General features: G+C 50.1%; 3 protein-coding genes across 17 annotated transcripts; all 3 read left to right on the plus strand.

Moving 5' to 3' along the window:
- The first annotated feature begins 7,186 nt into the window (after positions 1-7,186).
- Positions 7,187-87,698, plus strand: LRP8 (LDL receptor related protein 8). 14 transcript variants are annotated; one of them, XM_027537196.1, is made up of 21 exons: positions 7,711-7,845; positions 8,633-8,752; positions 42,928-43,050; positions 51,606-51,734; positions 55,366-55,749; positions 56,674-56,796; positions 57,593-57,715; positions 59,650-59,688; positions 60,842-60,961; positions 61,037-61,162; positions 64,328-64,502; positions 66,456-66,683; positions 69,098-69,216; positions 69,453-69,592; positions 71,089-71,230; positions 72,200-72,352; positions 73,225-73,449; positions 75,479-75,547; positions 79,327-79,499; positions 80,463-80,639; positions 82,865-87,698. In XM_027537196.1, the coding sequence occupies exons 1-21, from the start codon at positions 7,737-7,739 to the stop codon at positions 82,901-82,903; spliced, it is 3,036 nt and encodes a 1,011-aa protein (XP_027392997.1). In that variant the 5' UTR covers positions 7,711-7,736; the 3' UTR covers positions 82,904-87,698. The 14 variants fall into 14 exon arrangements, with proteins under 14 accessions (XP_027393009.1, XP_027393004.1, XP_027393000.1 ...); XM_027537200.1 differs by having other exon boundaries at positions 7,712-7,845; positions 80,579-80,639; XM_027537203.1 differs by lacking the exon at positions 73,225-73,449 and having other exon boundaries at positions 7,708-7,845.
- Positions 87,699-90,933: 3,235 nt separating this feature from the next.
- MAGOH (mago homolog, exon junction complex subunit) lies at positions 90,934-100,226 on the plus strand. The gene is made up of 5 exons (XM_027537213.1): positions 90,934-91,119; positions 94,029-94,087; positions 96,442-96,552; positions 98,787-98,869; positions 99,960-100,226. Exons 1-5 carry the CDS (start codon positions 91,032-91,034, stop codon positions 100,057-100,059), a joined length of 441 nt encoding a protein of 146 aa, XP_027393014.1. The 5' UTR covers positions 90,934-91,031; the 3' UTR covers positions 100,060-100,226.
- A 2,513-nt stretch (positions 100,227-102,739) lies between these two features.
- CZIB (CXXC motif containing zinc binding protein) lies at positions 102,740-109,720 on the plus strand. 2 transcript variants are annotated; one of them, XM_027537211.1, is made up of 8 exons: positions 102,740-102,833; positions 103,040-103,123; positions 104,616-104,672; positions 105,030-105,111; positions 105,319-105,350; positions 106,631-106,708; positions 107,405-107,470; positions 109,471-109,720. In XM_027537211.1, the coding sequence occupies exons 1-8, from the start codon at positions 102,828-102,830 to the stop codon at positions 109,546-109,548; spliced, it is 483 nt and encodes a 160-aa protein (XP_027393012.1). In that variant the 5' UTR covers positions 102,740-102,827; the 3' UTR covers positions 109,549-109,720. The 2 variants fall into 2 exon arrangements, with proteins under 2 accessions (XP_027393012.1, XP_027393013.1); XM_027537212.1 differs by lacking the exon at positions 104,616-104,672 and having other exon boundaries at positions 102,749-102,833.
- The last annotated feature ends 10,734 nt before the right edge of the window (positions 109,721-120,454 follow it).

Genomic DNA, 120,454 nt, shown 5'->3' on the forward strand with positions numbered 1-120,454 from the left:
ATTCATATCACACTACCCTTTAACAAATCATCACTGGGGACACAGCAAGGACCACGACGACCCAGTTTCTGACTTGAGCAACTCATTGGATGGGGAATCCAACAATGATATCCCAGTGTGATCAGAGAGACTGGGACACACAGTCTTGTGGGAGTCTAGAGAAGAAGGGGCGGTACCTCTCTAAAGGAGGCTGGAGGGCTTCCCAGGGGAGGAGGATTATGAGCTGAGGCCCAAAGTATGCACAGAAGTGAGCCAGGGCAAGTATTCTCAGCAGAGACTACAGCCTGGCAGAGGACTGAGGCTGTCTTGGGGGACAGAGTGCGGGAGTAGAATGTGCAATGGGTGGGCCATTGGGCCTCTGATAGCTCTGAAGGCAGGACACAGAGACCTGGGAGGGACATGTGGACAGCAGGTGGAATGTCACCTGTTTCTGTTTCACAGAAAACTCACTGTACTTGGGGTTGGGTTTGAGGGTTTTCTTTGGAAACCCAGGACTGGGTGAGGCCAGTATGCATGAGTCAGCCCAGGATGGAGACAGAGGACAGGTAAGGACAAGAAGTCACTTGAGCACAAATTGTACCAGAAGCTCAGCATCCATTTCCTGTCCGGTGTGTGCCAAGGGCTGGCTTTCTCTGTTTGTCCCTCATGAGAATTAACCAACTTAGGTGCCCTGAAAAACTCCCAGATCTGTCCTCTGAGTTCAACTGCTAGCCCTGCCATTTATTATCTGTATGATCTCCCCACCCTTTCTTTACCTTGCTCATCTGTAAAATGGGATCAACATAAAACCTGCTTCATAGAGATGCTGTAAGGATCAAATGAGTTAAAGCATTTAAAACACCCAGACAGTGCCTGACCGCCTCCCTCCCAGCAAATGTACAATAAGCATTAGCTATCATTATTATTTGACATGGTTTTCTTTCTAATCTTTTCAAGGATTTAAACATCATTTATCTAATGCTTGTTATTTACCAAGGCTTGTATTTATCCTCTGAAAATAGGGGTGAATACGACATAGTCCTCCTAAAGATACAGAAATCATAAATAAAGGCAACAACAAACAAACACTGATCAAATGTGCCCTGTGCCAGAAACCCAGACATGCATGAGAGCTAGCTCCTGTCCTTGGGAAGGTCACAGGCTGACTAGGGAGAGAGAGAAGTGGCCCAGATTTGGTGGGAGCTGAAAGGAGCCTGGAGAACCTCTGGTAGGGGCTTTTTCGAGAGATGAGTTGCCCACTTTGGCAGCTGGATGTGCGTCAGACAGTAGGAGTAAAGACCCTCTTGGAAAGGAGGTCAAGGAAGGCTCAGTCTTTATTCTTTGAGTGCTAGGATGTTATCAAAGGTTTTTGACGAGGAATTATGTTTCAATAATCATGTTGGAGACGACTCTTGAGAGTCCCTTGGAGTGCAAAGAGATCAAACAAGTCAATCCTAAAGGAAACCAGTCCTGAATATTCATTGGAAGGACTGATGCTGAAACTGAAACTCCAAAACTTTGGCCACCTGATACGAAGAACTGACTCATTGGAAAAGACCCTGATGCTGGGGAAGATTGAAGGTGGGAGGAGAAGGGGATGACAGAGGATGACATGGTTGGATGGCATCACTGACTCAATGGACATGAGTTTGAGTGGGCTCCAGGAGTTGGTGATGGACAGGGAAGTCTGGTGTGCTGCAGTCCATGGGGTCACAAAGAGTTGGACACAACTCAGTGACTGAACTGATTGACTGAACTAAACTAGTTGGGCTTCCCTGGTGGCTCAACTGGTAAAGAATCCACGTGCAATGCGGAGACCTGGGTTTGATCCCTGGGTTTTGGAAGATCCCCTGGAGAAGGGAATGGCTACCCACTCCAGCATTCTGGCCTGGAGAATTCCATGGACCACAGTCCATGGGGATGCATAGAATCAGACACGACTGAGCAACTTTCACTTCACAACTAAACGAGTAGCTATTATGTGCCTACTGTACACTGCATCGTAGTGATGCTTCCTAAGGCCCACTTGACTCCACATTCCAGGATGTCTGGCTCTAGGTCAGTGACCACACCATCGTGATTATCTGGGTCGTGAAGATCTTTTTTGTACAGTTCTTCTGTGTATTCTTGCCACCTCTTCTTAATATCTTCTGCTTCTGTTAGGTCCATACCATTTCTGTCCTTTATCGAGCCCATCTTTGCATGAAATGTCCCCTTGGTATCTCTAATTTTCTTGAAGAGATCTCTAGTCTTTCCCATTCTGTTGTTTTCCTCTATTTCTTTGCATTGATTGCTGAAGAAGGCTTTCTTATCTCTTCTTGCTATTCTTTGGAACTCTGCATTCAGATGTTTATATCTTTTCCTTTCTCCTTTGCTTTTTGCTTCTCTTCTTTTCACAGCTATTTGTAAGGCCTCCCCAGACAGCCATTTTGCTTTTTGGCATTTCTTTTCCACGGGGATGGTCTTGATCCCTGTCTCCTGTACAATGTCACGAACCTCATTCCATAGTTCATCAGGTACTCTATCTATCAGATCTAGGCCCTTAAATCTATTTCTCACTTCCACTGTATAATCATAAGGGATTTGATTTAGGTCATACCTGAATGGTCTAGTGGTTTTCCCTACTTTCTTCAATTTAAGTCTGAATTTGGCAACAAGGAGTTCATGATCTGAGCCACAGTCAGCTCCTGGTCTTGTTTTTGTTGATGTATAGAGCTTCTCCATCTTTGGCTGCAAAGAATATAATCAATCTGATTTCGGTGTTGACCATCTGGTGATGTCCATGTGTAGAGTCTTCTCTTGTGTTGTTGGAAGAGGGTGTTTGCTATGACCAGTGCATTTTCTTGGCAAAACTCTATTAGCCTTTGCCCTGCTTCATTCTGTATTCCAAGGCCAAATTTGCCTGTTACTCCAGGTGTTTCTTGACTTCCTACTTTTGCATTCCAGTCCCCTATAATGAAAAGGACATCTTTTTTGGGTGTTAGTTCTAAAAGGTCTTCTAGGTCTTCATAGAACCGTTCAACTTCAGCTTCTTCAGCGTAACTGGTTGGGGCATAGACTTGGATTACTGTGATATTGAATGGTTTGCCTTGGAAATGAACAGAGATCATTCTGTTGTTTTTGAGACTGCATCCAAGTACTGCATTTCGGACTCTTTTGTTGACCATGATGGCTACTCCATTTCTTCTGAGGGATTCCTGCCCGCAGTAGTAGATATAATGGTCATCTGAGTTAAATTCACCCATTCCAGTCCATTTTAGTTCGCTGATTCCTAGAATGTCTACATTCACTCTTGCCATCTCTTGTTTGACCACTTCCAATTTGCCTTGATTCATAGACCTGACATTCCAGGTTCCTATGCAATATTGCTCTTTACAGCATCGGACCTTGCTTCTATCACTAGTCACATCCACAGCATAATCACGATGGTGTGATCACTGACCTAGAGCCAGACATCCTGGAATGTGAAGTCAAGAGGGCCTTAGAAAACATCACTACGAACAAAGCTAGTGGAGGTGATAGAATTCCAGTTGAGCTCTTTCAAATCCTGAAAGATGATGCTGTGAAAGTACTGCACTCAAGATATCAGCAAATTTGGAAAACTCAGCAGTGGCCACAGGACTGGAAAAGGTCAGTTTTCATTCCAACCCCAAAGAAAGGCAATGCCAAAGAATGCTCAAACTACCGCACAATTGCACTCATCTCACATGCTAATAAAGTAATGCTCAAAATTCTCCAGCCAGGCTTCAGTAATACGTGAACCGTGAACTTTCTGTTGTTCAAGCTGGTTTTAGGAAAGGCAGAGGAACCAGAGATCAAATTGCCAACATCTGCTGGATCATGGAAAAAGCAAGAGAGTTCCAGAAAAACATCTATTTCTGCTTTATTGACTATGCCAAAGCCTTTGACTGTGTAGATCACAATAAACTGTGGAAAATTCTGAAAGAGATGAGAATACCAGACTATCTGACCTTCCTCTTGAGAAATCTGTATGCAGGTCAGGAAGCAACAGTTAGAACTGGACATGGAACAACAGACTGGTTCCACATAGGAAAAGGAGTAAGTCAAGGCTGTATATTATCACCCTGCTTATTTAACTTATATGCAAAGTACATCATGAGAAACGCTGGGCTGGAAGAAGCACAAGCTGGAATCAAGATTGGTAGGAGAAATATCAATAACCTCAGATATGCAGATGACCCCACCCTTAAGGCAGAAAGTGAAGAGAAACTAAAAAGCCTCTTGATGAAAGTGAAAGTGGAGAGTGAAAAAGTTGGCTTAAAGCTCAACATTCAGAAAACGAAGATCATGGCATCCGGTCCCATCACTTCATGGGAAATAGATGGGGAAACAGTGGAAACAGTGTCAGACTTTATTTTGGGCTCCGAAATCACTGCAGATGGTGACTGCAGCCATGAAATTAAAAGATGCTTACTCCTTGGAAGGAAAGTTATGACCAACCTAGCTAGCATATTCAAAAGCAGAGACATTACTTTGCCAACAAAGGTCCGTCTAGTCAAGGCTGTGTTTTTTCCAGTGGTCATGTATGGATGTGAGAGTTGGACTGTGAAGAATGCTGAGCGCTGAAGGATTGATGCTTTTGAACTGTGGTGTTGGAGAAGACTCTTGAGAGTCCCTTGGACTGCAAGGAGATCCAACCAGTCCATTCTGAAGGAGATCAGCCCTGGGATTTCTTTGGAGGGAATGATGCTGAAACTGAAACTCCAGTACTTTGGCCACCTCATGTGAAGAGTTGACTCATTGGAAAAGACTCTGATGCTGGGAGCGATTAGGGGCAGGAGGAGAAGGGGACGACAGAGGATGAGATGGCTAGATGGCATCACTGACTCGATGGATGTGAGTCTGAGTGAACTCCGGGAGTTGGTGATGGACAGGGAGGCCTGGCGTGCTGCGATTGATGGGGTCGCAAAGAGTCGGACACGACTGAGCGACTGAACTGAACTGAACTGTACACTGCATGCTCTGCATAAATAATCTCCTCTAATGCAATCCTCACAACCCTGTGAGATATTCATCATTCCCATTTTACAGGTAAAGAAACTGTGCCATAGAGGTCAAGTGAGTTGCCCAATATCACGTAGCTAGAAAGAGAAGGAACAGACTTAAACCCAGGCAGTCTAACCCAGAGCCTATGCTCTTAATTTCTTTACCTTGCTGCCTGTGAACTTCAATTCACACAATCTGAAAACTAAAACGAACCTATGAAATTCCCCATTTTTGCTTCACAGATGAGCAGCTGAAGCTCACAGATGGGGAATGACTTTTCTGAGACCACAAAGTGAAGGAGGTGCTAAGCTGAAGTGGTCAGTTTTGGCTATAAGAGGGGCTCCAGTCCTATGCATCCCGCTGTCACATTGGGAATCATTGTGCTTGGAACAAAATCCAGACCTCTTGCTGTGGCCTACAAAGCCCTCATGTGATCAGAACCTTGCTGCTCTCTCTGACATTACTTGCTCACCCAGCTTCTCCTTATTACCAGATTCCAGCCCAATTGGAGGAGTCTGTCTGCTGCTCTCCTGTCCAGGAATGCCTCTGCAGCTGATCTTCCTAGGGTTGGATTTTGTCTCAGTCCACTGGGGATGCCATAACTAAATATCATGGATTGAGTCGCCTGAAAACAACAGAAATTTGTTGGGAGCCTGAGACGTTCAAGGTCAAGGCAATGAAAGGTCAAGATGCCAGCAGATTTGATGTCTGGTGAGAGCCCACTTCCTGTGTCACAGATGACTATCTTCTTGCTATGTCCTCCTATGGTAGAGGGGGCCAGAGATGTCTCTGGAGCCTCTTTCCTAAGGGCACTAATTTCATGTATGTCCTAATTGACTCCCAGAGACACAATTTCAAATACCTTCACAATGAAGATTAGGTTTTAATGTAATTCTGGGAGGATACATTCAATCTATGGTAGTTTCATCCTTGGCCATTCAGTGAAATATCACCTCCTCAGAGAGGCCTTCTCTGATCACCTCTCTAAAGTTACCTCATATTACTCTCACATCATCCTACTTTATTTTTTCTATAGCAGTTATGATGATTGGAAATTATGATCATTTTTTTGTTTCTGTTTTCTTGCTTTTGTGTCTCTCTCTCCCAACTAAGATTTAAGGTGCAGGAGGGCAAGGAGGAACACCATCTATTTCTATACTGTATCCCTGGGCAATGTCAGGCACATAGCAGGTGCTCCATAATTTTGTGCTGAAAGTATGCCTGCATTTCATCGACTGTTGGTTGATGGTCTGTCTCCCCAGCAATGAAGCTGGTAGACTGTCTGATTCACCTTGGCACTCCTAGGCCCAGGGTTGACACAGAGCAGGGCTGGAATGTGTTCGTTGGATGACTGAATGAACAAAAGATAGAAGAGGTGATGGCAGCAGCACCTCCTGGGCTCTCTGGGGTCTGCAACCCTCCTCATGGGGTGGTCACAAACACTGCCAATGGGCTGCCCTTTGTGGGAAGACATACAGCTCAGTAATAGGACTGCTGATGAGACAGTGACTTCTAGGCCTGAGGCTAACAACTCCTGAGGCCCTTTCTTCTATATCCCTGCCATGGAGGTGAGACAGCCAGAAAGGAGGGGAAGGTGAACCCGCACTGGGCCTAACCACCTTCAAGTCTGGCTCTTTTAGTGGCCAGCGCACTCAAAACTCTTTGTCCAAAAAGGCTGTGCTGTTTGGGGCTTGCTTATCAGCAGGTAACTAAAATCTAGTCACCTGCACTCTGGAATGCGTGAAGTGGGGCTTAGACTTTCCAGAGGAGGGGTCTTATTCATGCCAGCAGGGGCGGACAGCAGCCCTGCGTGTGAGTCCTCCATTAGCAGGGATAAGGCATCCCTTCTCGGGGGCCTCCAGTCTCTGCCTTTCACCATCACAGCGAAGACAACCCCGTTGTCCCTGCTGGTCCCCCTGATTGTCTGCCCCTCTGCCTGGCCCAACAGGATGACCCAATGAGAATGAATGAATCAAGTCTGTCCACCAGGCCCAAGCCACCTGCCTCTCATCCTTGGCCTCACAAACTGCATTCATATGAGAATGCAGCATGGGCACGTTAACCAGCTACAAGGATGTGTGATATCTGGGTTGGAGCCTTGGAGGGGTGCAGAGGTCCATTCCTGCTCCCCCAGTTTCTCCCAGATCACATGAATCCTGGTACCCCAACCCCTATCCACTATCATCCCTACTCCATGTGCACATTCACAGGCCTGTGCAACCAGGAACATCGTCTCCATCCCGCCCAGGTTCACTCCTTGGCATTCCTCAGCCTCCTATCAGCCTGTCACCTCTTCCAGGCAGCCTGTGCTGCTTCCCTTAGGCCATCTGCTACCTCTAGGGGTAGAGGTCTTGCCTGGCTCATCCCAGCGTCTGCAACGCCCAGCACGAGGGGGACCCTGAGCAGGGTCACTGAGAACGTACCAACCGAGAAGCGGACCAAGAGCTTGAGGGAGGAGGGAGAGGAGGCGTCAGAGGGAGGAGCGTGGGGCGGAGGCTGCAGCGGGAGGGGGCGCGCGCGCCGGCGGCAGCAGCCCAGGCCCGGGGCCGCGCGCCCAGCCTGAGCCCGCCCCGCCGCCGAGCGTCACGAAACCTGCTTGAAATGCAGCCGAGGAGCCGGGGCGGGCGGCAGCGGCGGCGGCGGCGGCGGGGGCAGCGGCAGCCCCGGCGCCGCGGCAAGGACTCGGTGGGCTGAGGCGAGGCGGCTGCACAGGGTGCGCGGGGCGCGGCGGCCGGAGCCCGGGGCCCGCCATGGGCCGCCCCGAGCGGGGCGCGCTCCGGCCGCTGGCGCTGCTGCTGCTGCTGCTGCAGCTCCAGCATCTCGCGGCGGCGGCAGCGGATCCACTGCACGGCGGCCAAGGTGCGTGCGGCCGATGCCCGGCCCGGCTTTGAGCCGCTGGAGCGGCCAACAAAGCAATGCCCGGCGGCCGACGGGCGGGTTGCGCCGGGGTCCCTGAGCCCGGGCCAGGCAGCGGGGCGCCTGTGCAGGATATACTCCTGGGGACCCAGGTCTCCGTTAATTTGCCCTCGACCCCCACCCTCGCGGCTCTCTTGTGTAGTGGGCTCTGACCCCCGGCACCCGTTCTTGGGGGATGGGCGCCGTGGGGGCCAGGAACTTTGCTGGGTTGGTCACTGATGGTTTCGCGAGGGCTTGTGTGATTCTCGCCGTTGGGGTTAATTTGACACGCGCGCTCCGCGGCGGCGATGAGCAGAGCCAAGAGACTACCCCGGCTGACAATGCGTTTCCGGCGACCCCTGCGTGTTGCAGAGAAAGAGGGGCTGCGTGCGAGGGGGATGTGCCCGCAGCGCCTAGTGCGCGTGTCGCGGCGTGTTCGGGGGGCTCCCTGTGGGCTGTGTCTGTGTGGATCTCTCATTATGGGCCGTGTGGGCGGGTGAGTGTTCTGAATGGGGAGTGTATCAAAATGGTGTGACACCGACTGTGTGTGCCTGGCCTCGTCGTGCCACAGAGCAGCCCGTCATCCCTGGAACCCTTATCATCCTGCCCTCCTTCCTGGTCGAGGGTGCCAGAGGCCTCCAAGTCTTTGGCTTCAGCGTCGCCCCCTTTCCTTCACTCAGTAGACCCCTCCCCGCGGCCGGGACCGCTATGCTCTGGGGATCCGGCTCACGCCTCCTCTCCCCCCGCGCAGGGTCGGTCAAGGAGTGCGACGAGAACCAGTTCCGGTGCCGGAACGAGCGCTGCATCCCCTCCGTGTGGAGGTGCGACGAGGACGACGACTGCTCGGATAACAGTGACGAGGACGACTGCCGTGAGTGGTTGGCCGGGGAAGGAGGGAACGGTGGGGGGACGCTTTGCTTAGCGCCCACGTGGCTGCAGCCTCCGCCGGGCCACCTGTGTGGGCTTTTACTGCCGGAGGCTGCCGCCAGGAATCCTCCCGGGAGCCGCTTCCTTCTGGGCACTTAGGAACCCGGCCGGTTCCCGGCGGCCCGCGGGTCCCGCTGGGGCCGGAGCGGAACCCGGCACTGCGGGGCCGGGGAGGATGGTACGCCACGCCCAGACTGCTGGGAAGGATCTGTAGGCGGCGAAGCGACAGCCCCTACACGCGTCTAGCTTTCTGCGATCGGGCCCTCCGGAACTCCAGCCTCGACACCACAGAACGCGCGCGCGTTTCAAAGTTCCACGCAACTCTGGGCCTAGCCTCGCTTCTTTTCCTGCCGCGTTGTGTGAATGAATGGGCTCTCTGGGGCCCCTGATTGGCTGTGGGAGGACCACCCCATAGGTCTCTGTGGTCTGAGCAGGCCAATCGTGGAGCGGACGGGTGTGCAGTTTTCTGGCGCCCCGGGCGGTGGGGCCCTGCCCTGGCCCCGCCTTGGTCACACCCCCGCTCATCCCCTGGGTAGTAGGTGCAGGCCGGGCGCTGGCGCCCGCTGCTTTTCTGCCTAGTCACGGTGAAAACCTTTCTTGTGCCACCCTGGTTGGCCGACTGCGGTCTCCTGCCAGCCAGGCCCAGGAGTGAGTCATGGCAGAGCAGGAAGGAGGGCCCCAGAAGGAAGAGTTTGTTTCCTGGAAGGGGCGTGAGGATCCCAGGGCCGTGCGTGAACCGCGGGCTACATGAGGTGGCCGACCGCCTTTGCTGAGTGTGGTGTTCGCCGGCACCCGGGTGCAGCAGCTTTGGAAGTTCTTTCTTGAAGTGCACGCGGTTTCTGATGTCTGCGGAACCTGAAGCGAGTTAGCAAGCAGTTGTCACAGTGGAAGGAATGTAGTTCCAGGAACAGAAAAACAAGACTATAAACACTTACACAGGTAGTCATTCATCCATTGTTACTGAGCACCTGCTGTCTGCCAGGCACTGGGGCACTTTGGAGAACAGACCCACCCCACCCCCACCCCCCACCCCCTACAACCCCCCCGCCCCCACCCCGCCCAGGCCAGGGAGCACAGCTTCTGCGGGATGAGGGCAACTGGCCCACAGCTCCACACAGTGGCAAGGAGTAGAGGGACCACCTGGACTGGCATTGTCTGTTGAGTTCTAGTTTTTGTTTTTGTTTTGTTTTTCCTTGGTTTGCCAGCCAGTCAGCCTCCAGGTTCATTCTCAGACCATCACTGACTCAACTCGATGAACATGAGTTTGAGCAAGCTCCTGGAGTTGGTAATGAAGCCTGGCGTGCTGCAGCCCTTGGGATTGCAAAGAGTTGAACACAACTGAGCGACCAAACTGAACTGAACTGATCCCAGATTTGCTTGTGTGACATGGGTACATCTTTCCCTCCTGTCTTTCCTCTCCTGACTACTTGGGCTAATGATTCCTGACCTGTTTTTGAGGACCAGTTCTAGAAATGTCATTTAAAGGGATGTAACTAATATGGGCTGACTGTTAGCTGTGTGTCCACCACTGTGGGAAGTCTACCACTGTGTCAAGTCCACCACTGTGTCTTATATAAATTCCTTTAATCTTCAGAACAGTCCTATTTTACAGACCAAAAAAAAAAAAAAAAAACCCCACAAAAAAAGAGGCACTGGAGACAGAGATTAAGTTACTTACCCCACAGCTATTGAGCTGTTAAGTAGGAGCTTAAATTTAAGCATCTGACTCCAGAGTTCTTAGCCTAATTATGATCCTGACCATTTCCCAATTCTGTTGAAATTCTGCAAATGCCTAGGTCAGGGTAAAATATGACAGTGAGTCTCCTCGCTGGGAGTTGTTCTTCTGTGGTCCCTTTTAGTAGGAGTGCTAAGCATGAGGTAGGGAAATAGGAACTACTTTTCTGGGCTGGTTTTACTTTATCTCCCTGAGTCTGCATAGCAACAGTTTTGTGAGGATGGCTGTGAAGAGCAACAGTGTTTCTTGTCATTCTCATTTGTTGATAAGAATTCTGGCTCTGAGAAGTTGAGTGATTTGCCCAAGGTCATGCAGCTGAGAGTGACGGAACTTGGTCAGGGTGTCCGCCTGCCTCCTAGCTCAGGGGCATTATCTGTGGTGGTGGTGGTGGTGGTGGGAGTGTGGTGAAGAAGGACCCAGGAGGGTGATCCCAGTGCTTCTCATCTCCGTTCAAGGCTCTGGGCAAGAAGAAAGAGTGAAGTAGCTGGTGGCGGGGCGAGGGCCAATCTGATGACCACTTTGGGCTCCTGCTTTCATTCTGAGATGGCTGGGGTGGGGTCAGAGGTTAGTGAACAAAAGGGTCCACTAAGGGTTTTTGTTGTTGTTGTTTTTCACTAAGGGTTAGTGAACAAAAACAACTGACATTGAGGGCTTGGCTGTTAGTATTGAGTATTGATCCTACACACTGGACTTTCCTGGACTTGTTTCATCATCCGCCAAATGAGGGTAGCCATTCCTTTACCACAGATTATACACATAGAAAGTCTTCACATGGGGCTGGTGAAGAGAAGGGAATGGATGTGAGTTCACACCACCAAGGTCTTTAGAAAGGGACTCCTAGGGGTCACAGAGAGAAATGGTGAGGAAAGGGTTGCAAGATCCAGTGGCTGTATGGGGCCAGGTGTTGGAAAATGGTATTCTGTCACCTCTTCCTTCCCCATCTGGGAAGTTCCCTCCATTCTGGGCCACCTGCCCAAACTGCTTTGCTTGGAACTGTCCTCCCTGCCTTATATTTAATCATTCCACCCCTTCCACCCTGTGAGAGGGCCTCAGCCACTCCACCTCTGTACCTCTTAGCTTGTAAACTGGGGATTGCAATTTGTAAGTGAAGTCTGTGTGCCGCAAAATGAGTTCAAGCTCCCAAAGGGGCTAGAATGCCGACCATGAATTCCGTGAGAAGATGGAGGTTGGGGGGAGGGAGCTTGTCTTTGGAGGAAGCCAAGGAAGGCTTTCTGGAGGAAGAGAAGCTGAGCCAGGCCTTGAAAGATAGTAATTAATGCCATTCCCTCAGGACTTGATGCCTTCCTGGTGGCTCAGATGGTAAAGAATCTGCCTGCAATGCAGAAGACCTGGATTCAATCCCTGGGTTGGGAAGATCCCCTGGAAAAGAGAATGCTAACCCACTCCTGTATTCTTGCATGGAGAATCCCATGGACAGAGGAGCCTGGCAGGCTACAGTCCATATCGTTGCAGAGTCAGACACAACTGAGCGACTAACACTTTCACTTTCATTAGGACTTAGCATTTAGAAATAGATGATACAGGCCCCACATTATAGAGGAAGAACTGGAGTTCAGAAAGGTGACCTGATGCCCCCAAAGTCACACAGCTCCTCATGGTTGGAGCTGGAACTTGACCTTCTAAGTGCTGAAACTTAACCCACAACGGATGGGACTTGCCTTTTCGAATAGAGCTGGCAGGATGGGAAAGGGAAAGGCTCATGGGGCGTCAGTTCCCAGCTCAAAGGGCCTTCAAAGTGGAGGAAGGGGCTGGAAGCTCAGGGGCAGCCCAGCCAAGGAAAGGGGTGGGGTTCCTGGCCGCACCTGGGCCACACAGACCAGCCGGCGTCTTGGCCTCAGTTTCCTGTTGCTCCTTAGTGTCTGGGGCAGAGACCGGGGTTCTGGTCTCCAGCCAGCCCTTTGCTCCCAGAGCAGCAACAGCAAGAACAGTGAACATTTACCGAGCTCTTGCTGTGGTGGGATTCTACATGCGTCACCTTGTGCTCCTCGAGTCTACAAAACGGGGTGACTCTATGAAGTCACCTGCGCACATCCTCGTTTTACGAAGGCACAGAGGGGTTAAGGAACAGGCTCAAGGGTGTATGATTTTTCAGTAAACTGAAACTGCTGGGTTTGAATGCAGGCACCCAACTATGGAATGTGTGTCGCATCAAGCACTAGCTGGTAGCCTCAGGTAAGTCCTCCCAGGCCTCTGTTTCCTCATTTTGAGGGGACATCAGCCTCTCCCTCTCATCCCCCTCCAGCTTCTCTGTGTGGGTGTGCTGTGTAGACAGGTGGCCCGGTTGTATGTTCAGTTTTCCCTACCTATTCAGGCTTTTTTAGGCTGCCCTGTTCTCCTAGCTTTCGTCACTCCTCCACTTCAAGTTTAATAAGCAGTGGCTGCAGTGAGGTCTCCCCGGCAGAGAGTTCATTAGCTAGGCGAAGCCTGGCTGCAGGAGTGCTGAGGCCTGCTGGGCAGTGGCCTTGTAAATAATTAAAGCTTGGCCACCACTTCCGGCTGGGGCTGCACATTGCATTTGGTATTCGGCGTGCCACCTGACCTAAGCCATTCTAACACCCCTGACACCAGGCCCAGCTTCGTGTCCTTTTTTGAATGGAGACATCTGACAGACCGTGCTGCTCTCTCTGAACCTCTGTTTCCTCATCTGAACTGCTGGTTCCACCATTCAGAGTCCTCCTGAAGCTCCCATGTCCCCATAGCATAAGGTCAGCTGAGACTCCTCTGCATATGGGCCTCTGTGACCAGCTCCTGATGGCCACTGCCCTCCAACCCCTTCCTGCTCTTCCTGTGAATGAACCTGTGACACCAGACTTCTGTCACGTTCTAGCTTTCCTGCTGCTTCTCACGGCCTTTGCACATGGTATTCCATCTGTGTGGAACACTTTCTGCTCCCTCATCTGGCAGCCTTCTTCTTGTCACCTTCGAATTGTCAGTGCAGGTTTCACCTCCTTCAGAAAGCGTTCTCCAGGGCTGAGACACAGGAGTCAAGAGAGGGGAGTTAGAGACTTGGTGTTGGAATAACTCAATGTGGCCCTCAATTAGACACTCTTGGTTTTCTATCCCAACTGTGACCTCTGGCTGAATGGCCTTGGAGGTGGTATTAGTCTCTCCCTCCCAGAAGTGTTGTGAGGATTAAGTGAGATAATGTGCCTGATAAGCAGTAGGTGTTCAGTGAATGGCAATGGGTCTGTCTGCTCTGGAGGAGTTCACTGAAGACTAGATATCTGTCTGCCAAGATGTCCCTGCTTCTCCTGCTCCTATTTGCTTAGCCAGAGGTCTCAAGGCTCCAATTTCTGAGACTTGCCCCAGCCACAGAGTTGCTGAGCCCTAGTGGAGGTAGCCCCAAGGCCATTCAGCCCTGAGTTGAACCTGGGAATGGAGAAAGTCACCCAGGGAGGGCCTGAGGGAAGAAATGAACCAAACCAGTCTGGTTGGTCTCAATGAACGAGTGTCTGGGGCCCTGGGATGGGCAGAGGAAGCCTTCCCTGAGGCTAAATGATAGTCCCGAGGCGGTTTATGACCTGTCTGTGCCTGGAAAGGGGAGAAAGCCCTGTGGCCCCCAGCAGACCCCAAGCTTCTCCCTTCCCCGGGGCCAGGATGGTGCCTCCATGGCTTGGTCCCAGCAGGCCTTGGGAGTGTTTGCTGAAGACTCTCCCATGGGCCTTCCTGCGGGCTCTCCTGGGACCAAGTTCCCCTCCGGAAACCCCCTGGGCTCACTCAGGCCTGCCGAGGGTTCTGAGTGCAGCGGGCCTCTTAGTCCTCTGAGTTGTCTGCACGAAACTGACTTGACAGTTTTCTCTCCTTGGGGAAATAGCAGCAGCAGGTGAAGCCAGAGAGATGCCCCCAGGGAGAGGGTGAAGAGAGGGAGGAAGCAGAGGGCTGAGGGAGCAGGAGAGTACACATTTGTTTGCGCCCCTTCAGGGCTATAAGCAAATGGAAGTAAGTGTTCTGGTCCAGGTCAGACCCCTAGGCCAGTGCCACCCCCAGGAAGCCAGCCCTGGGCTGAGGGGAGGGTGTGGGGCCCTGCTGTGGGGGCCGTGCAGCCAAGCCTCAGGGCCCTGGATCTAAACAGCACTGATAACACCTGCCCACATGCCCTGTCGCCCAGTCTGAAGTTCTGGTGGAGGTGCCACCTCCCCCGGGTGGCCTTCCCTGACCTCTTGTCCTCTTCCTCCCTGGTCCCTGAGCTCCCGTAGCCTGTCCCTGTTCTTCCTTTGGTCCCAGATCCTTCTTCTCCAAGTTGTCCTGCCAACCTTGTGCTGAGCAAGGAATATGCCGAAATAGCTCCCTCGAGGGAATTACTAACACTCGATACAGGCTATTTACCCCGCACCTAGTATCATGTTGGACAATCTGCATTCAGTGGCTTTGCTACTCACAACCCTTTGAGGGCTGTTTTCTTATTATTTCCATTTTAAAGATGATGAAACCTAGGCTCAAAGAGAAGTCACTTGGCCAGTGTCATGATGTTTGAGTGCTAGAGCTGGGACTTGACCCAGGCCTGTCCACTCTGGAGCCTGGACTTTTCCTCGGGCTCTTCCTTTCCAAGTTCTGATTACCCTGTAGAGGTCAGAGGGCCTGGGGCTCAGAGGGTGTGGAAGAAGTGGTGAGGGATTGCAGTGTCCAGTGATGCCTCCTTGGACTATAGGTTTCTGTCTGGGAGGGACCCTCTTCTCTGGAGACAGCACGGAGCCCCAACATAAGGTCCTCTCCTCACATAGCCCCCCATGAATGTAACCCTCCATAGTTTCCAAGGGTCTTCCTTGGCCATTACCTGGGGATGGTGGTTACTGTTCCCATTATACAGATAGGGAAACTGAGGCCCCAGCGATATGTCACTGATGCAGGTAACCTCAAAGAGTGTCATTTCCTATTCACCATCTTGCCTCCAGAAAAGGCCAAGAACCCAAGTCATCCAAAATGTTGACTTTGGTTCTCTGTGCTGTGCTCTGCTTAGTCGCTCAGTCATGTCTGACTCTGCGACCCCATGGACTGTAGCCCGCCAGGCTCCTCTGTCCATGGGGATTCTCCAGACAAGAATACTAGAGTGGGTGGCCATTCCCTCCTCCAGGGGATCTTCCCAACCCAGGGATTGAACCTAAATCTCCTGCATTGCAGGCAGATTCTTTACCATCTGAGCCACCAGGGAAGCCCAAGAATACTGGGGTGAGTAGCCTATCCCTTCTCCAGGGGATCTTACTGACCCAGGAATTGAACCGGGGTTTCCTGTATTGTAGGCAGATTCTTTATCAGCTGAGCTACCAGGAAAGCTCTTGGTTCTCTGGCTCCCAGGCAATTGGCCGACGGGTCTTCATACATACTTTCCTTCTGCTTGGATTGTCCTACTCTGTTTCCTACTAATCCTTCAAAACCCAGCTCATTACCTCTGCCACGAAGCCTTCCCTGTCTTCCTTGTGTGATCTAACCTCTCCTATGTTTGGATGCCATGGCTTTGTGGACCCTTGTTATAGCCCATTGTAGGAGCTTGTGGTTTCTGGGGAGTATCTGAGGTGGAGGACCACAGGGCCTGGCCCAGAGCCAAGGCATTTGAGTGGTGTGTGAATGAATGAATGGACTGAGGAAATGTCCCCCACTTTTGAGAGTGGGAATCTAGTATTAGTCAGATATGGGGGACCCAGGGGCCTCTGAGAAGCCCCTGAGGGGTCCTTGAGGCTGGAAAAGGGATCTGGGTGTCCTTTAGGGACCATAGTAAGGTCCTCTCTTGTGAGCTGGGTCACCTGAGGCCAAGGCTCTGAGAAGCGAAGTCACTTGCCCTGGATGCGTTGGTCGGTCAGCGACAGGACTGGGCCATGCCTGTCCAGCTACAATGTGACACAGGTAAAGGAGGAGATACATGTTCACACATCCCAGTCACAGCTACAGCGGGAGTGACGTGGGGGTGTGCTGTGGCCCCTCTTCCTTTCTAGGTACCCCAGGCATCTGTCTTTGCCAACCCCTGCCAGTGGGTGTACGGACTCCCTCCTGAGCAGCACTGGCCCCTCGGTGCCCCTGAGCATGAGCTGAGTCTGAAGCAGCAGTTTCCATCACCAGTCGTGTGGCCCTGGCTCCTCTTATAGGCCACGTATGTCATAGGCCCCAGGAATAGCCCCTTGGCTGGAGTGGCTCAGGAGAGGCCCCAACTGTGAGCTCCCCCATCCCCCTGCACCAGGTCTGACCTCTCTGTCCCTGGCAGAGCCCAGGCCAGGTGCCCACAAGCCAAGTGCTTTGCAGGTGCAGAGCCCAGCTTATTATCAAGACCCTCTAGTGACTGGAAGAGTCACCCAGAGAAGCAGGGCCATGGGGCTCCTAGGTCCACACAATTCCCATGATTCCTCTCGGCCTCCACACACCCACCCCTTGGATATGGCAGCCCAAAGCCTCCCTGAGGTCCGCCAGTCTGGGAGTCCACGGGAATGGTCAAGTGGCCACCGCCCTCCTCTGGTCACTGGCTCTGAGTTCCACAAGGGACTTTACACCAGCCACTCTGCAGACTATTCAGTTTCTGGCCCTCTCAGCCTGTTAGAACCACAATATGGCTTTTTCCAGTTTGTGCCTCACAGCTGCTCTGTGGGGAAGGTGGTGCAGAAGTTCATTATCATCCCCATTTTCTTGAGGAAACTGAGGCTCAGGGAGGGTGCGGGACTTACCTGGGGCCACACAGCCTTTCACTGGTGGTGCTCAAGCCAAAACTCACTTCAGTTGATTTCATTTATTTTTCCAATGGAAGAAAGTTTTTCTGATTATATTAAGATAGTATCATACTTGTTTAAAAAAAGTGAAAACACCCAGACAATTCAGAAAAGTGAAAAGAGGAAGGCAGGAGTTTCTCATGTGGTTATACCACTGTGGGAGCTGCCTGTCCTCCCAGAGATGTTCTTGTATTCTCTGCATGCGAGTTCATGTGCTATTTTTTTTTTTTTTTTTTTACAAAATGAGCATGTGTTATGCCAGTTGTTTTCTCCTTACAACATGTACATCTTTCTGTGTCAGAACAGTAGATGCCGATCATCGTTTTAAAGGGCTAGATAGCATTCCACTGCATGAATCTTCCCTGATTTAATGACATAGTCTCCTATGGATAGACTTGTATTTAGTTGGTTCTATTTTTTTTCCTGTCTACACAGTGCTGGGGTAAATATCAGGATTACACTTTGTGCCTTGTTCTGGTTCTTCTCTTAAGAAGAAGAAAGCCCTGGGAAAGACAGGGTTGAGCATGTGTTTTCCTCCTCACCTTGTCGCTCCCCCTCAAGGAGACGGTTTCCTATCTCATGACACCCCGACTCCCTGCGGCCCCTCCCAGCCAGGTGGGCAGTCCACAGGACCTCCCTTTTCCGTGAGCACAGGGCCACTTCACCCCAGTCCCAGGGGGCAGACAAAGCAGCCAGATCCAGGCCGCACAAAGCAAAGTGAGGAGAAAGGACAACTGTATTCTGGCCCCAAGGAGAACACCCCCACCAGAGAACACAAGAGGGAACACAACCAGTCTTCATTTTTCTCATGATGTTTGTAGAATCTATCTCCTCCACAGCATTATAAAAGTGATTCTGCCCCTGCCCCTAACTTGCTGTGTGACCCTGGGTGAGGGACTCTCCCTCTCTGAACGTCATCTCCCCTTCACCCATTGGTCCATACTCCGCCTGCACTGTAACCAGCACTCTGAGCAGTTTTCTTCTCCCTGGAGCTGGGCTCAGGGTGAGTCCTGGCCTGGGGGAAGGGGTCTTGTGGCCCTCAAGCTCCTTGATGCCTGGTGAAGGTTGGTGTGAGTGTAGCTGGCTTTGTGGGTGGATTCCAGGCAGGCTGATGGAGGGTAGCTGGACTATTTAGGGTCCATTTCCAGAACTTAGCCCTAAGGCTCAGGTTTCTTGGGCTGCTTTCCCTTCTGTCTTCTTCCTGTGCCTGTGATTGGATTGGATGCTGTGGAGTGATGGAGAAAAATGGAGTCAGACCACTAGTTCTGTGACCCACTAGCCAGGGTTCCTGGTATGGGTCTTATGCTCTGAGCTTTAGATCGCTGGTCTCTGAAATGGGGATAATGAGCCTACCTCTCAGAGGTACCCAGGCTGATATAAAGTGTTCTGTCCAGACCTGGCCCTGAAATGAGCACCCCACTTCCCTTCCCAAGCCCATGATCTCCGCACGGGGAACAGCTAAGTAGAAGGGACCATCAGCAGCTTTCCTCCTCCTCCTCCACCAAGGACATGACAAGAGGGCAACTGCTGAAATAGCAGCAGGAGAGATGTAGGTCATCTGGCCAGTTGGGAGGACTCGGCTGCTTTGGAGAACAGCAGCTTCTTGGGCTGGGAGGGACTGTAGGAATCACCTCATCCACCGCCATCTGCACTGGAGGCCTCATAGTGGCTGCCTCCTGGGTGGCCTGGGGGAGTTGGTTAAGCAGAGAGAAACAAGAAGACCTGGTTAACCAGCTGCGCCTGGCATAGTTATCTAGGAGGGGGCCTTGGTTCCCCAGTGGGTCCGTTTAACATCAGAGAGTTGGAAGCTGATGAGAGGCAAGAAGGGCCCATCGGCCCAGGTTAAGCTACAGGACTGAATAGCTGGAGGCCCAGGGTGGGCTTTCCTGGTGGTGCGAATCCAGGGATATTCAGGCCAGTGCTCCTCCCACCCCCCTGCCCTCTCTGCTTCCTAGACTGAGCTGCCATCTGCTGCCCCCGTCACCCTCGGCCGCCTCTCCACCATGTGTCCCGGTACATGTGCGTGTGCACAGGGTGTGCACCTCAGAGAGGGGGTGTGCACCAGGAGGGAGGTGACCGTTCCAGACACACGGAGGCGGCAGGGACACAGTGACGCCCTTCCTCCCATGCCGGCCAAGGCCGCCCAGCCAAGCTGAATCCAAAGCCCCCCACTGGGCTGTTTGTGGCGGGGAATTATTTGTAGCTGGCGAGGTGCCAGCAGTCTCTGTTCCCAGCCTGCCCCCTGCCATGGCAGCTTCTCTCCACCTCCAAGTCTCAGCCTGCAGCCGACTGTCTGCACCCACCCACCCCCCACCCAGAGGGCTGAGCTTGATAGAAACGTCATGGCCCGGAGTCCAGGCCCACCTCAGCTCCACCCCCGCTCCTACCTCACCAACTGGCCGGATGCAGGTTCCTGACCCTCTTGGGTCTCTACTCATTAGGAGTGGGGCATCTCCCAGCCCCTCTCAGCTCTAATTCTCTGGGATTCTCTTTTCCCCCTGAGAACCAGGGAGTTCACTGGAGCTCTGCTATGGCCAGGCCCCAGGTGTGGGGGTCCAAGGAGCTGCCCCTGTTCTCTGTGGCCCAGGAGGCCCAGAGTAAGCGGTGTGAAATCCAACCCTTCACAACCCCAACCCAGGGATGTGGCCTAAACCAAACATGCAAAGCTGGAACCAACAGTTTATTAGTAGAACATGCCTCCACTTGGGAGTTTCTGCCTGTTTATTTTTTTGCTGAGTCTGACCAGGCCGATTCTTTAATACCTGCAGCCCCAGGCTTTATACTGCTGCACACGTGATGCTGTCATGTCTCCGCGCTCTCCTTCCTCTACCTGAACAACTGCCTGCTTCTCAGAGGTGATTGACGGGCTCGTATGGCCTCCCAGTGTCAGCTGGACTTCAGTTTCCACCGCAGTCTTTCACGTCCTAGCTGCAGGTCTGGGACAAGTCCCTCAAACCTGAACCTCAGACTCCTGCACTGTGTGAAAAAGTGCAAGTGTTAGTCGCTCAGTCACGTCTGACTCTTTGCAGGCTCCTCTGTCCATGGAATTCTCCAGGCAAGAATACTGGAGAGGGTGGACATTCCCTTCGCAGGGGATCTTCCCAAGCCAGGGATCGAACCCAGGTCTCTTGCATTGAAGGCAGATTCTTTACCATGTAAGCCACCGGGGAGGCCCATGCGCATGGACAATGAGCAATTCCTGATTTTGGTATAGTAGCTGAAGCCTCACTGGGTCCTGCAGAACCAGTCAATTCTTCCTGCGCTGGGCACAGGTCCACACCAGGGCCCAGAGGTTGATGGCTGTGTGGTTCTGCACTGAGTTCTTCCCCTGGGAGCAGAGGCCCTAGCCCTTGTCACTGTTGTCCTATTGAGAGCCAGTCCCCCTAGGCTCTCAGTGCCACCACATCGGGAGCCAGGGAGCCTCCCCTTGTCACTGACTTACTGAGGGACCTGAGTGAGTCTCTGACCTGTCCTGAGCCTGAGTTTTCCCACCTGTGAGGATTGCATCAGGAGCTTGAGTCACTTTGGGCAGCTTTTGAAATTCGGATTCCCTGACCCTTGTCCAGATCTGACTCCAAAACTTTGCTTGCTCTGTGGCCAGGTGGGAGCCACAGACACAAAGACCCCCCAGGTCCCCTTCCTCCTGACTGCTCCTGCATCACCTCATCCTTAAGTAACCCCACTGTGACACAGAATAGCAGGGCCTCTAACCAGGCTGCCTGGGGACAAGTCCATACTTCCCCACTTCCTAGCGGTGGGGCCCTAGGCAAGTTACTTCACTTGTCTCTAAAATGGAGCCAACACCTAACCCTCTAAGTGGCTGGATGAATATGAGTTTATTTAAGAGAAACCCTGAGAGCAGTGCCTGCACATGATTTGCTCAGCTTCTTTTGACCTCTTCGTCTGAACTTCTGTCTCCCAACTGACCTTTAGGTGTCCCCTCCCATGCAGAGATGCTCACTGCTGGGTGGAATAGGAAGAGCTTCCTTTGTCCCTGCTTCTTCCTGTGGCCCCAGGCCATAACTTACTGTCCTAATTTAATTAGGAAGAGTCCTTCCAGGGACCTCATTAGGAAATGAGCCCAGAGCCTTGGGGACCTCCAGGAGGGGTGGGGTGTAGGAGGAGTTTGTATTGTGTCTGACCCTGTCCAGCCCTTGGCCCTGTGCCCCACATGTGCCCAGTCCCTTAGACCTGTGACATGGAGCCTGGGCAGCCAGGGCCTCCACCCTGTGCCCCCTGCCCAGCTTTGGCCTCATCTCCCTGGATGAGGATGAGGAAGACTGACTGAGAAGGTTTCTCTTGTTCTGTTCCACCTGCCCTGGATGTCCCCAGCCTGGCGCAAGGCAAGCCTTGGTGACTCTGTGTTGAGTGAGCTGTGGCTCTTGGGAGAAGCATCTTTATTTGGCTAAAGCCGGCTTCCATACTCATCCCAATGTGGGAATTCCCTCCAGCAACTCCAGGGGCTGGGTGTGGGCGTGGGGGAGGTATCTGCTTGAATACCTTTAGGGACAGGGAGCTAACTCAGCAACTGAGAGCTTTTTCTGCCCCTAGACAGTCCTTCCTGTTAGAGAATCTGTCTTCCTTTCAACCTCAAATCTGCCTCCTGTGACACTCCTGCCCTGTCCTGGTCCCGCCTCTGTTTTTGGGGCCTCTGCTCACAGACTCTGCCCCCTACCTTCACCTCAAGCCTGCTTAGTATCCCTTCTTGGCCTGTGACAGCTGACATGCTATATAACCTCGAGTAAGGCCTATTCCCTCTCGGGCCACTGTTTCTTGGGGCCTGGTGGGCTGCACACTCTCAGGTTCTATAAATACTGGCTGCCTTCTGTAACTGTGACCTACCTCCCTATGAAGTGGGGGCTGAAGACAGATGTGCTGTGTCCAGAGGTAATGGTGACACCTCTACAGACAGCTTGTCTCCTGGTCAGCAAGGCGACAGATCCTGCAAGAACCTGCTGCTGGGTGCTGGAGGGTGGTGCTTGGACCTCCTCTGCCCCCGAGACCAGTGCACAGCACAGACACCTCCGCCATGTCTTGGTTAGGAATCTGGGAGTCGTTGTAGCCCCTTTCTCCCTTACCACTAATAGCCTCCGTGGCCTGGTCCTTCCCCCGCTCACGGCCCAGGCCCCTACTCCATCCCACTGCGGCCTCCCTGGACCAGGGCAGCAGCCCCAGCCTTGCCTCTGCTCCCTCCCTCCTGTCTGTTCTCTGCTCTGCAGCCAAGAGCGCTCAAACACTCAGAGCACTGTCCTGCCCTTGCTCGGCACCCTGCAGGGAGGTCCACCACTCACAGGACAGTCTGCTGGCTGGCCTTCAGGGTCCTTCAAGACCCAGCACGCACCTGGCATCTCCAGCCCCGGACCTCACCATCTTCTTGCCCCCCAAAACCCTCGGCTCTGTGCTCCAGCCCCCCGCCCCCCCCCCCCATGTGAGTGATGTCGAAGAGGCATCTTCACACTCTCACGTGCCTGGAAGACCCTTCCTCTGCTTGTTCAGTCCCACTTTGCCTCAGTAGTCACCACTTCCAGGGAGCCTTCCCATCCTGGCTAGGTCAGGGCCTGCTCTGGGCTCCCCTGTCCCTGTGTTTCCCTCCATCCTTGCCGCATACCGAGATGGTCCGATTAAGAGCCTGTGGTTCACAGACTCAGGCTTCAGGAGGATGGGGCAGGGGACCTGGCCAGGGCCTGCCAAGGAGGGGGAGGGGAGGAGAGTGGGTGGGGATCTCTGGCATAGGCCCAGGTCCCCTCCTGCCAGGCCGTGTTTCTGCTCCTTGTGCTGCATGCTCCTGAGCCACGTGTGAGCCCCAGAGAAGCACCTGGCATGGACTGGAGTCTTCAAGTCTGAGCTCCAGCATTCACTGCAGGCCTGCTCTGTGCCAGGACCTAGGAAGGATCTGCAGATGGAAAAGCAGGCCTTGGTCACCTAACTCAGTATGTGACCTTGGGCAGTTGGTTTCTCTGAACCTTGAGCTTCCTTGGAGGTAAAAGGGGTAGAGGACCCAAGTCTCCTTCCCCTGTTCCCCGGGCACATCTGAGCTGCGGTCGGGGTCACACATGGCCCCCCAGGGTCCCAAGATGGCAGCTAGACCAGAACTTCCTTCCCTGCCCCCCATCCTGGGGCCTCTGGGGCCTCGGGCCAAGCTTTGCTGGGATCAAGGGGGACAGGGGTTTTGCTCTCTGTTGGTTGAAAAGGCCCGCCCCCGCATTGGCCAGCGCTTTGGCATTACCAAGAGCCTGCTCCCACGCAGGGTGACCAGCTTGTCCTCATTTGCTTGGAACTGCCCCAGTTTTAAAACAAAAGCTCATGTCCAATGGGACACTTGGCCCGCCAGCCTGCACTCTGTCAACTCCCGCAACCACTCCCCCCGGCTCTGCAACAGGGCTTCCCCGTTACCTGTGGATTCTGCTGCTAGTTGGGCAGGGCTCACTCTAAATAAAGAAAAAAAGCTGATTTCTTCCCCTCCTTTTGGCAGAATTCAAGGAGACATAGAGCTCCTTGGAAGGTCTAAAGGAGCCAGGGCTGAGCATCCTGGTTGGGGTGCTGGTGTGGACACAGCCAGGACGCCTGGCCTTTGATCTGACCCTGCCTCTGACGCAGCTGAGTGACAGCTCTCTCTGAGACTTGGTTTCCCCCAGCCCTGCCCTGCTCACCTCACGTCAATAACATCAATAACATCACATCAGTAAGGTGAGGATTGTTACCTCGACGGCCCTGCCTTTGCGTTCCTGCTGCCCTTTATGTTCTTCACGGCATTTTCCTTCTATCCCTTGAGAGGCGGGCTCAGCAGGATTGCTATACCAGGTGTTCAGATGGGGACACTGAGCCCACAGGCTCACAGGATTTCAACTCCTTAATGACTGAGGAGAAGGTCAAGTGTGGTGGCCGAGGTGTTTGGTGGTTACCAGTAAGTGGGGGTCCCTGGCTGGCTGTTCTTCTCCTCCCCACCCCCACTTTGTCAGTGTCTTCATCAGTCGGAAAAGATGGAGACAGATGCAAGGGAAAGGTAGACACAGGCGTGGGGAGAGAAAGGACCTGGGGTGGGGGGTAGTGCTGGGGCGGCAGGGGTGGGGAGGGCCCAAGCAGTGCTGCTACTTCCTCTGATGGTTCTCACAGTCTGTCTGCACCGACTCCTGACAGATGGAGGGAAGGGGAAAGCTGGTGCCAAGAGGCTGTCACCGCGGGCGGGCAGAGCTGGGGGGAGGTGCTTTGTGGCCAGGGTTTGTATGGGGAGGGGGCAGCAGCTGGTGGTCTGGCTGCTGGGCCTCCTTGGAGCCCGCTCCCCAGGGAACCATGGCTGGGGCGGGAGGGTGGGGGTGTGGGGGAGTCATGGATGCTGTGGGGCGGGAAAGTGGGCAAGGGGTGAGCCCACCCTCTGCCTGGGGCCAGCCATGCCCTTGTCCCTGTGTCAGCAGAGACAGCCACCCCTCTCTCCTCCATTCCCTGTTGCCAGCAGAACCTTCCCTCCAAAGATACTTCCTGTCCACTCCTTACTGGGTATCGGGCTGGGTGGGGCTCTGGGGACCAGCACTGAGCTGTGGTCAAGGTGGACAAGGGCAGGGAGAGAGTGAGCACCAGGAGGCCCTTGTGATGATGGCCTTGAGGGGCTCAGAGCAGGTGGGGCCTGGCCTTACATCTGCAGGGCCAAAGCACGTGCACTGAGCCACCCCAAGTGGTCCCCAAGCCCCCTTCATGCCAAAGGGCCTCTTGCTTTTTCTCTAGCCTCTGACACCTCTACAGGACTGGGCAGACCTGGCCTGGGATCGGTTTGGCACCTTCAGTATCTCTTGTTTTCTTAGATGGTAGATTTCCCTGGTGGCGTTGGGTCTCTGTCTGTCTCTCCCAATTCCCGGTGCCCAACACAGGGCCCAGAACTGAGAAGGAAGGGCCCAGTGAATGCTAGTTGAATAAATGAATGGATCTCTTACTTGCACAAACCTGCTGGGATGGAGGTCTCACTTCCTTATAAGGCAGTTCTTTCTATCTGCAAAAGCAGAGCTTTTTCTGGTTTTGTCCTGAGAGGCACCCTGGGTCCCTGGCCTGTCATGGGGGCTGTACAGAGACCCCTGGAGGCACTCTAGGTCCCTGGCCTGTCACAGGGGCTGTACAGAGCCCCCCAGCTGATCCTGCTGCCTGAGAGTGGCCCTGTGGAGACTGGAAAACCCCTGAACCCACGCCACTGCTTGGTGGTACCTGACTGGGCTGGCATCCACTACCCTCCGAGGGTCAGTAATCATAGCCATTGCTTACTGAGCCGCTGCCACTCGGCCCTCCCATCAGCCCCATAAGGTGGCACTGTTTTTATCCCTCATCATGCAGGGGACAGAGATGAGGCAGAGGTAAGGAGAGGCTTCCCCAAGGTCATGTGGCTAGTGTCTGAGTCAGGAGGTAGGGGGAGGGCTGCGGGGAGGGGAAGGCTTCCTGCGGCAGGACTTGCGGGTGTATGGGGCTTGGCAGGGCTGAGGAGCCGTACTCCCTGGAGGTAGATCTGACCCCGCACCACATGCTGTCCCCTCCCTCCTTCCTACACGGTTCCCAGACACACCCATAGCACTAAGACACCAACTTGGTCGTCTCTCAGGTGAGCCCTAGGGACCTGGGGCCCAGAGTCCCTCCTGTCCCCCTTGAGGAGCCCCAGGCCCTTGACATGGCCTGTCCTGTTCGGTGATCTAAGAAGTGTGCAGGATGATGGCTGAGAGCCCGAGGTGTCGGATGGGTAAGTGGGAGCTGGGCCTCCTTCCTGCTGCTCCTTAGAGTTGGTCCTGGTTGGAGCTGTCCTCCACATTAATATTAATAATGGCAATCATTAATGATAAATGATGGTGTGCCTACCCCCTACCAGAGCTGGTGGGTGCCCTGGGGGAAAGCCGAGAGAAGTAGAAGAGGGGACCAATCCCGAGAGCAGGGTGTGCACCTTCTATTGCATTTGAGTCCTCCCCAAAGCCTGTCATGCCTGGACCCTTGCGGGGGCAGTTTAATGAAGTCCCCACTCCAGTACTCTTGCCTGGAAAATCCCATGGACGGAGGAGCCTGGTAGGTTGCAGTCCATGGGGTCGCTAGGAGTCGGACATGACTGAGTGACTTCACTTTCACGTTTCACTTTCATGCACTGGAGAAGGAAATGGCAACCCACTCCAGTGTTCTTGTCTGGAGAATCCCAGGGATGGGGGAGCCTGGTGGGCTGCCGTCTATGGGGTCGCACAGAGTCGGACACGACTGAAGTGACTTAGCATAGTGGTTGAAAACCAGGTACCTGTGTGGTGGGACACCTGCTGGCACGGGACACACTTCTCCCTTTCTGCCATCCACAGAGTGATTCCACCACTGGCCCAGGCCCTGTGCCCACCCCTCATGGCCCCCACTGCCTGACTTCACCCCTTGCCTTGGCTCTTTAGATCCTTCCAGAGGCGCTCAATGGGCATAGTGAGTGACTGTGGTCCCCTCACTGCCCCCGGCCATGACTATTCATGTGACCTTGGGCAAATCAGCTCCCCTCAGTGCCTTGGTTTCCTCATCCGTACAATGGGACTATAGTAGTTTCTTCCTCAAAGAACTATTAGGAGAATTAAATGAGATGATGCGCCTAGTGCCTGTTAGTCACTCAATCATGTTTCTTCTTCCGCTCATGATGTAGGAGGAGGAGATGCAGATGTCAGAGCCCCTCTGTTCTCCACGCATGACCTCGGGAATCCTCTGACAGCCCTGAGAGCGGGGATTTGTCTTGTTGCTTTGCTGACGGCGATGGTGAGGCACAGAGAGGTGGGGTGACTCACCCAAGGCCCCTCAGCTTGGGAGTGGCAGATCCAAACCCTGGGCTCTCAGGCTTGAAGGCCCATGCAGGTGTCACTGAGCCAGGCAAAGGGGAAGAAGGGCTTAGCCTGAAAGGCTCCTTTGGAACTGGTGATGCAGAGGCTCCTGGCTTCCTGTGCTGATCTGCAAACCTCCAGCCCCCAGATCCCCAATCCCTCTAATCCTGGGAAAGAGGCGGCCCTTGGTCACGTCCATCAGCAGCTCTAAGCACCCTCCCCGGGCCTCTCACCTCCCACACGAGCCCAGAAGCGGCAGGCGAGGGCCTGGGCTGTGAGGATGGGGGATTTCCCCACTTGGTTGAAATCTGTCACAACATTAATGTTAATTAAGCCTCGTTAATTCAGCCCTCTGCTTACGCAGAGCTCCTGACAGCAAATTACTCATAAGTGAGGCGGTAAATTTATTGCTGCGTTTTCCCAAACACTCAGCAGCAAAGAACGTGCCCCGGGAAAGGCGGAGGAAAGGCCTGGAGGGTGAGTGCTGTGTGGTTCCTGCCAGCCTGAACCACCGGGGACCATGGCCCAGAGAACAGCCAGGGTTCACCAGAGAACCTGGTAAGGATATGCTCTGGTCTAGTCAGAGCTGCCTGGAGATGGAGTGAGCTCCCCCTCACTGGAGGCGTGCAAGCGGGAAGGCAGGGAGCATCGCAAGTCCCTCTGGGCTGGCCCATATCTTCCTGCCTCATCCCTCTTGCCCGGCAGACTGCACTGGCTCTGTGCCTTGTTTCCACTGACAGTGCCCCAGAGTCACACAGTAGGGCTTGTAAAGGGCGAGTTTGGATCTAGATGTGAGCCCCAGAGCCCACCCTGTAAACACCTTCCCCTGCAGTGCAGTCTGAACAGGAGCCCAGTGGCCTGTGCAGGGACCAAAGTACAGGTAGGGCCAGACAACCTGCCAGGGATGCTGCGAGGGCTGTCTCCTGGTCCTGGGTTATAGGGTGCTCTTGGAACCAGGGAAGAGGACTTTGAGCCCAGACCCCCTTACTAGGCTAGGTGTCTAGGCTAGGTATCATAGCCTTCCAGTGAGGATGCAGGCTTTCCTGGGGGCAGTGGAAGCCCCATAATCCTTCTCCCTAAGATCTCCTTCCTTGGTTTCAGACTGGGACCATGCCTGAGACATTTGGAACAAACCCAGGCTCTGGGTACACAGAATTTTAAAAAATTAATTAGAGCATTAAATGGTAGCCCTCTGGGAGAATCCCACCATCTGGCTGTCACAGGAGAGGCAGGAAAATCTATGCATATTTGTCTGGAGTGTGTGAGCGTAATATGAAGCCACCTGTGCATGTGTGAGTGTGTGGCCTATGTGCTGCTGTGTGTGCACAGGGAGGCATGTGTGTCTGTGTTCAGTGTGTGGTGCACGTCCGAGTGTGCAAGCAGGCAGTGTGCGTTTGTGTGCATATGTGCCCATCTGCATGTGCGTGTGCTGTGTGCCTGCACCCATGGGTCTGCATGTCTGCCTGAGCACGCGCCTGTGACCAGGCCTGGCTGTGGGGGTGGAGAATCAAGCTGGGCTGTGTGCAGAGACTGCTCAGCCTCCCCACCCCTCTTGACAGAGTGATGTTCACAGAAAGGTGGGGGTGGGGGCGTGCACAGGTGGGACAGTAGTGGGTTTGGCAAGTGTACAGCTGGCCTGCAGGACTCTGGCTCTCTGGGGCTCAGGAGAGACCAGTGTGGGGCCATGGCTGGAGAATGGCAGGGTGTGCTGGTGGCTGGACTGACCCAACCCTTTAACAATTCTAACAAAAACTTCCTGAGGGCCTACTAGGTACAGAGCCAGGGGGTGGGAGTGTGGAAAAAAAAATCGAGAGGACCTTGCCTCACTATGTCAGGCACTGATACATTATCTTACAACCAACCACCCTGCAAGTCAGGATTCAGCCTCATACTTTTAGATGAGGAAAACCGAAGCTCCGAGAGGGCAAGTAACCTGCCTGAGGTCACACGGCCAGTAAGGGCCCCGCCAGGAAGTGAACACTGGTTCCTTAACTTGCTCCTTGTGGGAGGAGGGCCACAGAGGGCTGCAGACTAGCATCTTCCAAATCTCTGTACTGGGAGACAACGTCCACGTGAAGAAAAGGCTGAGGAGGGTGGAATTGTCGTGGGCGGTAGGCGTGCCCACAGAGCAGGCTCTTTAAGAGGCAGCTTCCCTTTTATCCAAGCTGTGGTGGGACCTATCTGGTGGGGGACCATGCTGGCTCAGAACCCCTGAGTGACGGCCCCCTGTCTGAGGGCTCTGTGCAGTGGCAGGGGTCTCAGCCAGGATAGCAGCAGAACTGAGGTTCTGCTGGGCACCTGCCCACCCCCACCCTCAGCTCACCTCCCACAGCCACGACTGTCTCCCTCTGCCCAGGTCTGGTTGAGGGCCATCACAGAAGTTCTCCTGGGCCCCTGGCTGGAGACACTGAGCTGTGGCCTGTGGCTGTTAACTCTGCCCATGCTGTCTGCCCCTTGGCCAGCTGCAGAGAGGTAGCCTTGGCCAGAGCCCAGGGTCCCAGTCCACCAGGACCGGTACCTGAGATGTGGCACCTTTGAAGGTCTGGCCTCACAGCAGGGCTTGCCAGCACCTAGCTAGGTACTCAGCACCCGAGGGCCCCTGCTTGATTCCTTCAGCTTCCCACAGCAGAGACTTGCGATTTTCCAGTTGGAACAAGGGTCATCAGATGCTTGACCCTCCCAGAGTCCCTCCCAGAACACAGGATTAAGGGTGTACGCTGGGGCCTGACTGCACCCAACTCTCCCTCAAGTGGGCCGAGGACCCCCTCTGCCCAGAAAACTTGCCAAGTGGTCCCGTGGCAACACGTGGGCCTGCCTTTTCTCCCTGACTCTGGTGTAGTCATCTCCCAGGAAACGGGGAATTTCCCCTCATTCCCATCATTAGGGTGCCAGGGCAAACAAACAGCCTAATCCAGATGAGCCCTGGGCCACAATCACATTCTCTTTGGGGGTTTTCTTTCTTATTTCCAGCAATTTTGAGGAGACTGAGTAATTGGTATTCCACACAGGTTAATAGAACTGCTGCCTTTCCGTATTATGCCTTAATTTCCTTTATCGCATAGCAAGTTGGAATTAATCGCCCCTCTCCTTCCTTTTTCCCACCGAAACCCATTACCAGCCTGTCTGCTGGTTAAAGTCATTTTGTGGCAGCTCTTGGCTCCTTGCCACTTCCCTGGGAATCTTTCCGACCAGAGCCAAAGAACAAGGAGGGGTGAAAAATCCATTTGTACAAAGTGGAGATCTCCTGTTGAGAACTTATTTCCCTCCCTGTTCAAGAGGAAGGAACGTGTCCAGCCTCCAGCCGGCACAGCTGACTGAGTCCCCTGTCGCCGAGAGCATTCAAGAGGGCGGAATGGCCATATGTCAGTGGTGGGAACAGAGGATTCCTGCACTGCTCAGGGGAGGGGTTGGGGGAAGGGATAGGCCTTTGCCACTCCTGGTGCCTAAATTAGATGCTGTGATTGGAAGCTTCTAGAGTTCTGTTGTTTCTAAGTTTAAGATTTTCTCTGATTTCAAAGTTGGAAAGAATCTGGGAATCCGTGGTCCTGACTGAGCTGCCTGGGCCTAAGTACTTTTAAATTGTGTGTTTTAAGATTCTAATAAGATACTCTCCTGGAACTGGAGATTGTGTTCTGTGATTCTAAGGCTATTTTACGATTCCATGAGCCTCTTAAGCTGCAGTTCTGCTCTGTGACTGGGTCTCAGGAGGGAGTGTAAGCTTTGCTGAGGCTGCTTTGGAAGTGTGAAAGGCCCAGGCCTTCTCTGGGCTGAGTTTCCGCATTTATGAAATATTAGGGTTGGATCAGATGGCTTCCAGGTCCCGCCCTGCAGGTGTGTTCTGCCCCTTGCCCCCTTCCATGCCTTCTCCACATAGGTCATCAGCACTGGCCGCCCCACAGCACCTCGGGGACCCAGGAGCCTTTCCATCTGAGCCGCATCCTTTGTCCACTTGCCTGTAGCCCTCTCCCATTCCAGCAGGAAGGCAACTCAGCTCTCCTCCAAAGTTCCAGCAGGAAAGCCGCTGGGAGTAATAATAAGAAATAAACCATATCGTTGACAAGAGCTCCATCGCCCTTGTGGGCTATTGTTGATATTGCTGTTCAGTCACTAAGCCTTGTCTGACTCCTTGCGACCCCATGGACTGCAGCACGCCAGTCTTCCCTGTCCTTTACCATCTCCTGGAGCTTGCTCAAACTCATGTCCATTGTGTCAGTGATGCCACCCAACCATCTCATCCTCTGTCATCCCCTTCTCCTCTTCCCTTCAGCGTCTTTTCCAGTGAGTTGGCCCTTCACATCAGGTGGCCAAAGTATATACAATTCACTATATAATTTCAACATCTATCATCTCCTGTACATCTTGCCCCAAAGGGTGTGACTATTGATTGATATCCCCATTTTGTAGGTGAGCAAACTGAGGCTCTGAGAAGTTAACTCACCTGTAGTTCCAGGACCCTGAGTTGCTTGCTGCCTGCACAGCTGCCAGCCACATGCAGGCTGGATTGAACAAGTCATGAGCAGCCCCAGGTGATCAGTGTGATGAGGGAGCCCGGGGGCATCTCTCACCGGAATCTGCTGCTGGGTGGGGTTGCCACCCATGCGCTCACACTTCCCCGCTGAGATGTTGAAAGGCTTCAGAGAATGGACCTCGTTTCCTTCCCAATGCACCAAGAAGCCAGAAAAGAAACTGCCTCCTTCATCTGCTTTTAGAATCTACCTTTTCCTTCTGGATCAAATAAGATTTCTCAGGATGGGCTTCCTCAGCCCCTACTGCTTCCCCATTGGTGCAAAATCAGCCCTTCTTTGAGGTCCTACTCAAAAGGCTCCTATCTCATTGCCCTCGCCCCCCAAGCATGTCTCACCTACAGAGAGGAGAGGCGCTGGTGAGAGCTTCCTCAGGGGTGAGTTCAGCATCCTTGTTTTCAGCTGAGGCCCAGAGAGGGAGATGACTGCCTGAGGCCACACAGCATCATTACCACCCTTGATTCTGATCAGGACCGTCTAATCTTGTTCTGGGTCCGAACGGTTACATCTGAATTCTTGTCTCCTCACCCTGGCTGTAATTTCTGTGAGGGAAGGTCCACCTCTCACCTTTTTCTTTCCTGTTGAGCGTTAGGGATAAAAGGACCTGGATTCTGGTCCCGCCTTGAGCTCTGTGACCTTAGGACAGTCCGTTGCCTTTCAAGGGCTTTTGCTTCCTCATCTCTCAAAGGAAGTGATGCCTCCCTCCCCCGCCTCACAAAGCTGCTATGAAGACCCCTGCTGAAGAGTGGGGGGTGGGGGGCTCACCGAATCTATTACTTGGCACCGCATTCATTCAGAATCCCACTTCTGCCAGATTTCCTTCAGCCTTTGCTGAATTTTCAGCCAGAGACTCCTTGTCCTCAGAACAGCCCCATAGTTCCCCACGGCTGAGCTGCTGCTCCTTGGTGGCCCCTGCTGTAGGGCCCTTGCCCTCTCTTCATGGAGCATCCACCCTGAGCAACGGAAGTGCTCTGCCATCCTCACCACCCAGCTGCACACCTGCCTCCCCTCTAGTGGCGGGTGCTGACTGCACAGGCTGGCAGCACGCAGCCCTGCCTGCATGCCTGGCGTGCCCTCCTTCTGTCCCTTCCGCTCTCCACCTGGAGGGTGGAGGTCCGTGAATCGTGCACATGAAAGCCTGACTCTCGTCCCCTCTGATGAGATTGAGGCATGGGGAAGGCAAGGGGCTTGGGGCAACCTGGAGTAGTGCTAAGGCTCTAAGGCTCAGAGTCAGAGGCTCTCCCACCCCCAACCCCCTCCCCCAACCAGGGCCTGGGTTTGCAGAATTCCCTCCCAATAATCCTGTGAAGGGCTTTCCTGCAGCCAAGGGCCCAAGGGCCCAGCTGCAATGGGAGAGGAAGGTTGCCCCTCCCTGAGGCCGGCTCCACAGTCTGGCTGGGCCTTGGGATGACTCACTGAGCCCGCTCTGGTTCGGGTGGAGCCTCCTGGGGCCTCCAGGCTGTCAACAGGATGAGTGCTGTCTGGCCGGGCTGCAGAGCTTCACCTTGGCACTGACGGCCAGGGTGGGCACAGTGTGGAAGGCTGGCTGAGAGCACTGTCCCGGTAGGTCTGGCCTGCCAAAAATATGGCAGCAAAGTAAGCAGCCTGTGGAGACTTGAGCTGGCGAATGTTCTACCCTCGGTGCTCTGGGCCCCGGGCTGGAGTTCCACTCCTTTGGGCCTTGTTGGAGGTAGAGGGTGTCATCAGACACCGTCTAGGACTGATGCTTGAACTGGACTTGAGGAGTGGGGGGTTTTGCCAGGTGGAGATGAGAAGTGTCTCCTGCAGGTGGAGCTACACAAGTACAGACACCAGGTAGGCAAGCCCACGGTTCGTCCGTGACCGTTGGGTGGGTGTGGGGCAGTGGTAGCCAGGGGTGGGCGAGAGCAGTTAGCAGAGCAGCTTGAAGTGTCCCTGAGCACCTGCTAAACCCTTGGTCAGGTTCTAGGGGAGATGGGAACCCAAAAGGACCAGGAAAGGTGGCTTTCTGATGATGGAGGGGCCTGCAACAGGTCAGTGACTACTGGCTGTGGATCTCCAGCCCCCACCTGGAGCCATGGAGGCAGATTGGGAGGGCCTGGGGACCGAGCCACGGATCCCCTCCTTTGCCAGCCTCACTCTGGACCTGGTGATAGTAGTACCATACCTTAAAAAAAAAAAAAAAAAAAAGGGAAGTTAGAGATCATCTCGTCTAATCCAGTCCTGTCATGGAGGAAAAGAGCCAGGCCCAGAGAAGAGCTTACCAAGGTCACACAGTGGAGCCAGGCCCCCAGGCCAGGGGTTGGAGAGAGCCTACTGCTAACACCAGGCACAGTAAAATGGTCTTAACTTCTTTCTAGATAAAAGCCAGCAGCCATCCAGGCACAGGCCTCAACTACTTCGCAGAGCAGTGTCCTAATCCTCAGGCCTCCTACTGGCACCTCCTAGTGGGCAGAGGCTTCCTGGATTGCCAGCAAGGGGCTGAGGGTGACAGAGAGCTCGTATCAGCCTCCTGGGTGAGAAACTCTGGGCCAACACAGAAGGGACGCCCCCAGAGAGGCTCCAGCCCACCCAATCCCAGGAGATGGATTTCCCAATGACAGGGCGTCCTTGCCCATTTATCACCAGGATAGCCCAGTGGCGCTGTGTGCTCAGTCTTGTCTAACTCTAGGCAATCCTATGGACCACAGGCTGCCAGGCTCCTCTGTCCACGAGATTTTCCAGGCAAGAATACCGGTGTGTGTCGCCGTGTCCTCCTCCAGGGGATCTTCTGGACCCAGGGATTGAACCTGCGTCTCCTGTACTATAGGCAGATTCTTTACCGCTGAGCCATCTGGGAAGCCCATAACCCAGTGAGGCTCCTCTCAAAATGCTTCTCCTACCACCTAATTGGTGAAAGCGGTTCATTTTCCACTCAGGTAGGGCTGTTTCCCAGCCGCTGCCTCGTGGGCAGAGGGTGCCTGAGTGAATGGGGTGGGGCAGCACTGAGGAGACAGGTGGTGGTCATCACTCCATCATTCACGTCCTTGTGCCACCTGGTGGCCTCTGAATAGGAACAGCTGGGCACCTTGTTCCTGCGTGCATGCTAAATAACTTCAGTCATGTCCAACTCTTTGCGACTTTATGGACTAGGGCCCGCCAGGCTCCTCTATCCATAGGATTCTCCTGGTAAGAATACTGGAGTGGATTGCCATGCCCTCCTCCAGGGGATCTTCCTGTCCCATGGATTGAACCCACATTTCTTACATCTCCTGCACTAGCAGGGGTTTCTTTACCACTAATGCCACCTGGGAAGTCTCACCTGATTCCCACTCCCTTAGCAAACCCGACGCAGGCTGCTGACTGAGGTGGCATCTGCCCTTGGGGACTTCTCAGGCCCCTCTGGCCTGGCCTTCTTGCCCTCCGCTGCAGAGCTCTGTCCACGGAGCCCTGGGCTTCCCAGTCCAAGTCAGTGGGGTGGAAGCCACAGAGCCCAGAGAGGTCCTCCGGCATTACCCAGCTTGTTGGTGGCAGAGCCCCCTGCAATGAGACCCGGAGCCTTTCCCTCAGCTGCGGAAGAGGAGGCAGAAGAGCTCCCTCTCCTGTCGGGGCTGGTGATGGAGAGCAGGGCCTGGAAGGTGGGATCCTTGGCAGGCTCTGAGGTCTGCCGGTGGGAGGCAGAGCCGTGACTGATGGGGTTAGACGGGACGGTCCCCAGGTCAGAGGAGGCTGAGTCCCCGCTGGGGCTAGCCACGTGCTCTCACCTGAGTGGAGGGACAGTGTGTGGGTGGAAACCAGGCAGGGCCCTGGCTGGAGGTCATGGAGGGTTTCCTGACCACGCCTCTGCTTTCTGATGGCTTCCACTCTGAGGATAGAGCAAGTTTCCCTCTAGCTGTTTCCTTGGGACCTCAAATCCAAGTGCCAAGGGGGTGTCCCAGACCCAGGGCGGGCAGTCCTGAGCCTGGAAATTGGGCAGGGAGTGGCTGTCCCCTCCATGCTACCAGCTGCTCTGAGCGGCACCCCTTGAGTGGTGCTCGGTCCTGTGCAGACACCTGCCAGGGACCCCTGCTGATCCCATCCACTCTCCCCACACCCACTCCCCCCGCCCCCTCACAGCTGTCACTGGCTCAATACCCTGCGTCCACAAATCACTACGACAGGAAGACCCCTTTGTCGTCTGTCCCTCGGAGACACGCATCTTCCCTGTGGCGACAGGGAGTCCCACATACCCCAGTGATGGCTTGGACCTCCCTTGGTGACAGCAGGGCCGGGGTGGGGCAGCGTCGGAGAGCAGCTGGGATGTGCCAGGGGCCTGGAAGAGGGACTTGGCTGCCGGAAGCCCCAGGGGATCCCCTGGAGCAGCACCGAGGAGCACAGCCCACCTGTGTCAGACCCAGACTGTCAGCGGGAGGGGTCCTCACAGATCTGCTCACCTGAGGAAGCTGAGGCCTAGTGGGAAGGGATCGCACAGTCTGTCAGGGGTGTGGGGCCACGGGTACTCTTTGGGCACCTGCTTGGCGTCAGATCCTGTGTGAAGGGGACACTGAGATGAAGGAAGTGCTGGCAGGTGCTGGCGTGTGGGGCCAGGGGGACACCCCGCTGAGGGACATTGTCCGATTTAAGAACAAAGAGCCCTCCCCAAAGAGTGGTCCTCCCACAGTCTCCGCTTCTTTCTTTCATCTTCTCTCTCAGGCCCTTCACATGCCCACCCCTCCCTGCCCCCCGCCCCCCAGCATCTGCTGCTGCGTTTCCTCTGTCTCCCCAGGTGGGATGAGAGGGTGGACGAGAAAGCGGACTCAGATGTCACCTGCTGATGGATAGTGGTGGCCTGAGCCCCGGAGCCCGCTGGGCAGCACAAAGCCTCGAGCCGAGCCCCTCCCCCTGCGCTCCGTGGGTGTCGGGACACTGTGGGAACGGCCTGCCTCTCTGGCAGCACCGGAGCCTTGGGTCTGACTGTCAGCGCGGACTCAGAGTCAGTCCCTCACAGGACGGGGTCGGGGGCATTCACAGCTTGTCGACATTACGTGATTCGTGCAGGGACCATCTTGGAGTCCCGTCATCCGGCTGAGGTGTGTGGATCAGGGTGGCAGTCTTAGAACCTTGGGTTCTTGGAGAGTGAGCACCTTGAACCCTCAGAAGCTGTTCTAAATGTTATATTAGACTCATGGGATCTCCCCCCAACCCCCAACTCACGGGATCTTTAAACTGAGGGTTCTTAGGAACATCATGTGTCCGGGATGGGATCAGTGTCGGGTTTGAACCCAGTGCTGGGGGGTGCTGTGAGCCCAGGGTGTTATGGCCCCACCAGGGCTGCTGAGGGAGGGATGGGGCAAAGGCTGATGTGGACCCCTCTCACCCTGCTTTCAGTAGCACAGCTCCATTTTACTCTATTTTATACCCTGGGGTTTCACTTAGACAAAGCATTCCTCTGCTTGAAAACAAAGTTTTCCAGGCCTGTGCTGTGTGGCAGCTCTGTGCCACAACCCGCCACAGCCTTAGAGGGTGGCTCTGGCTGGCGGGTGAGCGGGCAGGCAGACTGGGCCTCCAGGGAGGGGGTGCAGGTTGCTCTGGGCCACCGTCTCCTCCCCCTCTCACTCCCGCTGTGTTGTTGCTGCAGCCAGAGAACACTCCGGGTCCGTCGTCCTGTTGACTGGGGTGACAGTTTAATAGTAGCTTCCTGGGCTGTCATTTAAATCTGCCTGCCAGGTTAGTAGGCCAGGGGCGGGCTGGCACGCCCCCTGCCCCCACCCCGGATCTTCCTTCAGCTGGCAGCGGTCGTCTTGGCAACGCCGGGGCCTGGCGAGCTCTGCAGAAGGGTAACCATGGGGGGAGTGGCTCTTTCATCTGCCCGACCTGGGTACCAGTGGCCCAGCTGCCTTCGGGCTGGGCTGCAGGGCCAGAGCCAGGACACTTGGGGCTGGTCCAGGCCTGGGAGAGGAAATGGGAACAGATGAGTCCCCTCTGTGCACAAGTCTCCAAGGTGGGGGTTTACATCTTTGCTCCTCCAGACTCTCAACTGCCCTGGGAGGGAAGGGATCTGCCCCAGGTGGCTCAGAAACAGTGCTCAGTTGGAATCATCTCATTTGTGGGTCTCTGCTCTGCCATCAAAAAATGTTCCCTGAGGCCCGCGACCTGTCTGCAGGAACCTGAGGGCTAACACAGCCCTCATCTCTCTCATCTCCCCGTCCTGTGTGGCCTGGTATCAGTGCCCCCCACCGCCCAGCCATCCTGGGCTCACCTCTAGACATGTCCCTGCTCTTAGGACTGAAACTCTCAGCTTCGCTCAGGGCCAAATGCTCTGGGAACAGTGTTTTGTGTTTTTCATGGCTTGGTGGAGGTGGCCCAGAGACAGAAGATTGGGTACCCGCCTCTGCTGTGTGACGATAGGCCAGTCCTTCCCCTCTCTGGACTTCATCTTCTGATCTGTAGGATGCAGGGCTCGTACTACAGCAGTGTTTCATCAAGTGCAATTCATTGCACTGGTTTTTCTTGGGAAATTAGTAGACATGGCATCCAACAAAGATGGTCTTTGGCTTAACAAATTTGGAAAGTATTGCAGGAAACAAAATCAATCTGATATCTTTCCTGTAGGCCTCTCAGGGTCCTTGGTGAGCCAATGGGCATCAAGAATCTCCCAAAGGGAAAAGAATAAAGCTTATGCCAAACATCTGAATGGATGGTCCCCAGCTGTCTGTTGGGGTCCCTCGTCTCTCCTCCCCTGCTAGGGCCTGGTGGTCCACGTACCCACCCCCACCCCCAAATACTGAAGGAGACCTGGGTAGCTTGGAGCTGTGGGTTTTGTTGGCTGTCCTGTGATTAGCAGGGATAGGGGCTTAGTCCCTGGATATGCTCAGGGAAAGCCAGGCCGCTGCACTGGGCCTCTGAGGGGCAGCCTGGTGCCAGGCAGGGTGAGTTGGCCCATGGCCTAGTAGAGCTGCCAGGCCCCTTGCCACTTAAGTGTCGAATGAGCCCCGAATGGCCACTCCACTGGCTCCTCCACACCCCATGCCGTTATCCCTCTCCTTGAATGCCCTTCTCCGCTCTCCTTACTCCTGCAGCTTGGCTGACCTTTCTTTCTTCCTTGAACACAGTCCCTTCCTCCAGGAAGCCTTCCCTGACCCCTGGGATGGTTGGGTAGCCCTCCCTGGCTTCCTGGCTACACAGTGTTACCAGGAGACAGAATACCTGGGCTCAGGTGCACGTGTGTGCTGTGCCTTTGATCTGCCGCCTCTCCCTGGGCTTGGCTTTTGCTTCTAGAATGGGAGAGCTGCAGAGGGGACTTCAAGGCCCTGGGCTCTGACAGGAGGGAGCACTGTGATTGCCAAGACGAAGCCACACTGAGCAGTTCTGCCCTGCAGCCCTGACTAATCTTTGTTTTGAAGCCCCCTGTCTGCACTGGGGCTGCGGGATGAGTGTGGGTGGGGAATAACAGCATGAAGGATGCACATTGTCTCGGGGAAGGGGCGGAGGAGCTGGGAGGTGCTGAGTGATCATAACAATTTCACAAGATCATAGGCTCTGGGCACAGAGAGGGGCTGAAGATGCAGTCAGCACCACACCTCCATACCAGATGAGGAGGTGGATGAGCCAGTGTCACACACACAGCAGCTGAGGCTGCTGACTTCACACATCGCAAACTCACACCTTTCTGCTTTTCGTGAAGTCCAGACACCATCTAATATAGCCCGACTGCTTCTCACAGCAACCCTGTGTGGTAAAGCAAGGATATGATCCCTGAATGTGGATGAAAAAAGTGAGACTCAGAGAAGTTGTGTAACTTGCAAAAGGGCACACAGCCCACAAGTGGCAGAACAGAGTTCCATCAACCGTGAGCAGCCTGACACTTTCCTTGGTCTGCGTTCTTGTTATGAAGAGCAGCTCTCGCTTCCTTTGTCTTGGATTTCCCATTCTCTCCCACTCGGCCATGGGGTTGGCCCCTCCCCACTGCCCTTTGGAATCCCGAGTCCTTTGTGGCAGCCCATCTGTTGCCATGGCACCAGATTATGATGTCGCAGACCCTGGATGACTGTATACCATTCCTGGGCCGTGGAGGACAGGGATTCACAGAGGTGGGCATTGTCCAAGGGGCGACTGGCACAGAGGGACATAAATCCCTGGAAATAGAGAACCACGGCCCTGAGCCCAGCTTGGGAATCACCCTGGGAGCTGGAGCCAAGGCTGCCAAGGCCAGGAGAGTGGGGGCTGGCCTGGTTTGCTCTGACAGCCTCACAAGACTGCTGATCCCTCATCTCTTGGCAGGGCTGATGTAGCCTCTCTATACCGATCCACCCCTCACTAGGATGCTCGCTCAGATCCCTTTTTGCCTTCTGCCCTTGTGCCAGTGCTTCCTGGGGGAGCCACCCTCGCCACTTGCCCAGAGAGGGAAGGAGCTTGCCCAGCATCACCCAGAGAGGAGGTGGCCATGCCAGGATTTAGACAGCTCTGCTTCCAAATCCTTCCACGTGGTCACACTTCAGACAGGGCCCGCCCAGGTAGTTTAGCCCAGTTCCCAGCATGAAACTGACCATGCTGCCTCAGTTTCCCCAGGGTGGTGCATTAGCCAAGCACAGGTCGTCGAGGCCCAGGTTTACTGCACATTTCTGGGTACATTCCAGGGGAGCACTTCAATGTAGGTGCCTCTGGTCTATGATTGACCTTCCACATTGCCTTGCCCTGCAGCCCCTGGGATCTAGTCCCACTGCATTTGCCTCTCTGCGGTCCTCATTCTTAGCCTGATAATACTGTGGTGGCTAAGGGACTTAGCACAGAGAGCCCAAGCTTTGGCAGCTGCACATGGGATTGAAATCCCACTTCTGCCACCTACCACATCTACCTCTTTGAGCCTCAATTTCCTCTTCTGTAAAATGGAATTAACAACAGCTGTCAGGATAGCTGTAAGTCGTCACTGGGATATTGAATGAAAGGTGCTAGGGTGGAAAATGTTCAAACTGGTCATGACAGTGAATGAATCTGTTCCCTAAAACACTGCCAGAGGACATGCACCCTGAGGCTGCCATTTCCTCCCCTCAGGACTGTGATGGTGCCTGTGGCTGCTCTGGCTTCCTCGCTTGGGGCCCACCAGGACCTGGCACACTGTGGGAGGCCAAGCTCACTCCCAGAATGCCAGGGAGGAGAGGGTGCTTGGTGAGCATCTGGCTGGCCCAGGCCCAGCGATGGAGCCCCTCCATCACCTTCTCGGTCAGCCTGGCCCTTCTCTCCTGGGGTTTGCTGGTTGTGCACTTGCACTAACAGGCCGGGCTGATTCCCAATCCGTGTGCTCAGGGCACAGATACATGCTCACCAAGCACCGAGTTGGAGCTTCCGTGGACTTTCCCATCTACTCCAGGGCTTTTGTTCCATATCTGATGCCACTGGGCATTTTGTTTGGAGAGCCCTGGTGGGGAAGAAGGTTGGCTGACAGTGAGGTCAAATTGTGACCTCTGCTGCCCCTGAGCTGTGACCTTGAGTGTGTAACTTAACACCCTGGGACTGAATTTCCCCACGTAAAGTGAGGGCCACAGCAGGCCTTTCGTCGTGGGGTTTCCTGGTAAAGTGTTAAGCACAGAGCCTGGCTCATGGGATGCACTTGGAGAATGTTAGAACAGGAAAAATAAAGCACAGGAATAGATGTTTCTTTTTCGGATGCAGAGCTTCCTGTGAAGGGAGCACTCTGGAAATGTCCAGGTGCCAGAGCTCATAACTGTACTTACTCTCTGATGTGTCATAGGCTGTGATTTGCCAAAAGGCGGTGACTCAATGGTTATGTCTGAGCAAATTCTGGGAGAAAGGGAAGGACAGGGAAACTCACCATGCTGCAGTTCAGGGGTCACAAAGAGCCAGACACGACTTAGCGACTGAACAACAGCAACATTGGTATCTATTACCCACGTCAACCCCTGAGTGCAGGGCTCAGGGAGGGCTTTCAGGGTCCTGGACTGGGAGGCAATGAGCTGGTTCTGATCACTGTGGTGTTATGTTTCCCTGGGCCAGCCCTTTTCTGTCTCTAGGCCTCAGGCCCCCATCTGTAGGTAGACTCTGATTCCTCTGGTTTCTTCCCACCCTGCAAAGGCAGAGATGTTCTTCTAAGGAAGGTGTGAAAGCTCAGCCTAGAATGCAGATGCACTGCAAAGATTTCATTGAAAAGGAAGGCAGAAATGGAATGGATTCAGGAGCCCTAGTGTCTGTCCTCAAATCCTTGTTGGGCTGCTCAGGGGGAGGGAGCAGTCCTGTGGCTCCAGAGGAGGCCAGAGGGCCTGTGGGAGGATTTACATAACCCAAGGCTGGTCGCTGGGAAGGCGCTTCCTGGAAAGAGCTGGAGCCTGGCCTGCAGGTGTAGGAGCAGCGGCTATGTTTCCCTTGGGTTCAGTGGGCTCCACTGAAATTACCCTGAGTTGGGTCCGGTGTCGAATCTGATGTAATAGCCACACTGGAGGAGCATCGGGCCAGTGGAGGGACAGGGAGAAAAGCAAACCATGTTGGTCCCTGAGTTGGTCCCAGTTCTGCTCCCAGCTGTGAGAGCCCAGCCTGTTACGTATATCCCCCCTGAGGGTGTAGAACACCCCACTTCCTTTGCTTCTAATTCAGACTTGAACCATAAAAACAGCAATAGCTGCTGCTTACTGAGCATCTGCTGTGTACCAGGGTCTCTGTTGCCTGATCTTCATACATTACAACTTCTTGCTACTTCTCCTTAGAGCCCTTTGTTTCTTTCTCCCCATTACATAGATAAGAAAACAGAGGCTCAGAGGTCCAGTAACATCCCCAAGGTCACACAGATAGAAAGAGGCAGAGCTGGGATTCCAGCCTGCAGCGTGGCGGCCTCCCCTCCGGGCTGTAAAGGCCTTCAGGACAGAGACTGATTTGGATGTCTAGAGTCTCTTTCCCTCGCTGTGAACAAAACGTACCTCATTAATCTTGCCACGAGGTGATCACTTACTTTTGTGATTTATTATCATAAATAATAAGCTCCCTGGTGCTTGCAGAAGAGGCCTTGACTTCAGTCTGGCCGGAGGGAGGAGGAAAGGCAGGTAAAGGAACGGAGAACTGGCTGAAGGGGCCAAGGCAACCACTGTATGTGATCTGGGGAGGCTTCCTAGAGGCTGTGACAGTGAGACTGGACATGCGGGGAAGAGAGAGGTGTGATGGGGAGAGGCAGTCCCTTGGTGGTTGGTTGCTGTCACCCTTGTTGAACCTGGAGAACAGGGCCAGGGACTGCCTGTCTCCTCCTGGTGTGGAATGAATAAGTCTTTCTCTCCTGGAGCTGTGGGAGGTCATGTGGTCCAGTTTGCAGACGGAGGACGTTCTGGTCACCCTGTAGCCACCTGACTGTATGTCCTGGAAAAGCCTCCTGTGCCCACCAGGCCCCTCATACTCTTCTCCTTGCCCCACAGCCAAGAAGACCTGTGCAGACAGCGACTTCACCTGTAACAACGGCCACTGCATCCGAGAGCGGTGGAAGTGTGATGGCGAGGAGGACTGTCCAGACGGCTCTGACGAGTCGGAGGCCACGTGCAGTGAGTCCTGCCCCTGGGCTGTGGTGGGGCCTGGCTCTGGGGCTCAGCTTCCTTGCCAGGTCTTCCTGGTGGGGAAGCTGCAGGCTCAGGTGAGGTGATCTGTCTCCTACAGCCCCATAGGCACTTTGTGCTGAGCACTCACGAGCTCCAGTGCTTCTAGTCGCTGGTGTCCGGTGACCTGTGTCTGGGCTTTCTTCCCAGCCCTCTGGCAGCTTGGGCCCTGCTCTTAGAGTTCCAGGAGCTAAAAGCAGCCCCTCTGAACCCTGATGGTGAGAAGCAGCCAGCACACATGCTCCAGGCCTCCCCTCAGTTTCCCCCACTAGTATTTTTTTTGAGGACTCCAATCATAATTCTAATACTACTAATGGCAGTCGGTACTTGTCTAGCATCACTATCTGCAAAGCGCTGTCTGCTTTCATTCATCTTATTCCCAGGGTGGCCTCATGAGACAGGTACTGTCACGTTCCGATTTCTGCAGAGGTGGAAGCTGAGGCTCAGAGAGGTCGAGTGACTTGCCCAAGGCCACCTAGCTGGGGTCTTCAAGGCCCTAACTCTGTCCTCTGCTCTGGGCGGACTGAGCCTAGGAGCTTGGCCCAGATGGCAACAGGCAACAGGGGCAAGATGAAGGCCAAAGCCAAGCCCCAGGCCCGCCTCCTGCACTTAGCCTTTGTCTCTCTGTGATTTCTTTTGCAGGCCCTAATCCTCAAAGCAAACGAACACTGGGCAGGTCATTCCGTGACATTTGTTAAATTAAAAAGGAGATGAGAAGGGGGCGGGGAAGGACCCGGTGGTCCCAGAGGCAGAGCTCCAGCAGAATGAGCCTGAGACAAAAGGCCAGGAGAGGGACAGCACGTGGAGGGCCGTGGGGCTGAGGGGGACCTGCTAGTCGCAGTCCCCGGATCTTCCTTAGGGGTCACAGTCACCCCAGAGGCAGAGGTGGGAACAGCGGAGCCCAGCGTCCTATCTAAGCCTGTGGCTGGTGATAACTGGGTTTCCTTGTCTCCTAGCAACAGAGCTACCAGTCTCCGCATGCGAAACAGGGAACGGGAGAGAAAAAGGGAGAGCAGGAGCCACCCCTGCCCACGACAAGGGACTCCCTCGTTTCCTTGCACAGCTGCCTCGCCTCCCCAGCCACACCGCAGGCCCTACCCTTTGCTCACTCCACCCAGCAGCCCCTGCACCCCGATGCAGTCCTGGAGGTGCTGGACGGTGGGGGAGGGCAGCCCAGTGCTTTGTCCTGCGCTTCCGGAGGAACAAAGCCCAGCCACGCCCACTTGTGGCTCCTCCTCAGGGCCAGCTTGGGCGAGGGGTGGGTCTGTTCAGAGAGAAAGAAACTGAGGCTGGGACAGGTTCGGCTGCTTGCCCAAGGCGGCCCAGCTAACATAGGGCAGAGCCATGTGCAGCCCGGAGTGCATGTTTGGGGAGGGGAGCTGTGACCGCCTTGGCAGTCAGCCAGCTCAGCCATCCAGACCCCGTGCCTGCAGTTACCCTGGACACTGGGGATGGAGGGGAAGGGAGCGTCATCACAGTCATTACTGGGGTCTGTCCTGTTGCCGAAGAACTATGCTCCTGCTCCTCCCCACATCTCTGTCTGTTTGCAGTGGTGCTCCTTTCCATCTCCCTCCTGCCCAGCCCTGCACTTGGGCTGCCTCCCTTCTCTGCGTGCCCCCTCCTCCCCTTCTCCCTTGCCCTCTTTCTTCATCCTGCCTGTGTTTCTCTCTGTCTTCCCTCTTCTTGCCCCTCCCAGCACTTGCTGCCTTCCCATCTTCTGGGCTGTGCTGGGCTAGAGTGGTGGGGGGTGGCGGGTCTCTGGCCTCACACCTCCTGCCTCCCCAGGCCTGTTTCGGGCTCAGCTGTAAAGCAGTTATCAGGTAGTTGAGTAACTAGAAGCCTAGAGATGCTGAGGGCCCTGCTTCTAAGACACACAGGTTGTTCGTGGCTGGTCTGCCTTCCATGACAAAAGGCAGGCTCTCAAGTCTCACTGGGGCTTGACAGAGTACTGTGTGGGAGCTGCCACCAGGGGAGTTGGGACACCCAGCTCTCTTCTCTGCATCCTGGGAGTCAGGGGGCTCTCCCAGTGATGCAGGGTGAGTCCTGCATGCTCTCCTGCCCCATCTGAGCTGTAGTCTCTAACATTCCAGAGTTCCAGAGACCATGATTCTAAGACTCCTGGACTCATAAGAGTCTGAGGTCCTTTTCTCCCTCGCCTGTACCCAGCTGGGCACAAGGCCAGGATCCCACTTTCTGTGCAGTTACACTGGTCACAGGTGGGAAGGCCTGTGTGTGGGGAGGGCTACCTGGAGGAGGTCAGCCAGTGTGGGACCTTGAGGGCCAGGCAGAATTGGGGGCAGCAGGACCTGGTAACAGGCTTGCTCATAGCCTCCTGACCAAGTGAGAACCCAGCAGCCAATTCACTGCCCATTTAGTTGGTGTTGTCATAGCAACCTCCACAGCCTACCAGGTTCCTGGGGACTGTGCCAGCTTTTAGGATAGATCCCCTTCCCCACCTGCAAAGAAAGATTATAGTCAGTAGTCAAATATAGTGGGTTTGATGTCTGATATACTCGGGTTCAGGTCCTTTAACCTGTGCGACCGCAGGCAAGTTGCCCAATCTCCCTGAGCCTTAGTTCATTCATCTGCAAAATGGGGCAATGGTACCTATCTTACATGGGTGGTGAGGACCAAATGAAAAAAAATGCACTCACAGTGTCGATGATGGAGGAAATGGCAGTGTGATTTTTATCATCGAGTTTTGACGTTAGGCCCTCTCCCCGATTTAAAATCTTCGCAGTTTAAGTGAAGATGCTTTGCGTGAAGTAGGGAGGGATTTGGGAGCAGGTTCCCATGCCTGTGTTCCCCTCTATATAATCTACATCTCACTGGCTGGGGTTCCTCCCAGATCTCTTTCCTTCTGGTTCTGGATTCTGTGGCTGTCACATTGAGCCAGGAGTCACAGCAGGAAAGCCCGGACATTTGCCTAATGAAAGTAGCATTTCAGCTCTAATTATAGCTCCCTTGATTGGGGATGTTTGTGACCCACCTTCAGGCATCTGTTGGGAGGTGTGCGGCATGTGGGTAGGGAAGCTGGTTCAAGGTGAATGAGTTACAATTCTGGGTGCTGCTTATTGAAAATGAGGTTTTAATCATGCATGTTAGAGCCTTTCCATCTGGAAGAGGGACCTCACTGATTAACCAAGCACACCTTCCTATCAGAGATTTTCTGAGCTTATCCAGCAAGTCAGGGGCCCACCCAGCTGACCCTGTGAGAAGGAGCTTGGTGTGACTGCCCCCTTCTGCACAGTGGGACGTCCATGCCATGCTTCCTGGGGCAGCAGCTGGACCCCATAGTCACCACTGCCTGAGCCCCTGGCCTCTGGGAGCTAGCAGTCCCTAAGTGGAGGCTGTTGGCCCTGCGTGTCCTGTGACCTGCACTGCTGATGTGCTTGCTCAATAAGAAGCCGTCAGGCACTTTCCTTCCTTCAGTCAACAGACATTTCCCTCTTTATTAATTTGTGAGCTTCTGAATTAGATAAAGGATGGTTGGATTTGGATTTCTAAGACAAGATTCTCTGGGAATTTTTAAATGCCTGCGATCACTCTGGAGTACAGTGGCAGGCCCTTGGTGACTTGGAGGATTCCTGATGTCTGAGGAAGTGGGGCTCCTCATTCCTGCCCCTGAGAACCTGGAGATACTTGGACAGCAAGCCAGAGGCATTCCCTGGGGCATTTGTTTCTGAGAGAGAGAGAGCGAGAGAGGGAAAGAGATGGAGAGAGAAGGAGAAGTGTTCAGGTCAATGGTGGGGGCTGCATCATGGAGGGCCTCTGGACTCTAATAAGCTGTGATGTCTATCCCCAGGGGTGACACCTGGGCCCTCCCAGCCCTTTGCATTTCATGAAATAAAACAAGGGCAACTGTTTGCTTAGTTCCAAGTTTGCTCCGGGTTCTGTATAGGGATTTCCATGTTTCTTCATATAAACACCCACCAGCTCTGGGAGATGATGTAACCCCATGTGCCGGTGAGGGGAGCCAGGGTGCAGAGAGGTTAAGTGACTTGTTGAAGGACCTTCATATTAGTAAATTTGATGTGGAGTCCAAACCCATACTCTGTCTGATGCCAAACCCACGCTCTATCTCCCGCGCTACGCTGCCTGGGGCCTCTAGCTTCAGTTATCCTGAAAGTGGGCATTAGACAGCCACCTCCCATCTTGCAGACTTGCCTAAGCCAAGGCCCAGTGAGCCTCCTCCCTGCAGTGACCCTCTCCAGGGTAACCAGGAGACCATCGGGGCCTACTTCCCCCCGTGCAGTGTGAAGTGCCATAAGTTAACAGTGTTTGGGGGTTGAGGGACCTGGGGAAGATGTGCAGCTCTGCTCTTCACAAGACTTTGAGCAAACGACTTATGCTCTCTGGGCTTCACTCTCCCCATCTGTAAAATGAAGGTGATAATAGCCTTCACTTCATGAAGAGATCATGCAGCGGTAATTAACCTCCCTGGCAATTCAGGAGACACAAGTGACCCAGATCCCTGGGTCAGGAAGATTCCCCTGGAGAGGGAAATGGCTATCCAGTCTGGTATTCTTGCCTGGAGAATCCCATGGACAGAGGAGCCTGGTGGGTTACAGTCCATGGGGTCTCAAAGAGTTAGACACGACTGAGCACACACACTTGAGGAGATGCTTCGCGTCAACACTCCCCAGAGCAGCTTCCGGGGCTGAGTAGTGAGCGGTCTGACCCAGGAGCTCAGAGGGCGAGGTCCGTGTCCTGCTTTGGGAAATAGCTGCATCACAACAGAGACAGCGAGGTTCCGGGAGAGACAGCGGTTGTCATGCCCAGCGTCCAGTACCCCGGGCAGGTCGCTTCCCCTCTCTGAACCTCTGTCTCCTGTCACTCCAGCCAGTGCTCCTCAGTGTGACCTCCAAGGCCTCTTGTGTCCCCCACATTCCAAGAAGGTGCCTCGGCTCTTTGAGGGTAGGAGGGCTGGTGTCAGGCACTACTGAATCCTCAAGAGCCTGTAATTAGAGCTGTCTATTTAGGGACACAGCAAATGTCTTATTAATTATAAAGAAAGGAAGCAGACGGATTGTTTAATCATTGTCCTTGCTGAAAGGTTATGCAATTAACTGTATAAATATTCATTCAAAGTTCAAGCAGCTGCCTGCTGCACTGGGGTATGCAGAACCAGGCCCCCGGAGATGGTACAGATGGGTCAAGGGCCGTTTCAATCACCTGGACTTTTGAGCAGAGAGTTTGGGGTTGGTTCTGGGCCATGATGTATGGATGTCATACATGTCATGTATGGATGTGAGAGTTGAATCATAAAAAAGGCTGAATGCTGAAGAATTGATGCTTTGACCTGTGGTGCTGGAGAAGACTCTTGAGAATCCCCTGGATTGCGATGAGATCAAACCGGTCAATCCTAAGGGAAATCAACCGTGAATATTCATTGGAAGGACTGATGCTGAAGCTGAAGCTTCAATATTTTGGCCACCTGATGTGAAGAGCTGACTCATTGGAAAAGACCCTAATGCTGGGAAAGATTGAAGGCAGGAGGAGAAGGGGATGACAGAGGATGAGATGGTTGGATGGCATCATTGACTTAATGGACGTAAGTTTGAACAAACTCCAGGAGATGGTGAAGGACAGGGAAGTCTGGCATGCTGCAGTCCATGGTGTCATAAAGAGTTGGACACGACTGAGCAACTGAACAACGATGATTGGGCCACTACCCTACCCATAGGAGAGTGAGGGGTTTGATGGAAAGGGCAGGGTTTAGTCAAAGGACTATAGACTCTGACTCTCACTGCTGTGCATTTGGGGCCAGTTACTCTGAGCTTTGGTCTGGGTCTCTCTGAGCTTTGGTTTCCTCATCTGTAAAATGGAGTGCTTACCTGCAGGACCAGTGTCCTGCTCTGTTCTAGGGGTGCCCCTAACTCCATCTTTGGTGCCCCTGGAGTTTCCACTCACAGCCTGCAGGGCCTGCTTATGTAGCAGGGAGAGGGTCAGGATGACATGGGAAAATATCAACTCAGCATAAAGTAGCCTGCCCCACAGTAGGTACTCAGTAACCACGGCTCCCTAACAACTCCCCATGAGCATCTGTTTCCTGAGGCCTGGCGCACAGGTGCTGCCTCATCCCTCTGTCCCCTCTGTGTCAGGGGCTTGCAGACACACAGCACCTCCTCTAACACTTTTCTGGAAGCGGGTTTAAAAGACATGAAATCTCCTGTATCTTTTGGATTTGCAGAATGGTAACCCAGGGGTTCTCAAATGGGGTGCCTGAGAATCACCAGGGCAAGCAGGGGTGGGTGGAGTTGCTAAGATGCCTGGGCTCTGCCCTGGAAGGCTGGATTCAGTCTAGTGTGAGCTAGGATCCAAGAACCTGCACCCACCACCCACCAGCCCACCCCTTATCTGGGACATGCTGGTCGCTGCAGCCCCCTCGTGTTCTGCTGGGCCCAGAGCAGGAAGTACTTTCTCAGTTCCTGCAGTGTGTGGGTGATGGAGGTGCTCTGGGCCCCTCCCCTGACTCCCAGGCCCCTCACCACCTGTACCACCTCCCCAAGGAAGCCTGTGTAAAGGGTCTTTGAGTATCAGTGCTTCCAGGGCTCTGCCCGACAGTATTTGTAAAGGGAAATTTCTGTAAAATGAATCCCATGAATCCTGTATTCCCAACAGGTTGCCTTATATTTATGAAATATATTCCTAGGGATAACTTTGGGGTCCACAGTTGAGAGGTCCAAGGTACTCTTTTCCCATGGTATAGTAGCATCTTGGGGTCTTGACTCAGACACCTGCCCCCAACTCATCTTGCCTGTGTCCTTCTCTCCATCTCTTGTGGGCTTTCATCCCAGCTATGGAACTAAGAGGTTGGGGAAACTGGTCTGAGATTAGAGAGAAGAACTGAGGGTAAGGTACCAGGAACCCACTGCCTCCAGGGTGCCACAGACTGTTCTCAGCCTCTGGCATGAGACACAGCTGACTGCACCCTCCCCTAGATCTTCACGACTTTGTGAGTAGGACCCGGCGCTGGGTGCTATGTCTGGTACACAGCAGGATACTCACTGAGGGAATAGATAAGCTGCTACGAGCGGCAAATGATAGTAGGTATCATGAGTGAGCACTGGCTGGGCATTCTAATTGCTTTACAGACTTTAATGTAGTTGTTGTAACAGTCCAGTGGGACTGGGAATAGTATTATGCCCACTTTATGGGCACAGAGATAAGGATTGATGGCCAAGATAGACGGCCAACAAGTGACTGAGCTGAACCCAGGCTGCCAAGCTCCAGAGCCCATGCCCTTGACCTTCATGCTAGAGGCCCCAGTGTAACCTATGCCTTGCTGGAGTACTATGGAAGCGTCTAGCACTGCGCCTGGCACATCCTAGAGACCACTGGGTTCGGTCCGTGTACACCCTGGAAGGCAAGGTGAGGAAGCCAGCACGGAGGTCTGAGATGTCTCTGCCTTGGCTGGGTCTGTCACGTGGGTCGTCCTGGGATGCTCAGGATGGGAGCCATCCCCAGGCTGGATCAGGGTTCTCATTCTTTCTTCCAAATTGAGAATCAGCCCTGGAGCTTTGGGCCCCTGATTGAGTCAGTCTCTGATTGCGGCTGCAGTAATTATAGCTGTGTGGTCCCGCTGGGCCCTGGCACACAGCGACTGCTCTCAGCAGCGTGCTCGGCACATTAACAGGGGGAGGCAGGCTTGGAGGGAGCTCTTGGGGCCGTGGCGAGCCCTTCCCATCTGCAGGTTCGGATCACAGAGTCACTGATCTGGAAGGCAAACTGAGACCCAAACAGGGTGTATCTTGCCCAAGGGCACACAGCTGGAAATGGCAGAGGAGCATGCAGGGCATGGTGGCTCCATATTGCTGGAGCCTAAAGGAAAGGCTTGGAAGGGTGGGAGGTTAGGCCGGTGAGGCAGATGGAGGGGTTGGCTCAACTGAAGAGGGTCTTGAGGGCCAGGGACCAGGGGGCCATGAGAGGGTGTTAAGCAGGGCAGTGACAGGGTCAACTGTAGGATTCAGAAAGTCTTAGGGGTAGGACTTTCCTGGTGGTTCAGTGGTTAAGAATCCACCTTGCCATGCAGGGGGCGGACACAGGCTCAAGTCCTGGTCCAGAAAGATTCTACCTGCTGCAGAGCAACTAAACCCATGTGCTGCAACTATGGAGCCCACGCTCCAGAGCCTGAGAACCACAACTACTGAGCCCTCATGCCACAAATACTGAAGCCCACGCACCCCTAGAGCCCATGCTCCACAGCAAAAAAGCCACTGCCATGAGAAACTCGCACACCACAACTAGAGAGGAGCTCCTGCTCACCACAACTAGAGAAAGCCCGCACACAGCAACAAAGACCCAGCCCACCCAAAAATAAATACATGAATAGAAAAGTCTTAGGGGCAGAGGAACTTCTCAGATGAAGAAACTGAGACAGGAAGGCCCTGCTGGATTCCCAGGGCTTCAGGCCATGTGGCTGGAGTCGGGCAGTAGGGCTCACTGGCACCGTGCCCTATGTCCCCCTTGGCTAAGCTATGCTCTTGTGTCTCTCTCCACAGCCAAGCAGGTGTGTCCTGCAGAGAAGCTGAGCTGCGGACCCACCAGCCACAAGTGTGTGCCGGCCTCGTGGCGCTGTGATGGGGAGAAGGACTGCGAGAGCGGAGCGGACGAGGCTGGATGTGCCACGTGTGAGTCCAGGGTCTGGTCCCCAGGGTCACGGTCAGGCAGCCTTGGGCAGCAGTGGCCACTTGTGGGGAAGGAGGGCCAGATTCTGCAAGGGGCTTGGGAGGTGGAGAGGGAAGGGGAACGGTCAGGACACTAGTAACGGCCGGGCACTTTGAAGAGACATTCTTTTTCATCCTCACAACCACCTCACGAGCAGCCATTATCATCCCCATTTGTGGGTGAGGAAACTGAGGCTCAGACAAGCGAGGAAAAATGCCCACGGCTAAGTGATGGGACTGAGTGGGATTCGACTTCAGGTCCGGACAGCAAAGTCCATGCGTGTTTTAACCATGCCTGACATCTGCTCATCCATTCCATAAGTCTACACTGATCTCTGAGCAGGGGCAGGAGACCAGAGTGGGGGCCATAGTGAGAGATGGTGGTGGCCTGGGTGAGGACACAGCAGTGTTGGGGGGAAGGGAACAGATTCCTGAGGACTGTTGCTGAAATCTCAGATCTGAGCACCAATGTCACAGGGCAGGAAGACATTCTCAACAGGCTTCTATAGGGACAGATGGAAGTGGTCACTGGGGCAGTTCCACATCAGTGGGCTTCAAACACAGGATTATCTCCTTCCCAGGGGGCAGGCCAGCAGGGCCTGGACCAGTGGGGAAGGCGGCCTGGCCGGGCATGTCTCATATGCAACGGGCACCTACTGTGTGCCAGGCTCTGGAAGGGACAAGAAGGTGAATCCTATAGGCCTCTCTCTGGGAGCTCATGATGAATGGGGGAGACAGACTGGCTGTTGGAACTGGGCTGTGAGGCTGGGCAGAGATCCGGGCGATCGCTCGGGGGCTTTTGCCAAGGACTTGTCCACCACTGTCTCCCACCCTGCTCACTCTGCCAGCTTCTGTCTTTGTATCTTACCCATCCTTCCTGGCCCTGGGGAAGTGCTGCCTCCTCTGAGGGCTTCTAGGTCACAGCACTCTAAGAATGTAAGTCTCTGGAATTTGGATATCTCTGAAGCTGGAAGTGTCTGGGTATGGGGCAGATCCTGGCTGGAACCAGCAGTTGCAAAGCCCCAGTGGTACACTGCCTCATTTCTGCAGTTGTGATAATTCTGTGGGGCCTCACTGGCCAGTGAGAATCCTCTCCCCTCCATACCTCCTGAAAATCAGATGTTTCTGCAGTCATCAAGGCTATCAGCCACTATTTCCAGGTGTGGGAATAGCTCTAACTATGGCATGTTGTGGCAGAAGGCAATGGCACCCCACTCCAGTACTGTTGCCCGGAAAATCCCATGTATGGAGGAGCCTGGTAGGCTGCAGTCCATGGGGTCGCTAAGAGTCAGACACGACTGAGCGACTTCACTTTCACTTTCCACTTTCATGCATTGGAGAAGGAAATGGCAACCCAATCCAGTGTTCTTGCCTGGAGAATCCCATGGACGGAGAAGCCTGGTGGGCTGCAGTCCATGGGGTCGCACAGAGTCAGACACGACTGAAGCGACTTAGCAGCAGCAGCATGGCATGTTGTGGCAGGGCTGTTCCCTGTTAATTATAGAAAATAGTCATGTTCAAAGGTCCTATTGGGCTTCTCTGCTTCAGCTCCCAATTACCAAGGCAAAGGAAAAAGAATTCTCCCTTCTCTCATTCCTCAAAGCTTCTTTCATTCATGAATGCTGGGAGGGGTCCCTGAACACAGGCCTGATGATGTAGATCTTAAAGGTGCTGTCAGCTTCGAAACCTTGGAGCAAGCTCACGATGAAGCAGCTCTTCCTCCTAGAACTCTGATCGTAGTGAGTCCTCTTCCCTGTCCAGACAGGGAGGAGGAGGGCTAATCTAGGCATCAGCTTAATCTTGAGGGGCAGACATCACAGAGTAGGGTGTGCATTTCCTACCAAGGCCCCAACATCCCAAAAGCCCAGAAGGGGAAAAAATTCATCTGTCAGAAACTTGATAGAGCCATCAGCAACACATGACATGAGCTGCCTACATTGTGAAACTGAAGGCATCCTTCTATTTTATGTTCACTAACAATGAAAAAGGACAGTTTTCCAACAGAAAGTAAAAACAGACTCTTGGCGCCCCCACGTGGAAAGATGGGGTGCTGCCACCACCAAGTTACCGGGCTTCCCAGGTGGCGCTAGTCATGTTGCTTCTGCCAATGCAGAAGACATAAAAGACGAGAGTTTGATCCCTGAATGGGGAAGATCCCCAGAAGGAGGGCATGGCAACCCACTCCAGGATTCTTGCCTGGAGAATCCCATGGACACAGGAGCCTGGGGGGCTACAGTCTATTGGGTCACAAAGAGTCGAACACGACTGAAGTGACTTAGCATGCATACATATGCAGCCTCTGTATCCATGCCTGGCCTGGGGCTCCAGCCTCTTCTTGGCCTCTGTATAAGGAATGAAGGAGGGAGGAAGCCAGGTCGCTACTCTAGAAACAGCCTGAACTCCAGGGTGGGAAGAAAACCGGAAAGCCCAGAGGAGTCAGAGTAGGAAGTAAGAGCCCCAAACTTGAGTTCTGGACCCCTCGTCACCGCGGACTGACTGTGCGACCCTGGGCATGTTGCTCCTCTCCCTGGGCCTCAGTTTCCCCATCTGTAAACTGGTAGAGGGGCTACTGGTCTCTAAGGCTCTCCCAGCCTCTGAGCTCAGAGCAGCCCACCAGGGAGGGGAAGCCCAGGGCCCTAGGCAGGGCCAGTGACCTGTGCCCATAATGATTGTGAATCCGTAAATTATTCCTCACACCTAGGCTGGTCCAGCCTCCATCTACACCACACGCACTCACTGCAGGGAGCTCTGTGCTGGACCTTCAGGAAAAAGTGGGTCGATCTCAGAGCCCACCCCTTTGCAGTTTGTGGTCATGGGGCAGACAGAGAAGGACACGAGACCCGGACACCTGAGCAGGCTGTGCAGGGCACCTGGAAGAAGAGTGGAGGTGTGTGGAGACTTCCCGAGCAGGGGAACACGAGTGTGTTATGAAAGAGGTAGAATTTGGACCCTTGAAGGATTTGAACTCATCACTGTGATAAAGAGAGACAGTGGTAGGCAAGAGATGGGCGCCCAGCAGATGAAACAGCCTGGGCAAAGGCTGGGGAAGTGGGAAAGTGTACAAATGGTCTAGTGTGTGATGTGAAGCAGGGTGTGAGTGGAGTGAGGTGATGGGGTACAGCAGTAGCTCCATGCCAGTGGCCTTGGATGCCAGGCCAAGGGACTTAGAGGGGATAGTGCAAGCAAACCAGGGAGCGGGGAGGGCCCTGAGCTGTGTTGTAAGGAAGTAGGTCGAGGCCTTGTTCCTGGAAGGGTCGGTGTCATGCTACATATCATTTCCTGGGAACATCGGGAGAGGCCTTCAAGCCAGGTTACACTCTGCAGCTTTAGAGACTCAGTCCCACCATCCTGCAGGCAGCAGGACAGGAATTCCCGCTCCCAGTGAGGCTAGGCAGGACAGCCTGCTGCACCGGGTCGTTCAGCATGACCCTAGTTGGACCCCGACTGGAGGCCCCCTTTGCCGTCCACATTTGGGGCCCCCAGCAGGGCTCATTCAGGCCGGTGGGTGAGGATCAGGGCCCCCGGAGCGGGACCGGCGGGCCCGGGGCGCCGGGGATAGGGTCCGGCGGGCCGACCGGCTCTCTGTCCCGCGCAGTGTGCGCCCCGCACGAGTTCCAGTGCAGCAACCGCTCGTGCCTGGCCGCCGTGTTCGTGTGCGACGGCGACGACGACTGCGGCGACGGCAGCGACGAGCGCGGCTGCGCCGACCCGGCCTGCGGGCCCCGCGAGTTCCGCTGCAGCGGCGACAGCGGCGCCTGCATCCCAGAGCGCTGGGTCTGCGACCGCCAGTTCGACTGCGAGGACCGCTCGGACGAGGCGGCCGAGCTGTGCGGCCGCGCGGGCCCCCGGGCCACGCCCGCGCCCGCCGCCTGCGCCGCCGCCGCCCAGTTCGCCTGCCGCAGCGGCGAGTGCGTGCACCTGGGCTGGCGCTGCGACGGTGACCGCGACTGCAAGGACAAGTCGGACGAGGCCGACTGCCGTAAGCCCCCGCCCACCCCCATATCGCCCAGGGCCGCGGGTGCGCCGCCGTCCGCGGAGGGGGCCGCCTCTTCTCGCCCTACCCCGACCCTAGTCTTGGTTTAACGGGCGCGACAGAACTGGGGAAACGTGAAGTGTGTGTGGTCACATGGCTGCTAAGCTGTGGAGCTCAGGGTCTTCACAGGCACCTGTGACCCTCCAGGATGCACCCCTGCCCCTGTCATACCTCCCACCCCTGCCTTCCCTGGCCCAAGCAGTCACCCACCGGTTCCAATGCCAGAGACCTTGGTACACTAAAGAAGAGCCCCAACCCGACCCTTCCCTACCTCCTGGGCCTGCTCATCCTTCAAGGCTTCTCCCAGATTCCTCTGATGGGCCCTGCTGGGCTGGGTTCCCCTGAGCTCCTGCAGGTTCCTGGCCACCTTGTCTTACAACACATCCACACAATGATCTCCTTTGCCCTTCAGCCCTGCTCTGCACCCTTGAGCTCTTAGAGGAAGGGGAGGCTCTTAGTAATCTGTGCCCCCCCCCCCCACCCCTACATCCTGCGCACTGAGGAAGGGTTGGCTGAAAGGGTGGGGTCATTAAGTAACGAGCACTGAGATTCCAAAGACGTTTAGGTGCCTGTTCCAGAGGGGTGGCCCTGGGGAGAGACGGTAGAGAGGGAAACAGGAGACCTGAGTTTTAGTCCTGGCTTTGCGTGCCAGAGTGCTGTGTGACCCTGGGTGAGGCCTTCCCCCTCTCTGAGCTTCAGTCTCCCCATCTTGTGCCTTGGCCAGGTGTCCTCCGAAGACTCCCAAGCTCAGCCACTGGTTCTCTTCTTGCTGGGGGTGGACGTGGAGTGGAGGTGGGGCTGGAGGTGGGGGAGGAGAGCTGTCCCAGCACCTGAGGGCACTGACCCTCTCCGCTTACCCTCCCCTGGCAGCGCTGGGCACCTGCCGTGGAGACGAGTTCCAATGTGGGGATGGGACTTGTGTGCCTGCCATCAAGCGCTGTAACCAGGAGCAGGACTGTCCAGATGGGAGTGACGAAACTGGCTGCCTGCAGGGTGAGTGTGGTCAGTGGCAAAGGGACAGCACCCCCTGAGCTTTCCCCTGGCTCCCTGGAGAGAGTGGAGTTAGGAGACACCACCCCTTGGTCCTTATGATGCCTCTTCCCCCAGAGTATTACTTGCCCCTAAACCACCCAGACCCCCTCTGTGCGGGTCCGCATGGCACTAGACGTGGAGCCTTAAGGACTTTGCAAAAGCTGAAAGAGGCCTGGGGGAAGGGATGTGAAGGCACTGCAGGAGATCCAGCCCCCACCCTTTGTCTACATCTGCACCCACAAGCAGGGTCACTAACTGGTTCCCGGACCGGGCAGAGGCAGAGTCCTGCTCCCCAGGGAGCCCCCTTAATTCTCAGGTGGCTCTCTGTCATCACCCTGCAGGAGTAGGGACCCTGAACCCCTGGTCATCTGGAGAAATGGATCAAGGATTGGGCGGTGAGGTCGCCTCCCCAGTTTAGGACCCCTGGAGCACAGGCCCCCTCAGGAGATGGTCCCTGCAGCCCCCAGGGTGTCTGTAGAGGGGCTGCATTTCCCTCCAAGGTCCCTAATGCTGGTAGTTCAGATGTAGACCCCCACACCCTGCCCACCTCCATGATCCTGGTTATCCCTGAGGTCCTGTCCTTCTATGAACAGAGCTCCCACCAACCCTGTATTCAGCTGTCAATCCTGGGCCACCATCTGGAGGCTGGTGGGGGCTGAGTCTGGAGCTCTCCTCAACTCCCATGGGCCCAGCCCACCCCAATCCTCCCTACCTAAGGTCTCACAGGTGCTGTCCACTCTCTTGTCCGGCCCGACAGAGTCAACATGTGAGGGTCCCCGCAGATTTCAGTGTAAGAGTGGCGAGTGCGTGGACGGCAGGAAAGTGTGTGATGCTCAGAGGGACTGCCGGGACTGGTCGGATGAGCCTCTGAAAGAGTGTGGTACAGTACCTGTCTCTGTCCGGCTGCTGGACTAACCCCCGCCCCGTCACACCCCCTCCCGGCCCTCAGGCCACAGCCCTCACCCACCCCTCTGCACATGTGCTGTTCTGACCCTCTCTCTGGACCTGTGTGCTGTCCCGTGGTCTCAGAAGGGGCTCTTTGCCTTTGGGGCCTCTTGTTCTGTGTTTCTGCTAATCTAAGGGCCTTTCCTTTCCGAATGCTCAGAAATTGTGCTTCCTCTCGTAAACACAGCCTCTCTTCAGTTGTTTCAGATTCAGACCTCTGAGTGTGTGCTCACTCGGGAACTTTCTGTCTTTCTCATTGTTTCTGCCCTGCTGTCCTAGCCAGGGCCCTGGCCTCTGAGGCCTTCCAGCCCCCCAGCAGGGGACCCTGCCTTGTAAGAGGCGGGGAACAGCCAGCGGGTGGCCAGACGAGGTCCAGATGAAGGTCACTGGGCTCAGGCCAGGCCTGGGTAAGGATAGGGCAGACCCAGCAGCAGAGGGTGGCACCGTCCTGTGCCCTGAGGAACTTTCTGGGAGACCAGACTCACAGGCTGGACACAAGCAACGAATGCAAGGAGGCAGTTGCCCTGACGGCCAGAGCTGTCAGGCCGGGTTCCAAGCTAAAAGGAGTGGGAGAGTCTGGACTGCAGGTGGGCGGACATCACCAAGAGCTTGTGGGAAACCCAGGGCGGGCTCTAGGAAGGTTCATTTCTGAGGTCAGTGGCTTGGACAGAGAACCCCTGAGCGGACAGAGCCTAGGCCAGACCCTCCCTCCCCTACCTTCCTGGCAGGCCTGTTTCCACCCAGCACCTCCTGGGCCTTCAGAGCAGATCATTCCCTTGAGCTTCCTGAAACAAAACACTTTTTCCCCTTTTGAAGATTAAGAAATTGATTTCAGGAAGGAAGAGAAGCTGGGAGAAGGTCACTCGGCCTTCGTCTGAGCTTGCAGGTGACAGACTCCCCCCAGGCTCTGCCCTGAAAAGTCCCAGAAGAAGGAAGTTATGGAAAAGAGGATAGGGCGGCAGGAACATCTGAGCCTAGGCGCCCTACCGGAGACTACTAACCTGCTGAACTCTCTTCTCTCTTGTCTTTTGCATGACACTCCAAAGAGACGTATGTACGCATGTGTTTGTGTCTCTGTGCTGGTGAGAGACCAGTGTCTGTATCCATGACTCCTTCTCGGAGGAAGGCAAGGGAGTTGCATCGTGTGTCTCTGTGTGGCTGCCATGTCTGTGTGAATGTGCCTGTGCATGTGAGCTGGTGTGTGAGCATGTAGATGTGTGCATGCAGGTGGGCACTAGTGCTGGGGGCACTGCCCCTTCCTTCCGTGGGGACCCCAAATGCTCCTCAGGCCTCTCTGGACCACTTTCCCTCCCTCCCTCTGCTACAGGCCCCAGCAGACTCACCTCCAGGGTAGATCAAACTGGGAAGGCCCAGACTCCCCTCTTCTGCCTCCATGCTGACTCTCCAGGGCTGAGGGACCCTCTACCTGTTCTCTGACCCTGACTCACCTCAACCCTGGAGGACTCTGCGCCTTCGTCTTTCATGGAAGCCTAAGTCACGTGGCACTCTCCCCTTCCCCATCAGAGCCATCTGGCACCTCCTGCTCCACCCAGTGCTCAGTAAATACGGTGGTTGAACTGCCACTCCTGCAGAAGGAGGGGGAGGAAGTGAGTGATGGTGACTGAGGCCATGAGTGAGCAGGTGAACAAGTGAACGGATGGTGCTGAGGGAGCAGTATGCAGTGTGCTGTGGGAGAGGTCAGGGAGGGCTGGGAGTGATGGGAAGACCCGAAGGTGATGCCCTCCAGAGACCACCCCAGAGCTACTGTGGCTCAGCCCACCCCGAGGTGCTGGGGCTTCCCAGTGTTGGGCCTGGCCGAGTCATCCCCAGCCCGCCAGTCATGGGGTTGCCATGGTCTTGTTCTTTCAGTTCTGCCAACGTCCCAGAGAAACAGGAGGCGGCCCAGGGGTAAAGGGGAATATTCCCCCAGCATGGCTCAGGCTTGGCGGGGGGGCACCCACAGCTATGCATGGCCTGGGGTGGGAAGCTCAGACCGGCTGTGTGCATGGCCCTGGCTGGCTCGGCACAGCTCTGCTTGGCTTGGCTGGAGTGGCGGGGCAGGGGTCTAATGGGCAGAGGGTGGCACGGCACCTTCCCCTGGCTTGAAGAGTTAACCTTCTGTGATTCTAAAGCCCAGAAGATGCTGTGAGAACTTGGTGAGCCTTGGTCCTGGCCTCTCTGACCTCCACTAGGACCCTGCCAGACGTGGTGAGGGAGTGGAGGATGGGGGAACCAGATCCCTTCATCCCTTGCAGCAGTCGGTAATCTTGGGACCAGACTTGTGACCAAGTGTAGGAATAGGGACAGGGGCTGAGAGGAGAGGAGTGGGGAAAAAGTCCACCATAGTTCACAGTGGGAGAGAACTGACTTAGCAACAGTGCCATGGAGATAGAGGCCTGGCAGTCTTAAATAACCACAGGCTCAGTAGAGGGCAGCCCTTGTAGTAGTTCAGACCCCTCTGGGTGGTAGACTAGCTCTGGGCCCCGTCCAGAGAGGGACATGGACAGAAAGAGTGCATCCAGAGAAAGACACCTGAAAGCCAGGGGACCAGGAATCAGTGCTTTAAGGAAATTCTGAGGGAGCCATTGGACTCTGGCCAACCCTGCATGGCACCAGCTGTCTCAGGGGGAAGTGGGCTTCCCGAGACTGGAGGTGGTTAAGCAAGGGCATTTCACAGGGGATTCTTAAGGTACTTGATGGTTGGACATGGCACATGCTTACTGAGGTCATGAGGAAGGAGATGTAAGAAACGTGTTTGTGAAAGGAAAGACCTTAGGCAGCCTGGCTGCCTCCAGGCTGGTGATGGACAGAGTCCTGGCCTGGGAGGCAAAGGACCCGAGTTCTGGTTCCACCCTGTCCTGTCTGTGTGTCTGGCCTTAAGCAAGGACCCTCTCTGAGCCTCCTCTTGCCCAGTCACCTGGCTGACGAGGCTGTGGCTCGATGAGGCTCTGAGGGAGGCTGAGGCTGCCCTGAATCTCTGCTTCAACTCCAGGCCCATCCATGTCCCGCCCCCACCCCAGTCTCAATTCCTGGACCCTCAGGAGCCCATGTCCCTCTCTAGGCCTGAACGAGTGTCTGCACAACAATGGCGGCTGTTCCCACATCTGCACTGACCTTAAGATTGGCTTTGAGTGCACGTGCCCTGCGGGCTACCAGCTCCTGGACCAGAAGACCTGTGGTGGTGAGCACCCCCACCCCAGCCCCTCAAGCAGAGGCAGTTCCTCCTGCTGGTTCTGACCTCTGCTCCTCCCCACAGACATCGATGAGTGCGAGGACCCAGATGCCTGCAGCCAGATCTGTGTCAATTACAAGGGCTACTTTAAATGCGAGTGCCACCCTGGCTACGAGATGGACACACTGACCAAGAACTGCAAGGCCGTTGGTCAGTATGGACACTACAAGGTGGGGGCAGGGGAGCAGCTCTGAGCAAGTCCAGGAAGCAGCGTGCTTAATGCGAGGAGTAGGTGTGCACACATACCCCCTCACACACTCAGATAGGAAGTTGCAATATATAGCACACACACAGTGCAACCGTGCACACAACACTGACCATGCATAGAGCCACCCAGAGACTGCACTCACATGGCAGATATAAGCTGGACCATGCTGGCCACAAGTGGCATAGGCAGCCCACACAAAGAGCTGCGTGCAGACCTGACGGTGATCATCAGGTCAGCCGATGGAATTCGCTTTATTCATTTGTTTACACTGAACACCTAACATTGTGGTAGGCACTAGAGACTCAACAGTAAGCAAAACAGATTCAAATCTCTGTCCTTATAGGATTTACACTCTAGTAGGTGAAACAGGAAATCAAAAAACTAAGATTCAGTGCATGGCAGACAGTAATTAGGGTTCAGGAGAAATATAAAGTAGAGAAGTCCAAGGGGGCAATGGCTTACGATTTTAAATGAGAGCGGTCAGCCCTCACTGAGAAGATGACATTTGCATAAAGACCTGAAGGAGGAGGAGTGAGCCATGCATGACCTGCAGGAACCAAAAATAGCAGCATGCCTGCTGTGTTGAGATAACAAAGAGGAAGCCGGTGCAGCTGGAGCAAAGAGAATAGGAGGAGATGAAGCCCACAAGGTGACTTGGGGCAGATCATAAAGGCCATCTTGACTATTATAAGGGCTGACTCTCACCATCAGTCCGGGGGAAAGAAGCTTTGGTGGGTTCAGAGTAAAGAGACAGGGTGCCTTCCATTTTAACCAGCTCCCTCTAGCCGCTGTGTTGAGAATAGACCGTCAGGGACAGGGGAGGAAGCTGGGTAACTGCTGCAGAGGTCATTGCAGTCAGCCCGGAGAGAGGTGATGGTGGATTAAACCAGGGTGTTGCATGGAGAAAATGAAAAGTAGACAATGTGAATATATTTTCAAGGTCAGGATTTATTTTGAAGCAACAGGATTTTCTTATGAATTGAATGTAGGATGTGAAACTGAAAAAAGGAGTCAAAGATGACCATGAGGTTTTTAACCAAACGAAAAAATGGGATTGCTATTTAAGGCATTGGGAAAAATGGTAAAAGAAGGTTTGGGAGAATATTGGATTAATTTGGACATGTTAAATTTAACAAAACTGTTTAGACATCTCAGTGGAAGTATTGTGTAGGCTGTTGGATATATGAACCTGGAATTCAGATGCACAAATACCCACTCTGTAGGCTATAACAATACAGCAGCTACAATAATTGACATAGAGCCGGTAAACCCGAAACACTTAGCACCCAAACTGTCCAATGTACAGAATATACATTAGCACATCACATGTAGCTTGCTACCAGTTCCTTCCCCCACCTAGGACAGGTGTGACGTGTAACATAGACTGTATACTTGCAGTGGAGACAACACACAATGGCCCATATATATACAACCCCCACATATCAATATCTAGAGTGCAGTTCCACCAAAACTCCAGTCGTAAACAAACAGGGCACCTGTCACAGTCACAACTCTCAGTAAAAATCAGTTCAAGATACCCTTTAACCCAGCTCCTGCCCTCAGGAAGATAAGGTGTCTTTGCTCTCATTTCCAGGCGAGGAAATCCCTTGTGGCTCAGCTGGTAAAGAATCCTCCCGCAATGCGGGAGACCTGGGTTCGATCCCTGGGTTGGGAAGATCCCCTGGAGAAGGGAAAGGCTACCCACTCCAGTATTCTGGCCTGGAGAATTCCATAGGTTGTATAGTCCATGGGGTCGCAAAGAGTCAGACACGACTGAGCGACTTTCACTTTCCAGGCAAGGAGATCACAGATTGTCAGTGGGAGAGTTGGCCTTGAACCCAGCTTTTCTCCTTTCTCCTTGCACATGGAGCTGTATTTTTCCATGCTCTGTGTCCCATACCCTCCCTGCCACCCCCACCCTGCTTTGAAATGATCTCTATCACTACACACAGGTCACACCCTCAGCCCCAGGCCCCACATGGCTCTGTGCTGGTCCCTCCCAACCCCCAAGGAGCACATTACCCTGGCAGAGATGTGCAGTGACAGGGACCAGGGGCCCTGCAGAAGTGTCAGCTGGAAAACAAGACTGGGAGAAGGCCCAGGCAGCTCCAGAGATAGGTGTTTCTGCTCAGAGACTGCAGATACCTGAGAGTGGCCCGTTATATCTGAAAACAGGCTGGAGGAGCGGCGGCCTGTGCCAAGTTCTAGACCCTCCTAGGCCTGGGGGACAGTGATCTTCCCCATGGAGTTGCCAGGAGTGTTAAACCTTTGATGTTCTTCCTGAAATCTAATCCTAAGTCTGAAAATGAGTTTATATATACACCAGTTGTGTGTTGTCCCTTTGCATGTGAATGATCTGTATCATATTATACACATCCTGCCCCAGCTACTGGCTCAGAATAAAGTGCATATCCAGATCACAGGATCCTTTGTGATTGGGTCCCTGCTGGCATCTGCAGATTCATCTCTTGCTGTGTCCCCAAACACACTCTGTGTAAATTGAAGACTCACAATGACCTCCTTGAATCTCCTCCCTTGAGCCTCACCACCAGCCCTGAGGTCTGTGCTCCATCCTGCAGCCTCAGTCATCTTTGTAACTCATTTGTAACATTCATGTTGCCCCTTCTTGAATGTTGCAGTGGGGCCCAAGCAGAAGAGGAGGCAGCTGTTGGGGAAAAATGCACTGTAGGTAGAAGGACAGCTTGAGCAAAGGCCCTGAGGCAGCAAAGCTCTGCCGTGGGGAGATGATGACAGATAGCCTGGTGGCTGGGACCAAGGTGTTAGGGGGGTGAGTGATGAGGCTGGACAGGGAGCTGGAGTTACTGCAGAAAACCTCCCATACAGGCCAGAGGAAATGGAGTCATCTCAGATTTGGGGGAGTTTATGTCTAATAAAAAAAAAATCCCTCTTGTTATGTGTGGTGCTTTGCATCTTATGGCTTTTGTACCCGTTATCTCACTTATTTCTCTAACTTGTGAGGTAGGAGTTGCCACCACTTTTTACAGGAGATGAGGTGTCCCCCAGCAAACCAGTGGCAGAGCCTTGGTCTCTAGACGCCCCCCACCTGTTGCGCTGACTCTTTCCCTCTCAACCCCCCTGCATGGCAGCTGGCAGAAGCCCATCCCTGATCTTCACCAACCGGCACGAAGTGCGGAGGATAGACCTGGTAAAGCGGGACTACTCACGGCTCATCCCCATGCTCAAGAACGTCGTGGCGCTGGATGTTGAAGTTGCCACCAATCGCATCTACTGGTGTGACCTCTCCTACCGCAAGATCTACAGGTGAGCAGAGGCCTGGCTCCTGCAGCCAAGGCGTGGAGAGGGCCTGACAGAGGAGGAGAGGACCGGTGGCCTCTGCACCCGCTCTGCCCCTAGGTTCCCCCAGGACAGAGTTGGGGCTTAGGAGGGGATGCAGGAGCACAGGGCACGTGGAACTGCCGGGACTTCCCCACCTGCTGGGCCAACGGAGTCTGAGGGCTTTGTTGGGAGAGCAGCTTTGGGCCCACACATGGGGGCTTTGACTGACCTCTGGCGGCCTGGTCGGGCAGTGCAAGGCACAGGACGGTGCCTCTGGCTTTGGCGGGGATTTTCAGAGCCGCTCACATACATGTGTGTTGGATGCTCAGGACTCAAAGATGACTCAGACCTGGGCCTGCCTGGAGGATCCCACTCAGAACACAGTAATATCTCTTGTGATGATCATGAAGGAAAAGTATACAGGACACCTCCGACCCGGTCTGGGGGCTGCACTACACCCAGACCAGCCCTTCACATCACAGTCTGTTCCCAGGAAGGCTCCTCACACACACAAGAAAGTTCTCTCCTGGGAGCTTCTGCGTGCCCAAGTCCCCTTTGGTAGTCATGTCCTTTCTTTGTCCTGAGATCCACTTGGACTCAGGACTGCCGATGACCAGGCCCTGGGTGGACTGTTGAACAGGTGGTGGGATGGATGGATGGAAGCAATGCCAGTGGCTTCTCAATGACAACCCAGTGCCTATCACACCCCAGCGCACATAGACACACTCACACTCGCACACCCAGAACCAGCTCGAGCAGTGTGTGTCCAACAGTTGTGACTGAAAGAGGCAGGATTTGATGACAGACTGTGTGTGGGGCTGTAGCAGGAAGAGTTGAAATGAATTCCCACTTTCGTTTTGAGAGTTTCGGTTTCTTGCTTGGCACTTGGGTACCGTTCTCTGAGATGGGACCAGGAGGGGAGAGATGGTGGTGGGGTAGGCAGGCTGAGTGTGGCTGAGAAGAAGGGAATGGGGTGAATAGTTTGGGATGTGTTGCGTTCAAGGCGTCCATGAGACATTCAAAGGGGGCCAGTTGGCTTTATAGTCTGAAACTTAGACACTTGTCAAGATCAGAGAATTTGAGTCATGGATGGCCATGGGCACTGTGGAACTAATAGAGCAAAGAGAGGGTCTGGGGAGAAGAAAGCCTTGGGGAAAACAGCGTTTGGGAGACATAAAGCCCTGCTAGTGTTGCCCCCTGAGTGTCTGCTGTATTTTGGCCCCTTCTCTCTATTCTCACTGCCTCAGCCCTTCTGCAGACCCTCTTCGTCTCTCACTTGGACGTGCTCACAGCCTCCTAACTGGTCTCCCTGCCTTTATCCCCTCCCGCTCCAAACCCTTTCGTACTCTGCACGTGCCACAGTGATCTAACTCCCCTGTCTGGCCATGTCCTCTGACCTGTTCAGTTTTACCCTTAGCGCATATGCGAGGGCCATCAGGAGGTGGCCCCTTCTACCTACTCCCCGTCTCACACCCTCACTTACCCCCTCCACCCCGCCCGCTGGCTCTCTCAGTGTTTCAGAACACGTGCTTTGGCATCTGCACATGCTGACTCTAACCCGACCTGTCTGTTCCTTGTGTTCCTGGTGAATTGGTCCTTCAGGGCTCAACCACAAGGCCTCCTCCAGCCCCCCAGGATGATGTGGTTTCCATTTTTCTGCTGGTACAGCCTCTGATACTTTCCGTAATCACAGAGTATTGGTGTAATTATCGGGCTATAAATTTCTGTCCCTTCTAAACTGAGCTCCTTCAGGCCAGAGACTGTGGCTGACTCGAGCTTGTGTCCTTACCCTGGTGGCCCAGAGAGCCCATTGAATGGAACTGAGCCAAGCTCCTCTCTGGTGCACTGCCATGGCCCAGAGGGAAGAGAGGGGAAGGGCAGCTGCAGACGGGCCCCAGCAGTGGCACGCCTGCCCACGCCAGCCCTGGTTGCTCCTAGCGCCTACATGGACAAAGCCAGCAACCCCGTGGAGCAGGATGTCCTCATTGACGAGCAGCTGCACTCTCCCGAGGGCCTGGCGGTGGACTGGGTCCACAAGCACATCTACTGGACCGACTCTGGCAACAAGACCATCTCCGTGGCCACAGTTGACGGCAAACGCCGATGTACTCTCTTCAGCCGTAACCTCAGCGAACCCCGGGCCATTGCCGTCGACCCCCTGCAAGGGTGAGTGTTCCCACCCCCAGACTGTGCTGGGCGCTCAGTCTGCACACGTCTGTCACCAGAGCTATCTCGAGGGCTTCGGAAGGCCCTGGGCCACCCAGACACAGGCAATGGGGGAGAGAGTCCCTGCGGGCCCCTCAGCCTATGAGCGCCTGACCAGGGGTCCTTGTGCACTGGCTGTCAGGGCACTCCCAGGACTGGGATACTCATCATATCACAGAACTGAGCATCTCAGGGCGCTGGAGACTGTAGATATTCCTGGGGCGGGACGTCTTCCCTCAGGTTGCCATGCGCTGCAGGTGGGCATCTGGTAGGTGCTCATACTCCCAGAGACAGGAGCCCATTACATCCCACACGGCCTGTTTGAGTGGGGGCAGCTCTGCCCATTGGAAAGTGATCTTTGTTTGTTTCTCACATTCCCAAATCTCTCTGATTGGCCTCTGGGGTTACCTCTGGCTGTCTCCCCCCTGCCCTTCCAGACAGCCAGAGAGATTTGAGGAACAAAATTACAGGGTCTACTCTGCTCCAGGCTGCCCACCTCCATCCCCACCCATGTTGCCCACAGTCTCCGGGCCCCTCATTACCCAGGCTGACCTGCTCTGGCCATGCCTCTGTACTGGGAGTAGGGATTCTGAACAGAGCAGGACTCCCTCCCTTCCTCAGTAGTGATGTCCTGAGATGGCATGGTTTTTAAGCAGCTGCATCCTATTGCTTGCCAGAATCACCAGCTTCCTCCTTCTGCTGTTTCCTTAATTGTTAAGCAGCGATAAGAGAACCCTCTTCTTCCAGTCGGGCAGCTGGGGTTGGGGCTGGCCACCCGAGAGGGTGTGTGTGGCCTTGGGAAGTGACTGACAGCTGCCATTTACTCGGCACACACAGGTGCACCCAGCACAGTCCCAGGCATTCTGCAGACACTGAGTCATCTCATTTAATCCCACCTCAACCCTGTTCCCTGTCTGCTGTCATACAGACCTGGGGCTGTACCTGCCATGTCCCCCAGACCATGTGGTTACACCCAGCCCATCCCTAGTCCGTTGTGGATCTGCCAGGGTCCCAGCAGGAAACCCACTGCACACTCAGATGAAGATAATTTGAGGCCGGTTAAACCTTTAGAGCATGAGCCAGTTGGAGTCAGCTTTGTGTGGGAGAGTCAGGGGAATAGACATCCTGACCTCAGTCTGTCCTCTTCCCCCTCCAATATTTTGCTGAATCCAACTGGAAGCCAGAGAGCTAGGGAGTCAAGCCCATTGATGTGGTTTCCACGTGCACCAGCCTTTTGCTGTACAGAGCAGAATGGCGATGGGATTCAGAGCAGCAAATGGAAGGGATCCAGAACAATCACTCGGCCCTTTAGCCTGGAGCCAGCTTGGCTGGACACCAGGCTTCAGCAGAGGCATTATGGGGAGGGTTAAGCATGCAGGCTTGAATTTCAACTTAAATTTGAAGCCTGGTTTCTCTGCTTGTTCACATCGTGATCTTAGGAAAGTCAGCCCCTCTGAGCCACAATTTATTCATCTGTAAATGGGACTAGTAATGATACCCTTCTGGGGTAATTGTGAGGCTAGAATGAAAACACTAGTTTGTTCAACAAATGGTAAATGAAGACCTATATCACACACCAGCCACCTGCCAGGCATAAAGTGAGGACTAACGCAGATGAGGGACCCTCCCTTAGTGGAGCTTGTAGACTAGTGGGGAAACAGACAGCAAACAAACACACCACACGCCAGAAAGCCTACAAAAATCAACAATGGTGTGAGCGCTGCAGAAGGGAAGAACGGGGTGCTTTAAGAGAAGATAGCAGGGAGAACCTACTTACTTGGAGGGGAAGGAAGAACCTACTTCCTAACAGAGGAAGATTCTCTACTGAAAAGACATTGTAAATGGGAAAAGAGTGGGCGCGAAGGCTCCGTGAAGGCCTTGGTGCCCTGAAGGACCTAAGAGAAGCCCTGTGGGGCAGCTGTGAGGTTTGTAAGGAAGGTGGGCGATGGTGCTAGGAGAAATAGCCAGAGAGGTAGGCAGGGCCCTGGTCGTGCAGAGCCTTGTCAGCTGTGGTAAGGATTTGGGATCTGATTTTAAGGTCAATAGGAGAAGCCATCATGAAGTTTAAAAACTGGAGAGTGGTAGATCTTAAAAGTCCTCATCACAAGAAAAACCACTGTAGCTATGTGTGGTGCTGGATGTGAACTGGCTTATTACAGCAGTCGTTTTGCAATATATACAAATACTGAATCATTGTGTAATGCACCTGAAACCAGCTCACCTGTCAGTTCTAAGACTGGATGTTCCCATGAACTCTAGAGGTCTGCTTCCAGTCCCCACTAAGCATGATCCAGCGGGCCGTTGAGTCCTTGTGAGCCAGACCACCCCAGTCACGTTCCCTGTCAAGAAGCTCAGCTGGGTTTTCTCTCCTCTAGGTTCATGTATTGGTCTGACTGGGGGTTCCAGGCCAAGATTGAGAAGTCCGGGCTCAACGGCGTGGGCCGGCAGACACTGGTATCGGATGGTATTGAGTGGCCCAACGGAATCACCCTGGGTGAGCCCTGCCTTCTGTTGTAGTGCCTGACACTGACCACTGCCTGGAGCTCCGTGGGTCTCATCTCCACATCCCCTCTTAGAGCCAGTGCCTGTGTTTCCTGATGGTTTCCCTGGGCTGGCCTCCTCCTGAGGCCTGGCCTGGAGATGTGGGCAGGGAAGGGGCACAAAGGAGCCAAGGTCCAGGCTGCAGTCGCAGGCTCAGCAACTGATCCCCTCGTCCTTTTCCTCCCCAAGATTTGCTGAACCAGCGCTTGTACTGGGTGGACTCCAAGCTGCACCAGCTGTCCAGCATTGACTTCAGTGGAGGCAACAGGAAGATGCTGATTTCCTCCCCTGACTTCTTGAGCCACCCTTTTGGGATAGCTGTGTTTGAGGTGAGCCCCGAGAGGGGAGGCAAGGCTCCTTCAGGAAGCTGGAGCCTAGGAAAGGCTGTTCACACAGGACGACTCCCTGAGACTCGTCCAGGTGGAAACAAAGGGACAGGGAAGCCAATTGGCTCGTTTGTATGCAATATGTGAGCTGCCTGCAAACAGAGGCTTTGCAGTCCCTTGTCCACCTGGCAGCCTCTCCTGTGCTTCCTCCCCAAGGCCCTTCCCCGAGAGCACTTCTCATAGGTAAGTTGCTAGACCTTGTGCCCTCAGCACCCAGCACTGTACCCACATATACAGAAGGTGCCCAATAAAGGGAGGAGGAGGAATGTACATTTCCTTAGTATCGTTTACTATTGGAAATGGCCTGATAGATGCTATTCAATTCAACCACTCGCACTCACTTTTGCTGGATCCTGGGGTCATAGGGGTGAACCAGGCATCATCCTAACCCTCAAGAAAAAAAGACCCCTCCCGCTCCACCCCCCACCAAAAAAAAAAAAAAAACACCCCACAGCAACAAAAAAGAAGCTCATGGAAGAGTGAAGAGGCAAGACCTTCCTGTGTTCTGACCCTGACAACCTTTCTCCTTGGGGAATAAGGAAGCCAGAACCAATCAAGTTCTTGTACACACATACCTCTTCCCCATAACTTGCTCTGCCATCAAGGGGAGGGGAAGCAAGGGGACATTGGCCCATGGTGGGTGTGGGTAATGTTTGCTTGGAGCAACATCACCCAGCACAGCTCTGAAACTGTGGGCAAAGCTCCACCTCCCACGTCCAGCCTCTGCTTCAAAAGACAGGTGTGTTCAGACACATGTGTTTGTACTTGTGCATATATGTGGCATGTATGTGGATGTGCATGTGTATACATAAATGCATCTGTTAAAACATGTGCATTCCTGTATGTGCTAGTGCTTGTGAATGTAAACGTGTATACCAATATTTAGACAAGTGCTCATTTAGGTACAAGTGTGCCTTTGGGTATGTAGATGAGCATGTGGGCTTGTGTCTAGGTCTGCACAGAGTGCATGGTTGTACCTGTAAATGTGAATTTGTCTACATATGCACATCTAGGCTTGTGTGGACTAACCATTGAATGCACACGCGTGTACACCCAGAGGCTGCAGGAGGAGGCCCTGTAGGGATAATACTCACTAAACCACACATCCTCTGTGATCTTGGTCCCGGGCCCTAGCGATGGTAATAGCTAAAGAGACCCAACCCAACCCTGGTTCTGCTGAACTCCAAGAAGCAGGACTAGCTCAGCGTTAATGAGCAGCCTTTAGGCCAAAGCACAGAATCACTGAGTAACCCTCTGAGACAGAAGTAAACCACAGCGTATGCCACAGGTTAGAGCTGAGAGTCCCACCGTGAATCCATGGACAGGAGACCTCAGGGGAAATGCCGGAGCAGTTCTGGTGACTGTGGTTTGGGCCTGAGCCCTCAGACAGAGGTCATGGGTTTAGGCTCTAGGCCATTCTCTGTATCTGTACCCCACAGGACAAGGTGTTCTGGACGGACCTGGAGAATGAGGCCATTTTCAGTGCAAATCGGCTCAATGGCCTGGAAATCTCCGTCCTAGCTGAGAACCTCAACAACCCGCATGATATAGTCATCTTCCATGAGCTGAAGCAGCCAAGAGGTGAGCCTTCCCCAGTCCTAGGTCCCCTGCCTACATCCTCTCCATCCAATAGGCAGGCTGCGTTCACATTCGTGTCACATCCCAGCACCCCCTGAGGCAGTGCTGACAGTCCCTCTCATTGGTGAACTGCTTAGCTGTCACATATTTTATTTCATTTGCCTCACACTCTTGGTGAACTAAGGCTGGGTATAAATAAGTGAACATACAAATGTCCCATTTTTGTCAGTCTTACAAAGTATGGCAATTACTGTTCTCATTTAACCGCTGAAGAAACTGTAGTGGAGAGGTAAAATAACGTCGGCAGATCGTAGAGCTAACCCTAAACCTAGATCTGTCTGATTCCAGAGCAACTTTGGCCGTGAAGAAGCCCATTGCTTCTCATCTGTCATTTGTTCATACTTGGCAGTGGTATAAAGTAATGTATCCTAGGGCCGTCATTAAGTCAGCTGGCTGGTTGGGAACAAAAGCCAAGAATCCTACCATTAGGTTGTTCCCGCCTCTGTCACTAGGGTATCCTCAGTCTAACTGTAACAGAGAGGGTGAAGGTGGGGGAAAGCGGGTAAGGAAATCAGGTTGGTGCCTGATTCTAGATCTAGAAATCTAAAGAAGAAAGAGATGTGGCATAGGGAGGAAAAAAACATGGTCTCTGGAGTCCAACAGACCTGAGTTTAAATTGCCTCCAAAATTACAAGAGGTACAGCGTTGACAAGTTTGTTCTTTTTAAGCAGTCTTTTTTTTTTTTTCGGTCAGTCTGGGCATAACACCCAGCCCTCAGAGTTGTCGTCAGCATTAAACGAACGTGGGGATAAAACAGCAAGTCCAGTGGTGGAAGGTGCTCGACAGAAGTAGCAGAAAAAGTGTTTCGATTGAGCTGAGTGGGTAGGGCCTCATCCCTGGGAGGACGGGGAACCTGGCATTTCCCATCTGTGCCCTGACACTCTCTCTCGCCATCTCTCTCTGTGCCCATAGCTGCAGATGCCTGTGAGCTGAGTGCCCAGCCCAATGGAGGCTGTGAGTACCTGTGCCTTCCTGCTCCTCAGATCTCCAGCCACTCCCCCAAGTACACGTGTGCCTGTCCTGACACAATGTGGCTGGGCCCTGACATGAAGAGGTGCTACCGAGGTGAGCAGAGCTACCGGGAGGGCTGGTCCCTGGGAATGGCAGACCCATCTGCTGAAGTCTTCCTTGATTTCTGGGAAACTGTGCGTCCCTGGATTCCTCCATGTTCTCTGGCTGCTTTTTGCCTTTGTAGCCTCTTCATTACCTACCCTGAGTTCCGGTGTCCTGTAGGGTCCCTCCAAGGCTGACTCTTCTTGCTTCCAGGAAAGATGCACATATACACACAGCATTTTAAATTCAGCTTCAGGGGGATCCAGAACCCCTTGAAGACCTCAAATTAAGAACCCTTTATCCCCATGGCTTCAGTTACTATTTGTATGCAAGTGACTATAATCTTGCCTGTTTCTCACCCAGAACTTCACACACTACCAAAAGTCCTTTTGTGATATGATTGGGACTAACAGTGAATACTTCAATCATATAAATCCTATTCATTCCCCAGTCTCAATGAAGATACACGGCCTTTTGTTTGAGCATAGGTCTGCTGCATCATTTATGATTTCCAGGTTCAATTGTTTATAGTTGAGTGAGAATTTGAACCTAGTAATATAACAGTATACATGTATCAAAAAAAAAAAATCCTTCTTGATTTCCACTCCTCCCATTCTTTTATAGTGACCTTTCCCACACCTAATCTGACAGCACTGTTTTAATAACTCATCTTTATCAAATCAAGGTGCAGTATAAACAGATAAGGTGCTTGTCATTCAGCTAAAGAAAAGATCGTAGCCCATTTAGGAGGACTAGAGAGGGCATTTGAGTTGAGCCATGAGGATGAGTTTATACTTCATCGAGTATATTTATAGAGCAATAATTTAGGCACTAAAACAGCAAAGTTCTCTGTCCAAGTGATCTTCATGGTATTTCCCCTTCAGCACCTCAGTCTACCTCAACTACGACGTTAGCCTCTACCACAGCGAGGACACTAGCCGACACCACCAGAGCCCCTGGGACCACCAACCACAGCCCCACCTACCAGAACCACAGCACAGAGACACCGAGCCTGGCCACCGAGGTCCCAAGCTCAGTTAGTGTCCCCAGGGCTCCCAGCATCAGCCCGTCTACCCCAAGCCCTGCAACCAGCAACCACTCCCAACACTGTAAGGAAATGAGTTCTGCCTTCTTGCATGACATGGGGAGGGCGGGGTCCTAGGGAAGCCAGGGTGGGAGGATCTGTGGGAAGAAGAGATCATACCAGACTTTAGTGTTGGCTTATCAGCAGGGAGGAAGCAGGGGGATGTAGCGCACCAGCCTGCAATTTGGAGTCACAGGTGCTCCTGCCTCATAGAGGGTCTTGAGGGAAGCTACTTCTTGTCTCTGAGCCTGTTTTCTCACCTACCAAGTGGGATAATAATAACCCTTCCCTACCTGCTTTGCAAGTTACGATGAGAGACAGAGGAGGCCATGTGAACAGAAGAGCTTGTGCACACAGCCTCTGCTGACTCAGGTGGTGTGTCTATGTCACACGCTACTGACGAGTATGAGGGTATGACCCTCAGATTCAGAAACTTAAACTTCAAAAGCCCTGGTCTCAGTTCTTTGAGAACCGAGGTTCTGAAAGGTTTCCCAGGTAGGTAGGTTCCCCAGGTAGTCATATCCATAACTATGGTTTGCTCATGCCTCTCTGCAAACCCTGGGATAAGTTCACCACTTATTAAATCATTAGGAGCCGTAATTGTCACTGCTAGAAATGTTCTGTCTCATTAACCAGTGAATACCTTTTAAATTGAGTTACCTGCTGGGGGGAGTTCATTTAAGAGGATAAACTATCTTTTAAATTTTTTCCCACATGTGCATGGCCCAGAAACTACGCAGCTTGGCAGCATCTTTCTAATCGGGCCCATCATGGTCCAGAGTGGGATTTTCAGAGTTGAGCGCTTACCCTGGAGTTCAGAGAGGCAGATGGAAGCTGTGTAAAGTCCAGTTCCTCTTATCTGGGCAGAGCTCTGACCAAGGGGTCTCCCCACTGGCTTCATCACACTCTAGGCTTTAATATCACTGTCCTGTGTTTTCTCAGGACCCAGGTGGAGAAGAGAGCGGCATTTCCTCAGAAAACTTTGTAAACAGTGCACTCTTTCTCCCCTTAATAGTTAGGTTCCCTTAGAGTAACTTGGAGAAGTAGACCTGCTGAGAGGATGGCATCTGGCCGTTGCCAGGGGACAGTCATCTCCGGTCTAGGAGTAAATGTGGGTGATGGTTCGTCTCACACCTCAGAGGGCTATCATGAGTATACAAGGGAAAACTGCTTTTTAAGCTAAAAAATTCTATACAGATATTATAATGAAGATGAGTGTAAGAGTGGAAAAGATGGCACAACTTACTTTTAAAACTACATAGTACCATTTCCAAGCACTTTTCAGTTTAGAATCTGCTTTTATCTGCCCTATTTAGGCCTCACAAGAACTCCTACCCCGCTCTCTGACCTCTTTGAACTTGGTAAGGCTGTGTCAGGCACTGTGCTAAGTAAGCACTTTACATGAATTGTCTCATTTAATCTTCACAATATCCCTAGGAAGTAGGTATATAATTATCCTCCTTTTAAAGGTAAAGAAATATGATATTTATGACATACAACAACTTGCCCAAGGTCACAGAAGGAGTGAATAGAGCCAGGATTTGAACCCTAGAAGTCTGACCAAGAAGCCTGTATTCTGGATTCTACTAAGCTATATTGTGTCTCATTTTGATAATGCAGACAGTACTGCAGACAGGATTTCTATTTCAGGTGGAAATAGGGAGAGATAAGGCAACAGATATTGGCTGAAAGAGGCAGTTGCCCCAAGCATCAACAACATAAAGACCTAAGGGTTCAGCCCCGAGCTTCCTGCCACCCAAACACTATGGAAAGGGGTAAGGGATTTAGGTCACAAGTCCTGGCTTTGAGCCCCAGCTTTGCCACGTTGAGACTCCCCCAAACTCCAATAAGACTCAGTTTCCTCATCTGTGAAATGGAGATGACCTGTGTCCTGATGAGATCTGGAAAGACTAAATTATTAAGCATTGAGTAGGACCATCATTTTGGAACGGGGACAAGAAGCAGTTGGGTAGTTTTTACTGCATGAGGCCAGCGAGGAAAGACTTGGGCTCACAGTGATAGAGCCTCATCCTGCAAATGTCTGTGTTTTGCAGATGGGAATGAAGATGGAAAGATGGGCTCCACAGTCACAGCTGCTGTCATTGGGATCATCGTGCCCATGGGTGAGTGTGGCCCCAAATCCCTGGGGAGAAAAGAGAAACCCTGCCCAGGGTTTGGGAAAAGTCGTTAGAAGGACAGAGCACTCAGCACACTGACCTCTCGTTGACTTTTCTGCCCTGGAAGCCTTTCTGCTCACCTCCTAGTCCTGGTGTAGTCTGGTTTCTTAGCTTGGCACCCACGGCCCTTTAGGACCTAGCCCCAAACAACTATCCAAATATTTCCCCCATTATCCCTCACTGACACTCTACATGCCAGCCATGTAAGCCAGCCAGACGGTAAGCTCCATGAGGACAGGCCTGGTGTCTCTCTTGCTCCCACTCTCCCCAGCTCCTAGCAGTATCTGGCATATGGGAGGAAATAACAAACTCGTTGAATTAATGAGTAGGACAAAAGTAATACACTGAAAAATATTAGTAGAGCTACTTGCCATTCCTTTGGTAGATCATGCTATCTTGCATTCTTTCTGTTTGGCTTTCAACAAACATTATCAAACAACTGTGTTCATGGGATTTTCCAGGCATGAATACTGGTGTAGTTTGCCATCTTCTCAACCCAGCGATTGAACCCGTGTCTCCTGCATTGGCAGGTGGATTCTTTACCACTGAGCCACATGGAAAGGCCTATCAAGCAGCTAGGGCTTCCCTGGTAGCTCAGCTGGTAAAGAATCCGCCTGCAGTGCAGAAGACCCCAGTTTGATTCCTGGGTTGGGTAGATCCCCTGGAGAAGGAAATGGCTGTCTACTCCAGTGTTCTGGCCTGGAGAATTCCAAGGACTGTATAGTCCATGGGGTCACAAAGAGTTGACCATGACTGAGTGACTTTCCCTTTCACATCAAGCAGCTGTGATGTACCAGATTCTGTGATAAGGGGAGGGAAGGTGGTTAAAAATAAGTATGACATGGTTCTTGAGCATAATCAAAGCCATGGGACATGGCATGGGAGGGCGGGAGTGGGGTGGATGTGGAACATGGCCAGGATGAACATTTGTTTAAACCTCACAGAGAGCCCTGTGGGATGATTCATTCTTACCCGGATGTTCACTTGGTATGCTGCACATCCTGTCTCTCATGCCAGTCTTTTCTCTTGGTCGGATCTTTGCATTGTGATTGTCCATTTGTAGGTTTATCTCCCTTACTTGCCTATGAGTATCTCAAGGATAAGGACTTTGCCCTTTAATCTGGGAATCCCCAGTATTGTGGCGAGTTAGTGAGTGAATGTTTTAAAAACTTCAACACCACGCAAGGGACTGTGCGAGGTACCAAGGATTCAAGGAAGGAAAAGATTAACGACTTTTAAGAGCCTTTAGTCTTTAATCAGACTTAATCATTAAAAAGGTAATACAGGAGAGGAGTTACTGCATATTATAAGTGCCATGATAGAGGCATGACCCTCTGTGGAGGAAAGGGGGAGTAGGCACTTCTGGAGAAGGTGGCATGTGAATTGGTCTTGAAAGGTTCATCAGTAAAGGTGATGGTGAGAGCCAGGCTCATTTTGAGTGCAGTGAGTGGAAAATACTCAGCATTATGTAGTGAAAAAGAAATCAACCCCTTTCCTGCCATCCTCCGGTCTATAGAAGAACATGCATGTGCTGTTTCCCAGAGGTAACCTTCCCTAATATAACCATTATTTTCAATTTCTGCTAATCTGAGGGGTGAAAGACGAATATTCTTTCCCTGATACTTCCCTGTGAGGTAGAACATATTTTCATAAATGTATTGGCCATTTACATTTCATCCTTTATGAATTGGCTATTCATGGTCTTTTCTTATGTTTCTATTGATTCTGTCTTGTTCTTACTTATGTATAGAAATTTTGATACATAATAAATGTTAAACCTTTGTAATATATGTTATAAATCATTTCTCCCATACATGATTTTTAAAATTTGTTGATGGTCTCTTTTGCCATGCATAAATTAAAAATTTGAAGTATCATATCATATCACAAGTCTCATGGGTTTTGTGTCCTGCTTAGGAAGGTCTTCCTCATTCTAAATTATTAAAATATCCCCTATATATTTTTCTACTATCAATATTTTAAGGATTTTTAGTGTTTGATTATTAATTTGTTCAGAATTTACAGTGCAGCATGAGGTACAGATTTAGCTATTTTTCTCTCATGCCTGTCTGGTTTTCACAAGACCATTATTGAATAGTTCATCCTTCCCTTGTGACTTGAATTGTCATCTTTATTATAACTGTATGCGTGTACATACCTTGATCTGCTTCTAGGCTATTTATTCTCCTCCACCAATTTCTATATACCATTCCTAGTTACTAGAAGCACATTTGTGATATGTTTTAATATCTAATAGGGCATCATTATTCTCACAACATTTTCTTAGCTGTTTTTATTCAATTTCTCTTCTAGGTAAACTTTAGAATCATCTTGTTAATTCTATAAAAAATATGATGAAATCTTACACTTTGGGTGTATAAATTGACATGGGGAGAATTTACATTTTTGTAGCATTGAACCTTCCCATTGAGGAACATGACACATCTCCCTATTTATTTGAACCTTCTTTTATGGGCTTCAGTAGAATTGTATAAATCACATAGGGCTTACACATTCCTACTGGGTTATCCCAAGTATTTTATAGTTTTTTGTTGGGTTGTTATGAATGTGTTCTTATTATATCCATTTTCTAATTGATTATTGCTGATTAATAAGAAAGCTATTGATTTGTTTGGGGTTTTTTTTTTTGGCCACAGTGTATGGCATGGTAGAACTTCCCCAACCTGGGATTGAACCCATGGCCCCTGCAGTGGAAGCGCAGAATCTTAACCACTGAACCACCAGGGAAGCCCCAATTTTTTATGTTGATTCTTGAGGAACTAAAATTATTTCCAATAGTTTTTCATCTGCTTTTCTAAGATTTTCCAAACTTACAATATCTGTTTATGATAGTTTGGTTTCTCTCTTTCCCATGCATGCTTTTCAATTCTTTGTCTGGTCTTACTGGGATAACAAATACTAGCAGCGATAGCAGGCATCCTTGCCCTGTTCCTGTCTTTATGGGTATCATTATTATTGATTATAATAATCTTACCAAAGTGGAAATCCCTCTATAGCACCCTGGATGGCTGTCATCCAGCCTCACTTGAGTACTCATTCAGGGTGACCGCTTACTATCTTATGAATCTGCTTGCCTCATTTTTGCCCAGCTCTATTTGAGAATTTCCTCCTTCACTCATTAGTATACCATTTGTTTTAACTCAGAGCCTGTGTTTCCCTGCTGTGCCCCCTTCTAGAGATGCTCCCCTTCTTGCAGAGACCCAGCTTTGGGAAGAAGCACCCCACCCCACCCTAGCCTCCCCTCTCCAATTTTGGGAGAGAATGGTTTCCTTAGAGAAATCTAGGGAAGCAGCAAGAATGTGGTGAAGAAATTCACTCAGTTACTCAGCATGTGACTGAGCACCTACTCAGTGCTGGGCACTGGGCATAGAGAGAGAAAGAAGACACAGCTGCTGCCCTCAAAGAGCTCAGTCTAGCTGAGGATGCACAGAAAGTACAACATTGTGGTCTAGAAACACACGTGAGGGAAAACCTGACTGCACCATGGGATGTTGAGAGCATTTGAGCTGGGTCTTGAAGGGTGAGCAGTTAATGAAGGAAGAGCTAAGAGAAGGGCCTCCCAACAGCAGAAAAAGAATATGCAGAAACAGAGCCTGAGGAACAAGGGGCAGTCAAGTAGGAGTGGTGACAAGAAACGCACTGACGTCTGGGCAGCGGGCTGGAGCCTGCTGGATATACCCAGTGTGATGTGTCTCCTCCTCCAGTGGTCATAGCCCTGCTGTGCATGAGTGGCTACCTGATCTGGAGAAACTGGAAGCGGAAGAATACCAAAAGCATGAATTTCGACAATCCAGTGTACAGGAAAACAACCGAAGAGGAGGAGGAGGATGAGCTGCACATAGGGAGGACTGCTCAGATTGGCCATGTCTACCCAGCAGTAAGTATTCCTTGCAGGAAGGATTCCTTCCTTCCTTCCTTTCCTTCCTTCCCCTCTCCCTCCCTCCCTCCCCCCTTTAGACATTTATCAAGAACGAACCATGTGCCAGGCATTGTTCTAGGCCCTGGGGACACAGAAATGCTGGGGCAGGTGGTTGGGGTAGAAGGGTATCAGAACCACCTTGTACCTAGAAGCTCTTCCTGGAGTAAAGAGGCCTGTCTTTGTGCTGAGCAAGTTTTCAGAACCTGTGGCCTAGAAGGGTAACTGTGGTCGTTCAGTTCAAACACATTCATTTCAGTAAGCACTGTACACCAGTTATGTGCCAAGTGCCACATTAGATACCAAGTGTCCAAAAGTTAAGAAGGGATGTACTTGCTTCCGGGGAGCTGGTGGGGGAGTTAAGAGTCACTTGCTATTGAACAGCTGTGTGCTAAGTGCCATGGTGGAAGCCCAGGGGCTTCCTCTTCTAAGAAGCCTTCCCTGGTTTCTTTTTCTCCCACTGCCTCTCTCCATCACAACACATGTCACACTGCAGTCTGCTTGCCTTTATACTCATTGGTCTCCCCACTAGACTGTGAGCTCCTTGAGGGCAGGATTGTCTGATTCATGTTTCCCTGGTACCTAGCACAGCATAGCTGGCTCCCAGTAAATATTTGTTGAACCAATGCTATGGAAATATCCAAAAAGGAGCTGTTAATGCTGTTTGAGAAATCAGGCAGGAATGCCTCACAGAGGAGGTGGTGGATGAACTGTGTCCTTGAAAGATTAATAGTAGTTTTCCATGTAGAGAAGGGGGAAAATGACATTTCAGAAAGAAGCACATGCAGAGGCCGAGAGGCACAGCAGGGCGTGGCTTGTTGGGGGAGCGAGGACCACACAGTGGCTGAAGCAGATGTCATGGTTGTATAGCCGAGTCGGGGCTGAGTGTGACCTCATAGGTCATCCAGTCCATCCCCCTGTCAGGCAATCAGCAGCTTTGATCACCCACTGTGGGCAGAGCCCTGTCTTGGGGAGACCAGAGAACTGGAAGACCCAGCCCCTGCCCTCAAGGAGCTTTTTGTCTTGCCGGGGGAACCAAGGTCACAGCCGCACCAACTCCCGAAGAACCCTCTTTCCGAGCTGCCTGTCGTCAAGTGCAAGGTAGGGCAGTGCCACTCTGAGTCTGAGGGGCTGATGAGTGAGGGCATGAACCAGACAGGTGCAGCCAATCCTCGAAGGCGTTCTGGTTCTGGAAGGCTGCAAATTGTGAGCTGGGTGTTGGGGCAAACAGGAAAGATGGGCAAGTTGCAGACTAAGGAAATGGCATGTGGAAGAAATGACTGAGTATGGGGCAGGACAGACAGAATGGCTGCTAAAGCTATGAAGGGGAGACATGGGAGATAAGTTTGACAAGTGAGGGTTAGCAGATGGCCTTGAGGGTCCTTAACCTCGGCCAGTCCAAGCCAACAGTTGCTTAACAAGTTTTTAAAGATCAGAGAGGGCACAGTGGAAGGAATGTTGAGCTTGGAGTAAGGAGATGACTCCCGGTTTCACTGTTCCACAGCCCTGTGATCTCTGTCCTTTCTGTGTGCTCACTTTTATTTGTAAAATGGGAATGATAACCCCCATTCCCTTTACGACCTAAGTGCAAGTGAGATAGCACATGTGAGAATGCTTTGTGAGTTACAAAGCTCCTTGTACGTGTGACGTGTCACTGTTTCCAGAGAAGGAAACAGTCACTCAGGAGGAGCTATTCCTGATGAAACTAAGGTCTGAGAAATAAGCTCCTGCCAGCTGCAGAGAAATAGAGTAGGAGAGCGAGGAAATTGACATTTAGTAAGAATCTACTGTTTCAGACACTACTCAGTATTTTACATAAATTTTCTTGTTTAGTCTTTACAGTAACTTATATACTTGACATTATTAGCCCCATTTTGCAGATGAGGAAACTGAGACTCAGAGAAATTGAATAACTTACCTAGGATCACAACTAGGAAGTGGCAGAACCAGGATTCACACTCTTGTCTGTATGTACACGAAAGTCTATGCTCTTTCCGCTATATCTCAGAGTATCTAGCCTTGAAGCTGTGGAAATCAGTGTTCTCAACAACCTTTTCTCTCCCCTGGCCCCTTCTTGGGTAGCTCCACTATCACTGCGGGGACCTGCCTTTGGCCTGGAGATCTGTCTTGAGGAGGAGGGTAACACAGTAGAAGAAGTTTAGTGGAGCAAGGCCATGACATTCATGCAAAATCACAAACAGGCCAAAAATGATTTGAAAGGCAGTGGATTTGTATAATGTCCAGAAATGGAAAATGCTAGTCTGGTTCTATCTTATGCTGGTTAGGTTGATGTAGAATGCTCTGGATCCCATATGTGTTAGATACTATATTAAACACTCTACATACCTGATCTCATTTGATAGGTCCTATTACTATTCCCATTTAAAAGGTGATGAAACCGAAACTCAGAGAGATAAAGTGGCTAGCCCAAATTCATAAAGCTATGAGAAAGATCTTAAAACAATGGGGTCTATCCAAAGGAGGGTATTGAGGAAATGGAAGAGTGGGGCATAGGATAACATCAGGACCACGTTGGGGGAGCTAGATGTGCCTGGAGAAGAAGACGCTCAGAAGAAAGGGAAGGGAATTCAAACTGAAAATTTCAAGGGTTGTCTGTGTAGAACTCTCTGAGTCTAAGAGAGAGAATCAGGGAACATCAGAAGAAATAAAGAAACAGATCTCATGTCAATATATGAAAGAATGTAAATCTACTGTCTACAGTGGAATAGACTGGCTCAGGGGTTAGTGGTCTCACCATCTAGGGTCACCCATTTGTGGCAGAGGGAAGTCGAGTATCTAGTGACTAGAAGGTAGGGGTGAGGGAAAGAGGGGTTAACATAATTGACCTCCATTGCCTTCCAATTCTACACAATTAGTTGGATGGGTGCAGCTGATTACCTTCCTGATTATGATCAGTATGATAGAAAAAGGTAACTAAAGAGGCCTGGGATTAAACATTTGCAAAGCTAACCCACTGAAATTCAGCAAAATCCTGAAAGGGAGGATGGAGAGAGTTTAGATCTCTGTAGCCCCCTTCTTTACAGAGACAGCACAGAATGATGAAAAAAACTACAGCTCTGGAGTCATACAGATCTGGGTTCAAACTGAGTTCACCCACTTGCTGTGTGACCCAGGACAAATGCTGTTTAGGCTCATTGCATCTCAGTTTTCTCATCTGTAAAATAAATATGACAGACCTGTCTTCTGAGGTAGTTTGAAGAGTATGTGAGCTACTGCCTGTAAAGTAATAGAATTTCTGGTACGTTGTGATCCAATAGCTAGCTCCAGTGGATCTAATGATGACTTCTTTGCTCTGTCTCCCCCAGCGAGTGGCATTAAGCCTTGAAGATGATGGACTGCCCTGAGGATGGGACCACTCCCTTCGTGCCTCATGGAATTCAGTCCCATGCACTACCCTCTGGATGGTGTATGCCTGGATGGAAGGGTTTCTGTCCTTGAGTCTGTGTGTATGTATGTGTGTGTGTGTGAGTGTGTGTGTAATTTTTAAAATTTATGTTGCAGAAAGGTAACCACAAAGTTATGATGAACTGCAGACATCCAAAGGATGTGAGAGTTTTTATATGTATAATGTTTTATACACTTTTTAACTGGTTGCACTACCCATGAAGAATTCATGGAATAGCTACTGCTGAGTGACTAACATGATGTACATAACCAAATGGGGCCGATGGTACAGTAGCTTACTCATCATTTAAAAATTATATTTACAGAGGGCTTTTGGTTTGGAGGGTCTTTTTTAGGTTTCAGAGTTATGTTTTGTTTTTTGTTTTTTTGTAAATAGAATGATAATGCTTTGTGGCTATCCATCAACATAAGTAAAAAGAAAAAAACAGAAGACACGTCAACTCCCTCTCCCACTTAGGTTATTTATTAACATATTTCAAAACCAAGATTAGTTCTGTAAGTAATTTAGAGACGCGAGAGTATTTATTTTTGGTATGATTGGCCCATGATGTGGTCTCTGTGTGCATTTATGTTTCTGTGTGTACGCGAGTGAGAGGAAAGTCTGTAGAGAAGAGGCGCGCCTATGGCTGTTGTTCAGTTACATAAAGATAAGTATATTTTAAAACAACCCACAAGAGAGGGGTATCTGTAGTTTTCAGAGAAGCCTTTGTAAATTTGGCTCAGAAAAGAGTTATCGTGATTTGTGCAAACATGCAGTGGAAGAGGTAGATCTTTCCTGCCTCTGTCTATTTCTGGGACTCCAGTCAGTCAGAAAAGAGCCCCTCCGCTCATGAGGGGCTGCCGTAGCTCTCACCTGGGCTTTCTCTTCTGTGGCTAAAGCCAGTGCACAGACTTCTTACAGTACGCAAAGTTCTCGCAAGCTCAGGTGAGAACATTCCTGAACCTCGGCTACTCCTTGTTTTAAAGTTCAGCATTTCAAGTAACTTCATTTTCCTTCAGGACATTTGGATTGAATTCATTGTTTTCTCTGAAGCATACTGAGGGTGCCATCCTTACTTAGAAAGAGCTAAGTGGAGATGTTTTTAGAACCGCCCAAGTTTACTTTAGGGACTGGCTCAGGCACTTACCTCTGAGTATCCTATGGGTGAGGATAAGGACGGAGGAATAGGTTTTGTTAATCTCTATTTCGCCCTTCCCCTTACTCTCTGCCACATCCTTAAGGTGGGGAAAACAGTTTAAGGTGATACATAGGTTTGTTACCATCATGTGTCTACATAGATGAACTGCTATTTGGCTTAAATCAGAAAAAGTGGCCAAATCTAAAGTCCTGTTTGAGGAGGAAATGGCATACACAATATTACAGTACACTGGATATATATGTTCACACAGGAATTTGGTTTACTGCTTTGTAAATAAAAGGAAAACTCTGGGTATATGTATAGATTTTTTTTTTTTTCATTGTGGACACTTACTTTGCTTCTCCTGGGTCTTGGGGGATGCGGGGAGAAGTGCACTTTTCTTTTTGTGGGTCTACCATTGAAAAGATAATCTTACAGTCCCAGAAGGAATTCGGTCCCAGTTGACTCTTATCCAAGGTGTGGTCTTCTATTAACTCAGATGTTCTGCCAGTTCACACCCACTGGACAACCAGGGACAAGATGTGACATGGAAATGTGTGCTGTAAGTAGGAGCAGAGGACGTGTATCTAACCTGAACATACCTGGAACTTGACACTTTTAAGCAAATTCCTCCCCTCCACTCTCGAGCTGCCTCCAACTCAATGAAGCTTGGATGTCTCACCAGCTTGATACCCTCTGAATTTGCAGGCAGTGATTCTGGAGTTCTGTCACCCTCTTCCTAGGACCTTTCTCCACATCAGTCATGGTCTTGGCCTCCTAACTGTGTCCTGGAACCTGGGCACTAAGCTTTGCATAAACAAGCAGTTTCTTCATGATATACACGTGTGGATAGTCCTGAAACACTCATCAAGAGGGTATATGCAATTGACATAGAATGACCAACACCAAACAGAATTTTAAGAACAGAGGGACAACTCCTGTGGAGCTCAGTGACTTACTACTATTCTTTCAGAAATGAAAAGTAAAATTATTTTTGACTGAAGAAAAATGACGCAAGTGAAAACACAGAAATTTACACAAAACAAGCAACTTTCCCTGTAACCTGCCTCCAAAGAAACAGAATTTCTGGGGAAATGATAACAGTGACTAGTGCATAGTTTCTAAACGTTCAGTCAGATCCTGGCCTTTGAAGACAGAATAATGAGTGGGGTCAGGATGGTTCAGCCTGAAATCTCAAAATGGTGATGAAACACAACTCTCTAGGAGACATCCATGTTTCCTGTGACATAAGAACCTATGTGCTCAATCACTCAGTCATGTCTGACTCTTTGCAGCCCCATGGACTATAGCCCGCCAGGCTCCTCTGCCCATGTTTCCTGACTATGCTACAACTGTGGTTTGGAAGACGCTGTTATGGGAGCAACCTACAGAAAAAAGAAAAAAAACTGTGAAATACTCATGTGTTGGGTGGCAGTAAATAAGATGAAGTCTGAGGAGTCAGGTCCATCGTTCCCTATTCTTGGAGGCATTTTGAGGTGTAGTTCCACTTCTGTTGCCTTTTGCCCCTGTGCCATCATATATCTACAGCCAATAATGGATCACAGAGTCATTGGACTAGAGAGCTGGAAGGGCGTTTAGAGATAAGGCCCAAAGATTAGACAATTTATCTGACATTTATATATATATATATATATAAAAGAAACTAGTCCAAGTCCTTTTCCTCCCTTTCCTTTTCCAGGAGACTACTTTGGGCTGCCAGAACACTGTATCAAACCTGCTACCTATCTTAGGGCCTATCTTTCTGATGGGATTTTGAAGGCCCTGGCAGAAATGGTCTTCCAGAAACAGAGGATACTAAAATTGTATTTCTTCTTGAGAGCATGATTATAAAACAGGTTGAGGTAAACTGTAACCTCAGAATGAGGTTGGATTTAAATTTATAGCAATAAATATGATCCATCCCTCCAGCTGTCTATGTGATTGCAATATGTATATTCATCCACTGAAACTATTTGCTAGGTACCAACTAAGTGCCAGGTACTGCAGATGTACAAGTCAATCAAATGCTTTCTGTCCTGATGGAACTCACAGTAGCAATTAGAGGAAGACATATGTGGGAACAAACAAAAAAAGTAGTTTTTGTGTTTTTTTTTTTAGTACTATCAGGTTACAAAGGAGAGAGAGGTCATTTCTACCTGAAGAGATAAAGAATGGGGTCAAGAAAGGCATTGTAGGAAAAGTAGACTGAAGCTAAGGCTCAGAAATGAAGTAGGGGTGTCCAGGCTGCTTCAGGCAGAGGACACACTGAGCTGGGACACAAGCATGAAACAGCATGAGGATTTTAAGGAACTGAATGTAATTTGTAATGAGCAAAAGGCTCAAAGGAGACTTGGCAAGAAATGAGGCTGGATGGAAAGATAGGTTCAATGTAAGCACTTTATAGGATACTTCTGTTTAATTTCTGATTCAATTAATCAAATTTTCTTGGTCATTTATTGTGTGTAAGGCACCAAGTACATCACGGAAAATTGATCAGGATGTGTTGCAAGCACTTTGCAGACATGACAGTCTTTACCCTCAAGCTACCCTGTGGCCAAAGGAAAATAGTGACTGCTTTTCATATATTTGTGTCAGAGTGTTTTGACGTGGTCATTGAAGACTGATGTGAGGGCAGTGGGATTTTCACAGAAGCATTCCATGTTGTCAAGCGCCTCTGGGACTTTCTCAACTGTGAAAAAGAAAACTGGAAATTTTGAAAGATGCAGTGTCCACAGAGGGGACCCCCAGCACTATCCAGTCAGGTACTGGAAGGGATGGGGAAAGGGCACAGGAATGAGAGCCTCTCTGCTCTCCCTCAATCCTGCTACACACTCATCATTTCACAAAACAGAAACGAGTTATCGGTTCAGTGCTTCAGAGTAAATCATTTCTTTTCCTGGCAATGCACAAAGAGTATTGGAGTTTTCCCACTATTTTTAGGGTATTGAGGATTTTCAGGATGTGGACAACTTTGAGGTGGAGGAATTAACAGCTTCACAGTTTCAGTTAACATAAGAAATCAGGAAGCTTTGTTCATTCAGGCTATGCACCATGTGCATAGTTGAGAATCAGCAGAAATCCTCACATTTGCAAATACTTTGTGCTATGAAAAGTAATTTTAAAAAAGCCACCTGTATATGTGTGTGTATATATATATATTTAAAGACATGAAGGTTTTGATACTTTTTTACAAAAATTACAAGAGAAAATATCTGTACAAACCATGTGTTTTAAATAGCATTTTGTTCTATACAAGCTGTTGTTGATGTGAGGTGAAGTACTGGTTTGCAGACTCCATCCCATTGTACCCAAATGAATTTTCCTTGTTTGTCTTCCCCGAACACCCCTAAATGATCATATTTGATGTAACAGGCATGTTAGAATGTTGGGTCACACTAACCATTTCTGCTTTTTATTTTGTCCTTCTGAGTTCCCTTAGCTTCTGTACTCAGTCCCCTTTGCAACCTGGTTTCTCTTCCAGAGGCAAGGGGTGATGTGCTGCATCTCACTAGTTGTACTGACATCATCTTGGTGAACTAAAAACCAAATGTGGACATTTGTAAACTCGGTGCACTGTTTCTAGAGAGAGATTAAATTCCTTTTATTAAATCTGAAAGTACTGTGATGCTTTACTGAGTGGGGAGTGAGCCATCTTGTGAGATAAAGACTCTCAATATTATCATTCCCATTTTAGAGATGAGAAAAAGAATGAAGACACTGCCCAAAGTCAACAGTTATGTTTCAGTTCAGTTCAGTTCAGTTGCTCAGTCGTGTCTGACTCTTTGCGATCCCATGAATCGCAGCACGCCAGGCCTCCCTGTCTATCACCAACTCCCGGAGTTCACTCAAACTCATGTCCATTGAGTCGGTGATGCCATCCAGCCATCTCATCCTCTGTCGTCCCCTTCTCCTCCTGCCCCCAATCCCTCCCAGCATCAGAGTCTTTTGCAATGAGTCCACTCTTCGCATGAGGTGGCCAAAGTATTGGAGTTTCAGCTTTAGCGTCAGTCCTTCTAATGAACACCCAGGACTGATATCCTTAAGGAAGGACTGATTGGATCTCCTTGCAGTCCAAGGGACTCTCGAGTCTTCAACACCACAGTTCAAAAGCATCAATTCTCCGGTGCTCAGCTTTCTTTATAGTCCAAGTCTCACATCCATACATGACCCCTGGAAAAACCATAGCCTTGACTAGACGGACCTTTGTTGGCTAAGTTATGTTTAGTGCCCCCAAAATACATGTAGCACATGTGGTGTTCTCTGCCTCAATTTTCCTTCTCTCTCTCTCTTCATCTGGCTTAACTCCTATTTGTCCTGAGTACTATGCTTAGGGAGCCTTCTCTGTTCTCTCAGACTCAGACCTAACTCGTAAGGTTAGATAACTCTGTGCTTCTACAACAAATTTTGCCTACTTGTATTCCAATGCTCTGCCTCCCACTCCCATGCCAATGAGGTTGTTTTTACCAAGGTGACCCAGGATCTCCTTAATTATAAACCTTGGAAATACTTTCAATCCTTTTCTTTCTTGACCTAGAAGCAGCATATAACACTGTTGGCCCTCCTGTCTTAAAGTACTCTTATTTTGGTTTCCATGATACCATACTCCTGATTTTTCCCCTACCTTTCTGGCTTCATCCTAATCTCCATTGTCTGTGAGTTTCATTCTTCTAATCTTTCCATTTTACAGTCCAGTCTACAACATTGCAGACAGAGTGATCTTTCTAGAATGCAATAGGTCTTGTCACCAACACCCCTTTCCACTTTCCTGCTTAAAGCCCTTCATCTGTTTTCCTTGCATTTAAATCCAAAAGCCTTGGGTTTTAACCCAAACTCCTTAACATGGGTTAGAATGTCCTTCGTGATTAGTCTTGTACCTCTTCTCCAACCTCATTATTATATTTTCAACTTTTTTTTCTGTATTATAACCAAAAAGCTCTGGGCCCTCTGTCTGAAACATTTTCTTCAGGAAGACTTAACTTAGTCCCTTAGACTGGACTAGGAGCCACTGCATGAGCTTCCATAGTTTTCTGTGCTTCCCCTACTTATAAATTTGATGCCTACATTATAATTGCTTGTATGCTCCTTGACTGCCATCACTGTATTCCCAGCATGACACACAGTAAATGCTCAGTAAATTATGCTAACCTCAGACACATTAGATACATAGATCATGCTCCTTCAGCTATACTTTACTATGTGGTTTCATACCCCCAAGCCTCAAATTACCTTACAGCTTGATTGGCGTTGGGTGTCCTTTAAATTTTCTCATCCCTTTTTGATATTTGCCATGTCTCCAGATGCCCAGATTCATCAATTACATTATAACTTTTATAATTTCACTTTTGGAAAATAACCCTGTGGTAATTACCCAATGTCTCTAAATACTTAACTCATTATTACCACCTCAAGACTGTTGTGAAAATTCAAAGAAAGGGCACTCGTAAACACACTCAGCCTAGGGGCTGACATTTATTAAGTGATCCCCCTTATCTTTTTTATACAAGTCCCTTGTTACCACCCACATCCAGTGTTTTTTTTAAGAAGATGCCTTATAGCAATTTGGAGTTTGAAAAGTATTTTTCAATTTCCAAGACATTGTTTTTTATCCTTGCAATAGTTCTGCCAGATGTGTAACATTATTATGCTCATTTTAAAGATAAGAAACCTGAGGTCCAAAAAGTTTAATCAGTTTACCTTTGGTCACAGTGAATCACTGTCACACGAGGGATTATTTTAACACAGATCTTCAGTGACATTCCCCTCACCCACACCCCCGCCCCAGCACCCACTCTTCATTCTGTTATCAATACTTTTTCAGAGAGAAAAGCAGTAACGGCAAGATTGGGAATGATATTCAGGGACCACTAGCCTGAAGACAGAACAGTGTTATAGTCGCGCGTGCTCAGTCGCGTCTGACTCTTTCGCAGACCCTCAAAATGATGCCATTTCAGCACTGTCTCTAGAAACAATTCCGTTTTCCATCTGGCTGGAACTTAGATGAGTTAAAGCAGGCTTCTAATAATTAAGTTTGGTTGCCCTTGGCCTAATCAAGGAGGAAAAAATTTTCCACAGCCGAGAAAACATTCGCAGTCAACCACTTAGGCCTGAAAACACAAGAGCTTCCTGGACAGCAGTTCACAGTCCTGATTCAAACTGTGGAGAAAAAATAAACACACAACAGGTCCACTGTGGAAGATTTTGGCTGAATTGGTTTGGAACTACTATTTTTTAGGCGCTCCGTCCGAGGCGATTCAATTGCGCGGGCAGAGTGGGAGATCAAACATTCAAAGCTTAACTCCTACTGACAACACCTCATCTAGAGACCAGTGAGGCAGAAAGGGGAAAAAGTGAAGTAGAAAGAGATAAAATGGAGAATAAGTGCGGGAGAGTTTGTAGCCAAAAAAAAAAAAAAAAAGGCAAGCTCCACTGCGGATTTAGGGAACGCGTCGCTGAGAAGTTTCTTGAACTGATTTTTAAACAGCAGAGTTCAGTCGGAGCCAACGTTAGAGACGCGCCGAGGCGCGCTGCGTTCTCCCGAGAGGTCGGATCCTTTAACCCTGTTTTACTGATGGGACGACCTAGGTTCAGAGACGGTGAAGGACCTATTCCAACTCACACTGTTGGGTATCCTAAATGAAACTGGAGCCTGGGCCTCAAGCCCCAAAGAGACACTGATCAACAGCCCTCAGCCTCTTCCGGTCGCAGGCCGAGGGGGCGGGGCTGAACCGACTCCGCCTCCGGGGGAAAGGGGCTTTCGTTCGCCGGGAGGGGAGAAGTCGCCTGGTCCCATCTCCGGAAGTGGGAGGAGAGAGGGAGGGGTCGCTCCGTGACGCGCGATGACGTTTCCTAACGTCACTTCCTCGCGCCGCTATAAACGTCAATGTCGGGCGCCTTTAATGGTGGTGCGGTTTGCCCTTAAAAGTTCGGTCTTGGATCTGCTTTGCGAGCCATGGAGAGTGACTTTTACCTGCGTTACTACGTGGGGCACAAAGGCAAATTCGGCCACGAATTCCTGGAATTTGAGTTCCGGCCCGACGGTGAGAGAAGCGTCCCGGCTTCCCGGGAGCGAGGTCTAGGCCTGGGGGTGGGCGAGTGGGGAGGCCGGAGATCCGGAATGTACGAAGAACTAAAGGAAGGGACCGATGGCTGTGAGGCGCCGATTTGGAAGGAACGATCCTTGTCCGCCCCACTGATTCTTTCAGTCCGTGTGCTAGGGCTTCTGTTTAGTGACGATTTTGACCATATTGCTTTATTCAACAAACCTTTCTTGAGCGCCTATCTGTGCCAGTCTCACTTCCACAATCTGGGGTGTAGGAGTGAATGATAAACAGACTTCCTCCCTCGTGGAACTTGTATTCTTTTGCTGGGAGATCGTAAACAAAAAAATATCCCAAATAGTGTTGAGTGTTCAGAAAATAAAATGATGGAACAATTGCTGATGGGACGCTTTTAAGAAGGATAGCTATTGGAGAACTCGCTGAAGAGCCGATGTTTGAGCTGAGCTCTGGTTGACAAAGAAGGCGCCATCTCGGGAAAAGGACGTTCTAGGCAGAGATGAGCTAGGCATGTTTCAAGTGGCCATTGTGGCTGAAGAGTAGTGAACTCTGGGGAGAATAGTAGGAGATGATGTCAGTTAGGTAGGCAGGGGCCACACCATATAGTCTTGGTGAGTTTGGATTTTTTTTTCTAAGTGCAGCAGGAAGCAATTGGAAAGTTTTAAGCAGAGGTGTAATCTATTCTTGAGAAAGTATTGTAATTATTAGGTGCAGAATGGGCAAGAATGAAAACTACTTAACAGGAGATGGTTACAATTGTTAGAAAAAGGATGTTGGTTAGAACTAGAGTGATAGTAAAAGTACAGAAGGATTTAGGATACAGTTGGAGGCAGAACCAATAGGACTTTGCCAATTGATAGGATTTGGTGAGGGATCAATATGGTGAAGGAAAGGAAGTGAAAGATGACAGAAAGCCTCCACTAAATGGAGGCACAAAGATGAACTCCTTGTAGTTAAGTTGCTAAGTCGTGTCCGACTCTTTGGGACCCCGTGAATGAACTGACAATTTGAGAAAGTTTTGTTAACAATGATAAGACAGTGTATAAGGTGTTATAGAAAGAAACAGAAAAGACTCTGGGAGCGGAAAGAGGGCACCTAACCTAGCCTTCGAGTCAAAGAAGGCTTCCTGCATAAGATGACCTGGGTGGAGAGTATGAGTCTTTAGTAATGTGTAGGAGTTAGTTAGACAGATGGGTCAAGAACGCATTTTGGACAGCATTAACAGCAAAGAGGCTGAAAACCCAAAAGGTGCATGGGATGTTTCAGGCAGAAACCAAAACAGTTGACCCTGGAACAAGTTTCAAATAGCATGCGTCCATTTATACACAGATTTTTTTAGTAATCCTAATAAATACTGTGGTACTACCTGATCCACAGTTGGTTGAATTGAGGATGAGGAACTGTAGATACTGAGAAACCACAGATGCAGAAGGCTGGCAGACTATTAAGTTATACTCAGATTTTTGACTGTGTAGAGGATGGATGCCCTTAACCCCTACGTCGTTTAAGGGTGAACTGTATTTTGATTAACCCCAGCTCTATGTGAGAGTCCTGTTGTAGGAATGAGGCTGGAAATGAGCTCAGCTTAGCAGGAAGCCACATTGAGGATTTTGGACTTTATCAAGAAGGTAGTGAGGAGTCGTTGTCAGTATTAAAATGTCAATATTAGAGTGACCTAATTGGATCCATCTGTTAACTGTTTCACTCTGTCCACTCTATGGAGAATGAACTGAATGGAGAGAGACTTGAGGCAGAGACACAGTGCAGTAAGGCATCAGTTATTTTGACTCTTTTTAGTGTGCCTTCTATACGGAAAAAATTATCTCCTCTATTTCCTTTTATCTTCTTCATATCCACCATATATACCCAAATCAGCCTGTTTGATGAACAATGTCACAGAGGGCCTTGTATACCAAAAATGCTCAATAATAAAACCACAGCTTTTCTATCATGTTTAGAAAAGGAGTAGATCATTGTTTCACAGTCACATGTTAATATATGTAAAAACCATTTTATAGTTTTCAGAAACTTTCACGATTCTTTTAAGCCTCTGAAGGCCCTGTGTGCAGGTAGGTTATCAGTCACTCCTATTTTCAGCTGAGGACATTAACCTGCTGAGATATGATTTGCCAGTCACAAGAGAGTCTGTTCTTTTATCACACCTGAGCTGCCTTTTGCAAGAATTGTAAATCATTGTCAGCTGTATTTTTGGCTAGAAGGTTATTTAATAGTGTTCACTGGGGGAAAAAATCCATAACTTAAAGTTTGAGAATTGTTTTATTCAGTTGAAACACTGGGGACTTAAGCCTGGGAGATAGGCTGTCAGGGATAGCTTTGAGGGACTATTTGAGGGACTATTCTGAAGAGGTGAGGGATGAGCCAGGATATATAGGAGGTTTTAGAGGGAAAAAAAAAAAAACCCCAAAAACAGGTAGAACATCTAAAGGTTACTGTTAATCAAATACCAGACATCTAAAGTTAATGAAGTTCGCATTTTTCTTTGTATGGGAGGATGCGAGGCTCATTGAAATCATTCCTTTGATATACACCTTAACTGTCCAGGGCCAGTATCCTATTTTCAACATCCTGAATCCCCTCAGGGTGCACCCATAGGGAGGGGGCTGGGGGTGGTGTGGCTGCAGTGGCTGATGGCTTAATGGCTGCAACATCCTTTGTTTACTGATAAGGCAGGTGACATTTTTTTGTTCACCAAAGCCTAAAGTGAAAAGACTAGTATTGTTGAAACACCAGAGATGTAAATACTAAAACTATTAGACACTTTGAAGGGAAAGTTAGGATACATTTTAAGCAATAGCTGATAGTCTTGGTAGGCTAATGACGCTTTCTTTATGTTTTTATTATATATTGAATTTGTTTTTTGTCCTTCACAGGGAAATTGAGATATGCCAACAACAGCAATTACAAAAATGATGTCATGATCAGAAAAGAGGTAATGAATTGTCTGAAGGCCTTTCATTCACTACCATTTAGCCTTGTGTCCTGTTTTTATTCTTTCTGGGAGTAATGAAAGTGAAGTCGCTCGGTCGTGTCCGACTCTTTGCGACCCCATGGACTGTAGCCTACCAGCCTCCTCCATCCATGGGATTTTCCAGGCAAAAGTACTGGAATGGCATGCCATTTCCTTCTCCAAGGGATCTTCCTGACCTGGGATTGAACCCAGGCCTCCTGCATTGCGATTGCAGGCAGATGCTTTACCGTCTGAGCCACCAGAGAAGTCCAATCTGGGAGTAATATTGAAAGATAAAGAATAGGAAAGTATAAATGTGTCTGTAGATGGCTTCTAAAGTTTTTCTCAAATCTTCTTTTAGTTTATTTTTTCTTTAATAGTGATGAGTCAATAACTGGTAATCATTTGAAGTCTTGCAGATCTTGGTTTTGAACCTTGAATCTTTTACTAACATGTGACCTTGGGAAAATTTCCAGGTTGAGGTTGATAAGTCTCAGTTGCTTCATCTGAAAAAACAGAAAACATACCCGCCACTAACTTAGTGTTTGATCTATTCCTTGGTGGTGGTTGTTCAGCTGCTAAATTATATCTGACTGTGCAACCCCATGGACTGCAGTACACCAGGCTTCCCTGTCCCAGAGTTTCTCAACTCCCAGAGTATCTCCCAGCGTTTGCTCAAAGTCATGTGCATTTAGTTGGTGATGCCCTCTGACTATCTCATCCTCTGTTGCCCACTTCTACTGCCCTCAATCTTTCCCAGCATCAGAATCTTTACCAGTGAGTTGGCTCTTTGCATCAGGTGGCCAAAGTATTGGAACTTCAGCTTCAGGATCAGTCCTGCCAATGAATATTCAGGACTGATTTCCTTTATGATTGACTGGTTTGATCTTCTTGCTATCCAAGGGACTCAAGTCTCCAGCACCCAGTTCAAAAGCATCAATTCTTTGGCGCTCAGCCTTCATTATAGTTCAGCTCTCTCATCCGTATATAACTACTGAAAAAAAAAAAAAGCTTTGTTTATATAGACCTTTGTCAGCAAAGTGATGTCTCTGCTTTTTAATATGCTGTCTAGGCGGGAGGAGAAGGGGACGACAGATGGCATCACCGACTCAATGGACATGAGTTTGGGTAGACTCCGGGAGTTGGTGATGGACAGGGAGGCCTGGCATGCTGCAGTCCATGGGGTCGCAAAAAGTCAGACACGACTGAGCAACTGAACTGAACTAGATTTGTCATAGCTTTTCTTCCAGGGAGCAAGTGTCTTTTAACTTAATGGCTGCAGTCACTGTCTGTAGTGATTTTGGAGTCCAAAAAAATAAAGTCTGTCACTGTTTCCATTTTATCCCGATCTGTTTGCCATGAAGTGAGGGGACCAGATGCCATGATCTTAGTTTTTTGAATGTTGAGTTTTAAACCAGCTTTTTCACCTCTTTCACCTTCATCAAGAGGCTCTTTAGTTCCTCTTCACTTTCTGCCATTAGGGTGGTATCATCTGCATTCCCTGGTACCTAGCACTCAAGAGAGCTCTTTTAATTTGCATTTGAGTAGGCAAAAAGGAGTGTGGGAAAGCACTTAACATCATTGAATGCATGTTAGATTCTAGTCAGGACACTAGGTACTACATCTGTAGTCCTATTTTAACCCCTATTGTAAGCCTCTATGATGGGTGTGTTATATATCCTTTACAGATAAGACATTGAAGACCTATATATTAATTATGGGGCTTGTTCAAAGTTACCCTTTGAGTTAAGAAACTGAGCAGGAATTTAGACCTCTGCCTGCCTTTGTGAAGTCCGTGTTTGGTGTGATTTCTACCACACCATTGAACTTCATTAAAGCCATTCTTTCCTTTTAAGTGCTTTGTCACATTTGGAAATGTCTTAATAGTATATTTTCATACTGTAATATTAGCAATCAGTATTATGCTTAGCCATGCATGTCAGCATCCTCACTTTTTTTTTAATGTGTAGTAATATGTAAAATGTAAAAGACATGTGTCTGCTCTTCAGAAGCATGTCATTTAGTTTAAAATAGCCCGAGTTACTCACAGATCTTTCTTTGGGGCTCAGGTGTGCAGGTAGGCAAGGAATAGGTCCAGATGAACAGGATGTACCAAGAAACAGAAACAACTAGATGTGGGATTGAGGTGTAGTCACTGGACACTTCTGACCCTGCCATCCTCTTACATGCCGAAGTCAAGCTGGAATGGCTTCACATTTACAGAGGTGCCAGAAATAAATCTTCATTAGTTTTTTTTTTTTAATCTTTCATCACTATCTGAGTCAGAATGCTGCTTAGAGATACAATTTGAATTCTGTTTTTTAACTTGCTTTCAGGCTTATGTACATAAAAGTGTGATGGAGGAACTGAAGAGAATAATTGATGACAGTGAAATTACCAAAGAGGATGATGCCTTGTGGCCTCCTCCTGACCGAGTGGGCCGGCAGGTGAGTGTTTTAGCAACTAGCCACAGTGCAGAAATCTTACAAATAAGATAAAGCTTCCTGCTCTGCATATGACACTGAATGTACTCAGTGTGTATGTGTGTTCTGGGCCCTACACCGAGCAGGTCACCAGCACCTTGGTCTAAGGCAGCACGAAGCCCACACGGAGGACAGGGACAGCAGGTGGAGCTGCTGACCACCTGGAGCCCAGCCCTGGATTTCTTCTTCTGGTCCACCTCCCGCTTCTTGAGAGTATTTGCTACCCACATTTCTTACTGAGTAACCACTATGGACAAAATGTTGCAAAGATGGCAAGATAAATAAAATATAGTCATGTCAGCAATGTAATGGAAAGTCATGCCAGCAACTAAGTCTATCTTCTTGCTTGGATATTTATTCTGAAAACATTGTGATAATTAAAAAATAAAAGCCACTGTTGTATTTGACCAAATTAATAGGAAAGATTCTTCTTTCTACTTTAATGCTGCCTTCCAACTTCTAATTGATTTCATTGTCCCTTCTTTTGTCCTGTAGAGCCCATTTTTTCTTTCCTGGAGTGACAGTAATCTTTTAAAATGTAAATTTGTTTATGTATTCCACTGATTTTAAACTCTGGCTTCCCACCACATTTAAAATAAAATCTGAACTCCCAGCTTACCTTCTACCATTTTCACCATCTCTCACTGGGTTTAAATCTCATTGGTCTTATTTCTGTTACTCAGATTCACCTAGGTACTTCTTAGTTTAGAACCTTTACATCTGCTACATATTGCCTGGAACATTCTATCTGAGACTGTCTTTATTATTGAGGTCTTCAAATGTCACTTCTTCAGTGATGTCTTAAGAGCCTATCTAATCTAAAATGCCTTTTCTTATCACTTAAATAAGATCTGGTTTTTGTCTTCATAGCATTTATCATTGTCTGAAATTGTCTTGTTTGGTTTTCCTTATGCATGATGATGAAATATTCTAAAGCATCTAAAAATAATGAACTTGATCTACATATAAAAACTTTGTTGAAAACAAACAAAAACCAAAATAAATTAACAAACCAACTGGAACCACATAGATACAAAAAACAGAGTAGTGGTTATTAGAGGGAAGGGGCTGGGTGTGCAAAATTTGTAAAGGGAATCAACTATATAGTGACAGAAACTTAAATTTTTGGTGGTTAGCACAGTATAATACAGAAGTAGAAACAGAATATTGTACTTATGTAACAAACCAATTTTAACTCAATACGGAGATTCCCTGGTGATCAGTGGTTAGGACTTGGCGTTTTCACTACCAAGATCCCACAAGCCATGCCCTGTGGCCAAAAACAAAAAACTGAATGTAATCTAAAACCATGAGTGGAAAGAATACATTCCAACTTCTGGGCATGCAGGAAGAATACAGTGGGAGGTGGGTCTAAACTGCAATATTTCTTGAAAAAGAAATCTGACACAAGTACAACAAAATATTAACTTTCAAGTCTGAATGTTAAGAAGTAGAACTCAGGGGACTTCCCCTGTGGTCCCGTGGCTAACACTCCATGCTCCCAATTCAGGGGCCCCGGGTTCGGTCTCTGCTCAGGGACCTAGATCCCACATGGCTCAATTAAAGATCCTGCATGAAGACCAGCATAGCCAAATAAATTAATTAAATATTTTTTAAAAACAAAAGAAGTAGAACTCAATCGGTTATAAGTTCCACAAGGGCAGAAATCTTTGTTTGGTTTTGCTGATCTGTCCCACAGACCTCCCCCTCCTATTCCCCACCCAATAGATTTTTTTTTTCTTTTAAGATTGTGGTACTTGTTCCATTCTTGAGAAATTCAGGCCCAAGGGCATACAACTAGTAAGTGAGAAAGCTGGGATTAACTCAAGGTCTGGAATTCCTTTCCTTGTCCCATTGTTGCCCTTAAAAGTGAAGATGCTTGGTATTTGTAAAACAGGTTTATACATGTTATTCCACATTGTTAACAATGAAAACTCCTATATGGAACACAATGTAAATTCTTCCAAATGTGGAGCCTCACAGACACAACTAAGAGTAAAAGCTACTTAAGCACTAAACCAGTATTTTTGTCGTACCATTTATCTCTTTGTTTCTAGTACCCAGTACAGTCTAGGGCTCAGGCTGGTCTTGGTAATGTGGCCATCTGTATTAGAGTTCATGTGATTTGGAAGATGATGAACCCTTCTCCTGTGTGATGAAAAACCAATTCAGATTGAAACTTATTTCAATGTTTCTAGGAGCTTGAAATTGTCATTGGTGACGAACACATTTCTTTCACAACATCAAAAATTGGTTCCCTTATTGATGTCAATCAATCCAAGTAAGTACACATGATCCTTATATACAGATATGTCTGTTTTTGAGCATGCTGATATGAAACCCATAATCAAATTGAGACTGTTATGGTACAAATCTAAGAATTGGCCAGCTTTGCCCCCCTCAACAGAGAGACTCCCAAATTATCTTCAAGGGCTTGCTCCTTTTGCTTTTGGAGTTTTAGTCAGCTGTCGTCAGTAGCACTTGTCAGTGATACACCCAGAGAGTAATGCTGTAGGAGCAGCCAAAGTGGGTAAGAATCTGGCCAAAACACAAAAAACAACTGCTGGAAATAACCTATGAAATCAGTGAGTCTGGGTACCTTCCTCAGTGTTGGTTATTCAGATTGCACATCTTAAAGCCTGACTGTAGTAAAACTTGAAATCATTTAGAATACAAATTAAAAAATTTGTTTTTGTCACGGTAAATTATTGAGACATGAATCTCTATGCCACACAGAATCATTAGAATTTGGCAGCCTCTTTGGCTCTTGTGCTTTGAGGATTTGGGATTAGATACAGTTCACTTTTAGTACATGTTGGACATATTTGTCTTCCTATGAACAATCTCCTTGTTCTTACCCAGTTATGCTGTAGTAAGGTTGAGTGAGTCTCTTGGTCCTGATTAGCACTACCTCTTAAAAAGGAAGTTTTCCTAATTCTGAAAGTAATACATGCTTACTGTAGAAAATATAGGAAATACAGAAATGTAGAAAGGTGAAAATCACCCATAAAATTATCAGATAACCATTAATCTTAAAGTATTTCTGTCTTTTTCCTGTGCTTTAAAAAATAGTCTTTTAAAGCACAAAAAATGAATTGAGATCAACAGTCTGTTTAATCATGACTTTTTTCTACTTAATATAAGCATTTCCTTCTTAAAAAACCTTAACATTTTAAATTACTTCTTAATATTCCATTTTAATGTATACAGACTTTTTCTTATTTTTGGACATTTGGTTGTTTTCAAAGTTTTAATTCTGTAAATACCTCTTATGAGGAATACCCTGGTACATAAATAATCTGGGTTATTAAATGGTATTTTTTGCTGAGTTTTTTCAGCTTTTTAAACATTTTTTTCCTCTTGCATTACAGGGATCCAGAAGGCTTACGAGTATTTTATTATCTTGTCCAGGACCTGAAGTGTTTGGTCTTCAGTCTTATTGGATTACACTTCAAGATTAAGCCAATCTAGATGGAACATTGGTGTGGACACAAGGGGGGTGGGAGTGCTGCTTTTAATTACCATTATCTAGACATTTTTGTGTATATCAGGGCAATATTTTTTTTATAAACTATAAATGATTGTCTTTAATAAATACATAACAAAATGCATTTTTTTTTATTTTATAAAGACCTGAACATGTGAACTTGTCTCGAATTACTTTTTAACACTAGCTTCTTATGTGAAGTATTGCCAAAAATCTAATCAACTCTGTACATAAAACTACGAGTTTATAGGAAGTAAAAGATTAGAGAAACATGCTAAAAAATAACAGTGGAAATCCAATCAATACGGAGATTCCAGGGTAAGTGATCTGATTTCTTTAAAAAAAATAAGCTGTAAACAAATGGAGATGGAGTGGGAATGTTAATGGAGATTTGAGAGACATGTAATCACATAATACAATGTTCAAACCCTGTTTGGATCATGATTCAGGAAATGTAAAATTGCCATCAGTAGGAAAATTTAAACACTAGATATTTGGTATTAATGAAGTATTAATTTTTTAGGGAGTAAAATGGTATGGTTGATGTTTTTTTTTTCATCGAGCTTTACTGAGGTATAATTGAGGTTGGAGGGTTTTTTTGTGTTTTTTTTTACTTATTTTTATTTTTGGCTGTGGTAGTCTTTGTTGCTTGGGCTTTTCTCTAGTTGTGGAGAGCAGGGGCTACTCTTGTATTGCTGGGGCTTTTCATTGTGGTGGTTTTTCTTGTTGTGGAGAACGAACTCTAGGGCACAGGTTTAGTAGTTGTGGCACATGGGCTCAGTAGTTGTGATTTCTGGGCTGTAGAGCACAGGCTCAATAGTTGTGGTGCGTGGGCTTAGTTGCTCTGCAGCATGTTGGATCCCCAGACCAGGGTTCAAACCCATGTCTCCTGCATTGGCAGGTGGATTCTTTACCACTGAGCCACCAGGGAAGCCGGAGGTTGGAGTTTTTAAAATCACCTTTATAGATACATCTGAAACTATTTCACTATGGGGAAGTATACTTGGTTTAATACATTATGAGGGATAAAGTGGCTAGTTTCAGAAAAACTTTCCAATAATTCATTTAAAGTCAGAATTCTAGCAGCCATTTAAGAAGCAACCTAGTTGGTATAGATAGTGTGGGGATTTGTTCAGCAGGTAGATCTGCAGGAAATTTTTCTTGCTGCTAGGTTGCATGGCTTCCTTAGGCAAACTGCTGCCTGAACGGATAATGGGCATGATCTTGCTAAATTTCATTTGACTGAGGGGAGGTGATAAAGCGAAGCTCAACATCGCTGAAGATTGGCCAACTTGGGACGGGTCCCAAATACTCCTGGGCAAGTGTTTCCCCAACACACACCCACACGCCCTACTTTGACTCCTTCAAAGATCAGAGAGACACGCACCCTACTCTGCCTCCTTCACACACACACACACACACACACACACACACACACACACACACACCCTACTCAGAGAGACACACGCACCCTACTCTGCCTCCACACACCACACACACACACACACACACACACACACACACACACACACACACACACACACACACACACACACACACCCTACTCAGAGAGACACACGCACCCTACTCTGCCTCCACACACCACACACACACCCTACTCTGCCTCCTTCACACACACACACCCACCCACCCTACTCTGCCTCCTTCACACACACACACACACACATGCTCCTACTTCACCTCCTTCAAAGATCACAGGGTCCCAGGACTTCCCTGGTGGTCCAGCACCTGGCACCGCAGGGGGCATGAGTTAAATCTCTGGTCTGGGAAGATTTCCACATGTTTCGGAGCAACTAAGCGCATGTGCCAACAACTAATGAGTCATAGAGACTAGCCCGTTTGCTGCAACTAGAAAAAGCCCATCTGCAGCAATGAAGACCCAGCACAGCCAAAAATAAATGAGAGGAAAAAAAAAAAAAAAATCACAGGGTCCCAAACACACACACACACACACACACACACATCCTACTTTGCTTCCTCCAAAGATCACAGGGCAAAAAAAAAAAAAGGAAAAAGGGCAGCAAATTAGCTGCCGATCTGGGACCTGAGACGTCGGGGTTCTGTCTGCAGTGCACCCTCTGCTATTGAAGGGTACCTGGCGGCAATCAGGTAAGTTTGTGGCAAAGTAGACATCATAAAGAGTCGCTCCAAATGTTAAACAATCTAGACCTCAGGACGGAGAAGGCAATGGCAACCGATTCCAGTACTCGCCTGGAAAAGCCCATGGACGGAGGAGTCTGGTGGGCTGCAGTCCATGGGGTCGCTAAGAGTCGGACACGACTGAGCGACTTCACTTTCACCGTCTCCCAAATCTGCGAAGCCGGCCCTGGGCAGCGTGAGCTGACGTGATCTAAGATGCCTCGGCGGGCAGGCAGAGAGCCAGGGCGAGGTTGGGTGAAGGCAGGCAGAAAAGAGAGGACCCGGCAGAGGTGTCGGGCAGAACTGTCTTGTTTGGTGCGATGTCCCTCAAACTAACTTGCCGTTCAGTAAATATCTAATTACCGATTGCTGGAGGAAGCCTTCCGCGGGTCTAAACACCGGCTAATTGCGTCTCAGACTACTTCAAGATAGCTTTGCCTAAAAGACCCGGTGCACTGGGAAAGCAGCGGCCCGCGTACACCCGCCTCCAGGCCCCGCCCAGAGCCGCACCGAGGATGCGCAGGCAGCGCCCGCCGTTTACGACGAGCCGCAAAGTAGTGACCGCAGCAAGCGCTGGGTGGGCTGGGCTGCTATGGGGGTAAGTGGAAGCGAGCCGCCAACAGGGCAGGAGCGGGGAGGTGGCGAGAACCTAGGAGGCAGGAGATCGCGCCACGAGGGATTGAGAGTGGGCTTGTGCTGAGAAGGGGCCGGGAGGCAAAGCTCGTGCTGGGAAGGGAGGAGAGGGGCGGGGCAGGGGCTGCGCAGGCGCTGTTGACGCAGTCGCCATGGCGCCCCTTCTCTCAGAAAATTGCGCTGCAGCTCAAAGCCACGCTGGAGAATGTCACCAACCTCCGGCCAGTGGGCGAAGACTTCCGGTGGTACTTGAAGGTAAGACTGGAGGGGCGGGGCTCTAGACGTCTAGGCTGCGGGCATTTCTGGGCTCTGGTTGGGGGTGCCAAGGCCCGGCTCGCGTAAAACTTTCCCATCCTGAGGTCAGTACTGAACAGGAGCTTTCTCTGGGGCAAGATGAAAAATGCTTATTAAATGTTCACTTTTCTTCTGGATAGAATTTTACGTTTTCTTTTTAAAAGTTTATTGATTAATTCTTAATTAGCAGTGTCTTGAAGTTCCTTTTGTAATTTTTCCCTCCGTTAAATGTTTCATGCTATGTGCTAAGTCACTTCAGTCGTGTCCGACTCTGTGCGACCCCATAGACGGCAGCCCACCAGGCTCCCCCGTCCCTGGGATTCTCCAGGCAAGAACACTGGAGTGGGTTGCCATTTCCTTCTCCAGTGCATGGAAGTGAAAAGGGAAAGTGAAGTTGCTCAGTCGTGTCCGGCTCCCAGCGACCCCATGGACTGGCAGCCTACCAGGCTCCTCCATCCATGGGATTCTCCAGGCAAGAGTGCTGGAGTCGGGTGCCATTGAACAGACACTAAATGAAAGACTACTTGCAGGGATCTCGTGATTATTTAGTAAGAATAATTTCACCTCTTTTCTTGATTAGGTTTTATTTTTGTGCGGGGCTCCACCCTTACTTCCCCAACCCATATTTGTAAATCTGGTACCCTAGTGGCATGGTCTACAGAGGTCCTCGCTTTATTTGAGCAGTTGAGGCCCTTTACGTTCCCACATTCAGGAGCTTCTCATTTGTTTTCCTTCTTGTCTAAATCCCAGTATCCTTCAGTACCTGGAAAAATCCCCTTTTCAGGAAGCCTTCTGACCACCTTTATTTTCAAATTTTTTGAAGCCCGAGTGCCACGTCTTACTGGAGAAATTGATGGTCTCTAGCTTCAAAAAGCTTCCCTGGTGGCTCAGACAGTAGAGCGTCTGCTTGCAATTCGGGAGACCCAGGTTCGATTCCTGGGTCGGGAAGATTCCCTGGAGAAGGAAATGGCAATCCACTCCAGCACTCTTGCCTGGAAAATCCCATGGATGGAGGAGCCTGATAGGCTACAGTCCATGGGGTCGCAAAGAGTCAGACACGACTGACCAACAGGACTGAGCAACTGAGCATCAAAAAGCAGAATTTAGAGGAGACAAAGAAATAGAGTAGCAACAGAGTGATAAGTATTTCTACCAGGAACCTCCAGGGCCTGTGAGAACACAGAGGAAGCTCCTAACTCAATGGGTGTTGCGGGGACTTTGAAGCCATTTCTGTACCACATGAGCCTTGAATCCATAGCCAGACTGAGCACTTCTTAGAGGAGGATGGGCCAGTCAACATGAGAAACACTTTGCCCAGAGATTAGTCTGGTTGTGTCCTTAGATGGCTGATAAGATTATGAGCCTGCCCACCTCACCCCGTTCTTGCCCTTCCCTCAGCATCTGCCCAGCTGAGCTAACTACTTTACTAATACTCTTTTTCCCTCCCCTCAAGATGAAATGTGGCAACTGTGGTGAGATTTCAGAGAAGTGGCAGTACATTCGGCTGATGGTAACTGCTCCCCCCACCACTGTATCCACACACAAAAACACACAGGTCTCTGGGCAGGGATCTGTGGCCCTAAGCTCTCTGGCCTTTGGACCCCACTTTCTGTTGTTTGGGAGGGCAGGCATTGGTGTGATCAACACTGGAAACAATAGGCTCTCGGATGTGAGGCAAGAGTTCAAAATCAAGGGGTAGTCCTTTTCTCAGTCTCAAGAAGCCTCCCCAGGATTCTTGTCCTGGCAAGTTCCTCACCCTGTCTGGGTATTCATCTCTTTAACTGGATAATAAGTGGTAGGACTGGGTTCCTGAGGACCCTTACACCTGACTGATACGTGACTAGAGGTTCTGTTTCCTGCTTGCCAGGACAGTGTGGCACTGAAGGGAGGCCGTGGCAGTGCCTCCATGGTCCAGAAGTGCAAGCTGTGTTCGAGGGAAAACTCCATTGGTAGGTAGGCCATGGATACTGCCTCTGCCAGGCTGGCCCACAGCTTTCTGGTACCAGCCTGAGAGCATGCTCATGTTACCTGTGGGTGGACCCAGGCCTGAGGTACCCAAGCCTCTACAGTAGCCTCTTGCACAGAGCACCATCTGGGTACCTGGTAGGGCCAGGATGTGGACTCAAATCAACTTTGTCTTCTCTTTTACATTTCAGAGATTTTGAGCAGCACCATCAAATCTTACAACGTAAGTTCCCGCTGCAGTGGCAGGCATGGTGGGATTAGGTCGAAGCTTGGAACTAGGAGGCCTGTGTTCTAGAGTTATATCTGCACCAGAGTGATGAGCTATGGGAGTGAATGCACGTGCTGACTTGTTCGTTCGTTCATTGTGTCAATCATTTATTCACCTTACACTGCCTGAATGCTTGGTAGGAAAAAGACTCATAACCAGACTATTGTAGAGCTTTCTTAAAAGTGCTGGGCTGTGGGAGCTTACACGACCTCTGACCCAACCTGGCCACTCAGTTTCCAACACTGGGAACACTTACCTTGTCTATATCTTAGAGGACTACTGAGCCTTCTCTGCATCCATGGGTGGGATAGTCCTTTGAATGGTGCATCCATCCTTGCTATCTGATTTTATTAGACATTTATTTATGTTACTGCGTAGTGTATTAGTCCAAGTGAGGGAGGGAATGTATGCTTTGGGTCTGTGTATTTAAAGAAGGGCAATTACTTGTCTTCATCCATTCCTTATTTGGCGTTTTTGAAAAATGCCTGCCTTATGCCAAACTCTCAGCTTTGTCCTGAAGTTAAAAAAATCACATAAGGACTTGCCCTCAAGTAAATCATAATCTAGTGAAAGAGACAGATCAGGAAACAAAACTACACCAAGGACAGGCACTTGGTGGGCATGCAGGAAGTGTTTCTACAGTGAATGAATGAGAATGAACGTGTAGGTGTAGTCCCTGGGACATATGGACCCAAGGGTCGGGTAGGCACAAATTTTGGTTATACCACTCCACTCCGTGAGTATCCTCCACATGCATATCCCACTTCAAAGGTCTTAAGTCAGCCCCCACCTTGACAGCACGGCAGATGGTTACCAAAAGGCCATAGCTAAGTGAACCAAGGCCTTCTGGATGATCTGGAAACCTTATACCTCAATATTCTTCTCATAGTTTTTACTTTGATAATTTTATCTACTATTTATTGACCATAGTGTCAGGTCCTATGCTGGGCACTTTACACCTAGTTCAGAGTCTCACGATAAAGCTGTAGTGGGTTCCTCAGCTCCATCTGACAATCTTAGGCCCAGAAAGGAAGAGAAGCAGAACTGTGTGTGAGCTCACATCCAGGCGCCCCAACCCGAGAGTCCACATTCAGAAAGATCTCACGGTGAGCCAGTGCCAAGGTGGCCTTCTTCCAGAGAGAGAGGAGTAGTTCCTGAGGCCCATTCTGGGCTCACAGGGGCTGTGGGATCATCCTGGGCCCCGCTGGGCCTGACTCCTCATACTTCCTTTATAGGCTGAAGACAACGAGAAGTTCAAGACGATAGTAGAGTTTGAGTGTCGAGGACTTGAACCAGTGGATTTCCAGCCCCAGGTACCTGTCTTCCCAGGGAACCTGTGTATTTGGGGAAGGTGGATACTGCAGGAAGTGACAGCAGAACTGTGCTTCCTGCAGAGACCATGGAGTAGGAATTCTCCTTCCTTAGGGTAATCATTGTTATCTCCTAAACAGCTAATATATGTCAGACACCAAACTTCTTACTTTTAATGTTACCTCACTTAATCCTCACAGTAACCTTGTGAGGTTTATTCATCCAGTTTTTCAGATGAGGAAAGAACTTCAGAGATTTTGTGACTTGCTCAGGGAAAGCAGTTAGTAAACACTGGAGCAGTAATTTGAACCCACATCTATCCAACTCCAGAGCCAGTGCTCATGACACTAGATTTTTGTAGCATTTTCACCTCACAACCCTTTGAGGTAGGCAAAAGAGATTATATTGTTATCCCCATTTCATAAGTAAGAAAACTGAGGTCCAGAGAGGGAAGTGACATGCTTGGGGTCTTTCAGAAAACCAGGTGAAGGATTTACCATACACCTCCTGCCTTCTAGGCCAGGGCTCTAATTTGGAGAAACCACTCTTAGTCCCAGGGCAGCTGCCAGGCCCTGGGATCTCAGTAGTTATTCCAAAACAGTATCCCACACTGTGTGTCCTGTGCCAGAGGGTTGTGAGATGGGCGAGTTCCCCAGCCAGGCCCACCTGCCACACTGCTGCCTTCCTGTCACCTGCAGGCTGGGTTTGCTGCTGAGGGTGTGGAATCGGGGACAGTCTTCAGTGACATTAATCTACAGGAGAAGGTACGGGACTTGGCGGCCTTGTGGGGAGCTATACGGCACCTGGTGGGAATTATCCTTTTGGTGAACAAGGCTCTTCAGCGAGATGCTGGCTCCACACTTTTGTGCTTTTTGTTGGTGATTCTGGTTTTTACAATAACCCAACGTGTGGTGTTAAAGCGCTACCTAGTGATCACATGCAGGAAGGCTGGGATGTGCCTTTCGGAGAAAATACATCTTGGATAAGCTTTGTTTAGGCGTGAGATACAGTGCTGTTGGCCATGAGTCCAGTCTTAATGAATCAACTGTATACATACCTGTACACAGACACATATATATTATTTAGATAAGGTGTTTTTAAACATAAACATACACGAAACAAGGTTATGTATTGATTGGTTGAAGAAAATATTGTGATCAGATGCTCCCAGGAACCTAACCTGTATTTCCCCTGGGAGCAGTGGTTCACTATTCACTAATTCAGTGCTTGTGGGGACTTTATAGAACATTAACCACTGTGAATACCAAGAGTCAGCTGGACCACTGGACAGGTTACTGCCTTGCAGATGAGGAAGGCTTGTGGTCAGGCCTCAGAAGAAGGAAGGACAAAAAATTCAATCTGCATAGCACCAAATAACAGTAACTGGATTTAGTGAGCTCTCATATGTGCCTGTCACTGCCGAGGTCCAGCCCCGGTGGATCCAGGGAATTCGAAGCGGGGACGGCGTCGGCGAGGATCAGGAAACAATTGCTTAATTAAACGTTAATTAAGGATATAAAGAGTAATAGAATGAGGATAGCTCAGTGAGGAAATTCAGTGGAGAAAAGAGGCTGAATAATTCAGCCAGAAGGTAAGAGAAAGAACGACATGGTGAGACCAAGTTTCGGTGAACAAGGCCCGCACTTTATTTTCCAAAGTAGTTTTTATACCTTAAGTTAGCATAGAGGATAATGGGGGAAGGGGTAGAGTGATGCAGTAAGCCAGGCTTTCTTCCTGCAAACTTATCATATGCAAAAGTTTAGGTGATTTGCATCATCTTCTGGCCCGGAGGCCTTTTTCTCTAAAGGTGATTATTCTAAAGTCAGGCGCCAGCCTCCAAAAAGCATTAGATGAAGTTGCATTCCTACAGAGCAAAGGTGTGGTGGGCTATAACAAGAAAAAGAATTAACTCAAGGGTCCCAGGTTACAAACTTTAAAGCTACTACTTAAACCAATTATATTAATCAATACACTGCCAGGGACACAGCAGATAAGGGATATGGAAACTTAGCAGCAAACATTGGCCCAACAAGTGAAAATCCCTTCACCAATACAATTTCTAATCAATGTTTTAACTGCTCAAAGGAATCTGTATTTAGACAGTTTAGAACATCTCCTGCCTCTCACAGTTGGGAGGCTCTGGACAGTCACACGTGGCCGGAAAAACCTATTCAGGCAGGCTAGAGGATTTCCAAAGGAGTTTGTAGGTTGAAACACTGTCACACCCAAGAATTATTAACTGGAGCTGTAAGCTAACTCTTTTTTCAGAGGTAGTGGGGGACAGCCCCCCATAAAGTCAGAGGTGTAGGTGAAAGCACAAAGCAGAAAGTAGGCAGACTCTGGTTTTTGGGGTAGATTGCTCGAGAATTTCCAGGGAGACTCCTGAGGCTTGATCCCGCCTTTGCGTATGCCAAGCCTCCTTCCTCATGACCTTTGCCAGGGGCGGAGCTCGCTCCCCACATGTCACCATGCCAAGTACTTTTACATGTGTTCACTCATTTCTTTCAACATTCAACATAAAATCTATTGTTCCCTTTTTTAAAACAGGACAGAACCGAGACTCAGAAAAGCTAGGGACTTGAAAAAAAAATCACAAAGCTAGAGGAGCAGTAATTCAGACCTGAGCAGTCTTTCTGTGTCCTGGGTCAGACATGTTCCTGAAGTCTGAGTCAGAGCCCAAGCTGTGCCTTTAAGTCCCAGTTCTCTTCTCCCCACGCTGTCCCAGGCTGCCTCTTGAGGCTAACACTGCCCTTTTCCCCCACAGGACTGGACTGACTATGACGAAAAGGCTCAGGAGTCTGTGGGAATCTACGAGGTCACCCACCAGTTTGTGAAGTGCTGAACCCTCTTCCTGTACACTTGCCTCTAAGAACTGAAAAGGGACAACGTGCCCCAAGCAGAGGCTGGTCCCCTTGTCCCTCGTCTCCTGGCAGTTGTCCAGGCCCTCACAGCCCGCATGCTCGGTTCTGCCGCAGCTTCCCGAACCCCGCCAATAAAGTCCCATTTGTACTACACTGCTGGGTGAATGGCTACTCCACTCCTTCCACCCCTCTCCATGTTGGAGGGCTCTGATGGCCTCTTGGCACCTTCCCGCAGTACAGAATCATAGCTTGATCCAGCTAGAAAAACAGGAGCATAGACTTCCCAAGGGCTCTCAACCGCTTGGGGAGTGCACAGGCCGAGCCAGGGGACCAAAGGTGTGAAGTCATTGGTACAGAGGGCAGCTGAGCCTATGGAATGATGCCGAACCCAGCAATCCTGACCCAAAGCATCACATTGACCAGCCTGACCCTCAGGTAAACCCAGGCATTTTTCTTAGCTGGTGTCGCTGCATGTTCCAGGGTTCAGAGGGACTTTGGAGGTCAGTACTGTTCCAGCATGAATCGTCTCTGTCCCTGCCAGCTGGCCATTGGGTCTTTGCCCACTTGCTGTAATGGGGCAGTCCCCTCCCACCAGGGGAATCCGTGTGTAAGTTCTTCCCTGTACTGAGTCAGCCTCTTTGCTTCCTGCAGCTCCTCTTCTGTGTTCTTCTACCCCTGAACAGCCATGTGGAGGTGTGAAGACAACAGTCATGGCCTCTTGTCTCATGGGCCTGCTTCCCTGGGCCTGAAGATCCTCTACATGGTGGATAGAGTGGTTCAGTGCATCGTTAGGGCATTAGGGCAAACTCATATCTTCATACCGGAGACTGCCATTTGGCAAACCGGTTATGAGAGGACTTATTCTTCGTCAGTGTTATGCTGGAGCCTAGAATTTGGAAGTAAAAAATTACTATCTTCATTTTTCTAAACGGCTCTCTAGGAGAGGGTCTGCCCACTCAAGGCTAGTTGTGGGGCTCTAGGAAGGGGATCCCCACACGGCAGGGAAACCTGGCCATGTCTAAAGGTGGAGAAGAGATGCCTACCTGTCCCAATCTGGCAACTGTGTCACATGTCCTCTAGACCCCTCATGTTCTCAGTTCCTGGGCCTGTGCTTTCTGCCCCAATAGGGCAGGGCTCCTTTGGCCTCCCTCAGCCAGCATTTCTGCCAGCCCCCACCCACTGGGAACAGTCTACTGCCTGGCCTGAAAGCAAGTGAGGAGCATCAGGCTGGGTAAATAATAGCCTTTCAGGGTTATTCCCTGTACCAGCCAGTACATGTTACAAAGGCAAGCACTAAAAGGATCTCAAGGGTCTCTTTATATTGTACATTATTTTCTCATCTGTTAGGAGGTAGAGAAACACAAATAATCAGTAACAGATGGAAAGCTGAAGTAGCTTATGTCAATAGATGCAAAAAAGTATTTGGTAAAATTCAACAACAAACCATAGACACCCTTAGCAAACTAGGAACAGAAAGAAACTACCCTCACCTCACAAATGATATCTATAGGAAACTCAGAGTAAATGAAATGTTTGAAGTATTCCATTCAAGATCGGGGTGAGATGAGGATATCCTGGATCACTCTTCATCACTGTCCCCACCCCCCAGCACAGTAAGACTGAAAAGAAAGTACGATGAAAAGACCCAAAAAGGATGAAACAACTCACTTTTCACAGACTGTGATTTTCCACTTAGCAAATCCAAAAACATAAACAGGCGCTGGACGTAGGATCAGTATACAGAAGTCAAATGCATTTCGGTATCCGGGCAACATGCAGAACACGATTCAATACAAAAACACACCCATCCACAGCAACCCAAGTATATCCCACCCCTAAAAGTAACTGGGAACTGAATCTCAAAATGCTCAAGACTGACAGATTGGCCAAGATAGAGTAGAAAGAACTGAGCTGACCTCTTGAAAACACACCAAAATCACAACTATCGGTAGAACAACCATCACTGAAAAAGATGGGAAACTCCTGGGAAACATCTGCAACTAAAGATACAAAGAAGGAACCATAACAAGATAGGTAGGAGGGGCAGGCTCCCACAGGCTAGAGAATTACACTGCAGAAGTTCTTCTCACAGGAGTTCCTGCACTGGGGAGATGTGTCTGCAGAGCATTTGACTTTGAAGGCCAGAGGGGCTTGGTTTCAGGAGTCCCACAAGATTGGGGGAAAGAGAGACAACCCTTAAAAGTGAAGTGACAGTTGCTCAGTCATGTCTGACTCTTTGCAGCCCCCATGGACTGTAGCCCACCGGGCTTCTCTGTCCATGGGATTCTCCAGGCAGGAATACTGGAGTGGGTTGCCAGTTCCTTCTCCGTATCTCTTAAAGGGCACACAGTTTCACACTGTCTGGGACCCAGGGCAAAAGCACTAACTTGAAAGGAGACTGGGCAAACCTACCAGCTAGTCTTGGAGTCTCCTGGGGACGGGAGTGGGGGCAACTGTAGCATCCCTGGAAACATAGAGATTAGTGGCAGCTATTCTTGGGAGCTGCTTCTACCATGTGGATGCTGGTGTTGCTGGGCACCCAAATTGTGAATTCCTTCCTCTAGCTCATTATCACCAAGATCTGGCCCCATACAACAGCCTCTAGGCACTACTACTGGGACACAGGCCAAGGAACTAACTAGGAGGGGATGCAGCCCCGGCAGTCAGCACACAGCTGTCTAAAGACCTCATGAGCCCACAGCTGCCTCTGGACACTACCCTACCCACTAGAGGGCCCAGCGCCCAGTTCCACCCACCAGTGGGAGGCACCAGTCCCAGAATCCCCTGGAACCCAGCCCTGCCCACCATGAAGCCTGCTCTAACCTTTAGGCCAGCCTCACCCACAAGAAGGCAGACACCAGAGGCAAGACAATCATAATCCCACAGCCTCCTGACCCAGCTGGACCACAGGAGATCACCCTGGGACCAGCTTGGCCCTGCCCACTAGCAGGTCAGCAAAACTTTGGGACATCTCAGACTCCATCCAACTGTGTCAAGAATCCACCCGCCCCCAACCGCCCCCCCCCCCCCCCCCCCCACAAACCAGTGATCTGACATCAGCTCTGGGATCCTGGTGCCCTGCAACCAGACTCCAAGACCCAGCTCTGCCTGCCAGTAGTCTGACACTAACCTCAGGACCTGGCTTCACCCATCAGTGGGCAGGCTACAGTCGTGCAGTTTTCTGGCCCATGGCTCCACCAGTGAGCCAGCACTAGCCCCAGGGCCACCTGGGGTTCTGTAATCAGCTGCCTTGTGACATGGCCCTGCCAACAAAGAGCCTGCAGCCTCCACATAAGGCAGGGCCTGGCAACATACTGGACTGGGGGCTGCCCAAGCCTGCTAGACTGTCCTCATAGCCTGCCAAATGGAAGGACCCACACAGCCCTCATGGGGGAAACCCTAGAGCGTATAGCTTGAGTGACAAGAGGGGAGTGGGCTGCTGGGACACAGGACATTTCCTATAGAACGCCACTTCTCCAAGGTGTGGAAACAACTAACCTACCAGATACATGAACATACAAATTTCAACAGCAATTTAAGCAAAGTGAGGTGACAGAGGAATAAGTTCAAGAGGAAGGATCAAGATAAAAGCTAAGGAGACACAACTAAGTGAAGTGGATGGAGATAGGCAATCTACCCAAGAAGGAGTTCAGGATAGTGATCATAAATATGATCAAAGAACTAGGGAGAAGAATGGACATATGGAGTGAAAGTTAGAAGTTTTTAACAGAGTTAGATATAAAGAACAAGCAGAGCTGAAAGATACAATAACTGAGATGAAACACACACTGCTGCTGCTGCTGCTAGGTCGCTTCAGTCGTGTCTGACTCTGCGACCCCCATAGACGGCAGCCCACTAGGCTCCCCCGTCCCTGGGATTCTCCAGACGAGAACACTGGAGTGGGTTGTCATTTCTTCTCCAATGCATAAAAGTGAAAAGTGACAGTGAAGTTACTCAGTCGTGTTTGACTCTAGCGACCCCATGGACTGCAGCCTACCAGGCTCCTCCGCCCATGGGATTTTCCAGGCTGGAGTGGGGTGCCATTGCCTTCTCCGGAAACATACACTAGGGGAAATCAAAAGCAGACTAAACGATACAGAGGAACAGAGCAGTGAGCTGGAAGACAGGGTAGTAGAGATCACTGATGCTGAACAGAAAAAGAAAACAGAACGAAAAGAAGTAAGGATGCTTTAAGAAACCTTTAGGACAACATCAAGCATACTAACACTGATACTATAGTTGTCCCAGAAGGAGAAGACAGAAAGGGGCAGAGAACACATTTGAAGAGACAGTAGCTCAAAACTTCTCTAATCTGGGAGAGGAAACAGTCACTCGAGTCCAGGAAGCACAGAGTCCCATACAGGATTAAACCAAACAGGAACATACCAAGACACACTGTAATTAAAACAGCAAAAATTAAAGATAAAGAGAGACTATTAAAAGCAGAAAGGGGGCAGGGGGAACACTTCCCTGGTGGTCCAGTGGTTAAGAATCTGCCTTCCAATGCAAGGAACATGGGTTCAATCCCTGGTCGGGGAACTAAGGTCCCACATGCCACAGGGCAACTAGGCCTGCATGCCACAACCAGACAGCCCACGCACTGCAATGAGAGGAGAGCCTGCATGCCACAACAAAGACCCAGCACAGCCCCAAAGAAACAAACCAGAAAGCGGAAAGGAAAAAGAAACAAACAGCACATGCAGGAACTCCCAAAAGTCTTTCAGCTGACTTTTCAACAGAAACTCTGCAGACCAGAAGGGAGTGATAATAATACATGAAAACTAATGAAAGGGGAAATCCTGCAACCAAGAATACGGTTCCCAGTAAGGCTCTCATTCAGATTTTATGCAGAGATCAAAAGCAAGAGTTCAGCACCAGCAAACCAGCTTTACAAGACATGTTAAAGGAACTCTAAGTGAAAAAGAAAAGGCCACAAATGGAAACATGAAAATAACAGAACGAAAAAGCTCACCAGTAAAGGCAGATATACAATAAAAATCCACACATAAAGCTGGTAGGAAAGCTAAAAGAAAGAAGTGATAGAATCATCTTTATCCACAATAAAAAGAGTTACACAAAACATTTAGATATAAAATATGATGTCAAAAACAGTCATTGTGATAGGATAAGAGTACAAAAGCAGGGTTGTTAAAATGTATTTGAAATTAAGCGATCAGCAACTTAATCACATATATAGAGAGGTTACTATATACAAACCTCCCAGTATCTATAAACCAAAAATCTGTAACAGATATGCACAAAAAAAGAAAAAAAAAGATGAAATTTTGCCATTTGCAGCAACATGGATATACTTCGGTATTATGCTGAGTGAAATAAGTCAGAGAAAGACAAGTACTTTGTAACATTACTTACTTGTGGAATTTAGAAAATAAACTAGTGAATATAACAAAAAACCAGATTTACAGATATGAAAAACTAAGTGGTTACCAGTGGGGGGAGGAAAGGGGGAGTGGCAAAATAGGGGTAAGGGATTAAGATGTACAACTAAAAATAAGCTACAAGGGCTTACTGTACAACACTGGGAATATAGCCACAACCTAGTAATGGGGACAGCTGTGACCGAGGTTAGATTGTCAGGATGCTCTGGGCACACACAGGAAGGGCACACACTGACTCGGTCTCAGGGGGGTGGGGTGAGATGGATGCAGTCTGTCTGAAATCTGAGAGTTAGGCAGAAAATAACTGGAAGGATGGAGAGGAGGTTATGTTCCAGCAGAGGCAACTTCCTCAGGGTGACCTGTTAGGAGAGGTGGGGCTGAGAACACAAGCAGGGCCAGCTCCATCAGGGCCACAACTGTGACATCAAGACATACGGACTGCTTTCCAAAGCAGTGGGAAACTACTGAGGAATTTTAAGCAGGGATATAATCAGACTTGTACATGAAAAGAATCACTGGGAAGGGAATGACTTGAGTCTTGAGGCAGGGGTGGGCCAGTTAGGAGGGGAGAAATAGACTCCACTTCTTGACAGAAGGTGCTACCTCCTTGCAAAGCCATAGTCACCAGAAGGGAACAATGTGGTCTCCAGCAATAACTCATTATGTGTCAGGCCCCTTGCTGGCTAAAACAGAAGTCAAAGCTGGGAGTAGTGGAGGATGGAGGAAGGGATGACCCATTCTTCCAGGGAGACTCCATGAGCATGGCTTCATGGAAGGGGACATTAGAGCTGGACTAAAAAGAACAATGTTGGCTTAAAACACTAAGATCATCGCATCTGGCCCCATCACTTTATGCCAAATAGAAGGGGGAAAAGTGGAAGCAGTGACAGATTTTATTTTCTTGGGCTCCAAAATCACTACTGACAGTGACTGCAGCCATGAAATTAAAAGATGCTTGCTCCTTGGAAGGAAAGCTATGAAAAACCTAGACAATATATTAAAAGCAGAGACATCACTTTGCCAACAAAGATCCATATAGTCAAAGTTATGGTTTTTCCAGTAGTCATGTACAGATATGAGAGCTGGACCATAAAGAAGGCTGAGTGCTGAAGAATTGATGCTTTCAAATTGTGATGCTGGAGAAGACTCTTGAGTCCTTTAGACTGCAAGGAGATCAAACCTAAAGTCAATCCTAAAGGAAATCAACCCTGAATATTCACTGGAAGGACTGAAGTGAAATTAAAGCTCTGATACTTTTGCCACCTGATGCGAAAAGCCGACTCACTAGAAAAGACCCTGATGCTGGGAAAGATTGAAGGCAAAAGGAGAAGGGGGTGGCAGAGGATGAGATAATCAAATAGCATCACCAACTCAATGGACATGAATTTGAACAAACTCCAGGAAATAGTGGAAGACAGGGTACCCTGGCATGTTGCAGTCCATGGGGTCACAACTTAGTGACTGAACAGAAACAATAACAAAAAGAACAAGGAAGAATTTGGCAGAGAATGTGTTGGAGCCAAGGGCATTTCAATGATGGAGCACAGCATATACAAAGGACAGAGCCACAGTAAAGATCAGACATGTCCGAGACGAATGGGAGGCTTAGTGTGGCTGAAGCATGAGGAGTGAGGTAAGGAAGTGAGGGGCTGCGAGTGTGAATTCTTTTTTTTTTTCCCGCCTAACAACTTGGTATTGCACAAACAGTATGATATCAATAAAGGAAAAAAAGAAAAAGAAGTAAACATTTTCTTAAATCCCACCCTCCTGGCTCCCTAATACAAATGTGTTTATTTTCTCCTGTTCCCTTTCAGGGCCTATCTACACAAAGACATGTTTTTATATGGCTATAATCCTAGCACACAGTTAACCTAATATTTAACTGTTTTTCACTTAATATCATAGAGGAATAGCAAATAGCAAACGTAGAGGGTGTTTGGTCATAGCAAACACCCTCTTCCAACAACACAAGACTCTACACATGGACATCACAGATGGTCAACACTGAAATCAGATTGATTATGTTCTTTGCAGCCAAAGATGGAGAAGCTCTATACAGTCAGCAAAAACAAGACTGGGAGCTGACTGTGGCTCAGATCATGAACTCCTTATTGTCAAATTCAGACTTATATTGAAGAAGGTAGGGAAAACCACCAGATCATTCAGGTATGACTTAAATCAAATCCCTTATGATTATACAGTGCAAGTGAGAAATAGATTAAAGGGACTAGATCTGACAGAGTGCCTGATGAACTATGGACGGAGGTTCATGACATTGACCAGGAAGACAGGGATCAAGACCATCCCCAAGAAAAAGAAATGCAAAAAAGCAAAATGGCTGTCTGAGGAGGCCTTACAAATAGCTGTAAAAAGAAGAGAAGTGAAAAGCAAAGGAGAAAAGGAAAGATATACCCATTTGAATGCAGAGTTTCAAAGAATAGCAAGGAGAGATAAGAAAGCCTTCCTCAGCAATCAGTGCAAAGAAATAGAGGAAAACAATAGAATGGGAAAGAGTAGAAATCTCTTCAAGAAAATTAGAGATACCAAGGGAACATTTCATGCAAAGATGGGATCAATAAAGGACAGAAATGGTATGGACCTAACAGAAGCAGAAGATATTAAGAAGAGGTGGCAAGAATACACAGAACTGTACAAAAAAGATCTTCACGATAATCACGATGGTGTGATCACTCAACCACAGCCAGACATCCTGGAATGTGAGGTCAAGTGAGCCTTGGGAAGCATCACTATGAACAAAGCTAGTGGAGGTGATGGAATTCCAGTTGAGCTATTTCAAATCCTACAAGATGATGCTGTGAAAGTCCTGCACTCAATATGCCAGCAAATTTGGAAAACTCACCAAGTGGCCACAGGACTGAAAAAGGTCAGTTTTCATTCCAATCCCATAGAAAGGCAATGCCAAAGAGTGCTCAAACTACTGCACAATTGCACTCATCTCACACACTAGTAAAGTAATGCTCAAAAGTCTCCAAGTCAGGCTTCAGCAATATGTGAACCGTGAACTTCCAGATGTTCAAGCTGGTTTTAGAAAAGGCAGAGGAATCAGAGATCAAATTGCCAACATCCACTAGATTATCAAAAAAGCAAGAGAGTTCCAGAAAAATATCTATTTCTGCTTTATTGACTATGTCAAAGCCTTTGACTGTGTGGATCACAATAAACTGTGGAAAATTCTGAAAGAGATGGAAATACCAGACCACCTGACCTGCCTCCTGAGAAACCTGTATACAGGTCAGGAAGCAACAGTTAGAACTGGACATGGAACAACAGACTGGTTCCAAATAGGAAAAGGAGTATGTTAAGGCTGTATATTGTCACCCTGCTTATTTAACTTATATGCAGAGTACATCATGAGAAACGCTGGGCTGAACGAAGCAAAAGCTGGAATCAAGATTGCCGGGAGAAATATCAATAACCTCACATATACAGATGACACCACCCTTCTGGCAGAAAGTGAAGAGGAACTAAAAAACCTCTTGATGAAAGTGAAAGAGGAGAGTGAAAAAGTTGGCCTAAAGCTCAAGAAAACTAAGATCATGGCATCTGGTTCCATCACTTCATGGCAAATAGATGGGGAAACAGTGGAAACAGTGGCTGACTTTATTTTGGGGGGGCTCCAAAATCATTGCACATGGCGATTGCAGCCATGAAATTAAAAGACGCTTACTCCTTGGAAGGAAAGTTATGACCAACCTACACAGCATATTAAAAAGCAGAGACATTACTTTGTCAACAAAGGTCCATCTAATCAAGGCTATGGTTTTTCCAGTAGTCATGTATAGATATGAGAGTCGGACTCTAAAGAAAGCTGAGTGCAGAATTGATGCTTTTGAACTGCGGTATTGGAGAAGACTCTTGACAGTCCTTTGGACAGCAAGGAGATCCAACCAGTCCATCCTAAAGGAGATCAGTCCTGGGTGTTTATTGGAAGGACTGATGTTGAAGCTGAAACTCCAACACTTTGGCCACCTGATGTGAAGAGGTGACTCATTTGAAAAGACCCTGATGCTCAGAAAGACTGAGGGCAGGAGGAGAAGGGGATGACAGAGGACAAGATGGTTGGATGGCATCACCGACTCAATGGACATAAGTTTGGGTAAACTCTGCGAGTTGGTGATGACAGGGAGGCCTGGCGTGCTGCAGTTCATGCGGTTGCAAAGAGTCGGACACGACTGAGCAACTGAACTGAACCGAACCTATCCATCTTCTGTGTGGAAGATGAGGATAACTTCTATTTCAAAGTTAAGGGGATCCAATCAGCTGATGCTTTACCAGTAGTTGAGTTCTGTACAAATGTGCCAGATGTGTGTGTGAGCCCCAACTGGACTGAGACTTAATACTTGTTTTTGCCATTCTACTCACCCCATAGACTCCTTCACAGCATGAACCCAAGACCAGAAGGAGGGGCGGGGAAAGTTGTAAATAGGAATGCTGAACACTGAGACAGGCCGGCAGGCGTAGCCCCGTTAAGGAACTGCCTGCACCCAAGGTGTACTGCCCAAGGGTACATTCACCTGATGTAAGCATGAAATATATACTTTTTAATCAAGTTTGAACAGAGGCTTTGGTCTTAAGAGCTCCTGCTATGGCGAACTTGCTATTCAACAGAGGTGAGTATTTCACTAAGGAATATAACAGTGGCAGCAGACATCACAGAGCAAGAGAGCAGAAACTGAGCTCCAACTGTGCGCTGGGTACTTTATCTATATTGTTACAGCTAATTCTTATAACATCCCCATGCTACAGAAATTATCCCCATTTTACAAAGGAACTCACAGACCAGAAAGACAATAGAACTTGCCTATAGTCATAAAGTAAGGACATGGTGGAACCCAGATACCGAGTTCAGACACTCCTGATCATGTTTGCTGAATGAAAGCAGCGTATGTTTATGTGCGCTGCTGCTGCTGCTAAGTCGCGTCAGTTGCTGGCAGCCCCCAAATGCCTCTGTCCGATCAAATCACGGAATAGAGGACCTGGGATCTGTTGGGTATTTACCAAATGGTTACTGAGCAAAGGATGGACGGTGTTGGCTAAGAAAACAGGCAGGTGTGTTGACATGAAGTGTGAGGAGGATTAAATGAGATAATGCATTGGAAGAACTTTGTGACTGGCTCATTATCAGAGTTCAAATTCCAGCTGTCCAATAACTCACTGGGCAAGCCACTGGAAACACAGGTAAAGTTAAACACAAACAAAAAACTCTTCCTTTTCAAAAACAACAGAATACGCTTCCTTTTCACATTATGGCAGTATTTTAAACAATACATTGCCAGAGCAGGGATGTTCTGACGATAAATTCTGTGTTCATTTCACTCAATGGAGAGGTTTCTATGCTCTGCACAATGTACAGAGCATCATCAGCACACAAGAGTCAACTGGTCAAAATAAATGCACACACATTCTTAACCTTCATTTGGCTCAAAGAATGGTGAAATAGAACTCCTTAAATCCAAGGGTATTATAA

This window comes from Bos indicus x Bos taurus, chromosome 3, assembly GCF_003369695.1.
Source record: "Bos indicus x Bos taurus breed Angus x Brahman F1 hybrid chromosome 3, Bos_hybrid_MaternalHap_v2.0, whole genome shotgun sequence".
Taxonomy (NCBI): domain Eukaryota; kingdom Metazoa; phylum Chordata; class Mammalia; order Artiodactyla; family Bovidae; genus Bos; species Bos indicus x Bos taurus.

Bases quoted from the DNA above. Each gene is read 5' to 3' on its own strand.
- LRP8 (XM_027537196.1), top strand. From the start codon at position 7,737: ATGGGCCGCCCCGAGCGGGGCGCGCTCCGGCCGCTGGCGCTGCTGCTG. The intron at 43,051-51,605 runs GTGAGTCCTGCC...CTCTCTCCACAG, and splicing joins CGAGTCGGAGGCCACGTGCA to CCAAGCAGGTGTGTCCTGCA. The intron at 72,353-73,224 runs GTGAGCAGAGCT...TTTCCCCTTCAG, and splicing joins CATGAAGAGGTGCTACCGAG to CACCTCAGTCTACCTCAACT.
- MAGOH (XM_027537213.1), top strand. From the start codon at position 91,032: ATGGAGAGTGACTTTTACCTGCGTTACTACGTGGGGCACAAAGGCAAA. The intron at 91,120-94,028 runs GTGAGAGAAGCG...TGTCCTTCACAG, and splicing joins ATTTGAGTTCCGGCCCGACG to GGAAATTGAGATATGCCAAC. The intron at 94,088-96,441 runs GTAATGAATTGT...ACTTGCTTTCAG, and splicing joins ATGTCATGATCAGAAAAGAG to GCTTATGTACATAAAAGTGT.
- CZIB (XM_027537211.1), top strand. The intron at 104,673-105,029 runs GTAACTGCTCCC...CCTGCTTGCCAG, and splicing joins GGCAGTACATTCGGCTGATG to GACAGTGTGGCACTGAAGGG. The intron at 105,112-105,318 runs GTAGGTAGGCCA...TTTACATTTCAG, and splicing joins TTCGAGGGAAAACTCCATTG to AGATTTTGAGCAGCACCATC.